Source organism: Hevea brasiliensis, chromosome 18 (genome assembly GCF_030052815.1).
Source record: "Hevea brasiliensis isolate MT/VB/25A 57/8 chromosome 18, ASM3005281v1, whole genome shotgun sequence".
NCBI lineage: Eukaryota > Viridiplantae > Streptophyta > Magnoliopsida > Malpighiales > Euphorbiaceae > Hevea > Hevea brasiliensis.
The window spans coordinates 4369006-4513184 of record NC_079510.1 but is presented as its reverse complement, the minus strand read 5'-3'; the positions used below and the strand labels follow the sequence as shown (position 1 = coordinate 4513184).

The window sequence follows — 144179 nt, the reverse complement described above, 5'->3', positions numbered from 1 at the left end:
AAGTTTTATAGTTTTCAAAAAATCGAACCCGATTTCTAAAATCCAAAAAATTACAAATAATTTCCCAAAATTTAAATAAAATAAAATAAAATATTAATATCTACCCATAAAATAATTAATTTAAAAATTAGGGGTATCACATTCTTCCCTCCTTACAGAAAATTCATCCTCGAATTTTTACACAAGGCAGAATAAAAAGAACAGAATTACACATTGAATAAATAAAGGTACTTGCTACGCATGTCCCGCTCTGACTCTCAGGTGCATTCTTCCACTGACTGGATCCTCCACAAAACCTTAACCATAGGGATCTATTTTGATCTTAGCTACCTCACTTGGTAGTCCACTATGGCTACAGGTTGCTCCTCAAATGTCAAGTCTTCTTTCAGCTCTACTACATCCAGGTGTAACACATGAGAAGGATCAGGTATGTATTTCCTGAGCATCGAGATGTGAAATACAAGATGAACATGAGAAAGGTTAGGTGGTAACTCCAATCGGTAGGCAACTGCTCCAACTCTATCAGTAACCTCAAAAGGTCTAATATACCGAGGTGCTAACTTGCTCTTCTTTCCAAATCTCATGACTTCCTTCATCAGAGAAACCTTCAGGAATACATAATCACCTATTGAAAACTCTGCATCCCTCCGTCTAGGATCTGCATAACTCTTTTGCCTACTGAAAGCTATTTTCAATCTTTCCCTGCTTAAAGGAACCATCTCTGAAGTGTACTGCACTAGGTCTACATCATGTACCTTCGCTTCTCCCACTTCCATCCAACACAGAGGAGACCTACACTTTCTGCCATATAGTGCCTCATAGGGTGCCATCCCGATGCTGGAATGATAACTGTTGTTGTAGGCAAACTCCACCAAGTGTAGCTGATCATCCCATTGACCTCCAAAATCCAAAACACACATGCAAAGCATGTCTTCCAGTGTTTGGATTGTCCTTTCGGACTGCTCGTCTGTTTGAGGGTGGAAGGCAGTGCTAAAATTTAATTGTGTGCCAAGTGCCTCTTGCAGCTTTCTCCAAAACCTAGAAGTGAACTGAGGCCCTTTATCAGATATTATGGAAGCAGGAACTCCATGCAATTTGACTATTTCTTGAACATAGTGCCAGGCATACTGTGCAACAGAATAGGTGGTTTTTACAGGCAAGAAATGAGCTGATTTAGTCAGACGATTTACAATCACCCATATCGAATCATATCCCCACGTGGTACGTGGCAACCCAGTTACAAAATCCATAGTGATCATTTCCCACTTCCATTCTGGGATAGGGAGCTCTTGCAGCTTCCCTGATGGCCTTTGGTGTTCAAACTTCACTTTCTGACAAGTCAACCACTTAGACACAAAGTCTGCTATGTCTCCCTTCATGCCATTCCACCAGTGGCTATCTTTCACATCATGGTACATCTTGGTAGAGCCTAGGTGGACATTGTACAGTGTATAGTGTGCCTCTCGCATGATTTCATTTCTGAGATTGTCCACGTCGGGCACACATATCTTGGAATCTTGCATAAGAGTGCCATCATTAGCAAATCCAAGCTCACCACCTTCACCCTGCTGTACTCTTTCTATAATCTTCATCAATTGCCCTCTCTGTGTTGGGAAACTTTAATTCTATCTCGCAGGTCTAGTCTCACTAAAAAATGGGCCAATAATACCCCCTCATCTGAAATATCTAAGATTAGACCTTGATCCATCAACTCATGTACTTCTTGAATCAATGGTCTCTTCTCCGCTGATATGTGCGCCAAGCTGCCAGAAGATTTTCTGCTCAAAGCATCTGCTACTACATTGGCCTTCCCAAGGTGGTACTGGATGGTATAATCATAGTCCTTCAGAAGCTCCATCCATCTCCTTTGTCTCAAATTTAAATCTTTCTGTTGGAAGATGTACTTCAAACTCTTGTGGTCGTGTATATTTCATACACTTCACCATATAGGTAGTGTCTCCAGATCTTTAGTGCAAAGACTACAGCCGCCATTTCCAAATCATGGGTGGGATAGTTCTGTTCATGTCTCTTTAGCTGCCTTGAAGTATAAGCCACTACTTTTTCATTCTGCATCAAAATATACCCTATGCCAACTCTGGAGGCATCATAGTACACGGTATATCCTTCACCACTCATCGGTAATGTCAATACAGGGGTGGTGGTTAGACATTCCTTAAGCTTATGAAAGCTCTCCTCACAATCATCTGTCCAAATAAATAGAATATTCTTTCGAGTTAACTTAGTTAAGGGAGCTGCTATCCTGGAGAAATTTTGCACAAAATGCCTATAATAGCCAGCTAGGCCCAGAAAACTTCACACCTCAGTGACTGTTGTAGGCCTAAGCCAATCAGTTACCGCCTCAATTTTCTTGTGATCCACTTGAATGCCTTCACTAGAAATTACGTGTCCCAAGAATGAGATGCTTTCTAGCCAAAATTCACATTTTGAAAATTTGGCATATAGTTGGTGCTCCCTCAAAGTCTGCAACACCATCCTCAAATGTCACACATGTTCTGTTAGTAGTATGCTCTAGAGCATATCATTTAGTATGTATCTTGTACATGTTTTTATTAATAAAAAGCATTTCCACTTTTCTATTTACATAATATATTTATGTGTAATAGAAAAGGTCCATTGATATTTTGTTAGAAATTCTATTCTTAAGTTGTTAAGAATATGAGTGATAGTATTTCTAGCACAAAGTATCACAAATAGGTTCACAATCGATGATACTTCATAATAAGGAAATGACTTATCCAGAAAGATTGTATTCATGTTTGTTCCCAAGTTATTTATATGAGATATAAATAAGATGGAATGGTGAGTCTCATGCCATATAACAAACATGATAGGCACTTATACATGATAAGTAGGCTGAACCAGTGACACTTATTATCGCAAGGGATTTTTGCGGTCGCCTGGACGATCCCTCACCGAAGTGGGAAAGAGTGAGGAGTCGCCACCTTAGTTTTGAGGGAAACTAAAGAAAACCATTTGAGAAGTTAAATAAAAAATGAAACCACTTCAAAACAGAGATTCTAGGTTCGGGGTCCGTAAACGGGTGGGGAAGGTGTTAAGCACCCCACCTCGTCCCTTAATAAGGGTAAGTAGACTTAATTTCTCGTTCTTCATAAATTAGTTAAGAGGGCTCGGATGGAAATGTTAGTCCTTTTATCAAAAGGAAATTTTGATTTTTCACTAAATTCGGATCACCCAGATACATAAGTAAATGAGACAACCTTAGTGAGTCGACGTCGCAAATCATTTTTGGTTTTGGGATTATTTTACGTACAGGTTAAGATTTGGTGTGAGAATCGGATAAGAACTCTCCTCCGATCTCTTTTAGATTATTTATTAAAATTATGATTGGAGATCGGATAAGAACCCTCCTCCGATCTCTTTTAGGTACTTATTAAAATTTTGAGCTGAGAACCGGATAAGAATCCTCCTTCGATCTCTTTTAGATATTTATTAAAATTTTGAGTTGAGACCGGATAAGAACTCTCCTCCGATCTCTTTTAAATAGTTATTAAAATTTTGAGTTGAGACCGGATAAGAACTCTCCTCCGATCCCTTTTAGATTAACAGGAGCCAGAAAGGGACTTTTCCGACCTCCCGAATTTTAATTTCAGCTACATGTCATAAGAGCCTAAAACTAAGGATTCTGGCATTCAAAGATACTGGGGATAAGGCTTCTGGATACCTTGCGACTAAACGGGGATACCAGACTTGACTTACCGACCTTTCATGTAGTCATTTTACCAATACCTATTAATATCCGATCTATTCTGTTTTGTTTACTTTAGTTTTATTCTACTTTATGATATCTTGCCGAATTGTCGTTTACATCAGCTTAATAGTTTGGCTATCTTCCTGACGTGTTATTCCGGTTCTCTCTTTTAAAAGAGACCCTTAAGTTGCAGTTACCTGCGTTTTACCCAACCACTTACACGCTACTAGGAGTTAGAAAACTTGCATTCAGAAATGACGAAGATTAATAAAATGGACTGATCACTAAAGAGATAATTTGGGAGTAACGTTTTTTGGGATTCTTTTGTACAAAATGAACTTGGAGAAAGTCGCATGCATAAGAAGAACAAAGAAAGTGCGAAAAGTAAACGTAAATAGTTAATAAAACAACAATATGAGCTCTTACCTATAAGGAGCTAAATCTATTGAAATAACTACGGGATGACGAATAGTGATAAAACAGCGGACTGATTAGACTGAGGGCTGATGTTCGTTGTCAACTAAAGATTGCTTAGCTAAAATGCGATCAAATTAAGATAGATACAGAGTGGAAGGAAGTTGAGCTTGGGCAATGGGAATGAAAACAGAGATGATAAATGGCTGAAAGTGAGAGTGTGACCAGATAATGAACAAACTGAAAATGTAGAGTTCCAGTATTCAGAATCCTTTTCAAGAAAACACTTCAGAAAACTAGTTTCAAAAGTCTTTTAATCAACACTCCTAAGTAGCAGAGTAACAAGCTGAATGAAGTTTCAGAGTTCCTCCGCTATAATAACTACCTCTTCTTTTTTTTGCCCGTCCCCTGAACAGTTTTTCATGCAGGTATTTATAGGAATCGGGTGCTCCCCGTGAAGGGTCAGGATTTATTTTGAGGGAGATGGAGGGTCAAGATTTCGAAGGACATGATCGGGTGTTCAGGAATTAAAGAGAATCAAAATGAATGGCTGAGATCACTCTTCAGAATATTTGTCCTTTTCCTCTTTCAATCTGACGATCTTGAATCCTCTTGTCCGGAACGATCTGAGGGCTAAGAGCGAAAGACGCTGGTATTGTCGTCTTCTCTTTTGATCCAATGGTTCTGGGTTCGTCCTTACAAGTGAGATCAATGGTAGGGATTGGGATGTACAGGACTGTCATGACATACTCTGGCATTTGTCAGCATTGTGGGCGATTCTCAAGCGTGCGGTGGAGATTTCGTCTGCCACGCTTTAACTACCTCGGCTCTGATTCTGACGACGGTTATTGGGATTTGTCTTATTCTTTTTGTCTTCCGATCCCTCCCCCTTCTCGATCTTCTTGACACGCTCCTATTTCGATCTCTCATGCTGATCTCCTATCTTCAGATCTCCATTATCCCTTAATCAGCCTGGGTCCGGTCAAAGCATTAATTGCACCTCGATTCCCGAAGCGTCCGCTTCGTTTTCTGCTCAGCAATAAATGCCCATTTTTCCCCTATATATACCCCTGACGACAGAGACATTTCCTTCATCTGATTTTCCTCCCTTCCTTCTTACTTCCCAGTTCTAGCTGCTCCGGCGGAAGTTCCGGCTATAACCGTGGCTTTGGTCCTTTTCCGATGGGCTTCCTTACTCCTCGACTGAAAATTTACGACCCCGGTGATTGCATAACCTTGTCTGATGATGGTGAGAGGATTGGGTTAATTGGCCGATCTGGGTTGCGGACCTCGACCGTGCCGATCCCGAGTTGTTCAATTGGCATAATCGACAAACTGATTTTGGCCGAGCAAATTGCTGATGCTCCGCTGACCCTTGGCGGTTGCTTCCTCAAGTTCATTCGGCTTCTCACCACATTGAGTGTTCCGACAGCGGTTTCTTCCCACATTTGGTGTTCCGACAGCGGATTAAGCTTCCGGTCGGCAACATCCTTGAGATCAGTTATAAACTTAGGCCCCTTTAGATAGGATGTTCCGCTGATCCTTAGATCGGCCTTTTGATGTAATCAGATCTCTAATGTATTCCGATCCTTAGAGATCGCCCAAATGATGTAATCCGTCAATGTAATCAGATCTCTAGAGATCGCCCAAATGATGTAGTTAGACCTTTATTGTGATCCGATCCCTAGAGATCGTCCAAATGATGTAATCCGATCTTTTAGAAATAAAAATCTTGTTTCTCCAATTATTATCTTTTTGATTATTTTCCGATCTCTGGTATATTTGTCCGATCTGGTTCCTAACAAAATGACTCTTAACTAATCCTTTATTCAAAATATTCAACTTATTATGCCGATCTCTAGTTAACCGATCTCGGAATGTTTGAGAGACGTGTCAGAACAGCTGGCGAGTCCCGTTAATCGATGCACTGCCTGGAACCTCATGAGCATTAAATGCTCGGACTAGTATAAATAGGGGTGGGGGGCTAACCAGTTGTTCTCTCATTCCATTTTCAGTCTCTTGCTCACAACTTCGAAGTTCTCTCATTTTCTCAAGTTCTTCCGACGCCGATCAGACTCCGGTAAGGGCTTTGATCTTCTTTTTAGTTTAAGTTCTTTATTTCTTTTGAAAATGAGCGGTGCCGAAGGTCAGAGAGCGACGAGCCCTCCTTCCATCCAATTCTCGTGGTCCTCTGATGAAGAAGAGGTAGTCGGGCCAAGCGTTCAACAAGAACCTCCCAGGGTCTCCGTTCCAGCTCAGGGGCGGATTGCACCATCAAGGCATGCACCTTCTTCAGGGAGAGAGACTCTCCCTATGGACGAGTTGCCATCGATCTTGCGAGAATCCGATCTGCAATCATTTAGCCAGAATACAATATTCGTTCTGATTCGTATGAACCCATCCAGTGTCACGGCTATCACCGAGCCGATTACTTCTTTGAAGAGAATGATAGGGTTATGGTATACGAGGAACAGTTAAAGGCCGGTCTTCGGTTCCCTCTAGATGACTTCTACAAGGAGGTCCTAAAACTTCACCGAGTGTGCATTGCTCAAGTTCATCCTAACTCATGGCGGATCTTGGTAGCCTTCTGAGGCCTATGCCGAGCTAAGGGAATCAGACCTACGGCTAAGGTGTTCGCCGAACTGCACAGGCTAACTCGCCGAAAGGACGACGAGCACTGGTTCTTTCAGGCGAAGCCTCATTGTGGGCTCTTCACCGATCTGCCCTCCTCCCTTAAAAATTGGAAGAACCGCTTCTTCATTCTGAGGAGCAAAAATCTGACCTACTTTGAGGACTTCCCCCGTAGCTGGTGGCACCAGGGGCCCTTGCTTCCGAAGCGCATTACCCTGAACCAGGAGGAAAGCTTAATAGTGATGGATCTGAAGAGTCAAGCTGCCACTCAAAAGTATTCCTGTTTAAATGCGGTGACTGCCGAGCTGCACCATTGGACGATTCAGTTGATCATCGGCCAAGATCGCGAACTTCCGCTCTCTGACCTTGGCATTGGTATTTTCTATATCTCAGATCTCAGGACCTTAGCGATCTCACTGACCTCTTCTTTGTGCAGGTATGGCGGGTGGTGAGGGTTCTAGGAAGCGAAAGAAAGAAAGAGAGATCTCCCGAAAAATAAAGGAGATGAAGCGTTCGGAAATGCTTCGAACACCCGGTCATGAACCTGGGGAGATATAAAGAGACCCGCCTCAACCTTCGGGTCCACCGACCGCAGAAGCTGTCCGATCTCCTCCTAGATCGGAAGAGCAGCCTCCACCTCTTCCTATTGTTCTAAGTACATAAAGGGGTCCTTCTCAGTCTTCTGTGAGGGCCTCTTCTCGTGGCGCTCAAGTACTGATCGACTCCCTGAAGAATAATCGGACTGTTCGGGAGAACCCCGGTTTTGCCAAAGTCTTGGGGTCTACCATCTGCTTTCGGGAGGATCGGGACAGACTGTCCCCGGGCAGCCTTGACGATATCTTGACCCGATCCATGAGCCTGAACGTGGAGTGTCTGGTGAACCAGACCATAGTTCGGGAAAAGGCTCATCGCCTGGGTAAGGAGATCGAGAAGAAAAATCAGGAAGTAGCTTCCCTCCGATCCCAACTCTCATCCGCTCAGGATTATATATCTCAAGTTGAGGGGCGGGCGAAGTTCCATGAAGACAAGCTGGCCGAACAGAATCATATTCTGGCTAAAAAGGATCATGCTCTCGGGGAAGTCCAGGCGCTTCGGGCCAACGAAGCTTCTCAGGTCGCTCAACTTATCGAGGAGCTTAAGGAGAAAGACGAAGAAATGGTGACAGGGATAGCTGGTGCCTATGTGAATGCTCACAAAGACCTCTTGGCCGAACTCTAGAAGCGTTACCCTGAAGAGGACTTCTCTTGGATGGCCGACCTGGCTCCTAGGGGCGAGGGTGAGGATAGTGAAGAGGAGGGAGAGGAAGAGCAAAATGTAGATCAGGCTGGGGGTGATCCCCCAGCTGAATAACTTGTACAAATTTTACAATGAAATGAAATAGAATGCCTTTTTGTTCGATGAATGGTTGTGATCGGAAAATTTCTAAATCCTTGTTTGTCTGAGTATATTGAAATAACTGGAGGCGATTATTATCCTAAGTGTGAGAGATCAGAAAACACAGTATGAATGAGATTGGTAAGGAACCAACGTTAAACAGAACTTAATTGAAAATTTGGCTTGAACATTTAAGATCGAGATCGTCATTGAGCCGGAATGAAACCTTTGATTATTCCTAAGGAAGATCGGCAATAAAACTGGTAAGAAAAGATCAAGTGTCAGTTCATTTTGTTTGTCAACAGAGATCATGAATATACTTGACTAGTCCGGAGATTCGACAATGGGTTTGAGAGATCGATGAGTGATTTAATAGACTGGTAAGGCTTTGACCGATGTGAGGACTTAGCATTGATTTAATCCTTTGTGAGGAGAGATCGGAAATGTAATTATCTAACAAAGAGAGATCAGAAATGTAGTTAGCTGTCAAAGGAGACTAAGTACTGGGGATCGGTTTCAAAGTCTCATTGATTTTGGGGATCGGCCAAAATATGGTGTCTACAGCTGCCCCTCTTTACATAATTTCTATTAAAGGAAAAATTTTCGTGTAGGAATTATGTAAAGATTCAGACTCATATTTTGGGCGATTAGGTGTTCGAAGTTAGGGAACTAAAGCACACCTAAGTTAATGACCTAGAGATTGGCAACAGAAGTTAAAATTTAAATTGCTTAAAATTAAAATCAACTTAGATCAAGGAACCAGAGGTTGATAACAGGAAATTTAAATTGCAGGAAATTAAAATCAACTTAGATCAAGGAACCAGAGGTTGATAGCCGGAAATTTAAATTGCAGGAAATTAAAATCAACTTAGATCAAGGAACCAGAGGTTGATAGCGGGAAATGTAAATGCAGGAAATTAAAATCAACTTAGATCAAGGAACCAGAGGTTGATAGCAGGAAATTTAAATTGCAGGAAATTAAAATCAACTTAGATCAAGGAACCAGAGGTTGATAGCGGGAAATGTAAATGCAGGAAATTAAAATCAACTTAGATCAAGGAACCAGAGGTTGATAGCAGGAAATTTAAATTGCAGGAAATTAAAATCAGGAAATTAAAATCAACTTAGATCAAGGAACCAGAGGTTGATAGCAGGAAATTTAAATTGCAGGAAATTAAAATCAACTTAGATCAAGGAACCAGAGGTTGATAGCGGGAAATGTAAATGCAGGAAATTAAAATCAACTTAGATCAAGGAACCAGAGGTTGATAGCAGGAAATTTAAATTGCAGGAAATTAAAATCAACTTAGATCAAGGAACCAGAGGTTGATAGCGGGAAATGTAAATGCAGGAAATTAAAATCAACTTAGATCAAGGAACCAGAGGTTGATAGCAGGAAATTTAAATTGCAGGAAATTAAAATAAACTTAGATCAAGGAACCAGAGGTTGATAGCGGGAAATGTAAATGCAGGAAATTAAAATCAACTTTGATCAAGGAACCAGAGGTTGATAGCAGGAAATTTAAATTGCAGGAAATTAAAATCAACTTAGATCAAGGAACCAGAGGTTGATGACAGAAATTTAAATTCAGGAAATTAAAATCAACTTACAAAGCAAGTCTAACCAGACACATGACGTTCTTCCCCGATGAAGTGTACTTAACAAGATACCGAAGGCCGATGATTAATGGAGGAGTTGCAAGATTTGACCTATGATCCCATTCCTTCGGATGCCCCTCTTTTGTTTTCCTTTCTTCTTATTTTACGAAAAGCTTCCTTGCGGGTTTTTACTTTCCTTATCATTCATTTGACTAGATGCGCCCTTCCGGGTCTTCACTTCTAGCCTCCCTCTTTTTTTTTTTTTTTTTTTTTGGTCATTCCCTGCAAATCTCATAGTAAAGTACGTGAGGTCATCCATTGTCAAATCTTAATCTTAGGGCAAAAATTTAATTGATTAATAGCACATTAAATAACGAGAATGCAGAGGAATAATGTTAAAGAAAGATGGAAACATAAGGAATGGAGTATGACTTTATTGCGGTTTTAATGAAAACAAAGATAGAGTCTCAAAGAGGAAGAGTACAAGGATAGATCTCACTTATTCCTTGCGGTTGGCTTTGAAATCCCTTAACTGCCATTATTTCAAGTTCTCTGAAGCCTCATGTCATGATGGTTTATTCCCTTCCATCCTTGGTTTCATGCCTCCTTCCTTACTTCTCCATTTTGATTTTTGGGGCGCCCTTTCGGGTTTTCACCCCAAGCTCTCTTTTTTTTTTTTTTTTTTTTTTTTTCAGGACGCCCTTTCGGGTTTTCATCCTTTACTCATTTTACAGAAAGCGCCCCTCCGGGGTTTTCGCCTTCTTTCACACATTTTGCTAGGAGCGCCCTTTCGGGTTTTCACTCCTACCCTTTTCTTTTTTATTATTTTTTATGCATAGTATCTCTTGACGGTGTTGGCATTTACAGGCCTCGGGAAATCTTCACCGTCCATGTGGGTCAAGATCAAGGCTCCTCCGGAAAATGCCTTTTTAACCACATAGGGTCCTTCGTAGATTGGTGACCATTTGCCCCGGGGATCGTTTTGATTTGGCAGCACTTTCTTTAAAACTAGATCCCCGGGTTGGAATTCGCGTGGGCGAACGCTTTTGTCAAATGCTCTAGCCATTCTCCTCTGGTATAACTGCCCATGACATGCTGCTGCTAACCTTTTCTCATCCAGCAGGTTCAACTGATCCAACCTTGACTGGGTCCATTCTGATTCATCAATCCCTGATTCTTTCAGAATCCTTAGGGAAGGAATCTCAACTTCAATAGGTAATACCGCTTCCATCCCGTAGACCAGTGAGTATGGAGTTGCCCCGGTTGAGGTTCTTACGGAAGTTCGGTATGCGTGAAGAGCGTAGGGAAGCATATCATGCCAATCCCTATATGTGACTGTCATTTTCCGGATTATCCTCTTGAGATTTTTGTTCGCAGCTTCCACCGCTCCATTCATCTGGGGACGGTATGGGGAGGAATTGAGATGTCAGATTTTGTATTGATCACATAATTCCCGAATCCTCGGACCATTCAAGTTCTTGGCATTATCAGTGATAATTTCGTTCGGGAGACCATGCCGGTAGATGATGTTGCTTTTGAGGAATTTGAGAAACGTGTTCTGTGTGATGTGAGCATAGGATGTCGCCTCGACCCACTTGGAGAAGTAGTCAATGGCTACAAGGATGAATCTGTGCCCATTGGATGCCTTGGGATTGATGGGACCAATCACATCGATGCCCCACATTGCGAAAGGCCATGGTGAGACGAGGTTGAACAATTTATGAGGTGGCACATTTATTGGATCGGCATAGATCTGACACTTATGGCACTTCCGGAAATACTCGATGCAATCCTTTTCCATTGTGGTCCAAAAATACCCCCGTCGCATGATTTGCTTAGCCATCATGTGTCCGTTGGCGTGGGTTGCACAATTTCCCTCATGAGTCTCGAAGAGGATTTTCTTTGCCTCCTTTGCATCCACACATCTTAACAGTTCACCGTTGGATCCTCTCTTGTATAAGGTTTCTCCGCTGGGGAAGTATCCCAGTGCCAATCTCCGAAGCATCCTCTTTTCGTTTCGGCTTGCCCCTGAAGGGAATTCTCTGGTTTTGCAGTAGACCAGGATATCATGATACCACGGTTTACCGTCGTGTTCTTGCTCAATCATGAAGCAATAAGCTGGCTTACTTCTTGCCCTAATCTTCAACATTTGAGTTGTCTGCCCTTCATCGATTTGAGCCATAACGGCTAGAGTGGCTAAGGCATCAGCAAATTGATTCTTGTCCCGACTAAGGTGAGTGAAAGAGATTTCTTGGAATTTCTCAATCAGCTCCAGTAAGTACTTCTGGTATGGGATTAGCTTGGGGTCCTTGGTTTGCCACTCCCCTTTGACTTGATAAATTATCAGAGCTGAGTCTCCATACACTTCCAGCTTTCTGATTTTCATCTCGATAGCAGCTTGTAGACCCATTACACAAGCTTCATACTCTGCGACATTGTTGGTACAGTCAAACCTCAACTTGACAGCTATCGAAAAGTGTTTCCCATCTGGGGATATCAATACTGCCCCGATTCCATTTCCGGATAAATTGACAGCTCCGTCGAAATACATTTCCCATACATCGGCTGGTCCCTCTTCTTCGCAGTCTACTTCATTAATGTGCTCATCAGGGAACTCAAAATCCAGAGCTTCATAATCTTGAATAGGATTTTCTGCTAGGAGGTCAGCGATCACGCTACCTTTTACCGCTTTCCGGGTCATGTAGACTATGTCATATTGGGAGAGTATAACCTGCCACTTGGCTATCCTACCTGGTATGAGTGGGCTTTCGAACACATATTTGATAGGATCCATCCTGGAGATGAGCCATGTCTTGTGATTCAACATGTAGTGCTTGAGGCGGTTTGCTGTCCAGGCTAGCGCGCAGCAAGTTTTTTCTAAGAAAGAGTACCTTAACTCACAATCATTGAACTTCTTACTCAGGTAATAAATAGCCCTCTCTTTTCGGCCGGTATCATCATGTTGTCCCAAAACACATCCCATCGAGTTCTGCTGGACTGCCATATACAGGATAAGAGGCCTCCCTGCCACAGGTGGAACCAATACTGGTGGGTTTGACAGATACTGCTTGATTGTTTCGAAAGCCTTTTGACAAACTGAATCCCATTGGGTGGAGTTGTTCTTGCGGAGTAATCTGAAAATAGGCTCAGCTTTGGCAGTGAGATTGGAAATAAATCTCGAAATGTAGTTCAACTTTCCCAGAAAACTGTGCACCTCCCTTTCTGTTTTTGGGGATGGCATTTCTTGAATTGCTCGAACTTTGTCTAGATCTACTTCTATTCCTCTCTCGCTTACTATGAATCCCAACAACTTTCCCGATCTAGCTCCGAATATGCATTTAGCAGGGTTCAGTTTCAGCTGGTATTTCCTGAGCCTTTCGAATACCCTCCTCATTACCTGTACGTGGCTCTCTTTTCCTCTGGATTTAATGATCATATCATCCACATATACTTCCACCTCTTTATGCATCATATCGTGGAATAATGTGACCATTGCGCGCTGGTAGGTAGCACCAGCATTCTTCAACCCGAAAGGCATGACCCGATAGCAAAATACTCCCCATTGAGTGATGAAAGCAGTTTTATCCTTGTCTTCCTCGTCCATCGGGATCTGATTGTACCCTGATGCCCCATCAATACATGAACACCTGCCCAATCCCGCAGCATTGTCAACTAACACATCAATGTGAGGGAGAGGGAAGTCGTCTTTCAAGCTTGCTTTATTAAGATCCCTGTAGTCGACGCACACCCAAACTCTCCCGTCCTTCTTCATTACCGGGACCACATTAGCTATCCATTGGGGATATTTGACCACTTCCAGGAACCCAGCGTCATACTGTTTCTTGACTTCATCCCGAACTTTGAGCAGTGTGTCGGGATTCATTCTCCTTAACTTCTGCTTTACCAGGACTATCCCCGGAATTAGGGGAATTTTGTGTGTCACTATCTGAGGGTCCAATCCCACCATATCATCATAGCTCCATGAAAATACGTCCAGGAATTCTCTGAGTAGACTGATCATATCTTCCAATTCTTCACTCTCTACTACCTTAAGTTCCCTTTTTATTTCTTCAGTGCCTAAGTTTATGGTGCGTGTTTCGTCTCCACAAGGCACGAGAGAGGGCTCATCCTTTTCACTGTCTTCTTGTGTAAGGTCTTCCTCAGAATCACTTGAAGTAATGGCAGTTATGGGGATTTCAAAATTAACCAGAGGAATTTCTGAGCCTATTGGATTATTAGGTGTTAATTGACGAATGGTCCTGAATGAATAAAAATAGAATGTATTATGAAGATGGAATTCAAAAGGAAAGAAATAGAGGATTGGATAAAAAAAAAATGCGCTATTAATTCATTAACTTTTTGCTATAAGAAAAAGGTCCATTTACAGTATTACACTTGTCACCATGGACAAAGTGATCAAGTGTAGATAACCAAAGGTACTTTACTCGAAATTGAGTACAGGGATGTCCTCTGCTGTCCAGTTGTTCAGCTCTTGCCCCTCAGCCATTGGTGAAACTAGAACTTCATACAAGGAATCGGAATGGATGACACCAATGGATGGTTCACCGGGTGATTCTTCTACCTCTGCCGGATTTTCAATGACCGTCTTGGTGAAGACTTCTGTGATTCTTGGGACTACCTTCATCTTTCCCATTTTCTGATCGAACCTCTGATCCCGGAGTCTGTTTCTCATCCAAAATCGCCCATCCATGAGGGCGTCTTCCTCATAACCCAAACCGCAGCGGCCTACCTTCTGGATAGCCGGTATAGGTTCAACAATTCCTTGTAACGTAGTGCCTAGCCCCTTGCCTTCTTCGTACCCATTCTTTAACATCACCTTGGCTACCATAGCCATAGCCCCTTCACTTCTTGAGATGGTTTCTTGTAATTCGAGGGCTTGGAAGGAGCTTTCCAATGACTCCTCGGCTGCCTCCACATAGGGGAGTGATTGTGGTTTGGTGACTAGTAAGGCCTCCTCTCCTTTCACTGTGATGATCTTGCCGTCCGTGATATATTTGATCTTTTGGTGCAAAGTTGAAGGAATGGCATTCGCAGAATGGATCCAAGGTCTTCCCAATAGCATAGTGTAGGCTGGCTCAATGTTCATCACCTGAAACGTGACATTGAAAGTACATGCACCGACTTGGATTGGCAAGTCAATGTCTCCCAGCACTTCTCTCCTCGTACCATCGAAGGCTCTCACCACCATAGCACTCTGACGTATATCAGATTGGTCTACCGGCAGCCTGGCCAAGGTGGTATTAGGCAGTACATTAAGAGCTGACTCGTTATCAATAAGTACCTTGGCTATTATACAACCCTTACACTTCACTGTTACATGCAGAGCTTTAGTGTGCCCTAAGCCTGCAGGGTCTATCTCATCCTCCGATAAAGTAACAAAACTGGATGCCTGTATTTGTCCTACTATTTTCTCAAACTGCCCCGGTGTGATGTCGGGGCTCACAAAGGCCTGATCCAGGATTCTCTGCAAGGCTTGTCGGTGTACTTCCGAACTCAAGATCAGCGATAACAGTGAAATTCGGGCAGGTGTCTTCCTCAATTGCTCCACTACATCATACTCACTCTGTTTCATTATTTGGAGCAGTAGTTCCTCTTCTTCTTTATGCTCAGGGGGCTCTACTTCCTTTGTCTTCTCCACCTCCTCTTCGGCATTCTTCAAAGATTCTCCCATCTTTACTTTCCCCTTTCTCTTTTCTTTTTCTTCGTAACACCTCCCACTTCGAGTTATGAACTCGACCTCTTGCTCACGCGAGGGGGATTTTGTGGTAGGGACAGGTTGAGGATTATTCTGGGGAGTAGCGGTGGTAGGTCCAGCATAAGTCATCTGAAAGTGTGCATGAGGGGTGAAACATGGCTTAGGAGGTGCCGAGGGTGAAGCAAGGATAGGAGTCGGTGTGCTGCTTGATGCTCCTTGGGTGAAGACTTGGAAATTGTAATTCCAAGGTATGGCATGGGTGTTGGTAATAGGGAGCTGAGATGGGGCTCGGAGAACCGTTACTGGTGGTGAGGTTACTGGGGGTGAGAAGGCGATTCTGGGTTTGGAGGTAGAAGCATTCTGGCTGTATCCAGCGGTGTTCACTCCCTCCTCCATCTTTGGCCTTGTCTGGCATCTCAGAACCTTGAGGGATAGCAAGTTTTGGACCTCTTGTTTGAATGTCTTGCAATCCCGCAGCTCATGGTCAGCTGCCCCTCCATGGTAAGGAGACCCTGTACCTTCTTCCGATTTCGTTCCTTGAGGGCAAAGGTAGCCTTCCCTCATTGCCGTAGCAAAAATTTCCTTAAAGTAAGGAACCAGCTTGTCTACTTCCAGCATTGATCTTTCTCCATCAGGCTCTATCATGTTTACACCACTGCCCGCATTATGGTTAGGCAGTGGGTTTGAGGTAACATTAGGGAGGGAACCATTTCCCTCGATCTTCAACCACCCATTTCGGATTAAAGCGTGCACTCTCCCTCTGAGTGCCCCGCAGTTATCAATTGAATGCCCTTGTGCCCCTCCATGGTACTCACAACGGGCAGTGGCATCATACCACCTGGGATATGGCGGCTGGATCGGGTCCAGGGGAACTGGTACAATTTGGTTTATACCGACTAGGTATCGGTATATTTCACTGAGTGGGAGGGGAAGAGGTGGATCCGGGTTCCTTGGAGGTCTTTGGTTGTTTTGTGGTGGTCTTGGTTGAACAGGAGGAGGAGGTGGTCTTGGTTGGAAATTTGTAGGTGGGGGATATTGTGGGCGCGGGTGTGGATAATTTGGGAAAGGAGGTGGGATATTTGCGATTGTTTGGCCGTGAGGGGGAGGATACGGCCGATAATTATTCTGAGGGGATGGGGAATAATTGTTTTGACGGGTGACAGAATGCACCTCGCCCTCCTTTTTCTTGCCAAAGCTGGCAGTCTTCTTTGCAGGGTTTTCAGCCAACTCCTACAATCGTCCCATTCTTAGATTGGCCTCTATCCTTTCACCGGCCTGTATAATGTCAGAGAAGCTGTTGGAAGTGTTCCCAATCATCAAATTGAAGTAGGGGGCTTTCAAAGTCTCAATGAACAGAGAGCACAGCTCATTGTCAGTCACCGGAGGGTGTACTTCTGCCGCCTTTTCCCTCCATCTTTGGGCATACTCCTTGAAGCTTTCCCTGTCCCTCTGTACCAGGTTTTGAAGATCCCTCCTTGTGGGGGCCACATCGCAGTTAAATTTGTACTGCTTGAGGAAAGCATCAGCTAAATCCTTCCAGGAGCGCAGTCTGCTCTTGTCCAACTGAACACACCACCTCAAGGCTGCTCCAGAGAGGCTCTCGTGAAAGAAGTGGATTAACAGCCTGTCATCATCTGTCATAGAGGACATCTTGGCAATGTAGGTGGCCAAATGGATTCGAGGGTCCGAATTCCCAGTATACTTGTCAAAATCGGGGACCTTGAATTTGGGCGGCACCACCACAACTGGCACTAATCTTAGTGATGCAACGTCGACCGAACCATACATGTTCAGCCCCTCTATTGCTCTCAGTCTCTCTTCTAGAGCAGATAGTTTCTTGTTTTCTTTTATCTTATTTTCCCCTCCTACTGCATGATATGCTCCTCCGGCCTGGAGCTGAGGGGTGGAGTAAACTGGAGGGATTGGAGGGTGAGGCTCGGCATTTGAGACAGCCGGGTAATAAGAGAAAGGCAGGTCATTATTCATGGTGACTGGATTGACAGTGACTGTCGGGTCCGGGATAGGTGATTGAAAGGTGAAAGAAGTCGAAGCTTGGTGCGGATCATTTGTTGTAGGTGGTGGTGGAGGTAATGGTAAGTTAGGCTCTGCTGTGGGTTTACTCTGGGACATTTCCCTCATTAATCTCATAAGTTCTGAGACCTGATCCTTCAATTCGGAAACCTGCCCCTGTAGGTTCTGTACTTGTTCATGATCTTCCATTATCTTCTTTGTTCGAGATCTTGTTAAATACACTCGCTTGGGTTGAACCGTGTGCTTGGTCAGGCTTGCCTTGTTTGAAGCAATATTGATTTCCTGTGGAGGAGTGAAAAGAAAATTTTAAATGAATTTGAATTTTGCAAAGAAACTAAAAGTCCTGGTCTGGACGAAGGATACAGTGGCATTTGAGAGCCAGATTGAAATCTGCAAAAGGATAATCGCATCAACTTTATCATGGCATCGTTCGATAGTCTGACTGCGAATGACTGGATTGAATGCACGTTTATGATACCTGTCCATATAGCGCATTCAATTTTTTCGCATAACCCTAGCGAGGGAGTTCCTACGGGAGTCATACTATTCATTCACAAATTTGCTAAACAATGGTCCAAAAATCATTTCATTGATTGAATAATGTGTACACCATATTCTTTACATCGGCCTAGGCTCTGGAAGGTTCTTTATAATAAGATGACATCTTTTGAGATACTCGTATAACCTTTCTTCTTGCTTGGCGGGGTCGAATGCTTTCAGAGCGTACTCGGATTCAGGTAATAATTCTTGTTTTCCCCGTGCTATCGTTCTTTCCAACTGGTCCACATTCTCTTTCAACTCTTGGTAGAGAGCAGTTTGTTTTTCCTTTTCCTTTCTTTCCTTAGTACACTCTTTCAAGATATCGTTGATGAGTTGTGCCTGTCCTTTCAATTCGAGCTTCTTCTTTTTGTTTTCTTGCTTATACTCTTCAACGAGTACCTCTTGGTATTTCATCTTTTCCTGAAGCTTACTATTCTGCACTTTCGCTTCTTTTACCTAGTCTCTTTCCTTTTCCCACTGTACCTCTTGCTCTTCGAACCCCATCCTTTCGGCCCTTGCCTCTTCCTTGAGTCTTCTCACTTTTCTTTTAAGTTTCTGCTGTTGGTCCTCCAACTGTTTTATTTGTTCTTGCAGTTGTGAGTTCTCGGTGTTTGCTTTTTGTAGTGAGTCATCCAGGCGATCATCAGCTTCTTCTAATAGGACGCTTTGGCGAGGGTTGCTGTCCTCAAATTCTGTAGTTGAGTGTTCTCGGTCCCTGTCAGCCCTCCATTTAAGATAATTGCCCGAAGCTCTTGGGCCTTTAGGCGATCTCTCCATCAGAGTGATGTTTTCCCAAGATTTGCGAGCCATTTTCAACCCTTTCTCTTCCTTGAGCTCGTGGTAGAAGTGACCTTGGTGGTATTCTTCAATGTTGATCACAGACTGTGTTGAGCCGAACTGCCTCATTACCAATGCCGGAGTGTAACTTGTGTATCCGGTTACTCCGATTTGGGGTACCGACTGATTACCTCCCGTACCGATCAAAACGGGTTGGCCTGACGTCCACAGCTTCCTCCAACAGTAATTATGGCTATTGAAACTCAAAATCCGTTCCCACCACTGCTGTTCATTCTTCAGACTAATTACTAACCGGGTCATTCTCTCGATGGGAGGCTGGTCAAGGTACCAAGTTAATCCCTTTGTCTCCACAGGACACATGTGACTGATAGTCCAGAGGTATAACAATTGAGAACAACACTTAATGGACCCTTTGCTCTGTTGTCTGCAGTAGGTTAGGGTTAACAAGGTTTCCGCAAGAATTGCCGGTATCGGATTGATCTCCTGCCTTTCTACTGTCCAGAATACTTCCACCGCGTTGCAAGTTATGATTCCTAATGGTCCCGGGACCAAAATCAGACCATAGATTCCCAAGGCGAGTGCTACTGAAGCTTGATCCCACTGTTTCTCTTGGAGGTACTGATCTAACCATTTCTGGAGATATGTCCAATACCACCCATGTGTGTTTCCTTTGACTGTTTCTTTTGACTTTGCCTCTTCCGAAGGAATACCCAACAAATGTGTTAATCGTTTCCAGGTCTGCCTATGTTCGAGGTGTAGGTAGATCCAGTTCTGCAATGAGTAAGGAATCCCTAGTAATGCCTGATATTCTTCCATAGTGGGAACCGTATCAATGTCATTGAAAGAGAATACCCCGTACTTAGGATTCCAAACTGACAGCATGGCCTTTAATGCCGGGATTTGGACCTTGACTCGCATTAAGGTTGCAATCCTCCCGTACTTCTCTTCAAATCGCGCCTTGACCTGATCGGGAAGCGACCTCCATCCATTAGACAGACCCTCGAGGCCGTTCATTCTGACCTCTATTTTATTCAGATCTAATGAAGGTAGTGAGCTAGCATGTGCCTTGGAAACATCATTTTGCGAGGGTACCGGACTATGGGCTGATTTGGACCAAAGTTTAGCATTCTGAACCTTTTCTGCCGACTGACTCGAGGATGCCATGATAAAAATGATGCCTATCCTTTTACAGATTCTTGGTTCGGTAATGCCTGCGGGAAAATTCGTTAGCAAGATAAATTAGGGTAATTTTGAATCATACTGTTGACAGGGCGACACGTACACATTTATCAAAGTAGGAAAATGTGTAGGTGTTTTAGTAGGATTCAAGATTACCCTCAAAAATGAACAAAAGGAAATTAAAGCAGAACAGGGTAAGAGTAAGTATGCCCCTTTTTGTCCTATAGTAGGGAGACTCCTAGTACCGGATGAGCGCTACCTATCTAGATAGTTTTATCTTATAAGGTAGTTTACTACGGCTTTCAGCTATTGTGATAGTTTAGCTCAGGATCTAATTTTCTAAAAGCTACAGGTTCCCAAATTGCCCTCATCAGAAAAGAGAGCCCCATTCTACCCCCATGATATTGTCGGGAAAATTCCACGGGTATCATGGTGAATAGAACGAGTTTCAATTTGAGCAGAAGCCTTCACGGATACTAACGGGGTAAAACCCACGGGTACCGCTACATGACCCCCTCCTACTTTCCTAAAAGGGTAAGAAAGCCCGGGTTAGGACCAAAGTGTGTGAGGACATTATGTGAGTGTTCGGTGTGTGAAGGGACACCTTTACCTCTTCCCAATTCAGGGGGATTTTATTTTTCCATTTTTCCCTTTTTTCCCTTTTTTTTTTGAAATGAAGAGCACTGTAGGAAATAGAACAGGCAAAACAAACAAAATAGTTAGCAGCAATAACAATAATTAACGTATAAAACATCGCCGAATGAGCCCATCTAACTATAATTTGATCTGACAAAATTAAATCTACTTTTGGACCACTAGACCGGGGTTAAGTCAGTCTTTATCATATCCCCAGTGGAGTCGCCAAGCTGTCGCAAGGGATTTTTGCGGTCGCCTGGACGATCCCTCACCGAAGTGGGAAAGAGTGAGGAGTCGCCACCTTAGTTTTGAGGGAAACTAAAGAAAACCATTTGAGAAGTTAAATAAAAAATGAAACCACTTCAAAACAGAGATTCTAGGTTCGGGGTCCGTAAACGGGTGGGGAAGGTGTTAGGCACCCCACCTCGTCCCTTAATAAGGGTAAGTAGACTTAATTTCTCGTTCTTCATAAATTAGTTAAGAGGGCTCGGATGGAAATGTTAGTCCTTTTATCAAAAGGAAATTTTGATTTTTCACTAAATTCGGATCACCCAGATACATAAGTAAATGAGACAACCTTAGTGAGTCGACGTCGCAAATCATTTTTGGTTTTGGGATTATTTTACGTACAGGTTAAGATTTGGTGTGAGAATCGGATAAGAACTCTCCTCCGATCTCTTTTAGATTATTTATTAAAATTATGATTGGAGATCGGATAAGAACCCTCCTCCGATCTCTTTTAGGTACTTATTAAAATTTTGAGCTGAGAACCGGATAAGAATCCTCCTCCGATCTCTTTTAGATATTTATTAAAATTTTGAGTTGAGACCGGATAAGAACTCTCCTCCGATCTCTTTTAAATAGTTATTAAAATTTTTAGTTGAGACCGGATAAGAACTCTCCTCCGATCCCTTTTAGATTAACAGGAGCCAGAAAGGGACTTTTCCGACCTCCCGAATTTTAATTTCAGCTACATGTCATAAGAGCCTAAAACTAAGGATTCTGGCATTCAAAGATACTGGGGATAAGGCTTCTGGATACCTTGCGACTAAACGGGGATACTAGACTTGACTTACCGACCTTTCATGTAGTCATTTTACCAATACCTATTAATATCCGATCTATTCTGTTTTGTTTACTTTAGTTTTATTCTACTTTATGATATCTTGCCGAATTGCCGTTTACATCAGCTTAATAGTTTGGCTATCTTCCTGACGTGTTATTCCGGTTCTCTCTTTTAAAAGAGACCCTTAAGTTGCAGTTACCTGCGTTTTACCCAACCACTTACACGCTACTAGGAGTTAGAAAACTTGCATTCAGAAATGACAAAGATTAATAAAATGGACTGATCACTAAAGAGATAATTTGGGAGTAACATTTTTTGGGATTCTTTTGTACAAAATGAACTTGGAGAAAGTCGCATGCATAAGAAGAACAAAGAAAGTGCGAAAAGTAAACGTAAACAGTTAATAAAACAGCAATATGAGCTCTTACCTGTGAGGAGCCAAATCTATTGAAATAACTACGGGATGACGAATAGTGATAAAACAGCGGACTGATTAGCCTGAGGGCTGATGTTCGTTGTGAACTAAAGATTGCTTAGCTAAAATGCGATCAGATTAAGATAGATACCGAGTGGAAGGAAGTTGACCTTGGGTAATGGGAATGAAAACAGAGATGATAAATGGCTGAAAGTGAGAGTGTGACCAGATAATGAACAAACTGAAAATGTAGAGTTCCAGTATTCAGAATCCTTTTCAAGAAAACACTTCAGAAAACTAGTTTCAAAAGTCTTTTAATCAACACTCCTAAGTAGCAGAGTAACAAGCTGAATGAAGTTTCAGAGTTCCTCCACTATAATAACTGCCTCTTCTTTTTTTGCCCGCCCCCACAGCTTTTTCATGCAGTATTTATAGGAATCGTGCTCCCGTGAAGGGTCGGGATTTATTTTGAGGAGATGGAGGGTCAAGATTTGAAGGACATGATCAGTGTTCGTGAATTAAAGAGAATCAAAATGAATGGCTGAGATCACTCTTCAGAATATTTGTCCTTTTCCTCTTTCAATCTGACGGTCTTGAATCCTCTTGTCCGGAACGATCTGAGGGCTAAGAGCGAAAGACGCTGGTATTGTCGTCTTCTCTTTTGATCCAATGGTTCTGGGTTCGTCCTTACAAGTGAGATCAACGGTAGGGATTGGGATGTACAGGATCACATGACATACTCGCATTTGTCAAGATTGTGTGCGATTCTCGTGTGTGCGGTGGAGATCTCTGCGCCACGCTTTAACTACCTCTACCCGATTCGACGGCGGTTATTGGGATTTGTCTTATTCTTTTTGTCTTCCGATCCCTCCCCCTTCTCGATCTTCTTGACACGCTCCTATTCTGATCTCTCATGCTGATCTCCTATCTTCAGATCTCCATTATCCTTTAATCAGCCTGGGTCCGGTCAAAGCATTAATTGCACCTCGATTCCCGAAGCGTCTGCTTCATTTTCTGCTCAGCAATAAATGCCCATTTTTCCCCTATATATATACCCCTGACGACAGAGACATTTCCTTCATCTGATTTTCCTCCCTTCCTTCTTACTTCCCAGTTCTAGCTGCTCCGGCGGAAGTTCCGGCTATAACCGTGGCTTTGGTCCTTTTCCGATGGGCTTCCTTACTCCTCGACTGAAAATTTACGACCCCGGTGATTGCATAACCTTGTCTGATGATGGTGAGAGGATTGGGTTAATTGACCGATCTGGGTTGCGGACCTCGACCGTGCCGATCCCGAGTTGTTCAACTGGCATAATCGACAAGCTGATTTTGGCCGAGCAAATTGCTGATGCTCCGCTGACCCTTGGCGGTTGCTTCCTCAAGTTCATTCGGCTTCTCACCACATTGAGTGTTCCGACAGCGGTTTCTTCCCACATTGGGTGTTCCGACAGCGGATTAAGCTTCCGGTCGGCAACATCCTTGGGATCAGTTATAAACTTAGGCCCCTTTAGATAGGATGTTCCGCTGATCCTTAGATCGGCCTTTTGATGTAATCAGATCTCTAATGTATTCCGATCCTTAGAGATCGCCCAAATGATGTAATCCGTCAATGTAATCAGATCTCTAGAGATCGCCCAAATGATGTAGTTAGACCTTTATTGTGATCCGATCCCTAGAGATCGTCCAAATGATGTAATCCGATCTTTTAGAAATAAAAATCTTGTTTCTCCAATTATTATCTTTTTGATTATTTTCCGATCTCTGGTATATTTGTCCGATCTGGTTCCTAACAAAATGACTCTTAACTAATCCTTTATTCAAAATATTCAACTTATTATGCCGATCTCCAGTTAACCGATCTCGGAATGTTCGAGAGACGTGTCAGAACAGCTGGCGAGTCCCGTTAATCGATGCACTGCCTGGAACCTCGTGAGCATTAAATGCTCGGACTAGTATAAATAGGGGTGGGGGGCTAACCAGTTGTTCTCTCATTCCATTTTCAGTCTCTTGCTCACAACTTCGAAGTTCTCTCATTTTCTCAAGTTCTTCCGACGCCGATCAGACTCCGGTAAGGGCTTTGATCTTCTTTTTAGTTTAAGTTCTTTATTTCTTTTGAAAATGAGCGGTGCCGAAGGTCAGAGAGCGACGAGCCCTCCTTCCATCCAATTCTCGTGGTCCTCTGATGAAGAAGAGGTAGTCGGGCCAAGCGTTCAACAAGAACCTCCCAGGGTCTCCATTCCAGCTCAGGGGCGGATTGCACCATCAAGGCATGCACTTTCTTCAGGGAGAGAGACTCTCCCTATGGATGAGCTGCCATCGATCTTGCGAGAATCCGATCTATAATCATTTAGCCAGGAATACAATATTCGTTCTGATTCGTATGAACCCATCCAGTGTCACGGCTATCACCGAGCCGATTACTTCTTTGAAGAGAATGATAGGGTTATGGTATACGAGGAACAGTTAAAGGCCGGTCTTCGGTTCCCTCTAGATGACTTCTATAAGGAGGTCCTAAAACTTCACCGAGTGTGCATTGCTCAAGTTCATCCTAACTCGTGGCGGATCTTGGTAGCCTTCCGAGGCCTATGCCGAGCTAAGGGAATCAGACCTACGGCTAAGGTGTTCGCCGAACTGCACAGGCTAACTCGCCGAAAGGACAACGAGCACTGGTTCTTTCAGGCGAAGCCTCATTGCGGGCTCTTCACCGATCTGCCCTCCTCCCTTAAAAATTGGAAGAACCGCTTCTTCATTCTGAGCAGCAAAAATCCGACCTGCTTTGAGGACTTCCCCCGTAGCTGGTGGCACCAGGGGCCCTTGCTTCCGAAGCGCATTACCCTGAACCAGGAGGAAAGCTTAATAGTGATGGATATGAAGAGTCAGGCTGCCACTCAAAAGTATTCCTGTTTAAATGTGGTGACTGCCGAGCTGCACCATTGGACGATTCAGTTGATCACTGGCCAAGATCGCGAACTTCCGCTCTCTGACCTCGGCATTGTTATTTTCTATATCTCAGATCTCAGGACCTTAGCGATCTCACTGACCTCTTCTTTGTGCAGGTATGGCGGGTGGTGAGGGTTCTAGGAAGCGAAAGAAAGAAAGAGAGATCTCCCGAAAAATAAAGGAGATGAAGCGTTCGGAAATGCTTCGAACACCCGGTCATGAACCTGGGGAGATACAAAGAGACCCGCCTCAACCTTCGGGTCCGCCGACCGCAGAAGCTGTCCGATCTCCTCCTAGATCAGAAGAGCAGCCTCCACCTCTTCCAATTGTTCCAAGTACAGAAAGGGGTCCTTCTCAGTCTTCTGTGAGGGCCTCTTCTCGTGGCGCTCAAGTACTGATCGACTCCCTGAAGAATAATCGAACTGTTCGGGAGAACCCCGGTTTTGCCAAAGTCTTGGGGTCTACCATCTACTTTCGGGAGGATCGGGACAGACTGTCCCCTGGCAGCCTTAGCGATATCTTGACCCGATCCATGAGCCTGAACGTGGAGTGTCTGGTGAACCAGACCATAGTTCGGGAAAAGGCTCATCGCCTGGGTAAGGAGATCGAGAAGAAAAATTAGGAAGTAGCTTCCCTTCGATCCCAACTCTCATCCGCTCAGGATTATATATCTCAAGTTGAGGGGTGGGCGAAGTTCCATGAAGACAAGCTGGCCGAACAGAATCATATTCTGGTTGAAAAGGATCGTGCTCTCGGGGAAGTCCAGGCACTTCGGGCCAACGAAGCTTCTCAGGTCGCTCAACTTATCGAGGAGCTTAAAGAGAAAGATGAAGAAATGGTGACAGGGATAGCTGGTGCCTATGTGAATGCTCACAAGGACCTCTCGGCCGAACTCCAGAAGCGTTACCCTGAAGAGGACTTCTCTTGGATGGCCGACCTGGCTCCTGGGGGCGAGGGTGAGGATAGTGAAGAGGAGGGAGAGGAAGAGCAAAATGTAGATCAGGCTGGGGGTTATCCCCCAGCTGAATAACTTGTACAAATTTTACAATGAAATGAAATAGAATGCCTTTTTGTTCGATGAATGGTTGTGATCGGAAAATTTCTAAATCCTTGTTTGTCTGAGTATATTGAAATAACTGGAGGCGATTATTATCCTAAGTGTGAGAGATCGGAAAACACAGTATGAATGAGATTGGTAAGGAACCAACGTTAAACAGAACTTAATTGAAAATTTGGCTTGAACATTTAAGATCGAGATCGTTATTGAGCCGGAATGAAACCTTTGATTATTCCTAAGGAAGATCGGCAATAAAACTGGTAAGAAAAGATCAAGTGTCAGTTCATTTTGTTTGTCAACAGAGATCATGAATATACTTGACTGGTCCGGAGATTCGACAATGGGTTTGAGAGATCGATGAGTGATTTAATAGACTGGTAAGGCTTTGACCGATGTGAGGACTTAGCATTGAATTAATCCTTTGTGAGGAGAGATCGGAAATGTAATTATCTAACAAAGAGAGATCAGAAATGTAGTTAGCTGTCAAAGGAGACTAAGTACTGGGGATCGGTTTCAAAGTCTCATTGATTTTGGGGATCGGCCAAAATATGGTGTCTACACTTATGACAAGCACATGGAGTTTACTCTTGTCAATGTATTGTCATAAATCATATCAGTGCATATAATCTTTAGACCTGAGATAGCACAGTTATCTTGTATATAGGTGGTTTGAGTTTGATACTGCTTTCATACTTGTACTATGTATGGGTATATGGGCACGTGTTGGCTTCTACTAGTTATATATAGAGGTAGGTGTTGATCAAGATGGAATCTGTTCCTCTAAGTAAATAGAGATAAAATCCTATGTTCATTTAATTGTTCTTGATGTTTCAAGTTCCTGGCCAGGACAGATAGATTTAATCAAAAAAGAGTTTCTGATGAGAAAATCTTTTAATCAAGAACTAGAATTAAAAGAGAACATAATATTCATATCAATTGGAGTTTGACATAAACCATGACTCCAGCTTGAGTTGGGATTTTGTAACAGAGAGATTCTAGTGCATGGTAACATATGATTATAAGTTCATTTAAGGTAAACCTTATTACTGATTGGGTAGCCATGGCATGCTATGCTAGGTGTTAACCATGGTCTATGAGGTGCATAAAAAGATTTAGAGAAATCATTTATGGTAAGAAAGAGTTCTGATGATATTAAGAGTTAATATCATGTCTCATTGCCAATTAGTGATGAGCCTAGTAAGTCACATACATACACAAGTTATCACCTAATTAAATATGATTTAATTAATTAATTAAAGAGTCTAATTGATTAATTAAATAGGTTTGGTTTGCAATTAGATTGCAAAGTCCCTAGCATGACTTGAAACCAAATCTAGATTATTGGATGTATAGTATAAGTTAAATTATATTTAAAGTGTTTAAATATGAATTTAATTAATGAGAAATTAATTAATAGAGATTAATTAATTAATTTATATTTGATAAAAATTGATTAGAAGAAGAGAAATAATTATTTTGGGTTGAGAACTCAAAATTAAAACACAGGGGGCATTTTGGTCATTTCACAGGGTGACATGTGGCACCATGAGATGGTGACACATGGCATTACACATAAGCTTGCCAAATGTCTTTTAATCATGTAAGATGATTAAAATTAAGATTAAATATAGGTTTGACACTTGGCACAATGTGATTAGGTTAATTAAACCTAGAACCAATCAAAGGGTGACATGTGGCAAGGGTTTAATGTGTTGACCTAGTTATATAAGTGTTCTTATAAAAAGAAAATAACACAACCAGCACCTATTCTCTTTGGTGCCGCCACCCAAGAAGGTTTCTCTCTTCTTCATCTTCTTCTCTCATCTATTCCAAGAGATTAGCAAACAATCTCTTGAATTGAAAATACTAAAAATTGTTTATAGTGTTCTGTTTACATCTTTAATCTCTTAAAAGGCAGAACTTGATTTTCTAAATAATAGAAAAAGCTTCAGAAGCTATTCAAGGGCTGCCATAGGTGTTCTTGGTGTGGACAAGCTAGAGGGACAACATCTGGTGTCCTGAAGATGCATCTGAAAGGCATAAATACACTGCAGTGCATCAAGAGGTTAGTGTATTTGTTCTTGATTTAATCTAGGGTTTTAAAATTAATATGATTAATTCTAAAATCTTAAATGGCAAATACAGATCCAAAAACATATTAAAAGAGTTTTAATATGTTATTTATCATTGAAATCAAATAGATAAAAATAAATCTTGCATGATGCATGTGACCCTAGGTGAAAATTTTTGAATTCAATGGTATAAACTTGTGTTTTTCACGCTTCCGCTCCTTCAATTGGTATCAGAGCCACTATATTTGCCATTTAGATTGTTGATTATATGATTTAATTGTGTTTTTTGATCATGAGATGATTTATCCATTACTGGTTGCAATGGATGTGTGGCGGCATGTTTGAAGAACACCATCTTTGGTGCGCCAATTTTGGCTTCCATGGGTGGCTCAAGGTTTGGCTTTTTAATTTGCAATTGTTGTATGATCTAAAAGCTCATCCTATGTCTAATTAAATTCTTTAATTAGAATTTCAATCACACAATTAAATTTTGATTCAAATCAGAATTTTAAAAATTGTTTGAATGTGATTCAAATCTGAATTTTAAAAGTTGTTTGAATGTGATTCAAATATGAATTTTTAAAGTTGTTTGAATCATATTTAAATCTGATTTTTTAAAGTTGTTTGAATAATATTCAGATATGAATTTTTAAAAATTGTTTGAATGTGATTCAAATCTGATTTTTTAAAAATTGTTTGAATGTGATTCAAATCTGAATTTTTAAGGTTGTTTGAATGTGATTCAAATCTGAATTTTTAAATTTGTTTGAATGAGATTCAAATCTGAATTTTTAAATTTATTTGAATCATATTCAAATCTGAATTTTAAAGTTGAATATGAGATATTCAATTTAATTCAAGTATGTATATTTTATTTAATTGTTAAATAGTGATATGCATGATGGATGATCATGGACTATAAAAGACCAATGTGATTGGATTTATTTCTTTAATGTTTCTTTGGAATTGTAAATTAATTAATTTATTTTAATTTATTTTGGGCATGTATTATTAAGTTTGTATTAATTTTTGGGTTGTAATTTCATTTATTTAAGTTCTTGTAAATTCGCCTTGGTATGCCAAGGATTACTATGTAATTGGATTGCAAGAAGTTCAAAGAGGTCAAGAGCATTGGTGGGACCAGTGGGAGGAATTCAAGATCAAGTGTTGATTATGTATTCCTTCAGCAACTCTTGTAAAATGAATGAATGAAATGCACCTAGGAATGCCCTGATTCAATTCTTGGTGGCTCAGAATTGAATCCCTTAGAAAGTCTATGATCATACCATATTTACTGCTTATCCATGAATGCATGAGATGTATGGGAATGTATGCAATTATATGATATATGCATGCTAAATGGATAATGTACAAAGTGAGACCTTAATAGTAATTAGGATGACCATAAAATCTTCCAAACAAATGATTAAGTTGGAAATGCTATAATTAAAGTAATTATAACATGGGCCCTCCATTGGGGCAATTATTTTAAGAAATTTTAAATAGTTGCATAAGATGCAATTAATTTAAGAAATTTTCTTAAGAATAATTGTTAAGCATGAGATGTTGTAAATATGTAAATGGTTTGGTGGCCAATATTAGATGTACCTAAGGACATTAAAATTATTTGCATAATTACTGGCTCAATGAGATCAACTTAACTAATGCAAGGTAAGTCAATAATGGATGTACCTGAGATTTTGAGTATTAGGGGCTAGGTAAAGGATTGAACCTCACATGAGATGTGATGGGCAAGGAGTTGCTCACTTATAGTTTATTGTAATTCCAATAACGGATGTACCTGAGGATGATCAATAGAATTATAAGAATTCAATCACCCACTAGAAATCCATCCAACTAGGATTTTCGTTTTCTACTTTGGAAGTGTAGGATTCGCTAAGTTAGTGGGAGGACCAATTTGATTAAAAGACCATAATTATTTTGGTTAATTACTTGATACATTTACTAATTAATCTGGTTATTTTCTGCAGTTAATTTTCTGATAATAATGAGCACAAAACAACCACCACCATCCAATATTCTTGCAAGCATACTTGATCGCAATAGGTTGACAGGACCTAATCTCTCTGATTGGCTAAGAAATTTGAAACTTGTCCTGAACCTTGAACATATAGGATATGTTCTAGATTCAAATGTTCCTGGTCGCTTACCTCCAGAGGCCACTCCAGAGGAACATGAAACTTTGGACAAGTGGAAGGAGCATGATATGAGAGCTAAGTGTTACATGCTTGCTTTCATGAGTAATGAGTTACAGAAGCAACATGAGAACATGCAGAGTGCGAGTGAGATCCTCCTTCACTTACAAGAGTTGTATGGTGAGCACAGCAGGAATGCTAGATATGAGATATCTAGACAGCTATTCCGCATGAGGATGTTTGAGGGACAAAATGTTGGGGATCATGTCCACAAGATGATTCGGCTGATTGAGCAGTTGGAACATCTTGACTTCAACATGGATTTCCAACTATAGATGGATTTGATCCTTCAGTCCTTCCTGAGTCTTTTGGGAATTTTGTAACAAATTTTCATATGACTAAACAGGAATGCACCTTAGCTGGTTTACTCAACATGCTGGTTATTGCCCAAAAGAATATGCTGGGCAATAAAGGAAAAGATGTTGCTTTGATTGCATCTTCTTCTGCTAGAAAGTCCAACAAGAAGAAGGACAATAAGAAAAAGAAACCTTAGATTCTTGGTCCTTCTAAGAAAATAGCTAAACAGAAAGGGAAGACTAAAGCTGATGGAGGGAAAGGAAAGTGTTTCCACTACCAGAAGGATGGGCATTGGAAAAAGAACTGCCCAGAGTATCTTGCTTCTCTGAAGGACAAGAAGGATACACCTTCGGAAGGTATGTCCATATCTTGTTATTTAAATTTTGATGATACTCATAGTTCATCTATAGCTTGGGTTTTAGATATTGGTGCCAGTTCTCACATTTCTAATGAAATGCAGGAACTAGCAAATGGTGGCAGCTTGCGTTCTCAAGATGTTAGAGTCCGGATTGGCAATGGCTCAACTATTGAAGCTTTAGCCATAGGATCTAAATCTTTTTACATGTTTGGACATGTTTTGTGTTTTGATAATATTTTATATGTACCTTATGCTTTTAAGAACATCATTTCTATATCTAGTTTGACTAGAAATGACTGTGAATTTCAGTTCACAGATGATGTTTGCAATATTTATTTTGGAAATAAATATATTGGTTCGGGTTATATGAATGATGGTCTTTATTATTTGGATAATAATGACAAACACAAAATGAATGCAAGTGATCTAAATGAATGCAATGCCATGGTGAAAACCAACTCAAGTTCAAAATATATTTGGCACTTAAGGTTATGTCATGTTGTAGAAGATAGGATTGCAAAACTGGAGAAAATGGGGATTCTATCCTCATTGGGCTCTGAGCCTACTCCAACTTGTGAATCTTACCTTCAGGGCAAAATGACTAGATCACCCTTTGTTGGACAAGGGCTAAGAGCTGAAAATATTTTGGAGCTAATACATAGTGATGTATGTGGTCCATTTAAAGAAATGGCTAGAGGTGGCTTTCATTACTTTATTACCTTTATTGATGATAAATCAAGGTTTGGGTATTTGTATTTGATGAAATACAAATATGAATCCTTTGAAAAGTTCAAAGAATTTAAATCTGAAGTAGAAAATCAAACAGGAAAGAGTATTACAACTCTTCAATCAGATCGTGGAGGTGTATATTTGAGTATTGAATTTGATGAATACTTGAGAGAGCACAACATTGTTTCCCAGCTGACTCCTCCAGGAACGCCACAGCTGAATGGTGTATCTGAAAGGAGAAATCGTACCCTATTGGATATGGTATGTAGTATGATGAGCTATACTGATATGCCAATCTCCTTTTGGGGATTTGCATTAGAATCAGCTTTGTATATTCTAAATAGGATTCCATCAAAATCAGTTTCTTCCACACCTTATGAGATATGGCATGGAAGAAAACCAAGTCTTAAGCATGTTAAGATTTGGGGTTGTCCAGCTTATATAAAAAATCTGAACACTGATAAATTGGAAACCAGATCAGAAAAAGGTCGATTTGTTAGATATCCAAAAGATAGTTTTGGATATTATTTTTATTTGCCTACTTCACAAAAAGTTGTGGTAAGTAGAGATGCCACATTTCTTGAACAACAGTTTGTTCAAGAAGGAGGCAAAGGAAGGCAAATAGAGTTAGAATTGGAGAATTCTGACCAACCAACAGATCAGATAGATATAGATCCATCTAGTCAACCTACACCCGTTGATGAAACATCTACAGCTGTTCCTCGTAGAACAACCAGGGTATCTCACCCACCAGTGAGATATGGTTTCCTTCATGAAGAAGAACAAGAGTTGTCTACTCATGAAGAAGTAGATCATGGAGATGATCCACTTACCTATGAAGAAGCTATATCAGATATAGACTCTTCAAAATGGATTGATGCTATGAAATCCGAGATTGATTCCATGTATAAGAATCAAGTTTGGGATCTTGTTGACCCACTTGAAGGTATTGTACCTATAGGGAATAAATGGGTTTTCAAGAAGAAAATTGGTTCTGATGGAAAGGTAGAGACCTATAAGGCAAGGCTAGTAGTGAAAGGGTTTCGCCAAAGGCAAGAAATCGACTATGAGGAGATTTTCTCGCCTGTTGCCATGCTTAAATCAATTAGGATTCTATTAGCAATAGCTGCATACTATGATTATGAGATTTGGCAGATGGATTTCAAAACAGCTTTGCTCAATGGATACATTGAAGAAAACATTTTCATGGAACAACCTAGGGGTTTTGAATCTCAAAATGGTTCCAAGGTATGTAAGCTAAAGCGATCCATTTATGGGTTGAAGCAAGCTTCGAGGAGTTGGAACATTCGTTTTGATGAAGCCATTATGTAACACCTTAGGCAAATCCCACATCGACAAAACACGGGAGAGATGCTGGGTTTATAAGTTGGCGGTTCGTAACCCCTATTGACGCGTTTTAAAACCGTGAGGGCTTCGGCCCAGAGCGGACAATATCACTAGTGGGTCTGTTACATTTGTATCGAGTCGCTCGCGTGCAACCTTGAGCGGTGGTGGGGCAAACCTCAGACGCCGAGTCCCATAAGGGTGGATTGTAACACCTAGGCAAATCCACATCGACAAAACATGGGAGAGATCTCGGTTTATAAGTTGGCGATTCGTAACCCTATTGACGCGCGTTTAAAGCGTGAGGGCTTGCCGAGCGGACAATATCACTAGGTCGGCCGTTACATTTGTGGTATCGAGCCGCTCACGCGTGCAACCTTGAGCGATGGTGGGGCAAACCTCGAGACGCTGAGTCCCATAAGGGGGGTGGATTGTAACACCTTAGGCAAATCCCACATCAACAAAACACGGGAGAGATGCTGGGTTTATAAGTTGATGGTTCGTAACTCCTAGTGACGCGTTGTAAAACCGTGAGGGCTTCGGCCCAGAGCGGACAATATCACTAGTGGGCCGGGCCATTACATTTCCATTATTTCAAATGTAATGGCCCGGCCCACTAGTGATATTGTCCGCTCTGGGCCGAAGCCCTCACGGTTTTACAACGCATCACTAGGAGTTACAAACCATCAACTTATAAACCCAGCATCTCTCCCGTGTTTTGTCGATGTGGGATTTGTCTAAGGTGTTACAATCCACCCCCCTTATGGGACTCAGCGTCCTCACTGAGGTTTGCCCCACCATCGTTCAAGGTTGCACGCGGAGCGGCTCTGATACCACAAATGTAACGGCCCGGCCCACTAGTGATATTGTCCGCCTCGGGCCAAGCCCTCACGCTTTTAAAACGCGCCAATAGGGGTTACGAATCGCCAACTTATAAACCCAGATCTCTCCCGTGTTTTATCGATGTGGATTTGCCTAGGTGTTACAATCCACCTCTTATGGGACTCGCTGAGGTTTGCCCCACCATCGTTCAAGGTTGCACGCGGAGCGGCTCTGATACCAAATTGTAATAGCCCGATCCTTCTCCAGTTAGTAGTGTCCGCGTTGGCCCATGGGCCTCACGGAGTTGTCCCTTGGGAGGTTTCATTCCCAAAAGCGCTACCGACCAGTGAGGAAGGCTCCCACATATATGGCCCAAATCTTTTCTTCCCATTTCCGATGTGGACACGGTTTCCACCCCATGTAGCTGGTTGAACAAGCACGTCCCAACCCCATCCCTGGGTCGTGACAAGCCCACCAGCTTCCGCCTGGTGCGTCCTCGCACCACACACCATACTAGAGGGAGTCCAGCTCTGATACCACAAATGTAATAGCCCGGCCCATTAGTGATATTGTCCGCTCTGGGCCGAAGCCCTCACGGTTTTACAACGCGTCACTAGGAGTTACGAACCATCAACTTATAAACCCAGCATCTCTCCCGTGTTTTGTCGATGTGGGATTTGCCTAAGGTGTTACAATCCACCCCCCTTATGGGACTCAGCGTCCTCGCTGAGGTTTGCCCCACCATCGTTCAAGGTTGCACGCGGAGCGGCTCTGATACCACAAATGTAACAGCCCGGCCCACTAGTGATATTGTCCGCTCTGGGCCGAAGCCCTCACTGTTTTAAAACGCGTCAATAGGGGTTACGAACTGCCAACTTATAAACCCAGCATCTCTCCCGTGTTTTGTCGATGTGGGATTTGCCTAGGGTGTTACACATTAAATCCTTTGGTTTTATCAAAAATGAGGATAAGCCATGTGTATATAAGAAGGTTAGTGACAGTGCTATCACTTTCCTTATCTTATATGTGGATGACATACTGTTGATGGGTAATGACATAGGTATGTTGACAACTGTAAAGGTATGGTTTTCAAATACATTCTCCATGAAAGACTTAGGGGAGGTAACCTATATTCTTGGGATTCACATCTATAGAGATAGAGCGAAAAGAATAATTGATTTATCCCAAAGTCTATACTTGGAAAAGGTGTTAAAGAGGTTTAACATGCTTGATTCCAAGAGAGGATTATTACCAGTGAGACATGGTATCCATCTTTCTAAAGAGATGTCTCCAAAGACACCTGAAGAAAGAGATAAGATGGCCAAGATTCCATATGCTTCGGCTATTGGAAGTTTAATGTATGCAAAGTTGTGTACTAGGCCGGATATTGCATATGCTGTTAGTTTGACTAGCAAGTATCTATCCAATCCAGGTTTGGAACACTAGACAACTGTCAAGAATATCCTTAAGTACTTGAGAAGAACTAAGGATTTATTCTTGATCTATGGAGGTGGAGACTTGCAATTGGATGTTATATTGATTCTGATTTCCAATCAGATATCGATGATAGAAAGTCTACCTCTGGATATGTGTTCATTTCTAATGGAGGTGCAGTCAGTTGGAAGAGTTCCAAATAGAGTACGACTGCAAATTCCACTATAGAGGCTGAGTATATTCTCGCATCGATCTCGCAAAGGAAGTCGCTTTGGATAAAGAAGTTCGTGACAGAACTTACAGTAGTTCCTTCCATTGAGTTAGAAGTTCCACTACACTGTGACAACAATGGAGCGGTCATACAGGCTAAGGAACCCAGGTCTCACCAAAAATCCAAACACATAGAAAGGCGCTATCACATTATCAGAGAAATAATTGGACGAGGCAATATAGCCATGCAAAAAATAGCATCAGCTGAAAATCCAGCTGATCCATTCACTAAGCCTATGTCACAGACTCAGCTAGACCGACATCTTGAGAAGATGAGTCTAAGATATTGTAATGAATGGCTCTAGTGCTAGTGGGAGATTGTTAGTAGTATGCCCTAGAGCATATAATTTAGTATGTATCTTGTACATGTTTTTATTAATAAAAGATATTTCCACTTTTCCGTTTACATAATATATTTATGTGTAATAGAAAAGGTCCATTGATATTTTGTTAGAAATTCTATTCTTAAGTTGTTAAGAATATGAGTGACAGTATTTCTAGCACAAAGTATCATAAATAGGTTCACAATCGAGGATACTTCATAATAAGGACATGACTTATCCAGAAAGATTGTATTCATGTTTATTCCCAATTTATTTATATGAGATATAAATAAGATGGAATGGTGAGTCTCATGCCATATAACAAACATGATAGGCACTTATACATGATAAGTAGGCTGAACCAGTGACACTTATGACAAGCACATGGAGTTTACTCTTGTCAATGTATTGTCATAAATCATATCAGTGCATATAATCTTTAGACTTGAGATAGCACAGTTATCTTGTATATAGGTGGTTTGAATTTGATACTGCTTTCATACTTGTACTATGTATGGGTATATGGGCATGTGTTGGCTTCTACTAGTTATATATGGAGGTAGGTGTTGATCAAGATGGAATCTGTTCCTCTAAGTAAATAGAGATAAAATCCTATGTTCATTTAATTGTTCTTGATATTTTAAGTTTCTGGCCAGGACAGATAGATTTAATCAGAAAAGAGCTTCTGATGAGAAAATCTTTTAATCAGGAACTGGAATTAAAAGAGAACATAATATTTATAACAAATGGAGTTTGACATAAACCATGACTCCAGCTTGAGTTGGGATTTTGTAACAGAGAGATTCTAGTGCATGGTAACATATGATTATAGGTTCATTTAAGGTAAACCTTATTACTGATTGGGTGGCCATGGCATGCTATGCTAGGTGTTAACCATGGTCTATGAGGTGCATAAAATGATTTAGAGAAACCATTTATGGTAAGAAAGAGTTCTGATGATATTAAGAGTTAATATCATGTCTCATTGCTAATTAGTGATGAGCCTAGTAAGTCACACACATACACAAGTTATCACCTAATTAAATATGATTTAATTAATTAATTAAAGAGTTTAATTGATTAATTAAATAGGTTTGGTTTGCAATTAGATTGCAAAGTCCCTAGCATGACTTGAAACAAAATCTAGATTATTGGATGTATAGTATAAGTTAAATTTATATTTAAAGTGTTTAAATATGAATTTAATTAATGAGAAATTAATTAATAGAGATTAATTAATTAATTTATATTTGATATAAATTGATTAGAAGAAGAGAAATAATTATTTTGGGTTGAGAACTCAAAATTAAAACACAGGGGCATTTTGGTCAATTCACAGGGTGACATGTGGCACTGTAACGGCCCGACCCACTAGTGATATTGTCCGCTCTGGGCCGAAGCCCTCACGGTTTTAAAACGCGTCACTAGGGGTTACGAATCGCCAACTTATAAACCCAGCACTCTCCCGTGTTTTGCCGATGTGGGATTTGCCTAGGGTGTTACAATCCACTCCCCTTATGAGACTCAGCGTCCTCGCTGAGGTTTGTCCCACCATTGCTCAAGGTTGCACGCGGAGTGGCTCTGATACCACAAATGTAGTGGCCCGGCCCACTAGTGATATTGTCCGCTCTGGGCCGAAGCCCTCACGGTTTTAAAACGCGTCACTAAGGGTTACGAACCATCAACTTATAAACCCAGCATCTCTCCCGTGTTTTGCCGATGTGGGATTTGCCTAGGGTGTTACAATCCACCCCCCTTATGGGACTCAGCGTCCTCACTGAGGTTTGCCCCACCATCGTTCAAGGTTGCACGCGGAGCAGCTCTGATACCACAAATGTAACGGCCCGACCCACTAGTGATATTGTCCGCTTTGGGCCGAAGCCCTCACGGTTTTAAAACACGTCACTAGGGGTTACGAATCGCCAACTTATAAACCCAACATCTCTCCCGTGTTTTGTCGATGTGGGATTTGCCTAGGGTGTTACAGGCACCATGAGATGGTGGCACATGGCATTACACATAAGCTTTCCAAATGTCTTTTAATCATGTAAGATGATTAAAATTAAGATTAAATATAGGTTTGACACTTGGCACAATGTGATTGGGTCAATTAAACCTAGAAACAATCAGAGGGTTTAATGTGGCAAGGGTTTAATGTGTTGACCTAGCTATATAAGTGTTGTTATGAAAAGAAAATAACACAACCAGTAGCTATTCTCTTTGGTGCCGCCACCCAAGAAGGTTTCTCTCTTCTTCATCTTCTTCTCTTATCTATTCCAAGAGATTAGCAACTCATCTATTCCAAGAGATTAGCAAACAATCTCTTGAATTAAAAATACTAGAAATTGTTTCTAGTGTTCTGTTTATATCTTTAATCTCTTAAAAGGCAGAACTTGATTTTCTAAATAATAGAAAAAGCTTTAGAAGCTGTTCAAGGGCTGTCATAGGTGTTCTTGGTGTGGACAAGCTAGAGGGACAACATCTGGTGTCCTGAAGATGTATCTGAAAGGCACAAATACACTGCAGTACATCAAAAGGTTAGTGTATTTGTTCTTGATTTAATCTAGGTTTCTAAAAGTAATCTGATTAATTCTAAAATCTCAAATGGCAAATACAGATCCAAAAACATATTAAAAGAGTTTTAATATATTATTTATCATTGAAATCAAATACATAAAAATAAATCTTGCATGATGCATGTGACCCTAGGTGAAAATTTTTGAATTCAATGGTATAAACTTGTGTTTTTCACGCTTCTGCTCCTTCATGTTCTTCCTCGGTCCAAGAGTATACCAAAATGTCATCTATGAATATAATGACAAAACGGTCCAGGAATGGCCTGAACACCCTATTCCTCAAGTCCATGAAGGCCGCTAGTGCATTAGTGAGTCCAAAAGACATCACCAAGAACTCATAATGACCATATCTTGTCTTGAATGCTGTCTTGGACACATCCTCATTCCTGATTCTCAATTGATGGTAGCCTGATTGTAGGTCTATTTTAGAAAAGAATCTAGCCCCTTGGAGCTGATCAAATAGATCATCGATCCGAGGAAGTAGATACTTGTTCTTCACAGTCACCTTGTTCAGCTGTTTATAATCAATACACAACCTCAAGGACCCATCTTTCTTTCTCACAAATAGAACAGGAGCGTCCCAGGGTGAAGTGCTCAGACGTATGAAACCCTTGTCCAAAAGCTCCTGTAGTTGCTCCTTTAGCTCTTTCAATTCTGCTGGTGCCATCTTGTAAGGCGGCATTGATATGGGGTTTGTACCTGGTACAACATCAATGCAGAACTCTATTTCCCTTCCTGGTGGCAACCCTGGAAGCTCCTCAGGGAAGACATCCATAAATTCTTTGACAACAGGAACATTTTCAATGTTAACACCTTCTACAGATATATCTCTCACTAATGCCAAATACCCTTGACACCCACGCCTCAACATTTTTCTAGCACTAATTACTGACACCAAGTTATATGGAGCCACGCTCCTGTCACCATCAAAGCTAAACTCTTCCACACCAGGTATGTGGAAATACACCTTTTTGTTCCTGCAGTCTAAAGTGGCATAATGAGTTGCCAGCTAATCCATTTCCAAAATCACATCAAAATCCATTATCGATAAAGGAACCAAGTCTGCTGGGAGGATTCTTCCATTCACCACCACTGGGCTACTCGGAAAGACCATATCCACATCTATGTTGTCACTAAGTGGGGTAGCTACAGACAATGGGCATTCTAAAGTTGTAGGGTTCCTACCTAATCTCATGGCAAAAATAGGGTAGACAAATGAGTGCGTAGCACCCAGATCTATCAAAACACGAGCCTCATAGGAACAGACTAGAAGAATACCTACCACAATTGTATTAGAAGCCTGAGCATCCTGGTGGGTCAAGGTGAAAACCCGAGCTTGACCCCTACCTTGCATTGCAGAATCCTGAAATTGACTTCTACCTCCTGACCTGCCTCTAATTCCACGTCCTCCTTATCCTTGGCCTCATACATCGAATCGATCGCCGCCATGCCGAAGCACCAGGATACAATTGACAAGGAACATTTACAGCAAAACCCTGTGACCCCATTTGTAGCTTGCTGAACACTGGACATTCTCTAGCAAAGTGACCCTACTGGCCACACTGGAAACATACTCCTAAACCCATCATACAAGGTTCTGAATGTCCTCTTCCACACTGCGTGCAAGGTGCCAAGGAGGATCCTGAACTAGACCCAGAACTGCTGTAACCCAAACTGTGACCACTGCTGGATCCATACCCTGGTTTGAATCCTCGAGATTTGTACCCTTCTTGTTGTTTCTCCCCCTTCCTCTGTAGTAACTTTGGCCTCCACTATTTGTGGTATCCATGTAGGGAACAGCTGAAGAACCCTCTGCTCTATTCTTCTTTGCCCTTCCACTGTCATCTCCTGTATAGCTAATCTCAATCTGTCGGGCTCGATCAACTACCATATCAAAAGACTGATCAGACATCATGGCCAGGTTTGCATACCTTCTGTCCAGCCCCTTTAGAAACCTCTTTACCTTCATACTTTCTGTAGCCACTGCTGTTGGGGCATATCTACTCAGTTCTAAAAATTCTGTAGCATATTCATCTACGGATCTGCCATTCTACCTTAAGGCCTCAAAGGCCCATTGCTTTTGATCTCTGAAGCTTTCTGGCACAAACTTGTTGATGAATAATTCCACAAATTGGGTCCATGATAATCCCTCAATACGAGGTAGTACGTAGTATGTCATCCACTGCCTTGGCACTGGCCCCAATACATGCTGTACACACTCTACCAATCTCCTGTCAGTCAACTGTAATTCCATCCCTACCTGTCTGCACGAGTCTAAAAATCGATATGCATCATCTGACATATCATAAGTACCAGGCACTAACTTCTTGAAATTAATTATTTGTTTGTAAGGTTCCCATTTTGGTGCGGTGGGCTGCTGCTGTTGGGGAGGGTGGACCATATATTGTGCCATCATATCGATGGTTCTCTGCAATCTGGCTAAGGCAGCTGCCATTGTGTCCATGGGACCCTGAGCCATAAAAGATTGTTCCTGAATTGGTGGCGGCTACTCTTCTACTTGAGCAGCTCTAGGTCTCCTGCCCCGCCTCCTTGGGGCAGGATCCTCATCCTGTGCCGATACCTCGTCTGGCACATCCCATTCTGGTGCAATTGTAGCTCTTCTGCTTCTAAGCATTTTCCTGAAATTCAGTAGCATTAGCCCACAAAAATTCAAAACGGTATGTTACACAGCTCTATAGACTCTTATTTACACACAATTACATAAAGCAGAAACTAGAAACAAAGATGACAATGCAAGGATGAATGTGGACCCTATTCTCCGCATGTGACTCCCATTAGACTCTTCCCAAAACTTTAGACATATATTCCCTATGAATTTGGAGCCTAAGCTCTGATCCCACATTTGTCATGACCCAACCTATGAGTTGGATCAGCACTAGGACCTGGGCCAGCCTAAAGCCCCCGAGGCCCGTAGTAAGCCTAACTATTCCTTAACCCAATCCTAAGGCCTATTTGGGCCCAATTTCAAGAATTCAACCGGACAGAGTCCAACCATAAAATGGATCATTCAACGGGGAGCTTTTGACTCGCCCGACCTGTAAACACAATATAAAATAAACTAGGGAGCTCAGCTCACCCTCCACATGCTCATAATATCAAAAATCCAATGGGAGCTCAGCTCCCTCATCCAATCCAGTCATACATGCAATTAATAATCTTACAAATTCAACACCATATTATATTACAGACCAAAATTAATTAAAATACTCCTAACATATGTGGAGTCTAAAAATTAACCCAATTGTACAAAATACATCAAATACTACTAATTGACCTGTGAAGAAGAAGAGCAGGTTAGTCACAACAAGTAATCCTCCTGTAGCCTGGAAAAATAGATGAATATGAGTGAGCGTTCGACTCAGAGAGTAAAATACTAATTTTAACCACAATTTCTATAGCTAACTAAAGCTAATGCATCCTAAGGAATGGAATGCAACATCATCATAATCTTCATACAAACCACATCATAGCAGTAAAAAGGCAATTTGGAGCACTTACCCACCCAACACTATACAAACAGTACATATATGGGAGCTGATCCCCTATACAGCTCTCTTAATCCAACCTCTGCCAGCGAGTGTCTCTCAAGCCGGACTTTCGCTTAATAAATCAAATGCGGGGTCCGAGCGAGTGTCTCTCAAGCCGTGTCTATCTCGACTTATCCATAAAGGACCGGGTCCCAGCGAGTGTCTCTCAAGTCGTGTCTACCCGTCCTGTCCATATCCAATACCATACCACACGCATGCCAACGCACGCACACTGCTCCAAATTACCACAAACAACATCCATGGCACTTCATCAATTATGAATGCAATATAAAACGTGCCTAGTGTTTAACTACATAGATACATATTTATAAGTAATGCATGGGCATGCTTGAACATATAATAATATCAAAATTATAATTAAAATTAATATTTTACTCACAGACTTAACCACAGTCACTGCGATGGCTGGACAAAGGAGGAAGGCTGTCCCGGCTCACCTGATAAATTTCATTGTAATTATTTAATATATTTGACTTGATACAAGCTTGGAAAAGACCAAAGACACCCTAGGTCATGCCGAAAATCCGGCAGAGTCTCCCCTATACCTAGAACCTACCCAAACTGCAAAAGAGTTTAAAATGCACTTCTATATCCACAAGCCACACATCCACAACTCAATCACATCACATGGCCCCTCCTGGGCCCTTCCAAACAGTCAACAACCATAATTTGGGAAATTATAATTTAGTCCCTACATTTACCCCTTTTGAAAAAACTACCCATTTGAGCTCTAAAAATTCTAAAACTTTGCCCCGCGGTCCTTAACAATATTATAGAGCTAATGCAAAAGGAATTATATTTTTCTAACCTATCACAAATATTTTATAGATTTTTAATCGAATTCAGGCACTAGATAATTAAGAAAAATGAGGGTTCGGGTTTACCTATGCCAATTCCGACCTTGGAGACGCGTCCGGGACATCTGAAAATGGTGGGGTAGCCTATAACCTCGATCCAATTCGGAGACTTTTTCGATAGCCTGTCTGCCTGGCCCAAAATTGTAGACTTGAGCAACTATTGAATTTCCGTGAATTGAAGGTATCTACGCGAAGCCCACAACATGGGGGTTAGTATATAATTTTTACGAAATTTTCTAAGCTCATTTAATGCTCGAAAAAATATTGTGAAGTCTCGCGGGACCCACTGAAAAATGGTGTCAAAAAAATTTGAAATGGGTATTGCTGCGAAGCTCTTGACGAGTGAAGCGCTCCGGTACTCTCGGATTTTTGGTGGGGTTTACGGTTTTCGAGAAATCTAGCTTGAAAGTCAAAATGGGCTAAAACTTTCCGGACTAAAATTGGGCAAACCGCTCGATGAATTTTGGTGTTCTTGGTGTCTATGGAAAGTACTCGAGGTGTAGAAGTGTTTTGGGACAAGACCCAGTTCGATTAGTGGACGAATTGGCCAGAATCTGGCCGGGAAGGCGAAGCGACGGGCTGCGTGTGTAAGCACCTTTGGGCACATTTTTCCTGCGCTACAGGCGGCGGTCGGCGAGGGGGAAGGGCTGAGGTGGTACGCGGGCAAGCTGGGGAGGCTGAGGCGGCGGTGGGACGGCGAGAGGAGGAGAGAGGAGAGAGAAAACGAGAGAGAGAGGGAGGGTGTCGGGGGCGCGCGAAGAAGAAGAAGAAAAAAGAAAATGGGCTGGTCCGATTCGATCGGTCCGGTTCAATTTAGCCAATTCGATTCAAAATACTCGAAATTAAATTTTTACTCTGCCCTGGAACAAAAAACGAGGCCCAAAAATTTCGAAAAAATTCTAGAAAACTCAGAAAATTTCATAAAGTCCAAATATATTTTTAGTTTTGCCACGTGTTCTTTAAATTAATTTTTAAAAATTATCAAAGTTTTATATTTTCGAAAAATCGAACCCGATTTCTAAAATCCGAAAAATTTTAAATAATTTCCTAAAATTTAAATAAAATAAAATAAAATATTAATATTTATCAATAAAATAATTAATTTAAAAATTAGGGGTGTTACAGATCGTATGTTGATTAATTACTAACTATTTACTGATAATACTTTTTGTTGGTAATTACCGACAATACAAATTATTGTAGGCAATTACCGATGACAATAAGTTATCGTAGATAATTTTCTATTTTTTTCTTAATATTACCAACTAAATATGGTTCGTTGGTAATTACCGACAAAAAATTTTCATAGGTAATTTATTTTAAAATATTTATTTTTTTAATATTACTGACAAAAAATGAGTTTGTTGATAGTTATTGACGAAAAATTTTTACAAGTAATTTATTTTAATTTTTTTTTCTTAATATTATCGACTAAATATTGTTCATTGATAATTACTGACGAAATATTTTCGTAGGTAATTTCTTCTAAGATTTTATTTTTTATTTTCTTCTTAAAATTACCTACAAAAATGAGTTCATTGGTAATTACCAATGAAAAATTTTCGTAGTTAAAATTTTTCAAGTTTTTGATTTTTTTAAAAATGTTCTTTTTAATATTACCGACCAAATACGAATTAGTTGGTAATTACCAATGAATTGTTTCATCAATATTCTTTTTATTTGATCGCTAATTTTGCTGTTAATATTAAGTGTCACTTTTACCTACGAAATTATGTCATCGGTAAATTGTTCATTAGTAATTAGTCGGCAATTTCGTTGGTATAAATTGGTTTAAATTTTATTTCTTTTTTTCATTGGTAAAGCGTCAGTAAATCGTCAGTAAATTACCAACAAAATTTGGTGGTTAGTAATTTTTGTGGTTATTTTTAAAATTTCTTATGGTGAGAGCATTTGATGCTCTTCATTGGATATGATCAAAATATTTTAATCGACTCTTTCATTAACATGGATTGATCAAGTTTAATATAAATTATTAATGTTCTAGTATAGAAGTGTGATAATTTCAGTTTATGATCATCGAAATAAAATTATAAATTTTTTTTATACTAATTTTTTGCATGTTATTTTAGGTCTTCACATTTTACTTTTCACTTTTTTTGTTACTAACTTATCATGCTTTTGTAACTTTTGTACTGGAGTATTTAATGCTCTTCGTTGGACATGATCAAACCATTTGAATCAACTCTATCATTAAGATGATTTTATTTTTTATATTTTACAATTAAGCTTGAAGAAAATGACTTGGAATATAAGTTATCTAAAGCCAAATATAAAACCATTCCTAATAGTCTTGACATCAAGGATAGGCTCAGTTCAATTTAGACTTTGTCAATTTCAGTTTTAGATCTCAAATTTTAGTGACTTCATTCATAAGCTTTTAAATTTTGTTAACTTGATGTATAACCATTTAGTTTAAATTTTAAAATTAAGTTAAAAAATTATTTTCTTAAATTTATTTATAATTATTATATAACAACAATAGTAACATCAATAACAACTAACTAAGTCTTCATCTCAAACTAGTTAGGGCCGATTATATAGATTTTTTTTGCTTCTCAGCTTTGTTTTGAAATCAATTCCGCACCATTACTTAAAAATTAACAACTAAGTCTTAATCTTAAACTAAGTAGGATCGATTGTGTAGATTTTTCACTTTATGGTTAATATTAATATTTAATTGGATTTTATTAAATTTTAATTTTAATTTTTTATATTTTAAAATTTTTATTAAAAATTATTAATTATTTATTATTTTTTTCAATTAATTTTTTTTACAACATGCATTGCACATTATTTACACTTATTTTTCACATTTATGAAATAAATTTTTTATATGTAATTTTTTACTAATTTTTCATATGTAATATACTATTATTATAATATATTAATTTTCAATGGTCAATTAAATTTAATTATTCATCGTCATAATAAGTTAATATAATTATATTTTACCCCTTATTAAACTTTGTTTATGTTTAGCTTGTTAATTTTAAATATAGTTGGATTTTTTTTTAAATCATTCTCTTTTAATTTCAACAGTTAATTAAAATTCAGTCTTTCATTACCATAATATTAAATTACTATGATTTTTTTTTCTCTCTCATTGTTTTCCTTATTCTCACTTTTACATACTATAGATAGAATTATTGATAATATTAAATATTAAATTAATATTTAATAAAAAAAATAAAAAACACAATCAATAATAGTATTATATATATTGAATATGTAGCCACAATTTTATCCTAATTTAAAAAACTAAAATAAATAAAAAATTATTATTATTATTATTATTATTATTATTATTATTATTATTATTATTATTATTATTATTATTATTATTATTATTATTATTATAGACAAAAGACTTTAAAAAAAGAGATTAAGAAAAATTAAAATTTCAACATATAGGAGGTATAACATTAACCTGCTGGGGAGAATGATTTAACAATGTATATATATTAATAAAATTAAATTGATAGAACTTATTAGTGAATAGAGTTCTACTAGTTTGTATTTTTTTTTAATTTTAAATTTTAAATATATTAATTAATTTACATTAAATTATCTTACATGTAAAGTTATTAGTTTAAAATCAAATTTTCTTTCAATTTATATATGTGAACAGTTATAGGAGTATAAAAATATTTAAAAAATTGCTAAAATTAATCTTCTAAATAGAATTATACAAAATATAAATAATTCAATAATTAAATATTTCACTTTTAACATTAAAAAGGAATAAATATATATTATTAAAATATAAATTTCTTTTTAAGCAAAATATTCCATTTTCTAAAATTTATATATTTTTATATTCATAGTCTATAAGTCACAATATAAAACATAAAGAAAAATTTTATTTACTTATGGAAATTTTATATTTTTAATAATTAAAAATTTACATAATAATTTATTTTGAAACTAATTTATTGCATATAAGTAGAATATTTACATAAATGGCAAAACGAGTGTGTGTGTGCATATATATATATATATATATTCCTTTTTAAAGAAAAATTAACAGCATCTTTGTTGTCGAAATTTCAGATAGTTAATCTCTTGGATATTGTTCTCAATATGCTTCATCTTGGATTTTTTTTTTAGGTAAAACAAAGGTATTTCCTAGTTTATTGGGTTAAGTCTAATCCTGCTTATACTGAAAAGGCTCATTATAGATGTAAAGCGCTCTCAATGGAGATTTTCTTTATTCACAATAATCGAACACTTGACCTTATACAGAATCCCTGTTAGTTCATCTTGGACTTTAATTAATTGCGCATTTGTGATGCAGGAAAAAAGAAAAATCATATTCTCTCTTATATTGAAGCATTACTTTTGCATTTGATAACTCTTATTTTAGCATGCCATATAATGAAAACGAAAGAATATCAATACAAATAAAAAATTATAGAAGTGAAATTTATTATTATAGTATAATTTTATAATTAATGTTTTGTAAATATATAAATTTAACTATTTATTATTTTGTTGGTTTATATATTTTTGTATTAAATTTCTTCAATAATGAAGTGTTGAGTTTCTCAATACAAATTAACTTTTAACATTTTATAATTCTTATAAAATATATATAATTAGCATGAAAAATTTAAACTTTTTTCAATCCTATTTAATAATTTATAGAAATAATAGTAAAATAAATTAAATTTGGTATAGTTTCATGTAATGTTGATATTTTTTATTTCTAATTTTATTTGCTAAAATTAATTGTGAACATCCAAATCAATAAATATCAATATTATTAATTTGTATTTGATATATAATATTTTACATAATTTCCATATTTATAATATGTAGAAAAACGTTAAAATAAGATTGACAAATATATTAAAACTAATAAATTAATAACTAAATTTTTTATATAAAAAAAAACTATGTTTTAATAGAATAAAAATATTGATGTTAGTATATTATTTTTTTTAATTGGAATAATTATAAAAAAATGTATAAATAATTATTCGGTTTGATATAAAATGTTTTATCAAACTAACTTAGAAAGTATTTTTAAATTAAATTTTTATAATTATTTTTCTAAAAATAAACATCAAATTTAATTAAAGAAAGTTGTTAAATAAAAAAAATTCTATTAAATGATATAATGCTTGTATTCATATAAAAATTGGACTCTTTTTATATCAAATATCAAATATTTATATTTAAATATTAATTTATTAAATTAAAACAATAAATCTATATTCAAAGTATGATTCTTAATTCTTTAGGAAAATATTATAGTATTAAAAAATTATTATATTTTTTTTATATGTATACACATTAATATTTTTAAATTTTTAATAATTTACCATTTTAAGTTAAAAAAAATTAGTACTATAAATTCTATTCATCCTATTAATTATATTAATTTTATAATTAATCTCAATTTTTAAATATTATATGTTTATCTATTTAAATTTTGTTCTCATATGTATAATTTGTTTTATATGCATAATTATACATTATTTAAAAATTGATATTTATATAGTTTTATTATATATTACATATTATAATTAAATATTTTTTTTATAAATCAATGAATATTAATTTTTTATAATATTTTTCATTGTTGCATATATATATATAGCTTATCAATAAATGTACTAATTATATATTAATATAATAATTAAGAATTTTAGAAATATATCTATAATTAAAAATATATATTTAATTTATATGAAATATTTTTTAATGGACTTATAAGAAATTAAATTAAAAGAAAACTTTAAAAAATTAATAAAAAAAATTCATACATTTAGCTAACAAAAATTATATTTTTTACATAAATTTAAATATTATTGCATTAAAATATTTTTGAATGAATAATTATAATTAAGATAGAGATAAAAATCATTAAGATTCATTAAAAAAGTTATTCATATAAATAAAAGACTTTCTATTTTTGTAAATAATATTAATCATGAAAGTAGTTTTATAAAATTTTATTGTAAATTATATTATAATAAAAATTTAATTAAGTAGAATTTAAATACAAGTAGGATTAAGAATTTTAGATTTATATAAACTCTAAAATTATATAGATAATTAAATTTTAACTAATGAAAATTTTAAATTTATATAAACTCTAAAATTAAATTAAATAATAAAAAATATAATTGTAAATACTATAAATAATGAAGGGCAATTTGAGTAAAGCCAATATTCCTCCCCTCCTTTCACATAGTTATATATTATATATTTATAGATTATAGAATTATAGATTATGGATAGATAGATTATAGATATAGATTATAGATTGATTCTCATTAGTAAAGTTGTAATAGGGATGTCAAACCCAGCTCAACTCAACTCGCACTTGATTAATTTTCCTTGACCCTTTCCAGACCCTGATGTTGTAGATGTAGAGTGAGGAGAAGATATCCCGCCCCGAATATAATATATTTTTATTATTTTATTAAAATTAATTTATTTTTATGTATTTAAATATTATGATTTTAATAGACAAATGTTAATATATTATTAAGATTATGTGTAAAATCTATATTTGTAATTTATAATTTATTTTTTAATAAATAAATTTATATTATATAGTGATAAATTGAAATAAAAAAAAATGAAATAAATCCATGTAAGTGAACCCCACCTCCCACCAACCCAGCCCTACATATTCGATCTTCCATAGGGCTGAGATAGGAGGAGCGATCCTTACTTTTAAATGTGTTAAATCAATTTGTGGGCATTTCTGTAATTTTGTTTTCATATTATGCATTTTTTTATGTTATATTTAATATAAAGGCATTAAAGGATAATATTTAATATAAAATATAAATATTATTTATAAAAAATAAAAGAAATTTTATATTATATTTATAATATAATACTATAAAATAAATTTTACATGATGCAAGAAAAAAATGTCTTAATTCTTATTTTTGTTAAGATATGAACTCTTTTCAATATAGGTATAAATATTTATTCTTAATTTATAATATTTAATATTTATTAAAATATAAATATTTAACTGTTTATCACAATTTTTTTATAATTTAAAAAATATTAAACACCATAAATTATTTATATTGAATTACAGTTAATATATATTTAAATTAAGAAATAAAAAAACTACTTAAATATTAAAATCTATAAAACATTTTTATTAAGTTAGAATTATTTTTATTGAATATTAATTCTTCAAGATTAATTAAATTAATTTTAAAATTTTAATTTAAGTAATTAAATTTAACACACATTTGTATAAAAAAATTATTATAACTTATGAATCATTTGATATAAAGGTTGTGCATGGTCTTAGGGTTTCGAAAAATCATACCAAACTATACCAGAACAAAAAAAACTATTACCATAAGAATCAAACTGTACTAAACTGAATTTATATTTATTATTTTGGTTCCATTTTGATTCTTTATCAATAATCAAATTGTAATCGTATCGAAATTATATTGAATTAGAATTTAATAAAAAAGGACTATATATATATATATAATTTCAATAAAATTATATATATTTATATGTAATTAATGTAGTGACTGATTGCAAGGAAGTGCATTTTGCTATTCTATTGAATATAGAAGATTGGCCAGAATTTGGAGAGCTCATCTCAAATTGTAAATTGCTATTGTCTTAGGGGATTAGTGTGTCCCTTGTTTGGATTTAAAGACACGATAATAAGGCTGCTTATAGTTTAGTTAAGGCAGCTTTGCTATACGTTAATCTTACCGCGTGGCATGAGCCATCGAGCATTCTTTCTAATGTCTTCTACTTTGATGCTTGCTGGTTTTTTCATTTAACATTTGAGCCCTAAGTTTGGTGTATCTGCGAAGTCTGATGATTGGTTTAGTGCGGGCCTATTTTGTTTAGTTTTTCTTAGTTCTAATAAAATAATTTATTTATTTTCAAAAAAAAAAAAATGCCATATGTATATAATCTAATTTATCTTTAATCATAGTGTATATAATATAATATTATCTTTTATTTTTCAAATTTTTTTAATAATTTTAGTCATAAATACATTAAATTACCTTATAGTCCTTAATTATATGACTAAATCACATGCTAATCATATAATTTAATATGTCTCTTTTAGAAGACTATATAATTAAAAAATAGATAGAAGATAATATAATATACTTTCAAGATATATATATATATATATATATATATATATATATATATATTAACATTATTGTTTTGATGTTAGCATTTAATATTATTTTTATTCTTTTAAAATGAAGACAAGAATGTTATCATTTTAGGTGCAAAAACTGAGCTTGAAACTGAAATTAAAACCAAAATTGAAATCAAAATGGAACCAAAACTAGAACTGAAACGTACCCAAATTACTTGAAACAGAACTAGAACCACAATTGATTTTTTCCTCCAATTCTAATTCCTAAAAATTAAAATAAATAAATAAATAAAAGTTTGAATTCAATTCTGATTCTTAGATGGAATTCTAGTTCTTAGGTAGAACCGGAATCGAACTCCCCTACACATGAGCTTTGAAAAGAATCCTAAGAACATAACAATCTTCTTCCTCCCACAGAGTAACAATAGTTATGGTTGAAATCACATCTATTGACAGTCTGCTTCAAGTTTTAGGAAATACCATGAAATTATTTAACCAGAAATTGGTGGGAGCAGATATGAACTAGTAATAAATAATTTTATATTAAATATTAGCATATTAAAGATTAGCAGGGAAAAAAGAAACATGCTAGAAATCCAAATGTTTGTAGATAAAGCAATCTCTTTGGGTAATCCCCAAAAGTTCCACACACATACTTAGCAGTTTCTGGTTGTATAATAGAATTCCAAGTTGCATAGTGTTATAGCACAAAGCTTATTCTGACAGAAGTTTTACAAGTACAATTGATAATACAAGCAACTAAGAGGTTCCTCTAACTTCATATTGATGGGAAATTATGAGAGGAGAGTGCCTTGAAACAGGCCTATCTTCAGACCACAGCTCCAGATTAACTGTTCCAGTTCCCCAGTGGATGAAACACTTACAGACCTCATTGACGTTAAATTGGTTGACTAACGCAATACCAAGACATTTATCAACAAGCATCCATTCTCCTAAAATGAGAAACCATGATCAAATTAATATGTATATAATATTTGAAGATTGTCTCATGATCATGCATGTATTTCTAGAAGACTTCTCAAACAAAAAAATGAATATTATTTTAAGGCATCCAGCTTTTGAAGAAGAAGAAGACCAAAAAGAAGAGACTGGCAGGAAGGAAAAATTAATATTCAAGTCTACATGAACAGAAAGTTATGAAGCTACATTTAAGTACATTTCAAATGCCTGAAATTAGGCCTAATTACGCCACTTCCTGATTTTTGTATTGCATACTACTATTACAGAAGATGACTCTGTATTCAGTGAAAACGCAGTTTAACATTTAAGTAATTTTTTACCATTGCATATCAGTATATTGATTATTAGGTATGAGAAAAGGGCCAATTGTATATCAGCATATAACATGCATTTTAGTGATCTCAGCCTTGGAAAAGCTTGAAAAATCATCACTTATGCACACCTTGTCATCAGCTGGAATGAACTAGTGCGGATTTTAAATCCATGATCAGCGATAGAAGCATTTAACATGGGACAACTAGTTTTATATGCAAACTTATGACTATATTAGAATGATCTCAGCTTTGGAGAAGCTTGAAAAATCATCACTTATGCACACCTTGTCATCAGTTGGAATGACCTAGTGCAGATTTTAAATCCATGATTAGTGATAGAAGCATTTAACATGGGACAACTAGTTTTCTATGCAAACTTATTACTATATGATGCATACATTTTGCATAATCATTTAGGTTTAATTTCATAACCATATTAGTCACTTTTAGCTAATTTCATTAGTTAATTAGTTAGTTTTTCAGAATTGTCAATTATAGATTAATTTGTAATTTTTACTTTGTTTTGTAGGAAAAATGGTGTTTTTGAAGGACTGAAAAGAAATTTTGCCATTGAGGAGTAACTTCTACAGCCAAAGATGTCAAAAACAAGTTTTAAAGTTGAAATATGCATTGGCCAAATTGCGCATAACTTGCCGCATAAGCTATGCAGATCTGCATAAGGAGAAGAAACACTGTCCAACACCTGCCGAATTGTGCATAAGGAGAGTGCATAGCCTATGCAGATTCACGCCTCCCTTATGCAATCTCACGGAATTGTGCATAACCTATGCGCCAAGTCATGCAGTTTCGCATAAGTGAACCAGAAACAGCCGAAAACTGCATAAGGGACTGCATAACTTATGCAGTCCACTTATGCAGTCCCACAAAGGTTTCATTAATGAGCTGGCAGAAGATTCTCTCAGAAAATTCCTCCTAAAACACACCATTTTAGGGCTCCATGTCAGAAAATGCTATAAATAGCCCCATTTCCCATTTTAGAGAGAGAAGAAAAAGGAGCAGAAAAGGAAAGGAAGAGGAGAGGCAGCAGCTGAAGGGTCACATTCACCTTCCACACCATTTTCAACCAAGATTTGCAAATTTCTTTCTTTCCTTACATTTTTCCTACATTTCTAATGTTTAGTTTCTTGTTTCTTAGCTTAGATTAAAGCTTTATTTCCATTTAAACTCAATATATCTTGTAAGCATTATGGATAGTGAGTAGTTTTATTTTGATTCTGGAGTAAGGGTTGTAATATTTGAGATATTTTGTGGATTTTGATTGGGTAATCCATATTTTGTGGCCTTAATGAGTTTTATTCATTTCTTGTGTGCTTAATGACATGCTTAGTGTAGGATCCCATTAAGTTATGTTCTTAATCCATGGTTGAGGCACCGAAAAGAGAAGGCCTTGTGATAGATAATCAAGAAACTGGACTTAATTAACTTAGACCTAGAAATAGGCTAAGGATTAAGAGGATTCACAGATTAATTAAAGAACCTAATGGGTCTTAATTAACTCTAACTCCACGAAAGTAGGATTAGATTAATTAAGGCACTCTTTGTCTCACTCGAAAGGGTATTCAAAGGATTTAAGAATTAATCTCCTTAAAACCCGTAAGTCCCACAAGATTGGATAACCAATTTAAAATTCCAAAATAGCTCGAATATGAAATCCCGAACTCCGGAATCGCCTTTTTATCATTGTTAATTTCCAATCAAATTTAATTGCTTGCCATTTTAAATTTTGCCTTACTTGAACTTGCTTATTTCAATTTGATGCAATTTTAGTTTAATTAATACATTGTTGGATAGATTATTAATTTTGCACATATAGATTTCATACTCCAATACCCATCAATTCATTGCTTTAATTTCAAAAATAGTTCAATTTAGTCAACTTTTTATATCAAAAATTCAATCATTAACACAACTCCTCGTGGGAACGATATCTTTTCTATATTACTTGTACGACCCGTGCACTTGCGGTAGGGACACATCAAGTTTTTTGGCGCCGTTGCCGGGGAGTTGTTTGTTTAAGATTGAATTCTTTATTATTTTAGTTGTTCATATTTTTTTTGTTATCTTTTCATTTTGTGTTTGTTTGTTCTTTTTTTTTTTCAGGTACTCTTAATCTTTTATGAGAAGAGCTAGAAGCACAAGTGACACATCCTTATTGTTCAATCCTGAAATTGAGAAATTCTGTAAAGCCAACAAGAAAGAAACCAGAAAAAGAAAAGAAGCTTTGAGAGAAACTGAATTAGAAGCAGACATGGCTGATGAAAGAATTAGAATTGGTGTTGGTAATGCTGGAAATGATAGAAACAATGAAAATGCAGCCCATGGTGAAGAAGTTGTAAATGCTAATCTGCCTAGGGGAAGTATGATGGATCATGCTTTTCCTCATTTTGATGACTTGAGAGAAAGCATAGCAAGACCAAGAATTGATACAAATAGTTACAAGATGGATTTTGGAGTTCTTCAAATGATTCAGAATTCTCAATTTGGAGGACATCCTTCTGAAAATCTGCACACACATCTGAAGAAGTTTGCTATGATCTGTGACATGCAAAAACAACCTGGAGTATCTGATGATGCAGCAAGATTGAAGCTATTCCCATTCTCTTTGAAAGATAGAGCATTGGATTGGCTTGATTCTTTACCTCACAACTCCATTACAAATTGGGAGCAACTCACTGATGCATTTCTTGCACAATACTTTCCACCTGGAAAAACTCAAGAACTGAGGAATCAAATGACAGCTTTCAGACCAAGAGAAGATGAAACTCTTTATGAGTCATGGATGAGATGGAAGGAATTAGAGAGACAATGCCCACATCATGCCATTCCGAAATGGATGATAAACCAGAATTTCTACACAAATGTTACTCCTGCAATTAGAGGGATTATTGATGCTCAAATAGGAGGAGAATTTATTATAAAGCATGAAGATGAAGCTTATGAGCTATTGGAGAAAATTGCAAAGAATACTCATCTTTGGAGTAGTCCAAGAGGACCAGCTCCAACTCAAAAGAGGCAAGCTGCTGGAATGTATGATCTTGATCCATTCAACATGATCAATGCAAAGTTTGATGCACTTACAAATGTCTTGGCTAAGAAGATGGAAGATTTGAGTATGTTGGTTAGTTCATCATCATCATCTGGAAGTTCACAACAAGTTGCTTATGCAGAGGGAACTACTAGCTGTGGAGTAGACTATGGAGAGCAAGCTGCATATGTTGGCAATTATGGAAACAAACAAATGGGGAATCCTTACTCTCAAACTTATAATCCAACTTGGAGGAATCATCCCAACTTTTCATGGGGAAATCAGCAAAGTCAAGTTCCAAATCAGAATTTTCAACCACAACAGCAACAAGGAATTCCATATCAGCAAAATAGGCAACCATTGCCTAATTTTCAGCAGAAAAATATGAATCCTCTACCAAAACAGCAAGAACAAAGTTCCACCACAGAAGCTTTATTACAACAGATTCTTGCTAACCAAACTAAGCATGATGAGGAGATGAGAGAGATGAAAGCAAGGCTAGAACAGATGCAAACACATAATAGAATATTGGAAAATCAGATTGCACAACAAGCATCTTCCTCAGGTACCAAGTCTTTTGGAAAACTTCCAAGTCAACCGGAAAACCCAAGAGAGCAATGTCATGCCATTACACTGAGAAGTGGTAAAATAGTGCATAATGAGAAGAGTGAAAAAAGTGAGAAGAGAGAAAATGAGGAAGATATTGATGAAAATGAAAAACAAGAGAGTGAAAAGAAAGAGAGTGCAAGAAAAGAGAAAGAATAGAAATACATACCTCCAGAGCCTTACAAGCCACAACTTCCCTTTCCACAGAGATTTCAAAAAGCCAAGCTTGATAAGCAATTTGGGAAGTTCTTAGAGGTTTTGAAGAAGCTATATATAAATGTGCCTTTTATTGATGCTCTTTCCCAAATGCCTTATTATGCTAAGTTTTTGAAAGAAATTCTCTCAAACAAAAGAAGACTTGAAGATTATGAGACTGTAGCCTTAACTGAGGAATGCAGTGCTATCCTCCAAAGGAAACTTCCTCCAAAGCTCAAGGATCCATGGAGTTTTTCAATTCCATGCCACATTGAGGAATCATGTTCTGTAAAAGCTTTATGTGATTTAGGGGCTAGTGTTAGCCTTATGCCCCTCTCCATTTATGAGAAGCTCAATATGGGAGATCTTAAGCCAACCCACATTTCTCTTGATTGGTGAGATCAATTAAGTATCCTGAAGGGATTTTGGAGAATGTGCCTCTGAAGGTTGGGAAGTTCTATATACCTGTTGACTTTGTCATTTTGGGCATGGAAGAGGATTCTCATATGCCAATCATTTTGGGGAGGCCTTTCCTAGCTACAGCTGGTGCTTTGATTGACGTGAAAGGTGAAAAGCTTACTCTCAGAGTCGGAGAGGATCATTTAGTCTTCAACATTGGCAATGATAAGAAGAAGCAACATGAAGATGTAGACTCTTGTTTGAGAATTGATATAGTTGATGAGTTAGTAAAAGAGCACTTTAGAAAGAGCTATCCGAAGGCTTCTCTTGAAAGTTGTCTTATCCATGAAGGGAGTATCAATGATGAAAATCCAAAAGAGGCTGCATTTGCACAAGATTTGAATAGTAATCCACCTTGTCCTATGGCACCAATCTTTCAAGTTGAGCAAGTGGAAAAAAGTGAAGTAAAGCAACCATCTCTCAAAGAAAAAGATGCACCAAAGGTTGTCAAGAAAGAAATGGTCGGATTTTTAGACAAAGCAACAAGGATCTTCTCATGTGATGGAAAGAAAATGAAGTATAGATTCATTGAAGCACCTATTGGAAACAGAGGCAATAAATTCCAATTCCAGCCACCATGAAATGCATAAAAAGTCCAGCTAAGGACTATAAATTAGCCCTCTTGGGAGGCATCCCAAGTCCTTTTATTTTGCTTTTGCTGATTTACTTTTATTTTCATTGCTTTTGTTTTTTATCTTAAATTTCCCCAAATTCAATTTTTGACATTGTTGAATCTTGTCCCTTGTAGATGTATTTCAATGGAGGAAGGTTGGTGAACTGCTGGGGAGTGATTCTTAACCTGAAATTTTGTCCTTCAACTCTCCCAAAATTGATTGATTTTTACTGCATAACCTGTGCAGGGTTGCTATCTGGTTTATGCAGAGAAAAAAATGACATTTTGCAGCAAGGAAGGGTCTGCAGCAGATGACTTATGTTCTTGGTGAGGTTGGGTGTGTAACTTTTAAGTATTTGTGCTTATAATGTTAATATGGTGGTAAGTGAGTCATTTTTGCAGTTTTGAACTTATTTGGGTTATGAGATTCAAGGTGGATATGCTGCATTTTCTTGGCATAACTTGGGGAGTCATTTCTCATTTGTGGAAAAATGCAACTTTATGCAGATTTTGTTGAGTCTTAATGTGCTAAAGGTTGATTTTACAGAATTTGAGTTGAAATGGCATGGTTCACAAAGGCCTTTTATGCAGGATTTACTTCTACAAGCTTGTGTGATGCAATTTTGATGGACTTTGTATATACTAATGTGTTTTTTATGACAATTTCTCATGATTTATGCTTCATAGAATTATATTTCTTCATTCTAGGGTATTTTTCACACTTGCAAATCATTTTCCATTGTAATCTCAATCTTGTTGAATTGTGCATAAGCAACTGCATAGCTTATGCAACTCTGCATAACCACAATTCTTGCCATTTTCATCCCTGTTGCAAACTGCATAAGGAGAGTGCATAGCTTATGCAACTCTGCATAGCCATATTTTTGTCAAATTTCATATCTGCCGAGACTTGCATAAGTGTGTGCATGACTTATGCACATTTGCATGACTTCAAATCCTGCATTTTCTCTCTCTGCCGAAATCTGCATAAGAGGAGTGCATAACTTATGCACTTCCGCATGACCGAACTCTCCAAAAATCAAAACCTGCCGAGAGGTGCATAAGCAAAGTGCATAGCTTATGCACTTCTGCATAACCAAAGACTCTGAATCCCAAAACTTGCCGAGACCTGCATAAGCAGAGTGCATGACTTATGCACAACTGCATGACCACCAACCCAAAATTTCAAAACCTACCCAGAGGTGCATAAGCAGAGTGCATAGCTTATGCACAACTGCATGACCACATTTTCCAAACACCAAAATCTGCCGAGACCTGCATAAGGAGGGTGCATGACTTATGCACTTCTGCATAACCACCAACCCTGAATTCCAAAACTTGCCGAGAGGTGCATAAGGAGAGTGCATAACTTATGCACTTCCGCATGACCATCAATTCTGAATTCCAAAACCTGCCGAGAGGTGCATAAGCAGTGTGCATAACTTATGCACTTCCGCATAACCACCAACCCTGAATTCCAAAACTTGCCGAGAGGTGCATAAGGAGAGTGCATAACTTATGCACTTCCGCATGACCATCAACTCTGAATTCCAAAACCTGCCGAGAGGTGCATAAGTAGAGTGCATAACTTATGCACTTCCGCATAACCACACTCTCTAAAAGTTAAAACCTGCCGAGACTTGCATAAGGAGAGTGCATAACTTATGCATTTCCGCATAACCACAAATTCTGAAAACCAAAACTTGCCGAGACTTGCATAAGGAGAGTGCATAACTTATGCACTTCCGCATGACCACACTCTCCAAAAAAAAAAAAAAAAAAAAAAAACATGCCGAGACTTGCATAAGGAGAGTGCACGGCTTATGCACTCTTGCATGACCACAATTCCTACACTTCCATTTTTAGCCGAAACTTGCATAAGTCAGCGCATAAGCTATGCACACTTGCATAATCAGTTTTTCACACTCTTTATCTTCCACCAAAACCTGCATAAGAGAGTGCATAAGTTATGCACACTCATTCTCCCCTTATGCAGTTTTACACATGTCCTGTTCAAATCAAAATTTGTTTTCGACACCCATTTTCCTTTTGAATAAACTGCACAGGCTGTGAATCCTCTTATGCAAATATTTTGCATAGCCTGTGCAGTCCTTATTGCCACTCATGCAGAACCACACGACTTATGCACCTGTTTTGGACAGCACTTTACTCTGCATAACCTGTGCAGCTTCTTATGCATCCCCATTATATCTTGAATTCTCATCTGCTCTATACCAGGTAACTCTTTCTTTTTGCTCTTAAATTTCACTAATCCTGGTTATTCCCTTTGCTTTGAGTTTTTATAAGACACTGCTTGAGACATTGAGGACAATATCTAATTTTGAGTTTGGGGGTGCACATTTTGATTTTTGCTTCATTTTTCACATTTTGAGTATAGGAACATCTCATCCCATTTCATTTACATATATTGTAAATATTTTACATATACATCCACACATACATATACATAACACATTTACACACATATTATACATCACTTAGAAATTGTACACATTGCATACAAATAGACTTCCTCCATTTAGTTAATGCATTACTCATTTTTAGGAATCATGCATCATGCATTAAATTCTTTTGCCAAATCCCTTGAGTATTGAAAAGTTGCCTATGAGAGTGATTTGACTTACCTTTAGTTAGGTTTGTGGATTGAAAGTTTCCTAAGAGGTACAAAGTTTTGAAGTGTTATCCCTTGCTTATATCTTCTTAGCCAAAAAGCCACCCAACTAGTCATTTGGAGATGGAAGTGTTTAGAGGGAGTTATTGGATATAAGGTAGTCAAATGATGTCTCACCAATCCTAGAACAAATTTTCTAAACCTTTCAAGGCGAAATACCAGCTTATACTTGAAAAGAGAGATGATTAGGCATTCTTTGATTTAAACCTTCTCATTTTAAACCTTTGGCCTTTTTCCTAATTAAAATTAACCCTTGCAAACCCCTTTGAGCCTTTTTATTCCTAATTTTTCTTGAAACCCTTATTGCTACCTAGCCAATGAACCAAACACTCTAACCCTTTTCATGAGGATAATTGAATATTAGGTACACTTTATACTCTGATATTAAAAAAAAAAAAAAAAAAAAAAAAGAGAGAGAAAAAATACAATAAAAGGGAGAAGAAATGCTTGTCATCTTGTAAAAGTGCTAGTATATGTGCTTTTCACTATTGTCATTCAAATTGAAAGAAATCCACCCAAAGTATTAAAAGGAATGAGTTTGGGGGTGGCAATTTTAGGGACAATCATCAAAAAGAAAATGCAAGATACAAGTTTAAAGTATCAAAATGTCCCTCCATTTTTATGTGTTTTATAAACTATGCTAGCACTTGACAATTCTCATTGTGTATTTCTCTCCACCATATATATATATATAAAAAAAAAGAGAGAAAAAGAAAAAAATGTATAATAAAATAAGAAATGTACCTTATGTTGTCAAGATTGAAAATATTCTCATGCTTTGAATCCTTTTTACCCATTTTTCTTCTTAGCCTCATTTTTGAACCCCATGGCCCCATTACATCCCTAAAAAGACCTTTGATCTCTTGATAGTATTTGCTACATTAGTGGAGATAGGATTAGGGAATTTGCCTACGGGATTGGAAAATTATCCATTCATTCATTTAATTCCATCATTCTATATAGAGACACTTTGACTATTGATTGTTCTAGAATTCCTTTTGAGCATGACTCTCTCTTTTGATTGGTTGGTTTGGGGATTTTGAATGATAATTGACTTGATGGCTAAGCGGTGAAAGCTTGGATAAGCATTAGATTCTTTGCATTTTGAAGGATGGGTATATGGATTGTTGGTATGGCTAAAGGTGTGTTTAGTTACTTTAATAGGTAATTTTCATAGCTCTTTGGATAAGGCACCCCTAAAAATTTTGCATTACATTTTAAAGTTTGCTTGAGGACAAGCAAAAGCTTGAGTTTGGGGGTATTTGATGCATACATTTTGCATAATCATTTAGGTTTAATTTCATAACTATTTTATTTGATTATTAGTCACTTTTAGCTAATTTCATTAGTTAATTAGTTAGTTTTTCAGAATTGTCAATTATAGATTAATTTGTAATTTTTACTTTGTTTTGTAGGAAAAATGGTATTTTTGAAGGACTGAAAAGAAATTTTGCCATTGAGCAGTAACTTCTACAGCCAAAGATGTCAAAAACAAGTTTTAAAGTTGAAATATGCATTGGCCAAATTGCGCATAACTTGCCGCATAAGCTATGCAGATCTGCATAAGGAGAAGAAACACTGTCCAACACCTACCGAATTGTGCATAAGGAGAGTGCATAGCCTATGCAGATTCACGCCTCCCTTATGCAATCTCACGGAATTGTGCATAACCTATGTGCCAAGTCATGCGGTTTCGCATAAGTGAACCAGAAACAGCCAAAACTGCATAACTTATGCAGTCCACTTATGCAGTCCCACAAAGGTTTCATTAATGAGCTGGCAGAAGATTCTCTCAGAAAATTCCTCCTAAAACACACCATTTTAGGGCTCCATGTCAGAAAATGCTATAAATAGCCCCATTTCTCATTTTAGAGAGAGAAGAAAAAGGAGCAGAAAAGGAAAGGAAGAGGAGAGGCAGCAGCTGAAGGGTCACATTCACCTTCCACACCATTCTCAACCAAGATTTGCAAATTTCTTTCTTTCCTTACATTTTTCCTACATTTCTAGTGTTTAGTTTCTTGTTTCTTAGCTTAGATTAAAGCTTTATTTCCATTTAAACTCAATATATCTTGTAAGCATTATGGATAGTGAGTAGTTTTATTTTGATTCTAGAGTAAGGGTTGTAATATTTGAGATATTTTGTGGATTTTGATTGGGTAATCCATATTTTGTGGCCTTAATGAGTTTTATTCATTTCTTGTGTGCTTAATGACATGCTTAGTGTAGGATCCCATTAAGTTATATTCTTAATCCATGGTTGAGGCACCGAAAGGAGAAGGCCTTGTGATAGATAATCAAGAAACTGGACTTAATTAACTTAGACCTAGAAATAGGCTAAGGATTAAGAGGATTCACAGATTAATTAAAGAACCTAATGGGTCTTAATTAACTCTAACTCCACGAAAGTAGGATTAGATTAATTAAGGCACTCTTTGTCTCACTCGAAAGGGTATTCAAAGGATTTAAGAATTAATCTTCTTAAAACCCGTAAGTCCCACAAGATTGGATAACCAATTTAAAATTCCAAAATAGCTCGAATATGAAATCCCAAACTCTGGAATCGCCTTTTTATCATTGTTAATTTCCAATCAAATTTAATTGCTTGCCATTTTAAATTTTGCCTTACTTGAACTTGCTTATTTCAATTTGATGCAATTTTAGTTTAATTAATACATTGTTGGATAGATTATTAATTTTGCACATATAGATTTCATACTCCAATACCCATCAATTCATTGCTTTAATTTCCAAAATAGTTCAATTTAGTCAACTTTTTATATCAAAAATTCAATCATTAACACAACTCCTCGTGGGAACGATATCTTTTCTATATTACTTGTACGACCCGTGCACTTGTGGTAGGGACACATCACTATATTAGGATGATCTCAGCTTTGGAAAAGCTTGAAAAATCATCACTTATGCAAACTTTTTTTTTTCTTTTTTAGTCTAAGTTTTCTTTTGTTTCACTTATGCTTTCACTTTTTCTGTAAAAAAGAAAAGAAAAAAAAAGGAATTCATAAAATTGCAGAAGCAAATCAAAAAAGAAAAAGCATAACTACCGTTTGGCAGAAGATTCCCTTCATAAAATCGATCCCCAGATTCAGGCTGAATTTCATGCTTCGATCCATCAATAGAAGTGAATGAGACAAAAGTTTCCATGGGATGTAAGACAATAAAGGTTGGATGTACTCTCAAACAAACCAGCCTACATCACAAAATTAACAGCAGCAACAAACAAGAAGGCATCATCATTTTTTTTTCGTATAAAATAATAGTGATAAAAAGGAAGAGGAAATAAAAACCTAGCATACAAGAGAAGTGCCAAGCAAGAAGAAAAATAAAGATGGCTCAAATAAGCAAATAGACAAAAATGAAAATTTTCAATCAAATTTTTCATGAGAACTATTGCCATTTTGTAGTGACAATAAAATGCATTGTAGCTTTAATTGCCAGAATTTGTCTACAAAATAAACTCCAAGAAAATGTGCATTGCACAATGTCATATTTTATCATTTACCTAATATGTTAGCTACTTAATTAGCCATTTATAAGCACTCTAACTAAACAAATAACTGCTTAAAATTTTAAATGCTTATAAGCTCAAATTAGCATATAAACATTAAGTGCTTATAAGCTTATAAGCTAAGCCAAACACCCTCTACAAGCATATGACCAAATGATGTCCCATGGAACTTGTAAATAAAGGCCGTTACATTTATATAATTTTGGAGAATTATTGAAGTTTCTTTCCTGCAAATTGAACAAGAAAAGAGGAGGGAGGTGGGGTGAGGGAATACAAAACTAGAAAAGAAAGTGTACCTTTGGCATTCAATTAATGGATAAGATTAATAATGAGCAATTTTTGAAATAAAAGGACTTGATTGTTAAAATTTATATTTAAGGAAAAAAAAACTTTTAGGACTTGACTACAAAAGCAAATACACTTCTATGATTTCAGATGTTATTCCTTCATTCATAAGGATGAAAAGTTGATTTAAAAAAAAAAGAAGATTTATTAAATAATAAAGATTAAAATACAGAAGCAAAATGAGGTATGACTTTCTTTTACATGGTTACTCTTTTCATTATAAGGAACTGCATAGATGCATTACATGTTCGAGTAAAATTGAATAGATGTCTAAACGTGGGATCAATAGTGACCCAGATGGGTAATGCTGTTATCCTATAGAATCTATGTACATATATGAGAAACATGGCACACGAAGCATTAAGCAAACAATTTGATGGATATTTGATGACAATGCAGAGTAAATTAATTATTTTGAGATTCTATCTCCCAATTAGCTTGTTTCATTTGCAAGGTGTACCAAAAGCAAAATGAAAGGGATTTTATAATTTTTAGATTCAAACTGTTACAGAATTACTAATGCTGTCAGAAATAATGAACAAAATCATTAAAAAAGAATCTTTGAATCTAACCTTGAAAATCCACCTGAACCAGCTCCTACTTTTTGGGCTATAATGCTAGAGTCGATATGAAGAATCTTTGGATCATCTTTTCGAATAGATATCTTTCGTTGAAGAACCAATCCCCCACCAATATCACCTTCTAATATCAGAGATTCATTCTCCCCTACATGCTCAAAATCCCGCCTACAAGGAAAGAAATTTTGCCAAACTTGAGTGTGAAGCAACTACATAACATAAAGCAGAAGCAAGGACGACATATTGTAATTATTTTCAAGCATAAATTTGATTACCTTCTAAGGGGAAGGAGCATAACAATTTCAAAGGAAGAAGGAAATACTGTGTGAGGAGAAACAAAAACATCACCAATTTAAAAAAAGTTTTACACTAGTAATTTAAATTTAAATATATGTCATCTTATTGATAGTTTTTAAAAAATTCATGAAATTGGAGGCTGATTTGGTCCGTTTGGACCAATTCAATCAGATACCACTATGCTGTTTCCAAGTCTGAAACCATTTCCAGCTCTATTACTTAAAACCCCTCCTTTAATTCTAAGCTTCTTAATTGCTTAATTTTTTTATCCCTTCACCTTCTTGTTGTCTATGCCACCGATCTAAAAATATTTCCCTTGTAGAATAGTATATCATGACTTTCATAAGTAATTATCTCACATGCTTCAACTTATCACATAGATATTCATGTTTGTATAAGAAAACAGGTATTCATAGCAACTTACTCAATGATCTTGTATTCTTCGTAGCATCCTGCTGACGGGTACTCAGTGCCACTATATTCTTCATATCCATCAATCTCAATTCTGCTATGAAGCCACTGTGTTCCTATTGTCATCATCAACAAAATAGGAATCAAAATAGCTCTCATCACATGATGTATAATTAAATAACATTAACACAAGAAATTCTTAATTTTATCGTTCTCAAAATTCCTGAAGACTTCTAAATGGATCGGAATATAATGCCATTGATTGATTGCCATGAAAACAAGATGAATAAATGTATAGTCTCAGAAAGATACAATTATAATTTGTGCCTCTACTGCACTCATGAAAATATGATCAGTACCTGAAGGAAGGTGCCCCATGGAAATAATTCTACCCCCAATCCAGGGAACTATTTTAACAATCCAATCACCACATTTCAGTTCAATAGCGATTCTAGAAAGCTCTGCGCCCTTTGATCCTGAAACCTCTTCAACATCTGGGATATGCTTAGAACTTTCTGCATTGAACAATGAGCAAAGAACATGACATTACCTAAAAGTTCACAATTGATATATAGGAATATTTGAAGTTTAGTATTCATCAGTAAATTTATTTTCGAAAGAAACTGATTTAGTAAATATCATATAAAAAGAGAAGAAAGAGAGATGATTGATTTTACAGTTGCCACTTTAATAAGAGAAACAACTATAATATAAATGAAAAGAGGACTCCTAAAGGTCTAGCAATAACAGGTAAAATCATGCTGGTAGAGTTGTTGATACACATCATTTCTGAGGCATATTCATCCATGTATAAAAATGTGAACTTCCAAGTCTCATTTTCCAAATTTAAATATTGGAATAGGCAAAATATTACTTTTAGTCTCCAAAATTTCAAAATTTTCCAATTTAGCCTCAATGACAATGCAGGGAATTAGACAATTTAATTTAAGCTTTACATTTAGTCCTTAAATTCCTAATTGCTTTGAAATCCAAGATGAGCACTAAATTTTCCACCTATTTTAACAGCATTTAACTGTAGAAAACTGATTCATCCTATAAATTCAACTCCAAAATCCATAAAACAAGAAAGCCCATAAAAGATTTTATCTTAAGTCAAAGCCAAAAATATAGTATACAACCATAGCAAAATCTAAATCTTATTGCTAAAAGAACCTGGGAACAAAAGATGGGGGAAAAGGAACGAGAAGAACAGGAAGCTTTCAACTAAGGATTCAAAGTTTCAAAACATATCTGCCCATCATAATATCATAGCAATGGCAACTCAAGAAACAAAACACAAAATAAACTACCAAGAAAAAAAAATCAGTAGTACAGAAACTAAGATAGAATATGGAGTTGGACAATTGAAATGTGAGGAAAGAATACAATAAAAAGAATGAGTACTTCACAACAAATGTTTAGCATGCACATAATTATTGGAAGAAGATAGATATGCCATTGATTTAATGCATCAAAATAGTGTCAATGAAGAAAATTATAGTAATATTAAAATAGATCTTAATCAAACTACATGCATAGGAACCAGAAAGATAAGGCAAAGGAGGATGAGGGGGCAGCCTAATAGCTCCAAAGAAGAAATATTACCTAAAAGTCTCTTATATTGTTTCTCGCTTGTTGATACCAACTCAGAAACATCAAGTTCTGAAGGCATCCAAATTATCACAAAATCTCCATCCATGCCCCATGCTTTAATCTGCTTAAACAGATTAAATAAGTTTTGCAAAATATTTCAAATGAAATGGTAGATTATAGGCAATGCTAACTAAGACAATGTCCCTTGAGTAGAAAGGATGTACCATTGCACCTTCACCAAGCAATAATAGCACTTGCAGGCGTCTTTTGGGCCTCTTCCAAGACCCTTCTGTTTTCGAAACTCTAACAATAACAACTGAATATCGACGTTCAGCAACATAATGTGTAAGCAAATATCCACCTTTGGTGAATTCATATCCATCACCATCATCTTCAAATAATACACCTTTAGCTTGCCCTGTACATAAGAAATGGTTCAGACATCCATTTGCCAGCTGACCAACATAGAATCATGCACTTGTATAGAGAGAGAGAGAGAGAGAGAGAGAGAGAGAGAGAGAGAGAGTGAAGCAGAGTAGGAAGATTATGTTGCCTTTCCTTCTGCTATACAAATTACTAGAGGAAAAGGTCCAGGCCCCCAGCATAAGCAAAATTGTAACTAGGCAATTCAAAGTGCACAAGACTATCAAGGTTGAATGGACGTGCTAGCTGGAATCTTGTATGTCCTAATCAGTCTAAACCCTCCCTATTTCTACTGTACATTATGATGCCAATAACTTTTTTTTTTGGGGAAAATTAAAAAAAAATCTCTTTGACATTTATCAATATTCACACTTCTGTCCTTTCATTTTCAAAATTGAATTAAATAAACCTCAACTTTTTAATTTCATAACAACTTTGTCTTTCACTTAAAATATTATATACTTTATTCCCTAAGATTTTATTTTGAATTACATTTTAATCCTTGAGTTTTCAAATAAAATAACCTTGTCATGCCCAAAAAAAAAAAAGAATAGTGAGGGGCTAAGAAGTTATTTTACTTAAAAAGCGAGGGACTAAAATATAATGAAAGGACTAAAGTGGACTACTTGATTCACTTTCCAAAAAACAAGAATGTGAATGCAAATTTTACATCATGTCATGGTGGTTTATACTGTATAGTAATTTTCCCTTTATTTTTTTGTTCCCTCTTTTTTGTTGACTAAGTGATGTAGAACTAATAGAACAAAAGGGAAAAAGGGGAATAAGAAGCAAAATTCTCAATTTTATTAATACTCAAATCAATTGTCAATCATAGAAAAATTCTCCTCAAAGTACATAAAAGAAAAGCATATATGAAGAATTTGTAATCCTACAAAGTACTAGGATTTGGAACCCTAAACAAGAAAATATTAATCTAATACTAATTAGGAATCTCAAATCAACATAAATTCCTAAGCAAAATTAAGACTTTACTTCCTATACTTCTTCCTAAAATAGGTAGTCCTAAAATCTCTAGTAAATCCTACATCACTAAGGACACATGAATAAGCAGAATTAGGATCATAGAACTACCGAGGAGGGGAGTCCTATATCTACACTTTTCAAAACCTAAAGCTTTGCAGAGGAAGACAATATCAAATTCACATAATAAGAATTTCCATATAGATAATTTAAAGTTTACAATAAATCTACAAAACTAGAGCACTTCATAAAAAATAGATGCTTTGCTTTTGGGGTAATTTAATCTGTTAAAGCCATCAACATTCATCATTTATACATGGAGGACTGAAAGTTATTTCTAATAAAAATACACAAATTTTCAGTAACAGATTTTTTTAACAATACAGGAGACCTAATATCTAGATTCTCAAGCACTGCTCATCACTACAATTACACTGCTTGATTCATGCTAAGTAAATCAAGTGGATAATCTATGTCAATTAACGGACATTAGTTTAGAATTAGCAACATAAGTTTAGGATTCAATTTAGCCTACACCAACACGGGTGGCATCTCAAGACCAAAAAAAAAAAAAAGTCAGCTAATAGAAGCCCATGGAAACGCATTCATAGGTATATCAGTCTCTTTTCTGCTAATGAAATACAAAGTCAATAACTATCCTGAATTTGCTTCTAGGGGTATGTTTGGGAAAGAGATAATTTGTACTGTATTATTTTTGCAATTCTCTATTATCAGTCTATGACATCACAACCATGTTTCTAATCCAAGCAGAAGTTTAAATTAGAATCCTATTATGATCATTTAAGTAGTCAGAGGATGACGTCAAAATCACAAGATTTTGCAATTTTCGAAAATATGCAAGCATAACTATGAAACACAAAGAAATATTTGCCATAATATTATCAAGAAAAGCTTAAATTTTAGGAATTAAATTTTAATAATTTTACCGTCACATGGAAATCTACCCAAGTCCTTAGAGGCTCAATTTGACCTCCATAATATTTTTTTTAAAGGATTTTGTGATCCTACAGCTTAGATCAAGCTTTGGACAACAAAAATTATGTCATTACCAATAGGGATTTTGAAACTTGGATTTTCATCTCTTGAGAAATCTTAAAGATAGAAGAACAACAAATCTTATTTACTACTTAAAGATAGAAAAACAACAAATCTTATTTATTGTTTATCAACAGAAAAACAACATAACTTACATACTGGTTATTACCAGTGTTAAAGATTTGGACAAGACTAAATGAGAGAGCTGACTGGTGAAACTTGGAACTGGTCCAACAATCGGTTTGGTCTAGTCTTTTTTTTTTTGTTTGATTATCATTTTCATTTTTTTTCCTTAAACAATACAAATAATGCAGAATTTTAAGATTTTCCTTTATGAAAATTAATGTGCATGAAATTACCTTTTTCATCTAAAGCTACAATGAGCGTCAAGTCATCAGAAAAATTAGCTTCACCAACATGCTGATGAGGGGGCCCCAAAGGAATTATTGATCCACCTTGCAAGTATAGAGTTGGCAAATCCTGTTATACACAAAAAACAATTAGGGACAAGAAAAATGCATCTTTAGAAAAGAAGCACAATTAATGTAATAAGCATACCGGATGTGAATCATCAAAATCAAATCTCAACCAGATTCCTTTAGGCAGTTCATGCTGTGATTCGTTTGTTCCCTGATCAGGAATAGTGCTACAGCAGATGAAAAAGAACATCAGAACAATTGCATGGTACTATTACAGCTTGATTCTAACCCTAATTCCTCTACTAATGACCTTGATACACCCACTGTTGTAAGAACAGATGTCAAGGCTTGTACTAAACATCCTATTTCCAATTTTGTTTCCTATGATTCTTTGTTTCCTTCACACGAGATTGGAAGGAAGCATACCTCGATTCAAAATGGAAGGTAGCAATGGTTGAGGAGATGAAAGCTTTGGTAAAAAATGAGACATGAGATATTGTTACTTGTACTTTGGGAAAGAAACTTGGATGCAAATGGGTGCTCACAATAAAACAAGTAAAACATAGGGTAGACAACTCAATCAAAAGGCATAAGGCCAAATTAGTATCCAAAGGCTTCACTTAGACATAAGGAGTATATTATCAAGAGACTTTTGCTTCTATTGTAAAGATGAACGACATTAGAATCTTATTGTCTTGTGCAACAAATCTTGAGCTGGACTTCCAGTAGTTTGATGTTAAGAATGCCTCCTTACATGGAGACTTAGAGGAAGAGGTGTATATGTAAATTCCTCTAGGGTTTGATGATGAAAAAACTAAAGGGAAAATTTGTAAATTAAAGAAGGCATTGTTGTCTAAAGCAGTCACCAAGACTATGACTTGAATGATTTAATAAGGCCATGATCTCTTTTGGATATTATAAAAGCAACGCTGATCATACGTACCCATTTATCAAACAATGTAGAGGTAAGATCATATTACTTGTTAGGTTATTGTACATTTGTTGGGCATGACCTAGTTACTTGGAGGAGCAAAAAGTAAAATGTGATAGCAAGATCAAGTGCAAAAGCAGAATATAGAGTTAAGGCACAAGGCATTTGTGAGCTATTATGGTTACAGAAGTTAATGGAAGAATTGAGGTTGTTAGAAATAAATGGTTTATCCTTGTTCTATGATTACAAAGTTGCCATTAGTATAGTGCACAATCCAGTTTATCATGATCAGACCAAACATATAGATATTGATCAACACTTCATTAAAAAGAAAATAATGGATGGTTCTTGAAGTGCATTTCATGTGACTTCAAAGGAATAACTAATTGACGTGTTTACTAACTTTTGTCAAGAAAATGCATAGAAAATTTCTCTCCAAAATATGTTTCTACATAAGGAATTAAGAGAGATGAGATTAGTTAAAGGAGGAGGAGGAGAATATAAAGAAGACTAGTGGTGAATTCTCTATTAATTAATTAATGAATTCCTGCTTTATAATTGTATCTGTGTATGTTACAGATTGTTATATAACAAACCATAACTAACGATAGCTAATTGTGCTTGGGAATTCTTAAAAGCATAAAAAAACTCTCATAGAAATGATAAAAAGGTATAATAGCCTAAAAAGCCATAATTAACTTAAAATAAGCTACTTATCAGCCTTTCCCCTTTCTCTTGTACGTAACACATCAATACTCTTTCTCACATGAAGTATTATTAGACCTTAGAATTGCAACCATTCCATTGAAAGCTTAAGCTTTTACCATTATACCTCATAATGGTCCTTATGTAACGTAGCTATAAGTATTAACTCAAAGAAAAACTTATAAGCCAACCCACATTACTTCTATATTAAGTAAAAGAAAATTATTTATTTTGGGTCAATTGGCTATAATTAATACAAACCTTTAAATTTGGCTAAAATTGAAAAAAATTGAAAAGGTTTTGATGTTTAGGTTGTAAGAAATGCAATACCAATTAATAAAATAATATATTTTTTTGGCTGAGTTGGATGTCATGTTAGCATCATTATACTTAATTTTGACCATGGGGCTACAATTGCAACAAACTTTTGAAATTTAGCTACAATTGTCAAAAAATAGGACTGGATATAATTGCAAAAAGTTAGAAGTTTGGATTTTTTTTATAGTTTAGCGCCTTTTTTTAGAACATCATAACTTCACTCCACAGAAGAAATTGACACGTCTTTCAAAAAGAATGGAAAGTGGGGGAGCAGGACTAGAAAACCAATTTGGGGGAAGAACAACCATTATGGATGATTCACCGCTACCGATGAATCGAATTCACTTTCCTTCCAATATGATTGTAACTCAATGGATCAGACTTGAGTCAGACTTTAAATATCTACCACAAGAACTAAAATTTTTCCATGTTAAAGGAAAGAGTTGAGATATAGAAATGAAAAGCTTCATGGATTCTAGTCCAATATACATGGGAGATAAAAACCACACAAAAGCTATTTCAACTCTTTCACCAAACCATAGTTACCAGATTTGCCTTCTCCCTTTAGGTTCCAGAATCCAAATCATGTGTTCCAAATCACGAGACAAACCTTTATCACAAAAATGTTCAAATAATAAACTGAATGCCAAATATTACGGACCATACCTCGTAATCGAAAAGATTGGCTTTACTACATTATAAGCTCTCCCTCCCACCCAATTGAAAGATTCACCTAGTGTTCTATGTGTCTCAACTCTCAACTAATACTGTTTCATCCTGGCACCCACCATATCACTCCCACCTTACCTGACGCATTAACCTTCACAGTGTTTAACCCACCACAAGCCATTTTAGATCATTGATATTCTAGAGACAAATTGGAACTACTCATGCATTGTAAGGTAAATGTATTGTGGAAGCTTTTTAGGATACATTAACCACGTACATTCCACATCCTTGACTTCTCACTTGAGGACAAGCTCCATTCCAAGTTAGGGGAAGATGTACAAGAGGCTGAGGAAAAGGGCAATGGGGGAATCAGTAAACTATAAGACTAGTGGAGTTGATCCGGTGCCTTCCCCAAGGGCGGTAGACTGGAAAACTGGTAGATTTGATCTGAGAGCCTGGATCAGGTATGGAAGACCATAGGACTGGGAGAGCCAAATTCGTGCGACCGAAAGAGTAAACCAATTTAATTAAAGAAAGAAAACCAAGTTTTCTCTTTTCACACAGGTATGATAAGTGAGTTCTCATTATAGAAATTATGTAGCAATCTACTGCTATGATTTGATTATATTGATCAGCAACAATCTATAATAATATGAGTTAATTATGTAATCAAATGTATTATTCCAAATAAAGTCCAATAATAATAGTATTAATACATGGTTTGAAACAAGGAATAAATTGTGCAAACACTTTTAGTCTTTTCTCTCTTTTAAACAAGTTGTAGGCTCCCGCATTGAGCTTGTAGGTTGTTAGGTCCCTTATAAGCTTGTATTGGTGTCCTTAATCCAAAACTAATTGGCGTTGGATATATAGATCCATTTGCTCCATTTTTTTTATTGATTTAGTATTATATACTCCTCACTATTTCCTCCCATGTCATAGTAGCTCTAACCTTACTTCCTTTCTCTTATCACTTAACTTCAATGTGCCCAACCTTCTATATTGATGAGTTTTCTTAGCCTGCAAGGCACACATCCAAACTATTTCAATCTCCATTCTCTCAATTTATCCTACTGAGCCACTTCCTGCGCATGCCCAAAATGAAAAACCATGCTATTATCTAATCTAATCGGCTCATCTAACCATTTTTTTCAATTTCACTTTTTCAATTTTGGTTCTTTTCATTTGATTACTCCTAAGAGTGTGTTTGGTAAAAGATTAAAAAATTAAGAGTTAAATGTTATTTTTGCAAGTTTTAACATTTAAAGAGAGTAATTATTAACCTAGTCCTCCCAAGATTAATATTTAACCCCTCAAAAGGTTTTAAATATTAATGAAGTAAAAAGTTAACATAATTTTTTAAGTATCCAAACAACATTAATAAGGCGTTAAAAGTTACAAGGGTAATTATTAGCCCTTGTTAACCTTATACCAAATGCCTACTATGTGCAGCAAGAAGAATGGAGATTTGATTAGCCCTCGTTAAGTATCATGTCTTTGAATCTGTCAACAAATTCAATTTATGTTTTGCTATTCTTTAGTAAAATAAACCAGTCAAATATTAGTTGAGATTAGGCTGATATGTAGCAGATTTTTCTGAATTTTAGTTTCAACATTATGCTGTATAAATTGGTGGTTTTGGTACTTAATAAAGTATGAGTTTCCAGTAGTTAAGAATATTTTTCCAGCTCTTATTACTTACAAATTGGTATCAGAGCTACATCTTGAGGGACCAAAAACACAACCCATAAACATTCCTCTTGCACAAACACAAAACAATAACCCATTGAAGATGAATTCAGAAACTTCATTCACTACAATTGCTCCCCCGGTGTTTGATGGTACAAATTATCAGGTATGGGATGTTAGAATGGAAGCCTATCTTGATGCTATTGATGTGTGGGAAGCTGTAGAACAGGAGTATGAAATTCCTCCTTTGCCGAACAATCCAACCGTTGCACAAATCAAAAGTCGTAAAGAAAAGAGGCAAAGAAAATCAAAAGCAAGAGCAAGCTTGTTTGCAGCAGCCTCTTCCACAATTTTCAATAGAATAATGACTCTCAAAACAACCAAAGAAATCTGGGATTTCTTGAAGCAAGAATATGAAGGTGACGAGAGGATTAGAGGCATGCAAGTGTTGAATTTGATTAGAGAATTTGAGTTGCAAAAGATGAAAGAATCATAAATAATCAAAGAATATTCAGACTAACTACTCAGCATAGTTAACAGGGTAAGACTACTGGGTACTGACTTTTCTGATTCTAGAATTGTGCAAAAAATCTTAGTCACGATTCCCGAAAAGTTTTAAACTACAATATCATCTTTGGAAAACTCAAAAGATCTATCAAGCATCACCTTGGCAGAATTGTTGAATGCATTACAGGCGCAGGAACAGAGGAGGTTCATGAGGCAAGAAGGAACTGTAGAGGGTGCTTTGCAAGCCAAATCACAAAACTACAATGGTAGCAAGAACAAGAAAAGAAACAGTAAGCCTGGAGGTTCTGCTAACAACAACAATAACAACAAAAGTAACACTCAAGTTTTTCCATCTTGTCCTTATTGCAAAAAGGACAATCATCTGCAAAGAAGATGTTGGTGGAGGCCTGATGTTAAATGCAATAAGTGTGGTCAGTTAGGACATATGAAAAGAATATGCAAGGCTCAACAACAACATAAAGAAGCCAAGGCTGTTTAGAATCAATATGAAGAACAGAAGATGTTTGTAATATCATGCCTTACCACTAGTAGCTCAACCGAAAGTTGGCTTGTGGATAGTGGTTGTACCAACCACATGACATATGATTGTGAACTCTTTAGAGAGCTTCATAATACTGCTATCTCCAGAGTCAGAATTGGGAGTGGAGCATATATTGCTGTAAAAGGCAAAGGAACAGTAGTTGTTGAAAGTCATACTGGTTTGAAATTACTTTCAGATGTTTTATATGTTCTTGAAATTAATCAAAATCTTTTGAGTGTTGCTCAGTTGTTGGAAAAAGGATATAAGGTGTTGTTTGAAGATAAAAGTTGCATTATTAAAGAAGCCAAAGGCAGAGTTGTGTTCAACATTCAAATGAAAGATAAAAGTTTTGCCTTAGATCTATGCAAGAAGCACAACCAGTTATACATGAAGAAGACAACAATACTATGCTTTGGCACAGGAGATTGGGGCACTTCCATCATGCAGCTGTACTTTTTATGAAAAAAAACAACCTTGTGAAAGGCTTGCCTTAGTTGGGAGAGGAGCTTTCTACATGTGTAGCTTTCCAATATGGGAAGCTAACAAGGCTTCCTTTTCCACAAAATAAAGCTTGGAGGGCAGTTCAAAAACTACAATTAATACACACAGATGTAGTAGGACCCATGAGGACATCATCTTTGAATGGTAATAAGTGTTATATTATTTTCATTGATGATCACTCAAGATTCTGTTGGATCTATTTTATAAAGCTTAAATCTGAAGTTGCTGACATTTTTTGGAAGTTCAAAGCCTTTGTGGAAACTCAAAGTGGCTATAAGATGCAGGTGATCAGATCAGACAATGGAGATGAATATAGCTCTAAAAAATTTAACAAATTTTGTCAAGATGCAGGCATTGATAATCAGTTGACAACACCTTACACGCTACAACAAAACGGTGTTGCAGAGAGAAAAAAGAGGACAATTACGGAGATGGCAAGGTGCTTACTTCATGACAAAGAGATACCAAAAAGATTTTGGGCTGAGGCAGCAAACACAATAGTTTATCTACTAAACAGACTTCCAACAAAAGCTTTGCACAAAAGAACTCCATTTGAAGCTTGGTACGGCTACAAACCAGAATTTGTTAATCTGAAAACTTTTGGTTACTTGTGTTTCTCTTACATTCATTAGGTTAAGAGAGACAAATTGGACAAGAAGGCAGAACTTGGAATTTTTGTAGGCTACAGCTCAAGCTCAAAAGCCTACAGAATCTACTTACCAGAAAACAACAAAGTTATTATCAGCAGAGATGTCCAATTTCATGAGTTAGACAGCTGGAACTAGGAGATAGACCAGCAGATTGGGCCTCATATGGAGAATGATGATGTCGATGATGAACCTATTAGAGGGACCCGAACACTCTCTGACATTTATCATAGTGTAATGTTGTTGTAATGGAGCCTGCAGGATATGAACATGCAGCAACAGATAAAAAATGGGTAGCTATAATGAAGGAGGAGCTTAACATGATCGAAAAAAACCAAACGTGGGAATTGGTGGATAGATCGAAAGATAAGAAAGCTACAGGAGTTAAATGGGTTTATAGGACCAAGCTCAATTCTGATGGTTCTGTAAATAAGTATAAGGCAAGGCTTGTAGTCAAAGGGTATGCTCAAATGTTTGGGGTAGATTTTTCTGAAACTTTCGCTCCAGTTGCTAGGATGGATACCATAAGGATGTTGCTAGCTGTTGCCGCACAAAAAGGTTGGGTTGTACACCAACTCGATGTCAAATCAGCTTTCTTAAATGGGTATTTGGAGGAAGAAATATTTGTGGAGCAACCATAAGGTTTCGTTGTTCAAGGACAAGAAGAGAAGGTATATAGGTTGAAGGCTCTCTATGGCCTAAAGTAGGCAACAAGGTCATGGTACAGCAGAATTGATGCACACTTAGAGAACTTAGGCTTTGAAAAATGTCTAAGTGAATTTACTTTGTATATCAAGAATGTTTATGATGAAATACTTATGGTGTCTCTTTATGTTGATGACTTGATTGTAACAGGAAGTAGAAAGGAGCTGATTGACAAGTTAAAAGAAGAAATGAAAGATGTCTTTGAGATGACAGATCTTGGCAATATGACATTCTTTCTTGGTATGCAGGTATAACAAAAGCAAAATGAAATTTTTGTGTGCCAGCAGAAATATGCAAAAGAAGTCCTCAAAAAATTTAATATGGAGGAGTGCAAGTCAACTGCAACTCCAATGAATCAAAAGGAGAAGTTTTGTCAAGAAGATGGAGCTGAAAAAGTTGATGAAAGGATGTATAGGAGCTTAATTGGCTGCTTAATGTACTTGACTGCAACTAGGCCAGATATCATGTATGTAGTAAGTTTGCTATCCAAGTATATGCACTGTGCTAGTAAAATTCATTTTCAAGCAGCAAAGAGGATTCTTAAATACATTAAAGGCATAGTTGATTACGGAATAAAGTTCAACCAAGTAGAAAATTTCAGTTTTCATGGTTATTCAGATAATGATTGGGCTGGATGCATTGATGATATGCGAAGCACCTCAGGTTATTGCTTTAGCTTTGGTTCTAGAATTTTTTCTTGGTGTTCGAAGAAACAAGAAGTCATAGCACAATCCACAGCAGAAGCAGAATATGTGGCAGCTGTTGCTGCTGTGAATCAAGCACTTTGGATTAGAAAACTTCTTATAGATTTGCTTATGAAGCAAGAAGAAAGCACACAGATATTTGTGGATAACCAAGCTGCAATTTCGATAGCTAATAATCCGGTGTTCCATGGTAAAACAAAACATTTCAAAATAAAATTTTATTTTCTAAGAGATGTACAGAAAGAAGGAGAAGTACAGCTGGTCCATTGTAGGACAGAAAATCAATGTGTTGATGTTTTAACTAAAGCTCTGCCTAAAGCTAGATATGAATTCTTAAGACAAAAGCTTGGTGTATGCAGCTCCAAAGCCAAGGAGGAGTGTTAAGTATCATGTCTTTGAATCTGTCAACAAATTCAGTTTATGTTTTGCTATTCTTTAGGAAAATAAACCAGTCAAATATTAGTTGAGATTAGGCTGATATGTAGGAGATTTTTCTGCATTTTATTTTCAACATTATGCTGTATAAATTGGTGGTTTTGGTACTTAATAAAGTATGAGTTTCCAGTAGTTAAAAATATTTTTCCAGCTCTTATTACTTACAGCCCTAACATGTGATGGGAAGACTGGGGAAAAAAAAATGAGGTGGTTACAATTATTGGAATGGCAAGTAAGACCCCAGAAGGCAATTTTGGAAACATCTTAGGAATGGAAAACTAGTCCTAAGGAGTTAAGGGAAATGTGAGTAGGAAAAGGAGGAGGAGAAGGAGAAGAATAGTGTTGAATTCTCAGTCTATCAATCAATGAATTCCCACTTTACAATTGAATATGTATATATTATAGTTTGTTATATAACAAATCATAAATAACTACGGCAAATGTGCCTACTATAATTAATTTAGAATAAGCTACTTATCAGCCTTCTCCCCTTCTCTTATACGTGTAACGCAACAACACTCCTTACATGAATCACTATCAGTCCTTATAATTGTAAACATTCCATTGAAAACTTAAGCTCTTATCATTATACCACACAATGGTCCTTATGTAACATAGCAATAAGTATTAGTTCAAAGAAAAACTTATAAACCAACCCATATTGTGTGCATTGATATAAAGTCAACAAAGCACATATACGTTTGTGTCATAACCTAGTGATTTATCTGAAAATAAAGAGAGCAAAACCTTGCATAAACCAGAAGTGGACCCAAAAGGAAGGAATTTTCAATGGTCCTTAAGCTAGGATTTGTTGGATCTACAAAAGCAATTTGCATACATTAAGCACTAAAAAGAACATATTTTTTCCAAACTCATTCAAATGAAATTGGATTATTCAAGGGCACAAGCACATACCAGCGAAGAAGGTAGGAGTCATCACTGGTGTACCCATTATATGAGCATCATAAAATAGAGTATATAAGTGTGGTATAAGGCGATAACGTCTCTTCAATGCCCGACGACAAACTTCTTCACACTATTGGAAGTTGGAACTGAAGTAAGTTCATAAGATAGTTGCCAGTTCATAACATAGTTGCCAGCATAATAGGATAATTAAGATAAACTTGAAAGGCAATATAGAAAATTTAGAAAGAGATAAGATAAGTGCAAACATGATATTAAAGCAACATGATATAAGCTATGATACTTATGAAAAAGAAATATTTTACATAGTTATCTCAGGTTTAGGTCTAAACAAATCTACCATAGCATTAAATCAACTTTGGGCTTTGCCTAATTAAATGGAATATCTATATACATATCAGTAGTAGGAAATCTAAAGATAGTTACTATCAAATTGCTAGTGCAGAGGACAAACCTCATCTCCAAAAGACCATGGCTCATGGTCAAAAGAGTCTTTTTCAGAATGCCCACGACAAAAAGGAAACATTGCACCAACACCCATCCACCTTCCAAAAAGCTTAGGCGTTGCATTTCCAATAAATCCGCCAATATCAGGTCCTGAAAATGGTTGACCACTGAGTCCCTATTCAAAAAGTAAAACCAAAATTAGAGAAAATAATTATGTTGCAAGTGATGAACCCATAAGGTATTTCTATTATTGAAGTAATTTATTTTCCTCTAGATAAAAAGACAATTATTTTCTACTTCCTTCCAAATCAAACTATGCTTTGAAAAATACAAAGAATCAATGAACAATTCAAGAAAAGAAGGAAGAATGGAAGACAAGGGGGATTATGATAAGGAAAATGAGTTCGACAAAAGAATAAAATTCAACAAAATAGATTTGCTATTTAGGGTGAAAAGACAATCAAAATAAACAAAGACTGAGAAAATAGATATGTAGTTGTTATATTGATTGAACACTAATCATCTATACACATATACATTCCTAGAATACCAAACTGATTAGAATACACTTTCAACTTAAGAGATTTTCGCGTGCTCTCTGACAAGCCCATAAGTTAGCAATCATAGGTGGTAAGAAGAAAAACCCTGTTACACTCCCCTTATAAACTTCAAAACAACCTACAAATTCTATCCATAGACCTGTAACGTGATCCCTAATCAGGGGCCTTAACATCTATATAGTGCTTGAATACCTTCAATATCATATCTTATAATCACAACATCATTTGCATAGAAAATAGTTAACCATGCAACTTTTTTCTAAGTACCATTTAGGGCATCAAGGTCTTAATGGGGCATTCAAAATTCATTAGTAGCCATTATTTGATACAATAATAGAAACACATAAAGGACAAGTAAAGGTCTGTACAAGTGAAGTTTTACAACGTTTAAAATCAAAGCCCTAATACAATCATGTCCTTGGTTCAACATATGCAAAAACTTTACGAAAGCCATTTGTTCCAACTATTTTTTCATTGTTGCACATTTGATAGCCTTTTCCTCCTAAAGCAATTCAAATCAATCCATGGTTCAATTATGCATAAAACTAAGATTGCTAGGCCAAAAATCCAATGATCCAGAGAAAAGAGGATGCAAGGTGCGTAATCTTCATCATTTTGATCAGGCAAACTTTGTTAATGATATTCATACAAGTCATTCATAAACTATAGACCTCTCGTATATTCAATTTTCCATATTTTCCTAAGACTTCTAGCCCTAAATTACAACAATCTAGTTTCTCAAACTTCATATATTACTCACCAATTGAAGAACCATGGAGATGGACATGTGCAGATGCTCCCAATTTGAAATGTTGTCTCCTGTCCATGTTGCAGCATACTTTTGACTGCCAATAAATCCAGCCCTAGTAAGAACAAAGGGACGCTTATTTTCATTGGCTAATTTCATGCCTTCAAATGTTGATCTTGCCATCAGCATGCCAAATACCTAAAAATAAGAACTTTAAGTTCAAAATTTTATTTGATTATCAACAATAAATACAAATAAAAGAAATCACAACATGGAACTATTTTAAATTCCATTAGTAGAAATCATTCTCTTATTAAAAGAAAACAAGAAAAAAGGAAAGGATGAATACATTGTGATAATATGAGTGCTCCTGACAACCCCCAAGTTCATCATCTCCTTGATGAATATTGCTTTCAGGCATTGTCTTTGTTGCTACCTGTAAAGTTAAATAATAAGTCTAAGTAGCATTGAAGAAATTGCAAGCACTAAGAAAATAACAATGCGAGTCACCTTAAAAACAGCCGGCTCATTCATATCATTCCATATGCCATCAACGCCATTAGGAAGGAAATCTTTAACTAAACTAGCCCACCAAGAGCGAACCTTTAATTGTGTGAAGTCAGGGAAAACACAAGGCCCAGGCCACACCTCCCCTAAAAATGGATAGGAAAAGAGTAATAACTCAACATTTTTTTTTGGGGGCTATTAGTTGGGTTGGGGTAGGGGGGGGGGGGGTGTGGTGTTGTGGTTGTGGTGGTGGGAGAGAAAGAGAGAAAGAGAGAGGCAAGTAGATAAGTAATTTCTGAATGCAAATTGAAACACACCAATAAATGGTCTTCCATCTGCTCTTTGAACCCAAACATCACTTTCAGAACCACTATCATACACAAAATAACCTTCTTCACATTTGATACCAGGGTCAAGCATCCAAGTTGCTTTAAAACCCATATCATTGAGATCTTTCACCAAAGATTGTGGATCTGGAAAACGTTCCTGAAATAATTCATAACAAAATTTCTATGTCAAGATTGACAATTGCAAGTTTATCACAGAACATACATTTCTATCTATGCCAATATCCTTGATTCAGATCATTCTTAATGCGTAGCGAATTTGCAAAAGACAAGAAATTAATAAAATTATAGAGCACAATAGTAAATGCATCCAGAGGAAATATAATCGTTAATTGTTCACAAAATGTCCATAAAACTAGTTGCCCCAATAAAGCAGAGTTGTAAGAATGGTGGTTTAAACATGGCTAGACTATTTAGATACTTGCACTAAGATGGTTGCTTTTAGAATGCTAGTTCTGATTGAGTATTTGGGTATTGGGATTAAGCTGTGATTCAGTGAATTGCTGTGAGTGTGAGCTATGTTTATGCCTAAAAATGTGGCTATGTTCTGTAAATATGTGACATACCATTCTTATTTTATGTAACAGTACATATAGCCAAAGGCTTGAAGGAATAATCAGGCAATTCTTCCCCACATTCTCTTTCTATTACTTCTATCATTTCATTATCTAAATGTTAGGAGATTTGTAGGTTTTGGTCTTCTGTCCTCCATTTTTCCCCTTCCCTTATTTTATTTTTTAAGAAATGAGTCACATTTTTTAATCAAAGGGCGTTTGAGAGTTGTTAGCCCTCACCACCTACCCCAATTACGCCACCTGCCACTAATCAGCTCTGTCTTTGGAAAGCCCCTCACTAAATGCACCATCACAAGGTTCTGGACTCTTATACACATGCATGCGAATGAGATGTCGTCAACCATTCTTTTTCCACTGCAATCAACACTAGTCACCTCACTTTGATTGTGCAACTCCTTCCAGCTGCAAACGTTCAACTAAATCCCTTGGTACTTTGGGTGTCTCAGAGAACAAAAGTATTTTGGTATATTGGATTATTGCAGATTTGTCTTCTCTCATCTTACAAAAGTCTATTTTAGTCTATTTTCTAAGATTTTTAGCTTTTGGCCCTCCTTCCTTTCTCTAGGCATCGTGAAACCCCAGCCGTTTCAAAGTCTTTCTTGAGGTAATTTAGTCTCCCTCCACCATTCTTTTCTTTTCATTTTTTTTAAGGCATGCTTCTCCTTATGTGGACTGTGGCTCAACCAACTCTATTGCTACTGCTTTTATACTTCTTGCGCTTATAAATTCAATATATTATTCCTACCTGATTAAAACAAAAGGTGATTGACAAAGCAATCTCCATAAATACAATCATATGTCATCCTGCTCATTAATTAACTAATTCTATCACCTTGACTAGAGTCAAATATGAACAATACTTATAGTATCAGTTTCCAACCAGTAATTATTCTCATTTTCCTAATTTGGTAATATCTTTGATTGTCTAAAATGATCCTTATCCACTGGACTATGGATCCTTGATTTTGGTGCTTCTAATAGATCCTTGACTATCACCATGGATCTCTTGTAATAGAAATCTTTTCCTAATTAACTAATGATACTTTAGCCAATAGTTCAAAAATTGTGATTAAAGGAGTAGGGGAGGCATGTTCTTTCCCCTCTGTTTCTTTAACTTCAGTAATATTTGCTTCTAAGTGTCCATAAAATTTAATGTCCATTAGCAAATTAACCTAACACCTTAATTATTTTGTCATATTGATAACTGATTCTATTATTATGCAGGACCGAGTTATGGGGAAGGTGATTGGCATACAACATGAATCAAAATAACTATATTATAGAAAATCTTCAATTGCTTTTCCTTTTACTTCTCTTGATATTCTTCATAGTCGTTTGGGTCATCCTAGTATATCCAAACTCCAGAAACTAGTTCCTACTCTTTCTACCTTATCTTCCTTAAATTGTGAGTCATGTTAGCTTGTAAAACAAACTCATTTTTCTTTTTCCCAAGCGAGTTAACAACCGGGTTGCATTCATTTTGGACATTGTTCATTTGGACATATAGGGTCCGATTTATGTCAGTTCAACTATAGGATTTCACTATTTGTTACCTTTATTGATGATTATTCTTAATGCACTTGCTTATTTTTTATGAAAGATAATTCTAAATTATTTTCTATCTTTAAAATTTTTGTGCTCAGATTAATGTTGTAAATAAACCAAGCTGTTCGCAAGTTGCTCGGGCTCAGTTTGGCTTGTTTAGAAAATGAGTCGAGCTCAAGATTGATTTTTAGGTTCATTTAATAAATGAGCTTAGTTCAAACTTATAAATATTCAGCTCATTAAGGCTCACGAGCAAGCTTGTTAAATAGGTTCATTTACAAAAACATTTATATTAATTGTTGTATTTCATTATACTGTAAATATTTATTATTTTATTTATGAATGTTGTTAAAATAATATTTAAAAAAAAAACTATGATATAATCAACATATAAAGTGTATTTATAGAATATATTTATTTGTAATTTAAATTTAATATTTTATGAAATTTAAATTATTTTTTATGTGAGAGCTAATAAAAAATATATAGTTTGAACTTCATAACTCTAAACCTTAAACTAATTAGGGATGCAAATGAGCCAAGCTACTGGCAAATTGCTCAAAACAATATTTTAATGAACTAAGCCTGAGCTCTTTAAAGCTTAGCTCGACTCAATTCATTTGCACCCCTAGCTAAGATACATATTCAATTTGGTGTTTCCATTAGTGTTATGTATTAACAATACGTGAGAATATTTTTCTCTTCCTTCTCAATATTTCATATCTTCTTAAGGAATCATTTATCAAATTTCTTGTGCTCGTACCCCTCAATAAAATAGAGTAGCTAAACATAAGGATTGGCAACTTATTGAAACAACCTGTACTTTACTCATACATCATCATGTTCCATTTCATTTTTGGGAGGATGTTCTTACTGCTTGTTAATTAATCATATGTCTTCTTCTGTTTTATAGAATTAGGGTGTTCATTGTTGTTTGTTTCCATATCACAATCCATATCATCTTTCTCCTTGTGTGTTTGGTTGTACTTGCTTATTCATAATCTTGCTCCTGGAAAGACAAGTTTCAACCAAAATCTGTTAAATGTATTTTTCCAGGATATTCTCACCTTTAGAAAGGTTACAAATTTTATAAGCCAACCACAAAAGTATATTTCATATCAGTAGATGTAACCTTCTTAAAACATCTTCGAACTTCTCAACTAAGCAGTAAACCAAAACTTCATCTCTAAAGCTCTCCTAGTTCCTCTTATTCCTACTCCAAATGCTATCCCATCTCCTCTTCAGGTCTATTTACAACTACCTCATCCAAATCCTCAGACTAACATGAATGATGTTTTTCTTGATGATACAAGTCCACAAAATGCCCAAGGTTACTTATCTCTTATGTTAACATCATCACTTACACTGGTTATGCCTCTAGCAGAAGCAGCTACTCTACTCATTGCTCTTTATAAAGGTATTTGTACTTATCATAATCCTTATCCCATTTACAATCTCTTTAATTATTATCCTTGGTCTTCACCCTATTATGCTTTTGTTCCAAATTTTACTCTATCTAAGTTCCAAAAACCATTAGGGAAGCATTATCTCATCCTAGGTGGCACAAGTCAATGGTTGAGGAAATTACTACTCTTCATTCTAATAGTACTAGGATTTAATTCCCTTGCCTCATAGAAAGTCTATTGTTGGTTTTTGTTGGATTTATACAAATAAGGTTCATCATCATGGAAAATTTGATCACCTAAAAGCTTGACTTGTTGCTAAAGGACACACTCAAATTTTTTTGCAAGATTATAGTGATAGTTTTTCCAGTGGCCAACGTTGCCTTTTTTTCACCTACTTATCTTAGTGGCTACTATTCATCATTGGCCATTTCGTGAACTTGACATAAAAAATGCTTTCTTAAATGGGGAGTTGGTAGAACAGGATTATATGGAGCAATATTGCTGCTTAGGCTTAGAATGTAGACTGCATTAATCCTTTTAAGAACAAAAAAAAAAGGGTCTCCAAGGGCATGGTTTGGACAGTTTAGTACTTTTGTCCAACAATTTGGGATGACTCAAAGTGGAGTTGATCATTTAGTATTTTATCATCATACTAATCATGGTAAGACCATCTATTTCGTGGTTTAGGTCAATGATATTGTTATCATAGGTAGTGATCGTGATGAAATTACTCAATTAAAACAACACCTTTCCAATTACTTTAAGATCAAAGACTTGGGTAAATTGCAATATTTTATGGAAATTAAAATTGCACAGTCTAGATAAAGACAAGGGTCACTCAAAATTTATTGGATATTCAGATGCAAAATGGATTGGTTCTCCTTTAGACAAACAGTTTACTTCAAGATATTGTGTCTTATTCAGAGGAAATTTAATACTTTAGAAAAGTAGGAAGCAAGATGCAGTTGCTAGTTAAGTGTAAAATCAGAATTATTGGTTGGAACAACTTCTTTAAAAATTGAAACATGGGGATATCAAACATACAAAGTTGATTTGAGATAATCAAGTAGCATTACATATCACTTCTAGTCCAGTTTTTCATGAAAGGACAAAACACATAGAGGTGGATTGTCATTTCATCAGGTGGAAGATCAAGTCAAGATATATTGCTACTAATTTCATCAATTCAAACAACCAATTAACAAACATTTTCACCAAATCGCTTAAAGGTACTTGGATTGATTACATTTGTAATAAGCTAGGAGCATATATTATGTATGCTCCGAATTGAGGGGAAGTGTTAGAATGCTAGTTGTGAATGATTGAATAAGTGAAATTATTTAGCTGTGATTAGGTAAATTAGGCCCATGAATGTGTGCTATGTTTATGCCTATAAATTTGCCTGTGTGTTGTAAATGGGTAACATACCATTCTTAGTTTATGTGTAACAGCATAAATAACCTATTTCTTCTCCCATCTTCCCCACATTCTCTTTCTATTTCTTCTCCCTCTTCATTTTTAACAATTACCTTTAAAGACTTGAATAATGCACATTTGGTTTATTTGCATCTTGAGACTTGAATTATTAAGTTAAAGGTGGGATTCAATTTTGGAGTCTGTGGATAGCCTCGGGCCACCAATAATGCAGAAGAATTCATTTTTTACTGGAAATGGGAATATCATAAACTTTCTTTTGAACATATATGTATATGACATATCTATGTGAATTTGTGTTTTGTATTTGTACATGTAGGAACTCAAATAGGTCCATGGGCATGACTACCAAGATTATGATAATGCAAGCCACTAAATATGCTCCATGGAAAAATATCATTCTTGATTCTAAAATTGGATAGTTATCATCCATAAGTGGCAAATTTCAACATTGTCTAATAGTGAATATGTAGCAAGAAGCAATGAGGCAAGGAAAGAATAATCACATTGAGCTTATTCAAGGAAAAAAAAAAAAAAAGAGAAGCATTTAGCCATAGAGTAACCTAACATTTCAATTTAATTAGGGATGAATTTACCATCCAAAGGATATACGGGAAACATGCCTGGTCAAATGTGAAACAGCGAAAACCATCCATGTAGTCAATGTCCATCCATATGACATCACAAGGAATGCCCTTCTTCCTAAATGTTTCGGCAATCTACAAGTGCAAAAGGCTCAACAACAAGAAGAAAGGATATATGATGTCTAACTATCAAAGGCCCATAGTAAAACTTGACTTTCCATAGTTATCAATAAATGAAAACAATCTAGCTTGAGATCCCATAGTGATCAACATATTGACATAATGCATCAATACTATACCTCACGAACTCTTTTATCAGAATCATAGCTCCAACGGCATTGTTGATAACCTAATGCCCACTTTGGAGGCATAAAAACAGTTCCTAAATATAGATATGAAGCATAAATCACTACTAGATAGATATTCAAAAAATAAAATAGAAAAGAAACAACTAGAAGTTACCTAAATACTACACAAGTTATCAAATGTAATTGTTTAACACTTTGAGCAAAACTCACCATGCAATTCTTTTTTTTTTTTTTTCTAAAATTAGATATAGATGCCATGATCTTTGTCTAAATTTCAACCTTTGACTCCCCCTCTTCACCATTTCTACCAATTATTAGTCTATTAGTAGTCATGTTATGAAAAAATTTGCAAATACCAATGTTTATTTAAGTTTAACTAATAAAAGTTGAGGAAAAATATGTGCTAAGAAAAATTTTGCTCAAATTTATTTTCCCGCACATGTTAATTGGGACAGAAATTTAAAGGCAGATTAAATAAAAGGCCACTACACATTATGGTTCTTAGGAAAAAAAAAATAGAAATTAAGGCTAAAAGAGGAAATACAGGAAGAGGGAAAGAGTGAGAAAGAACCAAAAATTATTCATCCATTATAAAAGGGTACTAATGGATAGGGCTATGCATGGCTTTCGAGGGTCCCCAACCAAAAACTGATTTTATACATGTTTTTCTATGATTTTTATTAAATGTATTATATATTTTCAATATAATTATATATTTATACGAAATTAAGATTGCAATATATATATATATATATTCTTTTAGAGACAAATAAGATATATGTTACTAATAACTATTATTTGAGACAAAATTTTTTTAGTCTTTAAATATTATATTATTTATTTCTAATGACTCATTTTTTGATACAAAAACTTATTATTCTCTAAATGTTATATTATTTGTATCTAATAATTAATTTTTTGAGGCAAAAACTTATTAGTCTCTAAATGTATAATTATTTGCTTCTAATAATTAATTTTTTGAGGCAAAACTTATTAGACTCTAAATGTTATATTATTTGTTTTTAATTCATTAGGATTAACTACATTTATATAAGAAGTTCTAAGTTTTTTTTTTTTAATTTGTCACTAAAAAAGATTCCTTTTGTCCATAATAAAAAAATTTTAATAACTAATATATATATATATATATATATATATATATATATATATATATATATATATATTAATTATATAAGGTGTGTTAAGTATGTATAGATTATATATAGTTAAATAAAAAAAGTGATTTTTAAAAAATTAAACATATAAATACATATACATATATACTAATATTGTATTATGTTTGTATATAATAAAATAAAGAAATTATATTTTTCTTTTAATCTATATAATTAAAGCTTTTAATCAATGTATTGTTATTAATCATAGAGCTAACAAGTGTTATTAATTTCTTAAGGAAAAAGCTCAAAAATTTGATAAAAACACTTTTACCATTAAACTACAAATATTTTGTTGATTTGAATTTATTAGTCATACATGTATTAATATATTTATTTTTTAAAATGATTATTTTTAATTAAATTTGTACTTAAAAATTATAAGTAATATAATAAATATAATAAAATTTGATTACATAATATAATATATTATTAACTCTTTATTATAGTAAAGCATTTACATGATGAACTGAAAATTTTAATTCCAAATTATAAATTAAAAAAATAATAATTTATATATATAAAAAAAAGAAAGTGATGTCCCATATGGTTTTTTCAAGGACTTGGAAGGTGATGGTTTTCCTATAAAAGGCGATCCTCCTCCCTTAACATTTCAAGCAAAAAGTGGAGTCCAAATACGGGGCTCTGATAGTTATAGTTTATTTTTTAAAATTATATTTATTTGTATTAAGTAATATTTATTATTTTAGTAATTTAAATAAATTTCATTTAAATTTTAGTAGTAAATAAATATTATATTATTAAAGAAAAATAAATGCATTTATATTAATAATTAATGACATGAAGAAATTTATATATAATGATAAGATTATTTATTTTTAGAAAATATTATTAGAGACAAATTTATTTGATTCTAAAAGTAAATTTAGAAATTTTAGAATAAACAATTAAAGTCAATTTAATTTGTCTTTAAATATGGATTTAGGGGTAAATAATATAGTTTGTTAAAATGGAAAGAGAGAAAATTTTTTGTCTCTATAGGTTATGAAGGTTAAATTAGTGTTAAATATATATTTATCTCCATATCTGTCTCTAATTATATTTAGGGACAGCAGTAAATTGGACAAATGATTATTTGTCTCTAAAAATATATAAAGATAAATAAATAGCTTTTTTAGTACAAATTTTTATTCTCAATATAATAATTTTGGTATAGTGAGCATACCTCTACTAATGGGTATTGAATTAAATGAATAAAAACAAGCCAATCAATAACTGCAGCCACTGCCACTTTTAATCTATCACCAATTGCGTAAATGGGTAGACTAGAGTTTGTTTGGTTTTATTGATATGGGCATTCACACAATTTTAAATGAAGATAAATAGTTAGACTAGTCATTTACACCCCAACCTAGGAGTAGCCACAGCTCAAGAACTGCCAGTTATAGTTCCTGAATTGCCGGTTCAGGTCCAATGAAATCATGAACTTAAATCAAATTGTTATGGGACGGTCTGGAGGATGGTTCCTGAACCGCCAATTCTGGTTCAAGTCTTGATTTAAAACGGTTTGAAGGGCAGTTTGAAAAATGACGGTTTAAGACAGCTTGGAAGACTATTTGGAAGCAGTTAGGGGTGGTCTAAAGCCGACTTAGACGAAAAAAATTAGAGAAAAATTTTACTAATTTAGAATTTAGTTTATATTTGTAAAAATATTTTAATTTTTTTTAGAAATCTTTTAATCAAAATACAATAAGAAAAAAGAAAATAAAAATAATTTATCTGTAAGAAAAATTTATTAAGAAAAGGCTTGAACTTGATTAAAAAATTAGAGATGAAATTAATTTTTTTTGAAGAAATTAGAAAAAAGTGCATGAACTTAATATTGCCTATATATCGCTTTAGGATTTAGAAAAATCAAAATTTCCAGTTATGTTGCTTGCCCTTTTTCTAAAAATTATATAATAATTGATAATTAAAAAATTATAAAAGAGAAAAAAAAAATAGAGGGTATTGAAAATTTTATTGAGGATATAAAATAATAACAGAGTAATTGAGACAGTATTGAAATTTCAATGAGCATATAAAATAATAAAGTAGAGAAATTGACAGTATATTGGGAATTAAAAGGAGTGTAGAAAATAATTATTTAAAGAATTTGAGAAATATTGAGAGAATATTAAGAATTAAAGAGAGTGTAGAAAATTTAATATTTATATAAATGAATTAGGAATGGGGTGAGGTATTTATTGAATTCTTTTGTATTTAAATCACTAGTTTGGTCTGGTTTGGAACCGTCAGTTCAATCCGGTTCGGAACCGCCCGTTCACGATTCCTGAAAAATATGAACTTGAACCAAATCGCAGAAGCGTAGTTTTGGTCCAATTCGAAATCAGTTCCAGTTTTGAACGATTTTGGTCCGATTTTGACCAAACCAATTTCGATTCAAAACCGGACCATGGCCACCCCTACCTTAACCTATAACTACCTAAGCCACCAATATGCCCCTTCTATGGTATGCCACCTAACACATACACCCCAAAACCACAACACCACCCCCCCACACCCCCCTCCCCCTCCCCCCCCACCCTTCTCTTCTCTTTCCTCTACTTTACTTCCTCAACTATCCAACCAGTGCACATCCCTTTTGTCATTGTGATAAAAACTACTATGGCTGAAAAGCCATTTCTTGTGATTACAAAAGCCCAATTCTAAAATATCGTGTCAAAAGGCTAAAATTCTGATACACAATGGCCGATAGATTATGCATTGGCCATAGTTTAGACAGCTTGCTTACAAAGCTGATGGTTGCTACTGGTCCCATAGGACCCCATTCGATCGTACTTTCAAGGTTTTGCTTACAAACTCCCTTATTCTAAACAGAACTTTGAGAAATAGCAAGGGAAAGCAAATGTTCTCTACAAATAGTATTTTTTGCACTTGAAGTTTGCTCACAAAGCTTTACAAGCTACTAAAGTCACTGCAGGCCTGCAATTAACTATCCCTTGAAGTTTTACGAACTTCTCCCACACCGCACACATAAAGAAAAATTTAAAATCACAAGTCTTATTGCCAATCAGAGAGGGAAGGGCAGAACCATAAGCAAAGAGGTCTTATTTGTCACACATAACATTTATCAAACAAAGACAGTTGAAAACCAAGGGAGTGGTGATGCCATACACGATAAGGTGGTAGATATTCGCAGTTATCTTCCTTTCATTCTTTCTTTTGCCCCCTAATTTCCCATCCCTTTATTACAGACTCTATAACCTATCTTGTTTACAATTGATTTTCTAGTTTAGTGACGATTGCAAACTAATATAAATGCATAGTGCAAACTGATGCAAACACACACAGAGGCATATCTTTCACACTTAACATTCATTCCTTAAACATCAAAATAAGAACCCCCAACATTCATTAGTCAATTTTCAATGGTTAAATTCATTCCATAATCTATATATTGTATGTCTGATGAAATATGAACGTAAATCTAATAATAAACACAGCATAAAGTGCACACTAGAAAAGTCATTAAAAGAGTACAAATTAGATTCAAAGAGAAAAAGTTAAAAGGGTCAAGTAAATTACCAATTGCATGAGATAAAGATTTCAGGACAACAGTGGGAGAAGCAAACGGACCAAATGTAATGACAGGATATGAGGCTGAAGCAATGAATTGAATAATTGATTCCTTCCTCAAATCAATCTGCTTATGATAAATTGTTGGCAGTAAATTAGGTAAAGATATAAGAATGAGCTTAAAGATCTTTAAACAGTTTTGCTATAATTCTCATTACCTCACAACGTTGTGTTGTGTCAGCAAGAACTCCTAGTGCCTCTCCATTTGGAAGAATAGCTAGCACCCAAGGATGTGATTGATACAAGGGCATAGTTTCAGGACCATAACCATATGAATCTGTGTTCCATGTGAAAACCTACATTTTTAAAATGAAACTGCTTATATTTAGATGTGGTGGATCATGCCATAAACTTCCTAATTTGGTTTGGATTTGGAAGACTTTTTTTAATGAATACAGAAAGGGATTTGTTGGGCGTGTGTATGGTGCTGGGAATCTCTGAATACTAGAGTTCATTTGAGAACTCTATAAGAGTGTGATCTGATTTCAGAGTGGAAATGGCAAACAAATTAAAATGACTTACTCTCTTCCCTGTCCGCTCAAGTGGTCCACTAACTTCTCCAGTTCCATAGAAGGAGGTACCATTGGGAAGCTAAACCAGGGGAAAAAAAACATAATTAGCATTAAAGATGCTATAAGCCAATAAATACAACTAGAAACAACAAAAAGGAATGAAATTTTAAATTTAACAACTAGAGGGTACAAATATGGGAAAGGCCAACCTCAAGTTTGACAATCTGCTTTCCTAAAACACATTCAAAGGTAGGGATATATGAGGGAACTGGATGACTGATGATTGGTGTGTCCCTATCCTTAGTATTGATGAATGAAAGACTGGGATATGAGCAATCAAATCGAAAAACTCCATCCTCCAGGATAGGCTCAAAAATCATATTCCCTGCTTTGGCATCAGAAGTAACAGTCTTCTCTTCATGACCAGCCATTTTAGATACCAATGCCAACTCTGTACAGAATCAGGCCTCTTCTTTCTGCATGCCAAAAATTGAATTGGAATTACACTATTCCTCAACCCAAGTTTATGATAAACAGGATAAGAATCAGCAGAATTCGATTCAACCAAACTAACAAATTAACAATAAAAAAAAGTGTCTAAATTAGAACACAATACTTCCACCACGCCACTACCACCTTTGAATCAACAAATGATATATACAAAATAGAATCACTAATGGGTGCATGCAACGAATTACAGCATTCCTCAACCAAAATTTACTATAAACAAGATCAAGAATCAGTGGAATTCAATTCAAAGAAACAAACAGATTAATAGAAAATGGATAAACTAAAACTTTGGATACACGTACAAGATGATGAATTCACAAATAGTCTCTACTGGGAGAACGCATATGAAACTGAATTTACATTTTAAGAATGCAGAAACAGATGATTGAATGATATTTCAGACTTGAAATGAAACGATCAAAGAATAAGAAATATTAAGAACCTGTATTGTCGAAATAGTGAAAGTGGTCTAAGAGTGAAGAGAGTGTGAGGAGGTAGAAATATTAAGATTTCCTCTTTCTTTTGGTTACTTGGTATTTGGGATTGGAATTAAGATTGAGTTAAATATTAAGATTTCCATTGGCGTAAAGTTCTGCAAATTCTTTTCCTCTTTCTTTTGGTTACTTGGTATTTGTGATTGGAATTAAGATTGAGTTAAATATTAAGATTTCCATTGGCGTAAAGTTCTCCAAATTCTTTTCCTCTTTCTTTTGGTTACTTGGTATTTGGAATTGGAATTAAGAATAACTCAATCATTTCCTCTTTTCTTTTGGTTTCTTGGCATGTGGGATTGGAATCAAGACTACCTCAATCATGAGAATAGGAATGAGAATGTGCATATGTGATTCCTTCTTATTATGTTTTCAAATTTATTTACAAATTTACCCTCAATGTGATCTACAAATTAATTATGTAAAATTTATAATGAGATTTTTTTTTATATGTTTTTAACTTATTGAACCAAATTAGGTTAGATAATGAGACCTTTCTTTTTTATTTGTCAAGATATTTAAAATTGATAAAGCATCCCTAACATTAAAAATAAAAATTCACAATTTAATCAAATGATTGAATCACTCTTTGAGAAAATAGAACAAGAACTTTATAATCATTAGGCATACTGTAAAATACTTCAATTCTTTTATCTTCTTGACAGATAAGTCTTTTAGCTTTAACCAAGCCAATTTGATTGAATCCTCAAGGTTAATTTCATCAATTGTCCCTCAACTTAGGTGATTATATCAGCGACATCCCTCAACATCAATTTGCATCATAAAAATCTCTGAATTTCAATTTAAGTATTATTACCAGTTATGACTAAATTTCATTTACTACAGATATATCACAATCGTTCCTCAACTTTACTTTTTATAAAATTATTCATAATAAATCATAAATTATGGTTTTTTTTTTTTCAAAATTTTATAGTTAGTTTAAAATTTTAAAGTTTTATTTATTTATTTTCTATTTATTTAAAATAAAAAATCATATATAATTGATGTTATATATAGTTTTTTTTATTCTTTCTTATATTAACAAAATAATATATCCAACTTAAATTATTATTAAGCACATTTTATAATAAAAACTATTTGTATATTAAATTGAATTATAGGGATTTCTATGTCACAATTTTAAGTTAAGAGACTTTTGTGGTACACTAATCTAAATAGGCAAAACAAAACATACCATCCCACACGTTATATTGCAAGCAAAAGATTAATTTGCAGTTTGAAACTTCTGAAAACTTGTAAACTTTTTGATCTCATTGGGTGAAATGCTAAAAATTTGATGAATCCATTGAAATGTCTCCACCATTTGGTTTTTGTGGATTGGCAGTGAAGGGGCTCTCAGATAAACTATTTTGAGGATCGCTAGCTCCAAATTAGAGCTCATGAGGAGCAATATCCAGAGGACGAGTAAAAATGGAGGTAGTGCTGATACCGTTGAAAGCAACAGCAGGAGCTGGATCATTAACCTTTGGAAACCCAAAGTTAAGGGATGGCACGCCTGCATGTGAGACAATTGATAAGGCAAGGTTGTTGCCTTCAGCTGACCCAAAAAATTTTTTGCTTGTATGCTTGCAATTGTTAGTACACAGCTTGGATCAAGTAATGAGAGAGAAAAAAAGTGTGATCATATATTTATAAATAAGAAAGAAACAGGGACTCATTTCTTTCTTATAATCCTCCCCTGTTTTTGCTATTTTTTGTTGTGTACTGCAAAAGCATGTAAACTGCAAAGAAATAAAGTAAACACGCAGAACATCAATATTTACATGATTCACTTTGTGCATATAGAGTTACATCCAGGGGTATGCCATCCTCCACTATAATCAAATAAATAATAATAAATTACAAACTCAAAGTTAACCACTCATCATCCCAATTATATCCAAAAGATCCCACTACAAACTACTCATAGTAAATACATTAGTTAGTATTCTCAATCTTCTCTGGTCATAACTCAATATATTTTCTACTTTAACTACTATACCATAAAGGGTGTCTTAAACTATATGAACAAAATTCCTTCCTCTTGAATTCTATGTCCTTTCTCCTCTTTAGGCTAAAGTTTCTTTCCTTCCATGGAACTATAATGGGTAGGAGCCTCTCATTAATGGGCAAAGCCACTGTTCATGATAAAGCGCCACTTTACAATGGGCGATAACTCCACTCTATGAGTTGAAAGCTAAATAACTTTTTCATAACACTCCTATTTATAGTGTTAGTTACCTTAATCCTAATCTAATTAGGAATTCCATTTAATTTAGGAATAACATTAAAATAGAAGTTCTATTCTATATATGAAATATTCCTCCATCCTATCAAGGAATATTTCTCTCATTCAAATTATGAAAGGTCTCTCTAAATCCCATTAAGATTTTGGGTCATAATTCTAATAGTTTTGTATTTTTTTTCTCATACCATAATAAAGTAATTTCTACGGATAAATTTTAACAACTGTCCCTGAACTTATATAGTTGTAATACTACAATCTTTCAACTTTAAAATGTAATATAAAACCCCCTAAACTTTTAAATTTTACACAGTAAAATCTCTCTAATTTTTAATTATTGATTTTCTAGTTAGAAACTAATGTGAACAACTCCCACATGGTGTTTTGTCAACATTTCTCTCTCCTTTCTTATGCAAAGTGTAAAATTATTCTCTTTACACGTGAAAATTTATTTTGTCTATAGAGAGGAGAATGATTCAATTTACACATGGCTTGAGAGAGAAAAGAGAAATACTAACTAAGCTCCATCTGGAATTGTCTAGGTCAGCGTCTAACTGAAAAACCTGTAATTAGAGGTTAAAAGGATTTTACTGTGCAAAATTTCAAAGTTGATGGGGTTTTATATTAAATTTTTAAGTTGAGGGAATGTAATGTTACAACTAGATAAGTTCAGGGACAGTAGTCAAAATTTCTCCTAATTTCTAGTGATAAACTCCACCATGCGATGATAACCACCATAGCCATAAAGAGTTCTCTTGTTGTCCGATGATGAAAAGATGCAGGAGCCAAATGAGTAGAAGATCATACACTTCTAGCCAGAGGCATGCTCCATTTAATCTCATTAGATACATAAGTCATTCAAGATTGTAAAATCTCTCACTATTATATAAAAACTGGTAAATATGAGATTATGAGAATATGTATGTGGGATTTGTATTTGGTTTGAAAACTCGACTTGGAAGATCTCAAAAAGGCAATGATTTGTTCAAAGCTTACTGAAATTCCTATGAGAATACAAATGGTAGCCAAAGGAACTTAAGACATGGAATTTGTAATAATTGTTGTTTTGGACAGTACAAGTATCATTGTCATTATTCTAATTAGTTGCCTCTCTTCTAACAAAATGTACTGTGATGTTAGTGGCAAATTTTTACTTGATATGTGATATTGTTGTGGATTTCTAGTTTTTTTATCGGTATTTGCTGCTTAGAACTTAGGTGACCTGAAATCAAAAAGAAAGGTGAGGCCCGGTGGCTATTTGATAACTACTTCGATGCTCAAGTTAGTAATGGAATTCTTTTCAAAAGATAATGTAATATAACTAGCTTCAGAAATTTTTTAACGTACCTTATACCATGTTTTGAACCTATTTATATAGGTATAAATGGTAGTCATTCGAAATCCTGGTTGGATCTTTGATTTTTTTTCTTATTTGCATATAACATTATGCACATTGATTAGTGTGCTTAATCTCAGCCATGATCTTCAGCGTGATCTCCGATTATTTTTATCTTTAAGGATGTTGGTCTCCTCATTAATGTACCTCAATTTGAGCTTTGTAGAGATGGCCTTCTTATTAGAGATTGCCTTTTAACCAACCCTGTTACTTTGGTTTGAATCCAAAATGAGATTGGAAATTGGGCTTGGTTAACTTGAACTTAAGATGCTGCAAAGAAGGCTAATTTTTTACTCTTCTCACTCTTTGATCATTTTGATTGCATTCTTCCATCTGCCTATATTTACCTACTACTGTAACTTCGGTGAGATTCTACCTATAAAAACAAAGGTAAAACGCCTTAAATCTATATTTCTTTCGTTTTTTTCCCTTTTCTATTTTATCCTTCGAAATGAGTGATAAAGATAGTCAAGAGACTATTAGTATATTAGTACATCATCCGTTCAATATTCTTAGAGCTCTGATATAGAAGATGAAGCAAAAAGTCCTAAGGCCAATCCCAATGTGAGAGAGATCGATACTAATGATATAGTAGAGGTACCTATAGAACAAAACCCTATTGAACAAGCTAAGTCGAGCAAAAAAAAAATGAAAAACTCAGAAAAGAAGCTCTGCCGATAAATAAAGTACCATCTATCTTAATCCGGTCTAATCTACGTCGCACAAGCGAAGAGTTTCATCTGTCAGATGACTAGTTTGAACTGATTAGGTGTCATGGAGATTTTTGAACTGATCATGATTTTAAAGAAAGAAACCAGATCATTGTGTATGAGGAGCAACTGAAAGCTAGTCTCTAATTTACTTTGGAACAATTTTATGTGGAAGTGCTGAATTATCATCGTATTTAGTGTGGCACAACTTCATTCATACTCATGGCAAACATTAAGAGCCTTTCGAGGTCTTTATCACTCTAAATCCCTCAACTAAAGTTTTCACCAAACTTCACTGCCTTAGGAGTAGAAAAAATGAAGAGTACTAGTTTTTTCAAATGAAGCCAAACTGTGGGCTTTTTACCGAGCTTGTGTCATCATTGAAGAATTGGAAAGACAAATTTCTTATCCTTTAGTGTAGAAATCCTCGTGATTTTGAGGGAGTTCCCACGAGTTGGAACTATTTCACTGAGAGGTGGTGGAGAGAGATTTCCCTCAATCAAGAAGAGGATGTGGCAGTGTCCGAGCTGAAAAGCCAGGCAAACACCAGTTGCTACCTGAATGTTGATGTTTTTAATGCCAAGCTAAAGTGTTGGCTCGCCAATGTAGTTGCTAGGGAGAACTTTTCCCTTTAATTAGCCAATCTTGGACCCAAAAAGGGTAATTTCTTTGTCTTTTTCTTTCTGATCCAAACTTTCTCACTAACTTCTTTTTTTATGCAAGTATGGCTAGAATTGAAGCTGAAAAGGCAGAAAAGAAAAAGAAAAGAAAGCTAGCCAAGTGAGATCTTCAAAAGAAAGAAATGGTGTCACAAGCTACTACTGCTGCAAAGACTAGAGAATAACCTCCTTCAATGAGACCCTGAGCTAAGGACTTGGTCTCTCCTAATCCTGCCCAAAATGAGCCTACAGACCTTAGATCTCCTTTACTCTTGATGTGATCTCTTACTCAACCACCTATCTCAACTGTTTCTAGGGGTGGTTCTTTTGGACAATTGATCTCAAGAAGAACCCAAGTCCTGACCCGATCTCTTGAGAGGAATTAATCTATGAAAGGAAACATAGACCTAGCTAAAGTCATAATAGCATCCCTATGTCTTTCAGGAAATCGCTTTCGAATGGGACCAGAGAGAATTGAAGTCCTTTTACATCATGCCATGAGTCTACAATTAGTTGCCACTCAGTAAATGGTTAAGGAGAAGGTGAACTTCCTAAGGTGGGAGATGTCCAAGGCTATTGGTGAAGCAGTGACTTTGAAAAGTCACCTATCTAATGCTAGTGCCAGGGTGCAAGAGCTAGAAGAGAAGGTAAAATCATTTAAGGAGCTTATAGCACAACTACAAAAGTGAGCCAAGCTTCTGAAATGGCTAAATTAAATGATGAGCTTAAGGCCAAAGATGATGGAGTAATCGATAAAGAGGTGAATCCTTATGTCCAAGCTCACAGTGATCTTTTTACTGAGATGTTAAAATGATATCCAAATGATAACTTTACCTAGTTTGAAAAGCTCGACCCTAGTGCCGGAGTGGAGAGTGATAGTGAAGGTGATGAGGCTGAGAGGTCTCACAATGTAAATGTGATAGATCCAGCTAGTGGGGATCCTCCTATTACATAAGTTGTAATTTTTTGTAAAAATTTAATGATGTCTTACCATTCTTTGATCTTTTTCTTGTGCTTGCTGTGTTTTATTCTCCAAATTGAAATATTAGATATCCGATCACTAAATCAAATGTTTATAGATCCATCATCTGATCTTTTAACAATAACGAACTAGATTTCCTCGTACGGTCTCAAGTAGGACCCGATCTTGAATAATCCCATCTGATCTAATCGAATGTCGATCTTTATTGGTATTAATACCAAATTTGAATTTGGTTCCCTAACAATTTAGATAAACAGTCAATCTTTAACTAATTCTAATCTCTTCCACAGAGTGATAAGATTCTAATTGTGCTCATTAGGCCTTGAGTTAAATAGTTTTGCTTATTCTTACCGTCTTGAGGGGCTCCTTACTGCCCTTTAGAGGTTGTTGTTGCCTCGGAGAAGTCTTTATTATCTCGGAGAGGTCTTTGTTGCCTCAAAGAGGTCTTAATTGCCTGATAGAGATCTTTGTTGCCTTGGAGAGGTCTTGGTTGCCTTAAAAAGGTCTTTGGTGCCTCGAAGAGGTCTTAATTGCCTCATAAAGGTCTTTGTTACCTCAAAGAGGTCTTGGTTGCCTCGGAGAGCTCTTTGGTTCCTCAAAGAGGTCTTAATTGCGTCAGAGAGGTCTTTAAAGCCTCGAAGAGGTCTTAATTGCCTCAAAGACGTCTTTATTACCTTAGAGAGGTCTTGGTTATCTTGAAGAGATCTTTGGTGCCTCGAAAAGGTCTTAATTGCCTTAGAGAGGTATTTAGTGCCTTAAAGAGGTCTTTAATTTTGGTCAGATTGCTGAAGTTCAAACTAAGTCATCTTATTGATAATATTTCTTCAGATTACAAATGTATCAGTGTCACACCTTACCCCTCTGTAAGGCATAACATGATCCCGTAGAATACCTAATGAACTATCGAACTTCACCTACCGATAACTCATTAAGTACCCTACAAGGGATTTTAAAACAATTTTCTTACTTTATAAGTGGTGAGCATTTTCTAATAAGTATTAAAACATTTAATTAGAGTTTGAAAACTAATTAAGATTTTTGTCCCATTTTATTTTTCTACAAATTTTATAAAAATTTCGGCAGAGTGCCGTCTGTATTTTGAGAAAACAATTCTTCAAATACCTGTAAAAAGCACTTCCAAAGATTTATCTCAACAACTTCATCAATTCAACATCCATCCCAACCAATTTTAACATCATTTCTCAAATTTCAAAATTCAACATCATCAAAAATACTACTAAGTAATTTCATTCAAATTAAAATAAAATACTTTCATTCATATTTCATTAAAGATAAAACAATTTACATACATCATTCCAAACCAATTTACATTAGGAAAAATCCAAACTAAAATTTATTACAAGCTTTATACAATTGCTCATGACCAGTTTTACATGTCTATACATTTACATACATCAAAATAATTTTTACAATCAGGGTATAAAATATACCGATAAACTTCAGAGTAGGTAGCTCCTCAATCCTCAGCAGCTCACTCTGCTGCTCCTCTAGTCTCTGTATCTGCGACAGCAATAACAGCCATCGCTGAGTACTAGGACTCAGTGGTGCACAACATACTAAAATAATCTTTATGCAGAATTTAAATCATTTTTATTCAAAAATTAACTGAACATGAGATATAAATTCAAAACATGATTTATAAGATTTTAATCCAAACAATTTCATTTCAAAAGTCTCAAAATACATTTCATAAAAATACATAGTTATATCATGCCATTCGAAACATATTAATCTCAATAGCCAGAGGCTTATGAGAAGTCACATCACAAGGCTAGCTAGCTCAAATATATGGGAACCCATTCTTTTTCTTCTTCTACTGACACACACCTCAACATTTCAGCCAGAGAAGGAATCAAAATTCGAAACTGATTTCCTCCACTAGTCATGCTAGTGAGGTATTCAAATATATGGTCATGACACTGTGGTTTCAAAACTATCTTAACAATTTACTAAACATTTATTACCATTTCAAACACAAACAAGTAACCTTTCAACAATTTAAATCAAAAACATAATAAACATTTCAAGACAATGGTGTCACAATGTAATATTTTAATTCATTCAAAATAATGTGCAGAAGAAAATTTACAGAAATTCTATGTTGTGCACAAACCTTATACGAGTCGCCTCTTGGCCTTGACTCGATCCCTCGGGTTCTTTTTCGGTACTCTTTGTAACACCCTAGGCAAATCCCACATCGGCAAAACACGGGAGAGATGCTGGGTTCATAAGTTAACAGTTCGTAACTACTAATGACGCGTTTTAAAACCGTGAGGGCTTCGGTCCAGAGCGGACAATATCACTAGTGGGCCGGGCCGTTACATTTGTGGTATCAGAGCCGCTCCGCGTGCTACCTTGAACGATGGTGGGGCAAACCTCAGTGAGGACGCTGAGTCCCATAAGGGGTGGATTGTAACACCTAGGCAAATCCACATTGGCAAAACACGGGAGATCTTGGGTTCATAAGTTAATTCGTAACTACTAATGGCGCGTTTTAAAACCGTGAGGGCGGGTCGAGCGGACGCGCTTTAAACCGTGGAGGGCTTTAGTCCGTGAGCTTTTGATAATATCACTAGTGGTAGCGTTACGGGCCGTTACATTTGTGGTATCGGCGCTCGCGTGCTACCTTGAACGATGGTGGGGCAAACCTCAGCGAGGACGCTGAGTCCCATAAGGGGGGTGGATTGTAACACCCTAGGCAAATCCCACATCGACAAAACACGGGAGAGATGCTGGATTTATAAGTTAGTGGTTTGTAACCCCCTAATGACGCGTTTTAAAACCGTGAGGTTGGTCATAACTCTCTCTATACTGGTCCAAATAACCTAAAATTTTAACCATGGAAAGTTTAGACATAGGGCTACACTTTTCATGAAGACCACTTAACCCAGTTTTGCCTTTAACCAATTCAAATTATTAGTACAAGTTGACCAGGTCACTAAACGCCCAAAAGAGAAAATGACCAAAACATTTATGTTCTTGTTCCTTTGGTATGCTTGACCAGTTTTGGCAAAAATGCCATAACTTGGTCTCCAAAGCTGCAAATTGAGTGAAACTAGTGCCAAAAGTTTTATAAGACATAGCACAACAATTTTTATGTTTTGACCAAGCTCTAGAAACCATTGCATCCTAGGGAAAATATTAGCCAAAGTTAGGAATTGAAATCTAGAAAATGTTAAGTTGAACCCAGAATGCCATTTGATACCTGTGTGTTCATTTGGCCATAACTCCCACTAGGAAATTCCATTTGAGATTTGCCAATATGATGTAGAAACATGATACTTAGGGATACAATATTGATTTAGACACCTTTGCCAAATTCTAAGTGTAAAGAAAAGAGGGTCAAACATATTATGAAGCCCCGAAGTTGATTTTGCCCTTATAGGATGAGAGTCCAGGTTAATACATTGACCATAACTCACTATACCAAGCTTGAAAAATTATGAAATTGTACCTGGGAGTCCCTAAGACATAGAGGAACATATCTTGTGAAGGAACGTAAGTCTAAAAATGACCATAAAATGATCAAATGACTGGTCAAAGTTTATTGACTAGAAATTGTAAATTTGGACAGGGATGACTTAGAGGCAAAGGACCAGTTATGGTATTTTGACCATAACTTGAGTTCTATAACTCCAAATTCAGTGATTCAAAACTGAAATTCAAGTTTAAACATAGAGGAACAATTGTTATGAAGGAAGTGTGACTAAATAGACATCCTAACCTAGTCAAATTCTAGATAAAGATAACACATCAACATGAACCTAAAGAAAGGTTCATGGGAAAAATACTATATATAATAATTAAAATACTCATAAGGATAATTAAATATTAAAAATGATATGAATATGTAAATTGGGACTAATGTCCCATTAATATGAAATTAATGGTACAAATGAACAGTACTAGAAAATAATAGTGATGAATAGTGCTAAAATAATTAAAAATGTTTAATTGCCCATAGTATACCTAGACTTATTTATTTAGTTTGGATAAATTGGTATACCAATTAGGGACCACGAGATAGCGATCGCTTATAGAGCAAATCATGAACCCGACAATATATGCGATATGATTGTTCTACAGCTATATGCCTACTTCATCGCCATTGTGCCTACTTTATTTAGCTTTACAAGCCCGGATGGTCGTGCCCGCCGGCCTCGTGCCTCAGCAGGAGATGTATGAGGGTAGACATATGGCTGTCTAACCGTATACTCCGTGTATCCAGCTTTTATAATTTGTTATAGGATTCTTGGGCATTGATAATAATTAATTATCGAATATACAATAAGTAAACAGGAAAGACCCCAATAATTTTAATTGATTCCAAAGTGTAAAAAATGTAAAGACCAGAATTTATGATTTGTAAATATTATTTCAATTGTTTAATTATTATTATTATAAATTATGCACCACCACTAAAGATGAAGAGTTCCAAAGTAGTATGATGGTATTCTGACGGAGTTTCGACGGATGCACTTGCCGTCGAGTCACCTCATCAGTCTTTTGTATTTTGGTAGGGCCCATGTAGCCTAGTATTTTGGTTCATTATGTCTAGTCATTATGTAATTACTAGTTTATGATGTATTTTATTTTGGACTCGAAATGAAAACTTATAATTTATTATCTATGAATTTCAATATGAATGCAATAGATGACACTTCATTTTGAGATCTCATAAATAGTTGCGAATGATATGATAAAAGAGAATATGATATGGAAATATGTGAAATGACTATGAATATGTTAACGGTGATAGTGGAACCCGCGGATGCTAATAAAATAGAGGAGGATTGGGTCTCCACAAAAATAAGATATAAAAAAAAAATTTTCTACACGTAAATTACGATTTAAAGGACATTAAAATTTACAATAGACATGACAAGACAAGATAGGGTGCTCAAGACCGAATGTGGCACTTCTTCGGCTATACAATAGAAGGCGGGCGTCACATTTAGTGGTATTGGAGACTCCTCTGACGGTGTGTGGTGCGAGGGCGCACGGAAGGCCAGTGGGCTTGTCCGCGACCAGGGGATGGGGTTGGGGCGTGCTTGTTCAACCAACCGCCTTTGGGGTGGAAACCGTGTCCCACATCGGTGAGAAAATGGGAAGAACCATATATGGGGGGAGCCTTCCTTACCTAGTCGGTAGCTTTAGATGAAACCTCCCAAGAGGACAAATCCGTGAGGCCCATGGGCCAAAGCGGACAATACTAACTGGAGAAGGATCGGGCTGTTACACTCTTTTCCAATGAAACACACAGTTTCACAGTGTTTCAGTATCATAACTCATCATAAATCAAAAAATAAATTCAAATTCACTTATACCTAGCTTTAATATGCTAAACTTGGCATTTTTTAAAATTTGAATTTTGGGGTTACTAGTCACAACACTATTCAAGTCAATTTGTTAACTTTCTAAGGCTTAATAGGTATGGAAATTCTAATTTCACTCACATACCACATTTTGGTTACCTAATTTGTTGGTTTTTATTGTTTTCTCAAAACTTAAGTCTTTTAGGCAAAATTTCAAATTTTTAGTTTTGGTGTCCTATGTTGCACTGTTCCATTGGTCATATTGCTGTTAGAATTTGGCTAAGTTTTCTTCATAGAAATTGTTCCTTATTGTCTTAACTTTATTCTCCTTTTTGAATCACTCCATTTGAAGTTTTGTAGCTCAAGTTATAGCTATTTGAACATGGCTGCCGGATTGGCCTAACCCAGATTTTCTGGGCACCAAAATTGGTTTTGGCAGTTTTAGGTCACCAACTTTGGGTGGCTAAATGACTTAGTTAAGGGCATAATTTGGATTTGTGTTCTCCATAAAAGTTTTAGGTCTATATCTCAGCTTTCGACTGGTAAAATTTCAGGTTATTTAGATCTGCCTAGCCCAAGTTATGGCCAAAATGAACAAACATTGTTCATTTGGTCATTTTTGTACAGGGAAGAATACCTATTTCCAGATTTGGTCAATTTGTTCACTAGGTTTTAGTCACTTTCTGGGCATGATTCCTAAATGAAAAATGTGCCATTTTGTGTCTAGTTTCATTCCCAATTAGCCTCACACCAATTGGGTTGGTAAATTTTTAGTTTTGGTCCCTGAAAGGGACCTTGGTCCTGCTGCCAGAAAACTGACCGCATCCAATCCGAATTTCCATTCAATTCCAACACTTCCAACATACCACAATTGGTCACAAATGACCATTTTTCAACTCAAACTAGGTCAAACACACCATTTGACCAATTCTCCAATTTTTGTCCTCCAAAACCCTAGGTCCAAACCCTAATTCACATATTTGTTTCATTTAACTAATTCCAAGCATACCAATACCATTTCTCAACTCATTCAAGCTTAGATATACTTTTAATTCAATCAAAACACATGCATAATCATATCAACCCTAGCTGATCGAAATTTACATATAGTCCTACAAGGATGTTTTCATTTCATTTTAAGTATTTTTCTAGGTTTATTCAACTATAAACACAATTAATTCAACTAAAACTTCAAGTTTGGATTACTAACCTTAGTGCAGAAATTTTTTTCCTCTTCAAACCTCCTCTTTTCTTCTTTCTTTCTTCTTGGACCTTCTTTCTAGTTGCCTAAACAAAGCCTAATCATGGTGAGTAATTTTTCTATGGTGGGATTTTGGTTCTTCAAGCTCAAAAATGAGATATAAATTCAAAACATGATTTATAAGATTTTAATCCAAACAATTTCATTTCAAAAGTCTCAAAATATATGGGAACCCATTCTTTTTCTTCTTCTACTGGCACACACCTCAACACTTCAGCCAAAGAAGGAATCAAAATTCGAAACTGATTTCCCCCACTAGTCATGCTAGTGAGGTATTCAAATATATGGTCATGACACTATGGTTTCAAAACTATCTTAACAATTTACTAAACATTTATTACCATTTCGAACACAAACAAGTAACCTTTCAACAATTTAAATCAAAAACATAATAAACATTTCAAGACAATGGTGTCACAATGTAATATTTTAATTCATTCAAAATAATGTGCAGAAGAAAATTTACAGAAATTCTATGTTGTGCACAAACCTTATACGAGTCGCCTCTTGGCCTTGACTCGATCCCTCGGGTTCTTTTTCGGTACTCTTTTCCACTGAAACACACAGTTTCACAGTGTTTCAGTATCATAACTCATCATAAATCCAAAAATAAATTCAAATTCACTTATACCTAGCTTTAATATGCTAAACTTGGCATTCTTTAAAATTTGAATTTCGGGGTTACTAGTCATGACACTATTCAAGTCAATTTGTTAACTTTCTAAGGCTTAATAGGTATGGAAATTCTAATTTCACTCACATACCACATTTTGGTTACCTAATTTATTGGTTTTGATTGTTTTCTCAAAACTTAAGTCTTTTAGGCAAAATTTCAAATTTTTAGTTTTGGTGTCCTATGTTGCACTGTTCCATTGGTCATGTTGCTGTTAGAATTTGGCTAAGTTTTCTTCATAGAAATTGTTCCTTATTGTCTTAACTTTATTCTCCTTTTTGAATCACTCCATTTGGAGTTTTGTAGCTCAAGTTATAGCCATTTGAACATGGCTGCTGGATTGGCCTAACCCAGATTTTCTGGGCACCAAAATTGGTTCTAGTAGTTTTAGGTCACCAACTTTGGGTGGCTAAATGACTTAGTTAAGGGCATAATTTGGGTTTATGTTCTCCATAAAAGTTTTAGGTCTATATCTCAGCTTTCTACTGGTAAAATTTCAGGTCATTTAGACCTACCTAGCCCAAGTTATGGCCAAATGAACAAACACTGTTCATTTGGTCATTTTTGTACAGGGAAGAATACCTATTTCCAGATTTGGTCAATTTGTTCACTAGGTTTTAGTCACTTTCTGGGCATGATTCCTAAATGAAAAATGTGCCAGAAAACTGACCTCATCCAATCCGAATTTCCATTCAATTCCAACACTTCCAACATACCACAATTGGTCACAAATGACCATTTTTCAACTCAAACTAGGTCAAACACACCATTTGACTAATTCTCCAATTTTTGTCCTCTAAAACCCTAGGTCCAAACCCTAATTCACATATTTGTTTCATTTAACTAATTCCAAGCATACCGACACCATTTCTCAACTCATTAAAGCTTAGATATACTTTTAATTCAATCAAAACACATGCATAATCATATCAACCCTAGCTGACCAAAATTTACATATAGTCCTACAAGGATGTTTTCATTTCATTTTAAGTATTTTTCTAGGTTTATTCAACTATAAACACAATTAATTCAACTAAAACTTCAAGTTTGGATTACTAACCTTAGTGCAGAAATTTTTTTCCACTTCAAACCTCCTCCTTTCTTCTTTCTTTCTTCTTGGACCTTCTTTCTAGTTGCCCAAACAAAGCCTAATCATGGTGAGTAATTTTTCTATGGTGGGATTTTGGTTCTTCAAGCTCAAAAATGAGCTTCAATGGTGGTTTTTGGAGAGGGAGAGGGTGAGAGAGAAAAGGCTCACGGTAAACTTAAAGAAGATGACACTTTTTGATTTTTTTTTCTTTCTTTTATGAATTTTAATCCTTATGGAAGACCAAAAATTATCCTAAATTAATTTTTTAATTATAATGTTTATTGCATAACTCCGCCTAAGTAGCTTGCGCTTAGCCGGTCCCAAGCCCGGATAAAGGAGGAGGGTTGCGGTAGGTGACAACCAGCGTAAAAATTTCGTCACACCTTATGATATGGATTCAAATGATATAAATGTTGGGGCATCCTCTACTCACGACGTGCTACATCGGAGCCCGAGTGTAGTGAGAAATATGCAAGGGTGTAGGGCATTCACCGAAAGCGATGCGCCATGCCGGCGCTCGAGTGTGGTGTTAAGTGAGCAAGGGTTCCCACATCATGGACGGGTGTGGGTAAAGAAGTTAGTCCATAGGACAGATAGTAGAATAGATAGTGAAACAGAACACAAGATAGACATTGAAAATAATAGAAGATATCATAAAAGGAGACCAATTAGGAAGGAGCAGGATAGGAGGAGGATCAGGGTTGGTACTTGGAATGTTGGATCACTTATAGGAAAATTAATGGAGCTTGTGGATACCTTGGAAAGGAGAAGAGTGAATATTGCTTACATTCAGGAGACTAAATGTGTAGGAGAGAAAAGTAAGGAAGTGGGTAATTCAGGGTACAAACTGTGGTTTACCGAAAAGGAGAGAAACAAGAACGGAGTGGGCATAATCATAGACAGGACATTGAAAGACGCAGTAATATCTGTGAAAAGAGTAGGAGATAGAATTATACTAGTAAAGCTAGTACTAGAAGGAGAAACAATAAATATAGTTGTGTTTATACCCCACAAATAGGCTAAACAGTGAGAGTAAACAAAGGTTTTGGGAAGATATGGATGATTTAATGCAAAGCATACCGAATGAAGAGAGTCACATTTAGTGACTTTCAAAAATGGGCAACATAGAAGCCAAATCGATTTCCTCTTAACCAGGAATACAAATAGAGCTCTATGCAAGGATTGCAAGGTCATTCCAGGAGAGACTTTAACAAGTCAACATCAGTTGGTGGTCTTGGATGTCAAGTTTAGGAACAATTCAAGTAAGGTCAGAAGAAATAGTGTAGCTCGAACAAAGTGGTGGGATTTTAAAGGAGTAAAGCAAGTGAAGTTCAAAAATGAGCTTCTCGAGTCCGAAGTATGGAAATTGGATATGGAGGCCAATGATATGTGGATACAGATGGCATCAAAGATTAGAGAAGTAGCTAGAAAAGTACTTGGAGAGTCTAAAGGACATGGACCACCCTCAAAAGAGAGATGGTGGTGGAATGAGAAAGTACAAAAGGCCGTGAAGAGAAAAAGGGAATGGTATAAGAAATTACCTAAATGTGATAATAATGAGGCATATGAACAGTACAAGATAGCAAAGAAAGAGGCACAAAAGCAGTCAAGTCATAACAGGCCTTTGAAAAGTTATATGAGAAACTTGGAACTAAAGAAGGGGAGAAAGATATTTATAGATTAGCAAGGAGGAGAGAAAGGAAATGTCAAGATCTGAATCAAGTTAGGTGCATTAAGGATAAAGAAGGAAAAGTGTTGGTGAAAGATGAGGACATTAAAGAAAGATGGAGAAATTATTTTAATGATCTCTTTAATAATAGTCAAAATGGTAATAGCATGAATATAGACTATAGAACAATAAAAAAGAATGTGAATTATATTAGAAGGATTAGATCTTTAGAAGTAAAGGAAGCACTTAAGAGAATGAAAGTGGGTAAAGCCTATGGACCTGATGAAATACCAATTGAAGTGTGGAAGTGTTTGGGAGATATGGGAGTGGCATGGTTAACTAAATTATTTAATAAGATTCTAAACTCAAAGAAAATGCCTGATGAATGGAGGAGGAGTATTTTAGTACCTATTTTAAAAATAAGGGAGACATATAGAGTTGCTCAAACTATAGGGAAATTAAACTCATAAGCCATACTATGAAGTTGTGGGAGAGAGTTGTGGAGCATCAACTACGTCATGATACTTCCATCTCTCTCAATCAATTTGGTTTCATGCCCGGTCGTTCAACTATGGAAGCGATCTTTCTTATTAGAAGCTTGATGGAAAAATATAGAGATGTGAAGAAAGATCTACACATGGTTTTAATTTATTTGGAGAAGGCTTATGATAGTGTTCCAAGAGATGTCTTATAGAATGTGTTAGAACAAAAGAGGGTATCTATTAGGTATATACAAGTATTGAAAGATATGTATGAAGGAGCAACTACTATTGTGTGCACAGTGGGAGGGGACACAAGAGATTTTCTGATCTCAATCGGATTACACCAAGGATCAGTCGTAAGCCCTTACCTTTTTACATTAGTTTTAGATGAATTGACAAAACATATACAAGAGAGTATTCCTTGGTGCATGTTGTTTGCGGATGATATTGTTCTGATAGATGAGACACGAGAAGGAGTCAATAGAAAGCTAGAGCTTTAGAGAAGTACTTTAGAGTCAAAGGGTTTTAAGTTAAGTAGAACGAAGATGTATTGCATTGCAAGTTCGTGAAGGCCAAACTGGTGATAGGGAAGGAGTTAGTTTGAATGGAGTGGCACCTGTCCCCAAAGTAATCACTTTAAATATCTAGGCTCAGTCCTTCAAGTAGATGGGGATGTGAGGAGGATGTTAGTCATAGGATTAAAGTTTGGTTGAAGTGGAGGCGTGCACGGGAGTTTTATGTGATCGTAAAATTCCTAATAAGTTGAAAGGAAAATTTACTGCATGTACTGATATGTGGCATGTTATATGGTAGTGAGTGTTGGGCACTGAAAGAGTCATATGCGTCTAAGATAAGAGTTGCAGAGATGAGAATATTAAGGTGGATAAGTGGCCATACTAGACTAGATAAAGTCCGTAATGAGAGTATTAGAGAAAAGGTAGGAGTGGTGTCAATTGAAGATAAGTTGAGAGAAGGGAGATTGAGATGGTTTGGTCATGTGAAGCATAGACATACGGAGGCTCTAGTTAGACAAGTAGAGCACATTAGGTTAGAGGATAGAAAGAAAAAAAGGGGTAGACCTAAATTGACTTGGAGGAGAGTAGTACAACATGACCTAGAAGCATTACACATTTCTGAGGATTTAACCCAAAATCGTTTAGAGTGGAGAAAGCGAATTCATATAGCCGACCCCAAATCTTTGGGATAAAGGCTTAGTTGAGTTGAGTTGAGTTGAGTTAATGTTTATTGCATCATGCATGATGTCATCACTTTTCACTTTTCTTTTTTCTTTTTTTTTTCTATTTATTTTTTTCCATTAGTTCTTTAATTTAATTCCCGATTCCAAAAATTTCTTTTCTCTGATTTTATTTGACAGTTAGGTCAGGAGTCAGCTCTAGGGGTCAATTAACCAAATTGCCCCTAGCCGGTTCCACCCGGTTTGTAAATAATTCAATATTTCTTCCAGATCCCTAACCTAATTATTTGATCGGATTAACATTTCTTTTTTGTGATTTTCTCTTTTCCACTGTGTTCGCAATAGTCCTAAGGACCACAGTGTCACATTTTACGGTTCGAAATTTGAGTTTAAATCGACTTCACAGTCCTTCCCGAGAAGGTCATCCATCGCTGTGACTCTCGGCTCATTTAACCTCTTATGTTCTGTTTTTCTTATTTATACTTAATTAATTGACAATTACTAATTATTTGTGTTTAGGGCTTTTCTAGTTGTCTTAAGTGCGGTTCTAATCCTCTTAATTATCCAGATCGACACCGATCACCGGAATAGTGAAATATACCAGGCTATATAAATAGGGGTGTTACAACCAGGCCCGTGGAAGATCTCCTCCACTTGGATAGGCGATTTTGTATGATTAGAGGTGAATTACTTTAGAGATCACATATGGGCCTTCCCAATTGCTTCCTAGATTGCCAACTTCGGTTACACCTCCTAAGATGTCTATTCTTTTCATTACTAAATTGGCTACTATGAAAGATCAGTTCTTCATATTTTAGTTATACATCCTTACCATCTTCTAATGATACTCAACTATTCTAATAAAAGCTCATTCTCTTAAAATTTCTTCTTGGTCCAGATTGAATATGAGATCCTCGTTACTCATGGCTGTTTTCAGGTTCTCAGTTCAGGAGCTTAGAACACTGATTTCAACAGGGATTACAGCCTTAGAGCCATAGGCAAGTGAAATGCGGTCTCGCCAGTTGCCGATCTTGAGGTGGTTCAAAAAGCCCAGAGTACATGTGGAAGCTCTTCTAGCCATCTACCTTTGGCCTTGTCCAACCTTTCTTAAATCCATTTAGAGAGTGGGAAGAAAATGAATTCATATAGCGACTTTTCAAATCTTTGAGGATAAAGGAAGCTTAGTTGAGTTGCAAGTTGAGTTGAGTTTAGGTGAAGGTTTAATTCATGCATACATTGCATGATCCATGCACTTTGTCATCACTTTTCTCACTTTTTCTTTTTTCTTTATTTCTATTTATTTTTTCCATTAGTTCTTCTAATTTAATTCCAGATTCCTCAAAATTTATTTTCCCGAGCCGTCTTTTTATTTGTGAATTATGGTCAGGAGTCATAAATGGACTCTGAAATTAGTGGTAGTAACCAAATTTTCTTCGATAGGCGATTTCCTCGGTTTAGTAAATAATTCAATATTTCTTCGGATCCTAACCTAATTATTTGATCGGCCAACCGGTTACACCTCCTAAGATGTCTAATTCTTTCATGTGATTTTCTCTTTTTATGAAACGGCGCTGATCCAGTTCATCCGATTGAATATTATAGCTTAATGGACCTAATCCTTCACATTTCTGATACTCGAAATTAAGATTCATTCCCAGCCCAGGCTCGATTCCGAAGGCTCCACTATAAGAACTTAAATCGTCCATGATCATTTTGACTCTGAAGACCTGTCACTCAGCGTAGGCCCGGTTAAGCACTCATTATCGGGTTTAACCGTTTATGTTCCACCTTGCCTTATTTACTTACTTATATGAGTGGCCAGCAATTACTAATTATTTGTGTTTAGGAGGGCTTTTCTAGTTGTCTTAAGTGTAGTTTCTGAGGCTCATATTATCAGGCCACAATCTGCTTAATATGTGGGACCCGATACCTGCCAGGGCGTAGGTACGGTTGAAATAGGAATTTACCGGATTTAGGGCAGTTCGTGGATCTCCTCCTACTGCGGGTCGTGACGATTTTGGTATGATTAGGATGGAATTGCTTTACAGAGATAGGCATTTGAGATTAGAGTCAATGACCCGATTTTACATAAATTATTTGTTCGGGATCCTATAGAGATTCCCAATTGCCAACCACTGAAACCAGTGCGATTACACCTCTATTAGATGTCTATTCTATTTCATTTTTCATTGGCTACTAAATTGAATCGATGTTTTCGCCAAAGAATCCAGTTCTTAATCCCATGGCTGTTACCATTATACAATATCTCTAGCACCATTGGTCTACATAAAAGCTGTTGTTCTCCTGACTCTCAATAAAAGCTCATTTTGCTAATCGGCATTGGAAATGGTTGAATATGAGATCTGGTTATACTCATGGCATTATGATTTACGAGTTCTCGGTTCGGGAGCTTAGAACCTTTGATTTCGCATTGATTTACAGCCTTGAGGCCATGCAAGTGAAATTTTTATCTTTGAAGTTCTGATGATCTTGAGGTAGTTCAAAAGCCCGGAGTACATGTGGAAGCTCTTACGCCATCTTTGGCCTTGTAATTAAACCTTTCTTAAATCCATTTTAGAATAGTTCGTTAGTTACGCCGTCATGCTAATGGTGGTTTGATGATTTGTCAACGAATAGTTTATTCATACTTTAATAGTGTGAGACTCAAAATATGGCATGAGCTTAGTCATTGCTAATAAAATGCAAAAGCTAATTTCTCTAAAATTGGATAATTGAGTTCAACAGTGTTTAGAACTTGACTTGTGTAGTACATCAGCTTTTATTGCCCCTCCTCTTCTTAAACCAAGATCGAGCTCACTTTTCTTTAGTCACTGCAAGATAGAGATATAGGATCTCACCTTGTCTAGGTGATTCCAATAAAGAAGGGTTAGTTTAAAAAATTTTTACCTCATCAAATGCTACCTGACAATCTTCACCCCACTTAAAACTTCCTCGAGCCTTAAGTGCTTTATAGAAAGGTAAGCACTTCCTTGCTGAACAAGACACAAATTGTCCAAGAGCAGTTATTCTCCTATTTAACCTTTGGACTTCTTTTATGTTTTTTGGAAGTTGCATCTCTATGATAGCTTGTATTTTCTCTGGATTAGCTTCATTCCTCTTTCTAAAATTAGATACTCCAAAAGTTTGCCAGCCTTCACCCCAAAGGTGCACTTCTCTAGATGGAGCTTCATTCCAACTTTGTCCAAAATATTGAAAGCCTCTAAAGTGTCCCTCGTTTGATCCTCTAATTTCTTACTTTTTATGATCATGTCGTACATATACCTCTACTGTCTTGCCTATTAATGATTCAAACATCTTGCTGACAAGACATTGGTAGGTGGCTCCTGTGCTCTTTAACCTAAATGGCATCACCATGTAATAATAGACCCTCGAGTCAATGACAAATGCAATTTTTTCTTATCTTTAGGATTTGTTATTTGATGTATCCAGAGATGGCATCAACCAGTGAACAAATCAAATGTCCTACTGTTGAGATTGTCAGAAGGGTTTAATGATCGTCAAGTAATTTCCACTTAAGTGGAAAGTGAGAAGTCGTCACTTTAATTTTGAGAAAAAATTAAAGAAAACCTTTTAATTTTTAAAAATTTAGAAAAGCATGTTTTCCACTTTTAATCTAGAGATCCAAGGTTTGGGGTTTGTATACGTATGGAAAAGTGTTCGGCACCTCACATTGTCCCTCAATAGGGTAGATAGATTTAAAAGTGTGCTCATCATAATTTAATATCAATAATTTTATTGGAGTTTAAATTATGATATTGGTTCCTTGTATTTGCCATGTAAAAGATAAAATACATAAATGTAGAAATATTAAATGTCTCACTATTATGGTAAGTCAAATACAAAAGTAAGTAAGATGGCCCTAAAAGTAAACTTTGACTCCATTTTTTTATTATTTTTTTTATCTACTTTATTTATATATATTTCTTAAAACAATTTAGGTTCTTAAAACAATTTAAATGAGGCTTCTAAGTTTGATAATGAAAAAAAAAAAAATCATAGGCACAACTATAAGGTAATTAAAAATGTAAATCTTGAATTATTTGCGAAAAATTAATTTTGCATAAAAGTAAAGAAAAATAAAATGTGGACATTGAATCCTTTGCTGAAAATTAAATGTGCTTGAAATTAAATCTTATTTGAAAATAAAAGGGGAGGCAAAAAGATAAACTTGCAATTTAAATTTTACTAAAATTAAATATATTTTCCTTTTTCTTCTTTATTATTTTTGTCACATTGCCAAAAATAGAAATCATTCATTTTACTTTGTTTTATTTTACTAAGCCATTTCATTTTTCTTAAAGAAAATGAGTATTTTTCAACGAGTACAAGTGTTTAGGTTTTATTAAGAAAATATATGATAAAATAGGTTTTAAGGAAATTTTTTTTTATCATTTTTATAGAAAATAATTCAAAAGTTTTATATTAATTTTCTTTTTAAGTAGAAGCAACAAATTTATTTTTATTACAATGGAGTTGGAGGAAATATTGTAAGGTCACGCACATGATTTATTTACATTTATTAAATTCCTCCCTCCTCAACATTAGGACTCTAATTTTGAAAAAGACATCATTTGGTTTCTAGAGATTTCTAATGAGCAATGAGGACTCTCAGCTTACCCATCATCAATCTCACCATCGGTGCTCAAATAATAAATTGTGTCATGTGTGAGGTGAACATAAAAGAAAGCATATATTTTAACTATATGATTAAAAGTAATTTAAAATTGAACTAACATGGCCTTAGATTTCCACTCCCTTCGATTGAGACTTCAATTCAAAAGAAGTTAGTCAATTAATACCTAGAGAGTTTAATTCATTAATAAGGGGATAAATTTTAACAACCATCTCTGAACCTATCTAGTTATAATATTACAGTTCCTCAACTTAAAAATGTAAAATAAAACCCCATCAACTTTTACATTTTGCACAGTAAAATTCCTCTAAACTTTAATTACTAGTTTTTTAGTTAGACGCTGACCTGGATAGTTCCAGCATAGAGCTTTGTTAGTATTTCTCTTTTTTTTCTCAAGCCATATTTAAATTGAATCATTCTTCTCTCTATAGACAGAATAATTTTTTCACGTGTAAAGAGAATAATTTTACACTTTGCATAAGAGAAGAGAGAGAAATGTTGATAAAATACCATGTGGGAGCTGTTTACATCAGTTTCTAATTGAAAAATCAATAATTGAAAATTAGAGGGATTTTACAGTGCAAAATTTGAAAGTTTAGGGGGGGGGGGGTTTATGTTACATTTTAAAGTTAAAGGACTGCAGTGTTATAACCATATAAATTCAGGAACAGTTGCTAAAATTTATCCATTAATAAGGACTCTTAGTTAATAAATAAAAGTCCCATTATCGATATAATCAACTGTCAATCATTACCCGTATTAACTCAATTTAACAAATTATTAACAAATTGGATACATTTATTACTTATAGATTTATCCAATTTTCAACAAAGCTCATCCTGCATAAAAATTGCCATCTTGGCCTGCACATCTATTTACACATCTCCTTTCTTAACACAAAAAAAATATAAAAAAGAATGTTCTACTAACAAAGTCCTAAATTCTAAGTTAGGTCTCAATTAAAAAATAATTAAATGTTTATATTCTACTAATTAAATTACTATCCTACTTGTGTATTTAATTATTTAATTGAAGAGAAATTTTTAGATCATGTTTAAAATTAAGATCAATATTTATGTAGACTTATTCTAAAAGTGAAAAAGCAAAATTTAAAATCAATTTTGAAAGGATGGTGGGTATGGGTTAAAGGAAATTTTCCCAAAACAAAACAACGAAGAAATGCTTTAAATTAAAAATTTTGGAAAAGGTTCAAAGAAAGACTCTCCCTTGAACCCCCCTAAACTTTAAAATGTAACATTACTGTAACACCCTAGGCAAATCCCACATCGGCAAAACACGGGAGAGATGCTAGGTTCATAAGTTGATAGTTCGTAATCCTATTGCGACTTTTTAGTGAGGCTTCGAGAGCGGACAATATCACTAGTGGGCCGGCCATTACATTTGTGGTATCGAGCTCTCACGTGCAACCTTGAGTCCCATAAGGGGTGGATTGTAACACCTAGGCAAATCCAAACACGGAGAGATCTTTGGGTTCATAAGTTGATAGTTCAACCCCTATATTGGCCGTTTTAAAACCGTCGCTTGCACGAGCGGACAATATCAACTTACTAAATTGCACTAGTGATATTGTCCGCTCTAGGCCGAAGCCCTCACGGTTTTTAAAACGCGTCACTAGGAGTTACGAACTGTCAACTTATAAACCCAGCATCACTCCCGTGTTTTGTCGATGTGGGATTTGCCTAGGGTGTTACAATTACAGTCCTTTAACTTTAAAATGTAACATAAAACTCCCTAAACTTTTAAATTTTGCATAGTAAAATCCATCTGACTTTCAATTACTGTTTTTTCAATTAGAAACTGATGTAAATAGCTCCCACATGGCACTTAGTCAACATTTCTCTCTCCTCTCTTATGCAAAGTATAAAATTATTCTCTTTACGCATGAAAAATTATTTTGTCTATAGATAGAAAAATGATTCAATTTACACATGGCTTGAGAGAGAAAAAAGAAATACTGACTAAATTCCATGCTGAAACTGTCCAGGTCAGCATCTAACTGTAAAACTGATAATTGGAGTTTAGAGGGATTTTATTGTGCAAAATTTGAAAGTTGATGGGGTTTTATGTTTCATTTTTAAATTGAGAGAATGTAATATTATAACTAGATAAGTTCAGGGACAGTTGTAAAAATTTATCCGCATAAAAGAATATGTTTAAATAAAAATAGGATTTTAAGGGTTCAATGAAGGACTCTCCCTTGAACCTAGGAGCACAAAAAGAGTATGTTTAAATAAAAATGAGATTTTAAGGGTTTAAAGAAAGACTCTCCCTTAAACCCAATAGCACAAAAAGAGTATGTTTAAATTAAAATAGGATTTTAAGGGTTCAAGGAAGGACTCTCCCTTGAACCTAAGAGTATAAAAAAGTTATGTTTCAATAATATTTTGAATAATTTGAGACAAACTTGTCGTTAAACTAAGATTGTATATTTTATTTATTTATTATTTATTTTTGGAATTTTAAATAGTTTAAGGCAAAGTTGTAATTAAACCAAAGTTATGTATTTTATTTTAAAAAATTAAAGGGCTACTCCCTTAACCACTATATATATATATATATATATATATATATATATATATATATATATATATAATTAGTTTTAAGAATTTTGAGAAAATAAGAGTATCCGCATTTAAGCAGGTAAGGGTACCCTTTATCTTAAGAAAAAAATTTGTATTCAATAATTAATTAAATTTTTTAGGAAGAGAATTTAAGGGTCACCTCCTAAGATCTAAACTCTTAACCCTTGTATTATTATTTTAATTATAAAATAAAACCCCAACCTGCTATACTAATAATGAATAACAATCTTCGTAATTTGCTATTGGCACTAGTAGACAGAATAAATAAATAAGTAAATAAATAAAAAGAAAGATAAGCATTCTTCATGCTATTTTTTTTTTCAATGAACAAAGAAGAAAGCTATCATCATATCAGTTTCCAATGACAATCAAAACACCCATAGCTCAGTTGATTTCTAGCAAAATAGACTTGTAACTATTATTTCGAAATTCAATAAAAATGACACAGACTATACTACCAAAACTAATAACAAACCAAGCATTGACAGTACTGAACACAAGTTATAATTTCAATCTTTTAAAGGCATAGTTGCAACATCATTTTTTAAACAATAATCGTAGATTTACCATTACAGATTTGATATTAACTTCCAATGTTGAATCAAATCACACTGCAACTAGAACCATTCTAAAGCATTCAACATACAGATCTAGAGGGAATGCGTTACAGTTTGATCATTTTAACAAATAAGATTTTACAATAATGTGAGACTAAATTTAATAAGTAATAAATATTCCTATAAAACTCATCTATAGCAAAGGGTTGAACCAACACATTCTTAGCTAACGAAATTCATCCGAACTATATTAAAATTAACCCAACATCATAAAATAAACATTCAGTTTGAAGAACAAATTTATAACTTATAACATAGGGAGATGGATTATACCTACACCAAAACAAATGATACGAACAAAATGAAGGACTTTGAAAGCAGCAAAATCCGGAAACTTATGGCCGAGCAAGATGGATTTGACACTGTTGAAATCAAAACAAAGCCATAGAGAGAAATCACCATCTGAAACCGAGGTAGAGGAGCACGAACTGAAATGGGCCTTCATTGAAAACCAAAGAGAGGTGAACTGATGGAGGTATCATCGTGTTCTGCAGGCATCAATGGAGAAACCGATGAATTGGAAATACATTATGGAGCAAGTTGGGTGGGTCTAATCTTGTGCTACTAAGTTGACATTCTGCTGGTGTTGGATTAAAAAAAGGAATTGCTGACCGTAGAGGGTTGGAGCGTGGGTGTAGATAAGAACTTCATTGATGTTAAAAATGGGTTTACAAATTGAAGGAGATGGGGCCAAGATTTAATGGAACTAGATGTAAGGCAATGTGTTGTGGCACTGTTGGATGGCGGTGATTTTAGTTCACAAGAGAGCTGTTAGATACAGGTTTGTGAGGGAAATTTTCTTTGAAGGTGGCGGTTGTGGAATTGGGCAGATTGATATCGCAGGTGTTATGGGTCTAGTCTTTTGACAAAACAGTAAGAAGGAAACTTGCTATCTTTAAAACTCTCCTCTTCTTTTTCATGAAAAGATGAATTCATAGGAGTTTAAACCCTATAATGCAGGGTGGAGATTTGAGATAAAAAAAAAAAAAAAGGTTGACATTGTGTGGGACAATTTTGTATTTATTATTTTTAATCCAAAGGTGTAAAATTAAACTTAAAAAAAAAAAAAACAAAGGCCAAGATTAAATGAGGACAATTTTGTTTTTATTACTTTTTTAATCCAAGGGTAAAAAATTTATCCTTACAAATTAAATCAAAGGTAGAGATTAAAATGTACTAAAATGCTTTAACTAACTCAATTCATTGGTGAAAATTTAATTTCTAAAAATTAAGGGCTAGGATTTAATGGCGTACTAAAATTTGTTTTTATTACTTTTAATCTGAGAGTTAAAAATAAAAAAGATAAAAATTAAAATCTAAGATTGAATAATACCAAAATTTTTCTTTATTTCTTTAACAAACTCCTAATCTAATGGTCTAAAATTAATTCTGGAAATATTCAAGGGCTAGGAGTAACTAGGTTACATTTGTTTTGTTACTTCTTAATCCGAGGGCCCACATTAATTCTTACAAAAATAAAGGGTCAAGATAAAAGGGTACAAAATTATTTTAACTAACTCCTAATCCAAGGGTCAAAATTAAATCCTAAGAAAAATTAAAGGTTAGGATTAAAAGTATCAAATTTGTTTTTATTCTCTTAAATCTAATGGCTAAGAAATAAAGTTAAAAAAGAAAATCAATGGTGGGGATTAATTAAAACAATTTTACTCTTTTTCTTCAATTTTTCTAAAATTAAATCTTAAATCCTACCCCAACCTGCCTCATTGTCATTCCTACTTTCTATCATTTTGTTCTTTTTTTATTTATTGTCTTTTTCAATTTTCTATTATTTGTTATGCGTGTAACTCACAATTGCCTCACTTCTGACAAAGGGTGGACTTATTTGGCCTTAAAATAATACTTTTATTCTTATTTGACCTAAAACTTAATTTTGGATTTATTTAATCCTCAACTAAAAATACAGCAATTTATTTGATATATTTTTTTTAAAACATAAATAAATAAACCTACATGAATTTTTTTAATTATATTAAAATATTTTAATTTTAGTAATTTATCTTAATTTCAAAATTTAGTTATAAATTTATTCAATAATCAAATTGAAAATCATAGAGTTTATATGGGTAATTTTTACTCAATCTACATTAACTTTGGGCATTATTTCATTTTCATTTATTTGATTTCAATTTGTTACAATCAAATCACTTAGGTTTAGTTTTAGTAGTAAAAAAATCTTAATTAACCTGTTTTACCTATCGTAGTTAGTTTTCAGATTAATAAAAATAAAAATACATAAATGCCTTCTCCTTAACACCCCTCATTCTCTTTATAAAATATTTTATTTATTTATTTATTTTAAATATATATAATTAATACTCTATAAATATTAAGAATATAATTATTTATTTATATATTTTTTATTTTATTTATTAATTAAAATATTAAAAATAAAAATATTTAGCAATAATAGTTAAAATTTGAATATTATTGTACAAAATTTAAACATGTTATTGAGAATATTAGAAAGTTTGATTTTAAAATTTTAATTATTTAAATTTATTTATATTAAAATTCGTTAAATTTGTATTACTTAATATTTGATTAAACCCTTTTCCTTTCTCCTTATTGAAGTGAAAGCATTGCAGTCAATTATTTCCATTGAAGCCCTCTGGAAAGCTTCTTATTTTCAAATTTGGAATATTTGAAAGCATCTTTTTAGAGGCTTTAGAGAAAGGTCCTCATCGATTATGCATGATGCCATCTTGATATAGATTGAGAGATTAAGGATTAAGGGCTTAATTTGATCTTCTAGAACTTGATCTAATTCTAGTTGCACTTTGGGGAGGAGCTTTGATATAGAATCGTAGAGCCCAACAGTATCAATTGGTCAATATGTGGAAGGCTATAGTTGGAGATTTACGATTTTCCAGAGATCCAATTGATGTTTCCTAGTTTTTGGAGGCTACGCAAAAGTTGCAAGATGTGTTGCGCCAGAGGTAGGCTTATTAGAAACAACGAAGTAGGCAATTTTGGCTTAAGGTTGGGGATGCCAATACTCATTATTTTCACACTTTGGCTTCGGCTCAGAAGAGGAGAAATAGAATGGATCACCTATGTGATTCGGCTGGATTGTGGCATGAATGGCTAAGTGATCTTGGTACCCATATGGTAAGCCACTTCCATCAACTATTTCTTGCTAAGTCATGTGATGTTGATGATGTGCTTCAGTGTGTTATGCCTAAAGTTACTGCAGACCACAATGTTGTTTTGAGTGCCCCTTTTTATGCAACAGAAGTGAAGGCTGCGTTGTTTAGTATGCACCCTAATAAATCTCTGAGGTCGGACGATTTGAATTAGGGTTTCTTTCAAAGGTTCTGGGATGTGGTTGGTTTGTTGGTAATGTTATCAATGAACTTAAGCGAAAGTCATAGAGCACATACCTCAAGCCATAACAATCAAATTCCAATTGTAACAAAACACAAGTGCCAATCTATAGAAGATATTGAGAAAATTTTGTCTAGTCTATCCAAGACCTTAAACCATGTATTTGATGGAGAATCACAGACTTTCTTGTTGGACCAAAGACCACCTTGTACATACGCTATATCCAAAACAATAGGTATGTCTCTTTATATATCCTTTTTCCCATCAAAAGATTGTAACTAATGGGAAGTGAAGGCGATAACTTAAATGTTATAACTTATGGGAAAATAATAAGCAGCATTTAATTTAAAAATTAAAACATAACCCACATTCTCCCACTTGGCCCTCTCAACACTCAATATGTATCAATTTAATGTTGATACATCCTCAAAATTTTCCTATATGGATACGATATCCATATACCCAAACAAGAGCTTAAATTGCATGAATCATGAAGGCAAGTCCAGTAACGATCGGGCTCAAACCACTAGAGGAATTGTCCGCTTTGGCCATAAGCCTCACGGTTTGGTCCCATAGGTGGAATGGAGAACTTCCCAGGAGGTCACCCATCCTAGGATTTCTCTCAAGCGAGCACGTTTAACCGTGGAGTTCTTCCAACTCTCCAGGCCATTCCACCAAAAGGCGCCTCTAGTGATTAGTTCCCCCATTTTATATATCATTACTTTTGAGCCCAAGACCATCTCCGTGCTTTGCCGATGTGGGATTTGCCTAAGGGACCTTTCTCCCCCCCTTTCGGGACTCAGTGTCCTCGCTGAGGTTTGCCCCACCATCGCCCAAGAGGACACGCGAGCGGCTCTGATACCAATTGTAACGATCGGGCTCAAACCACTAGAGGAATTGTCCGCTTTGGCCATAAGCCTCACGGTTTTGTCCCATAGGTGGAATGGAGAACTTCCCAGGAGGTCACCCATCCTAGGATTTCTCTCAAGCGAGCACGTTTAACCCTGGAGTTCTTCCAACTCTCCAGGCCATTCCACCAAAAGGCGCCTCTAGTGGTTGGTTCCTGATCATTACAATTGGTATCAGAGCCGCTCCGCGTGCAACCTTGAACGATGGTGAGGCAAACCTCAGCGAGGACGCTGAGTCCCATAAGGGGGGTGGATTGTAACACCCTAGGCAAATCCCACATCGACAAAACACGGGAGAGATGCTAGGTTCATAAGTTGACAGTTCGTAACTACTATTGACGCGTTTTAAAACTGTGAGGGCTTCAGCCTAGAGCGGACAATATCACTAGTGGGCCGGGCCATTACAATTGGTATCAAAGCCGCTCGCGTGTCCTCTTGAGCGATGGTGGGGCAAACCTCAGCGAGGACGCTGAGTCCCGAAAGGGGGGGAGAAAGGTCCCTTAGGCAAATCCCACATCGGCAAAGCACGGAGATGGTCTTGGGCTCAAAAGTAATGATATATAAGATGGGGGAACTAATCACTAGAGGCGCCTTTTGGTGGAATGGCTTGGAGAGTTGGAAGAACTCCAGGGTTAAACGTGCTCGCTTGAGAGAAATCCTAGGATGGGTAACCTCCTGGGAAGTTCTCCATTCCACCTATGGGACAAAACCGTGAGGCTTATGGCCAAAGCGGACAATTCCTCTAGTGGTGGGAGCCCAATCGTTACAATAAAGGTCCCTTAGGCAAATCCCACATCGGCAAAGCACGGAGATGGTCTTGGGCTCAAAAAGTAATGATATATAAAATGGGGGAACTAATCACTAGAGGCGCCTTTTGGTGGAATGGCCTGGAGAGTTGGAAGAACTCCAGGGTTAAACGTGCTCGCTTGAGAGAAATCCTAGGATGGGTGACCTCCTGAGAAGTTCTCCATTCCACCTATGGGACAAAACCGTGAGGCTTACGGCCAAAGCGGACAATTCCTCTAGTGGTTTGAGCCCGATCGTTACAAGTCCTTTAGAAAAAAAAAAGTATTACCTTCCATGTATTACAATGCATTTCTCACTTTTTTTTTTAATAAGAAGCAAACGTGGCACATATCTTTATGAATGAACTTCCAAATGCTCATTCAGGGCCATCAACAAAATTCTTATGTGCACTGCCACTCTTTAAATCTTTATGCATACAACCAAATAAAAGTAGACAAATATGAAATTAATGGAGTATTTTAAATCGACAGAATGTGATATAATCACGAAGGGTATCTCAATCACATAAAATTATATATTAGAACTGAGTCCCATATGCTTAACATGTTCCTTATATGCAAGATGTGGTAAACCTTTCGTCAATGAATCAACAATCATCAATCTAGTACTGATGTGCTTAATAACCACTTTGCTTTGAAATGTTCTCGAATAGCCAGATACTTAATGTTGATGTACTTACTATGACTTCTGCTCGTATTGTTCTTGGTCAAAAACGCTGCAACGGAATTATCACAATTCTCAATGGCTTGGAAATTGTGTCAACAACTTCAGGCCCTAAAATAAAACTTCTCAACCATATAGCTTGTGATGTCGCTTCAAAGCATGATACAAACTCTGCATCAGTAGTAAAAGTAGCAATCAGAGATTGCTTCTCACTTCTCCAAGAAATGGCCCTTCCAGCTAATAAGAAGACATATCCTAATGTCGACTTTCTTGACTCAATGGCAACCAGCAAAGTCAGAATCTGAATATCCTACCGCTTCCAGCAAAGTCAGAATCTGAATATCCTACCACTTCCAGCAAAGTCAGAATGCCTATATGTAAGCTTGTAGTCCTTAGTCCCTTGAAGGTATAGTATAACTTTCTTTACAGCTCTCCAATGATCTAAACCTAGGTTATTTTGATACCTGCCCAACATTCCAACTACATATGCAATGTCAGGTCTTGTGCAAACCTAAGCATACATTAAGCTCCCAACTGCAGAAGCATAAGGAATGTTTTTCATTTGTTCCCTCTCTAAATCATTTCTCAGGCTTTGTTCAAAACTGAACTTGTCACCTTTGACAATAGGTGCAACACTTGATGAACAAGATTTCGCATGAAATCTCTCTAAAACTTTATTGATATAGGTTTCTTAAGACGATCCTAATGTTCCTTGAGATCTATCCCGCTCAATCTTTATGCTTATGACATAAGAAGCTTCGCCCATATCTTTCATATCAAATTGCATTGAGAGAAATCGCTTAACCTCATGAAGTAAACTGAAATCAATTGAAGCAAGTAGAATATCATCTGCAAATAGGATTACGAAAATTGTTTTACTCCCACTGACCTTATGGTATATACATTGATCCATGATATTCTCCTTAAAACCAAATGAAGGAATGACATTGTGGAACTTTAAATACTATTGGCGGGAGGCTTGTTTTAGCCTTTATATAGATTTTTTAAGCCTACAAACCAAGTAATCATTTCCCTCTGAAATGAAACCTTCTGGTTGTTTCATGTAAACCTCTTCCTCTTAGTCTCCATAGAGGAACGCCGTTTTCGCATCCATTTGATGTAGCTCCATATCAAAATGAGTCACCAATGCCATGATTATCCAAAATGAATCTTTCTTTGAAACGGGAGAAAAGGTATGGTTATAATCTATTCCTTCTAGTTGAGTAAATTCCTTGGCTACAAGTCTTGCCTTGTATCTTTCAATATTGCCTAAAGGGTCTCTTTTCGTTTTAAAAACCCACTAACCAACTACCTTTCCCCTTTCAAGCAATTCAACTAGATCCCAGACTTGATTTTTGGCCATTGAATCCAACTCATCCTTCATGGCATTATACCATAATGTGGATTTAGTACCACTCATAGCCTGTGAAAACGTAATAGGGTCATCTTCAGCGCCAACATCAATGTTAGATTCTTGTAAGCACACAACAAAATCTGAAGAAATTGCAGGTTTCTTAATTCTTGAAGATCTTCTCAATGGTACATCATCACTTTCAGCTGGAGGATGATGAGTAACTGGATCTACATGAATATACTCATGATGATGTGGTTCTTCATTTTAATAGATACATAGTATGATACATAATCGTAAACATAAGAATTTTAAAATTTTTAAAAGATATAGAAAAAATTTTGTATAATAATTATTTTTTTTATGAGATAAGATTTTAATAGTTGAATTTTAAAATATTTAAATAGAAAGTTAATATTTAATAAGATAATCTATTTTGATTAAATATATAAAATAAAAATAGAGTATGCAATATGACAATTTTTTAAGTACTCTCATTAAGCTATACAGAACATTGGTGTAAAGCCATTTCTAAGGCTATATATGTACTCTCATTAAGCTATACAGAACATTGGTGTAAAGCCATTTCTAAGGCTATATATATATATATATATATATATATATATATATATATATATATATATATATATATATATTATAAAACATTATAGATACATATGTGTAAATCCTGTAATTAAAAAAGTAATATTTCTATCCTAGTCATTTATCTGCATAAGTATCTCTATCTTCAATTTATAATAATAATAATAATAATAATAATAATAATAATAATAAGTCTTTATTTCAAACTAGTTAGAATAAGTTATATGAATTTTTTTTGCTATTCAGCTCTGTTTGAAAATAAATTCCACATTAATATTCAAAAATTATAAATCTTTTTATAATACTTTTTGGCTTGTCATTTTATTCCCTTCTCACTTTTTCTTTTATTAACTTATCACACTTTTATAGAAGAAAACAACAACTAAGTCTTAATCTTAAATTAATTAGATATATTATGTAGAAATTTTTTTTTTTGGCATCCAATTCTGCTTGAAACCAATTCTGCATAAATATTCAAAAATTATCAATATTTTTTATACTATTTTTCCACATGTCATTTTAGTTCTTAACAATTTTCTTATCACTTCTACCACTGACTCATTACACTTTTGTACTAGATTATTTGATACTCTTTATTGGACATGATCAAAATATTTTAATCGACTCTTTCGTTAAGATGGATTGATTATGTCTAATATAAAGTATTGAATGTTCTAGTATAGAAGTATGATCATTTCAATTTATAATCATTGAAATAATATTGTAAATTTTTTGATAATTTAAATTTATAATCATTGAAATAATATTGTAAATTTTTTTGATAGTAATTTTTTACATGTCATTTTAAGTCTTCACATTTTCCTTTTCACTTTTTCTATTACTAACTTATCACACTTTTGTATTAGAGTAATTAATGCACTTCGTTTGACTCTTATCATTAAGATGATTTGATTATGTCTAATATAAATATTAAATGTTATAGTATGGAAGTATGATAATTTCAGTTTACGATGGTTGGATATTATAGCTAACTTTTTAAATTGAAATAAAATTATTAAAATTAAAAAAAAAATGCAAAAATCTAGAAAAAAAAAGCTTTTATTTTTAATTTTTTACAATTAAGCCCAAAGAAAATGACTTGGAATATAAGTTATCTAAAACCAAATATAATATTATTGCTGATAGTATTTTTATTTAGCGTAACCATTATATACATAACTGTTTAATTGTAATCATTGATCATGGCGAGATTCACGTAAGACTCGCTAAAATAAATGATTACAATGAAACCATTGTACATACATTGATTTTATTATATAATTTTTCTTGACATTAGGGATGGGCTTAGTGTAACACCCTAGGCAAATTCCACATCGGCAAAACACTGGAGAGATGCTGGGTTTATAAGTTGGTGGTTCGTAATACCTAGTGACGCGTTTTAAAACCATGAGGGCTTCGGCCCAGAGCGGACAATATCACTAGCGGGCCGGGCCATTACATTTGTGGTATCAGAGAAAACACGGGAGAGATGCTGGGTTTATAAGTTGGTGGTTCGTAACCCCTAGTGACGCGTTTTAAAACCGTGAGGGCTTCGGCCCAGAGCGGACAATATCACTAGTGGGTCGGGCCATTACACTTAGTTCAATTTAAATTTTATCAATTTCGGTTCAAATCTCAAATTTTAGTGACTTCATAAGCTTTCAAATTTTGTTAACATGACGAATAATCTTTAATTTAAATTTTAAAATTAGGTTAAAAATTTATTTTCTTAAATTTATTTATATTTATTATATAACAACAATAACAACATCAATAACAACTAATTAAGTCTCCATCTCAAACTAATTAGGGTTGATTATATTAATTTTTTTTTTACTATTCAACTCTAATTGAAATCAATTTCGCATCATTATTTAAAAATTATAAATTTTTTAATACCACTTCCCTTGTGTTATTTTAAGTCTCCCCATTTTCATTTTGATTCCTTCTATCACTAACTTATCACAATTTTGTACTAAAAATAACAACTAAAGTCGTTATCTTAAACTAATTAGTACTAAAAAATAACAACTAAAGTCTTTATCTCAAACTAATTAGGATCAATTATGTGTATTTTTTTACTTTACGGGTAATATTAATTGCCAATATTTAATTGCATTTTATTAAATTTTAATTTATATCTCTTTTATATTTTAAAATTTTTATTAAAAATTATTAATTATTCAGTATTTTTTACAACTTGCATGGCACGTTATTTATACTTGTATCCAAATTACCTGAAATAGAGCTAGAACTAAAATTGATTTTTTCCTCCAATTCTAATTCCAAAAAAAAAAAAAAAAAACTAAAGGTTTGAATTCAATTCCGATTCTTAGATAGAATTCCAGCTTTTGGGTAGAACCGGAATTGAACTCCCCTACACATGTGCTTTAGAAAGAATCTTAAGATCATAACAATCTTCTTCCTTCTATAGAGTAACAATAGTTATGGTTGAAATCACATCTATTGACAATCTGCTTCAAGTTTTGGCAAAATACCATGAAATTATTTAACCAGAAATTAGTGGGAGCAGATATCAACTAGGAGTAAATAATTTTATATTAAATATTAGCATATTAAAGGTTAGCAGGGAATAAATAATAAATAATCCAATTGTTCGTAGATAATGCAATCTCTTTGGGTAATTCCCAAAAGTTCCACACACATACTTAGTAGTTTCTAGTTGCATAATAGAATTCCAAGCTGCATAGTGTTATAGCACACAGTTTATTCTGACAGAAGTTTTACAAGCACAATTGATAATACAAGCAACTAAGAGGTTCCTCTTACTTCATACTGGTGGGAATTATAAGAGAAGATTGCCTTGAAACACCTATAGACCTTCTAGTTTCCCAGTGGCTTGTCTTTAGACCACAGCTCCAGATTAACTGTTCCAGTTTCCCGGTGGACAAAACACTTATAGACCTCATTGACGCTAAATTGGTTGACTAACGCAATACCAAGACATTTATCAACAAGCATCCATTCTCCTAAAATGAGAAACCATGATCAAATTATTATGTATATAAAATTGCAAGATTGTCTCATGATCATGCATGAGAACACTTCTCAAACATCCAGCTTTTGAAGAAGAAGAAGAAGAAGAAGAAGAAGAGGGTAGCAGGAAGGAACAATTAATATTCAAGTCACATAAACAGAAAGTTATGAAGCTACATTTAAGTACATTTTCAATGCCTGAAATTAGGTCTAATTATGCCACTTCCTGATTTTTGTATTGCATTAAATAATAGTACTAAAACAGAAGACGACTCTGTATTCAGTGAAAACGCAATTTAACATTTAAATAATTTTTTACCATTGCATAGCAGTATATTAATTATTAGGTACAAGAAAAGGGCCGATTGTGTATCAGCATAAAAATGCATTTTAGTGATCTCAGCTTTGGAAAAGCTTGAAAAATTATCACTTATGCACACCTTGTCATCATCTGGAACCACCTAGTGTGGATTTTAAATCCATGATCAGCGATAGAAGCATTTAACAGGGGACAACTAGTTTTAAATGCAAATTTATGACTATATTAGAATGATCCCAGCTTTGGAAAAGCATGAAAAATCATCAGTTACGCAAACTTGTATTTTTTTTTTTTTTCTTTTTTAGTCCAAGTTTTCTTTTGTTTCGCTTATGCTTTCACTTTTTTCTGTAAAAAAGAAAAAAAAAGAATTCATAAAATTGCAGAAGCAAAACAGAAAGAGAAAAACATTACTACCGTTTGGCAGAAGATACCCTTCATAAAACCGATCCCCAGATTGAGGCTTATTTCCTTGCTAATATCCATCAACAGAAGTGAATGAGACGAAAAAACCCATGGGATGTAAGACAGTAAAGGTTGGATGTACTCTGAAGCAAACCAGCCTACATCACAATTTACAGCAACAACAAACAAGAAGGCATCATCATTTTTTTTTTCATATAAAATAATAATGATCAAAAGAAAGAGAACAAAAACCTAGCATACAAGAGAAGCACCGAGCAAGAAGAAAAATAAAGATGACTCAAATAAGCAAATACACAATAATGAAAATTTTCAATCAACTTTTTTCATGAGAACAATTGCCATTTTGTAGTGACAGTAAAATGCATTGTGACTTTAATTGTCAGAATTTATCTGCAGAATAAACTCCAAGAAAATGCACAATGTCATATTTTATCATTTACCTAGTATGCTAGCTACTTATTAGCCATTTATAAGCACTAACAAAATAAATGACTGCTTGAAATTTTAAATGCTTAGAAGCTCATATTAGCATATAAACATTAAGATCTTATAAGCTTATAGATTAAGCCAAACACCTTCTACAAGCATATGACCAAACGATATCCCATGGAATTTGTAAATAAAGGGAGTTACATTTATTTAAAACAATGGTTGGGAAGCAGTAGGTGGGGGGAGGGGCAGGTCATGAAGTAGAGAGAGAGAGAGAGAGAGAATCTCTCTTTTGGTTGGCTTGACTTATGGCAAAACTCAAGTTAGACAGAAGGATGAAAGCATTGATTAAATTACACTTTAGGGGTAAATTGTTGAGTTTTCAAACCATAGGGACATGATCATTAATTATGACAAACTACAAGAACTAAATAATAATTTATCTTAAATTACTTTTAGTTGTATGCAACAATTATTTCACAAAAGTTTCTTCCCAAAATATAATATTTTCTTGATGGCTCTGTTCATGATAATGTGGAAGTTCTCCTGGATTGCCAGTTAGTTAAGTTTGTGTATAATACTTGAGTCTTTCTGCTGCTGAGGAAAGATTTTCTTTTAGTATATATTTTTGGCAAAAAACTTCTCCCCATTTTTGACTTAGCTTTGCACAAGCAGGTTGCTGTTGCTATAGATTTTAAAGATCAAGCTGCTGATCAGCAAACAATGCAGCAGAATCTCCAAAACGTATGTCTAAAAACGGGAGCACCAATGGAATCCCATGCTGCCACAGTCCTCACACCGTATGCCTTCTCTAAGCTTAGGGCTACCTATTTTAGGAAGAAGTATAGGAAGTAAAGTCTTAATTTTGCTTAGGAATTTGTGTTGATTTGAGGTTACTAATTAATATTTTCTTGTTTAGGGTTCCAAATCCTAGTACTTATAGGATTACAAATATTGTATATATACTTGTCTTTTAGGTATTTTGAGGAGAATATTCTATGATTGACAATTGACTTGGGTATTAATAAAATTGAGAATTTTGTTTCTTATTCCCCTTTTTCCCTTTTGTTCTATTGGTTTTACATCACCTAGACAACAAAAAAGAGGGAACCAAAAAAAAAAAAAAGAGAAAATTACTATACAGTATAAACCACCATGACATTATGCAAAATTTACATTTACATTCTTTTTTTTTTGGAAAGTGAATCAAGTAGTCCACTTTAGTCATTCCATTACATTTTATTCCCTCACTTTTTAAGTAAAATAACTTCTTAGTCGCTCACTATTCTATTTTTCAGGGATGAAAAGGTTATTTTATTTGAAAACTCAAGGACTAAAATGTAATTCAAAATAAAATCTTAGGGAATAAAGTATATAATATTTTAAGTGCAAGATAAAGGTGTTATGAAATTAAAAATTTGAGGTCTATTTAATTCAATTTTGAAAATGAAAGGATAGAAGTGTGAATATTGATATATGTTAGAGAGATTTTTTGTAATTTTCCCAAAAATAAAATAGTTATTGGCATTATAATATACAATAGAAATAGGGAGAATTTAGACTGATTCAGCATACAAGATTCTAGCTAGTATGTCCATTCAACCTTGGTAGTCTTGTGCACTTTGAATTGCCTAGCTATAGTTTTGCTCATGCTGGGGGCCTGGACCTCTTCCTCTAGTAATTTGTATAGCAAAAGGAAAGGCAACATAATCTTCCTACTCTGCTTCACTCTCTCTCTCTCTCTCTCTCTCTCTCTGCAAGTACATGATTCTATGTTGGTCAGCAGGCAAAGGGATGTCTAAACCATTTCTTATGTACAGGGCAAGCAAAAGGTGTATTATTTGAATATGATGGTGATGGATATGAATTCACTAAGGCTGGATATGTGCTTACACATTATGATGATGAACGCAATAGTCAGTTGTTATTGTTAGAGTTTCTGAAATAGAATGGTCTTGGAAGAGGCCCAAAAGACGCCTGCAAGTGCTATTATTGCTTGGTGGAGGTGCAATGGTACATCCTTTTTACTCAAGGGACATTGGCTTAGTTAGCATTGCTTATAATCTGCCATTTGATTTGAAATATTTTGCAAAACTTATTTGATCTGTTCAAGCAGATTGAAGCATGGGGCATGGATGGAGGTGTTGTGATAATTTGGATGCCTTTAGAACTTGATGTTTCTGAGTTAGTATCAACAAGTGAGAAACAATATAGGAGTTGTTTAGGTAATATTTCTTCTTTGGAGCTGTTAGCCTGCCCCCTCATCCTCCTTTGCCTTCTCTTTCTGGTTCCCATACACATAGTTTGATTAAGATCTATTTTAATATTAATATAATTTTCTTCATTGACACTATTTCGATGCATTAAATCGATGGCATAATTATCTTCTTCCAATAATTACGTGCATGCTAAACATTTAGTGTGAAGTATTTACTCTTTTTGCTGTATTCTTTCATTATATTTCAATTGTCCAACTCTATATTCTATCTTAGTTTCTGTACTACTGAATTTTTTTTATAATTTATTTTGTGTTTTGTTTCTTGAGTTGCCATTGCTATGATATTATGATGGGCAGATATGTTTTGAAACTTTGAATTCTTAGTTGAAAGCTACTTGTTCTTCTTGTTCCTTTTCCCCCATCTTTTGTCCCCACATTCTTTTAGCAATAAGATTTAGATTTTGCTATGGTTATATACTATATTTCTGGCTTTGACTTGAGATAAAATCTTTTATGGGCTTTCATGGTTTATGGATTTTGGGGTTGAATTTATAGGATGAATCAGTTTTCTACAATTAAATGCTGTTGAAATAGCTGTAAAATTTAGTGCTCATCCTGGATTGCAAATCAATTAGGAATTTAAGGACTGAATGTAAACCTTAAATTAAATTGTCTAATTCCCTACATTGTCATTTAGGCTAAATTAGAAAATTTTGGAAGTTTGGATACTAAAAGTAATATTTTGGCTATTCCAATATTTAAATTTGGAAAATGAGACTAGGAAGTTCACATTTTTATACATGGATGAATATGCCTCGGAAATGATGTGTATCAACAACTCTGCCAGTATGATTTTACCTGTTGTTGCTAGACCTTTTAGGAGTCCTCTTTTCATTTATATTATAGTTGTTTCTCTTATTAAAGTGGCAACTGTAAAATCAATTATCTCTCCTTCTTATCTTTTTATAGGATATTTACTAAATCAATTTCTTTTGTAAATAAATTTACTAATGAATACTAAACTTCAAATATTCCAATATGTCAATTGTGAACTTCTAGGTAATGTCATGTTCTTTGCTCATTGTTCAATGCAGAAAGTTCTAAGCATATCCCAGATGTTGAAGAAGTTTCAGGACCAAAGGGCACAGTGCTTTCTAGAATCCCTATTGAATTGAAATGTGGTGTGATTGGATTGTTAAAATAGTTCCTTGGATTGGGGGTAGAATTATTTCCATGGGGCACCTTCCTTCAGGTAATGATCATATTTTGGTGAGAGTAGTAGAGGCAAAAATTATAATTGTATCTGTGACGCCCCTTACCCGTCTACCGTATAGCCGAGCAAGAAGTGCCACATTCGGTGCTGGAGCACCCTATCTTGTTTTATCATATCTATTGTAAACTTTTGATGTCATTTAAAACATGTATTCTATGTGTAGAATTTTTTTTTTTTATATCTTATTTCTGTGGAGACCCGGACAGATTCTCCTATGTTTTATTAGCATCTGGCGGGTTCCACTATCACGTGTTAACATATTCATAGTCATCTCACATATTTCCATATCATATTCTCTTTTATCATATCATTCACAACTATTTATGAGATTTCAAAATGAAGTGTCATCTTGTAACACCCTAGGCAAATCCCACATCGACAAAACACGGGAGAGATGCTGGGTTTATAAGTTGGTGGTTCGTAACCCCTATTGACGCGTTTTAAAACCGTGAGGGCTTCAGCCCAGAGCGGACAATATCACTAGTGGGCCGGGCCATTACATTTATGGTATCAGAGCCGCTCCGCGTGCAACCTTGAACGATGGTGGGGCAAACCTCAGTGAGGACGCTGAGTCCCATAAGGGGGGTGGATTGTAACACCCTAGGCAAATCCCACATCGACAAAACACGGGAGAGATGCTGGGTGATATTGTAATGGCCCAGCCCACTAGTGATATTGTCCGCTCTGGGCCGAAGCCCTCACGGTTTTAAAACGCGTCAATAGGGGTTACGAACTACCAACTTATGAACCCAGCATCTCTCCCGTGTTTTGTCGATGTGGGATTTGCCTAGGGTGTTACAATCCACCCCCCTTATGGGACTCAGCGTCCTCGCTGAGGTTTGCCCCACCATCGTTCAAGGTTGCACGTGGAGCGGCTCTGATACCATAAATGTAATGGCCCGGCCCACTAGTGATATTGTCCGCTCTGGGCCGAAGCCCTCACGGTTTTTAAAACGCGTCAATAGGGGTTAGGAACCTCCATCTTATGAACCCAGCATCTCTCCCGTGTTTTGTCGATGTGGGATTTGCCTACGGTGTTACACATCTATTGCATTCATATGGAAATTCATAGATAATAAATTATAAGTTTTCATTTCAAGTCCAAAATAAAATACATCATAAACTAGTAATTACATCATGACTAGACATAATGAACTAAAATACTAGTCTATACATGGGCCCTACCAAAATACAAAAGACCGATGAGGTAACTCTGATCGGTGGCAGATATGGTCGGAACTCTGTCAGAATACTACTGTGGCGGTTGCTGATCTTCAGTACCTACGCGATGGAAAACCAACGCGCAAGCATAATGCTTAGTGGTGCATCATTTATAATAACAATAATTAAACAATTGAATTAATATTTACAAATCATAAATTCTGGGTCTTTTACTTTTTTTTTTATTACACTTTGGAAACAATTAAAATTATTGGGTTCTTTCCTGTTTACTTATTGTATATTCAGTATTAATTAATTATTATCAATGCCCAAGAAACCTATAACAAATTATACAAGCTGGATGCACGGGTGTATACTAGTTAGACAGCCATATGTCTGTCCAAAGATATCGCCCTGTCGTGCACGAGGCCACCGTCGCACGAGACCATTGTCGAGCTTGTAAAGCCAGAAATAAGGTAGGCACAATGGCCAGTAAGTAGGCATATAGCCTGTAGAACAATCATACTAGACATATATTATCAGTTCATGATTTTCTCGGTAAGCAATACTGCTATCTGTAGTCTCTAATTGGTATACTAATTTATCCAAACTAAATAAATAACTCTAAGTATACTATGGGCAATTAAACATTTTTAATTATTTTAGCACTATTTACTATTATTATTTTCTGGTACTATTCATTGGTACCATTAATTTCATATTAATAGGACATTAGTCCCAATTTATATATTCAGATCATTTTTAGTATTTAATTATCCTTATGAGTATTTTAATTATCATATATAGCATTTTTCCCATGAATCTTTCTTTAGGTTCATGTTTATGTGTTATCTTTATCTAGGAATTTGACTAGGTCAGGATGTCTATTTAGTCACACTTCCTTCATAACAATTGCTCCTCTATGTTTAAACTTGAATTTCAATTTTTGAATCACTGAATTTGGGGTTATAAAACTCAAGTTATGGTTAAAATACCATAACTAGTCCCTTTGCCTCTAAGCTCTCCAGAATTTACAATTCCTGGTCAATAAACTTTGACCAGTCATTTGATCATTTTATGGTCATTTTTAGACTTAGGTTCCTTCACAAGATATGTTCCTCTATGTCTTAGGGACTCCCAGGTATAATTTCATAATTTTTCAAGCTTGGTATAGTGAGTTATAATCAGTGTATTAACCTGGACTCTCAGTCCTATAAGGGCAATAGCCAACTTCAGGGCAATATGTTTGACCCTCTTTTTAGGGATTTTACACTTAGAATTTGGCAAAGTTGTCTAAATCAATGTTGTAGCCCTAAGTATCATGTTTCTAGATCATATTGGCACATCTCAAATAGAATTTCCTAGTGGGAGTTATATCCAAATGAACACACAGGTATCGAATGACATTCTAGGTTCAACTTAACATTTTCTATATTTCAATTCCTAATTTTGGATAATATTTTCCCTAGGATGCAATGATTTCTAGAGCTTGGTCAAAACATAAAAATTGTTGTGCTATGTCTTATAAAACTTTTGGCACTAGTTTCGCTCAATTTGCAGCTTTGGAGGCCAAGTTATGGTATTTTTGCCAAAACTGGTCAAGCATACCAAAGGAACAATATTTTTGGACAATTTCTGGGTTGGCAGTTTTAGTGACTCAAGTTTTGCTAACAATTTGATTTAGTTAAAAGCAAAACTGGATCAAGTAGTCTTCATGAAAAGTGTAGCCCTATGTCTAAGCTTTCCATTGATGAAATGTTAGATCATTTGGACCAGTATAGAGAGAGTTATGACCACTGTTCATTTGGTCATTTTCTGGGTTGGCAGTTTTAGTGACCCAACTTATGCTAACAATTTGAATTGGTTAAAGGAAAAACTGGGTTAAGTGGTCTTCATGAAAAGTGTAGCCCTATGTCTAAACTTTGCATTGGTGAAATTTTAGGTCATTTGGACTAGTATAGAGAGAGTTATGACCAAATGAACATGTACTATTCATTTGGTCATTTTCTGGGTTGGCAGTTTCAGTAACCCAAATTGTGCTAACAATTTGAATTGGTTAAAGGCAAAACTGGGTTAAGTGGTCTTCATGAAAAGTGTAGCCCTATGTCTAAAATTTCCATTGGTGAAATTTTAGGTCATTTGGACCAGTATAGAGAGAGTTATGACTAAATGAACATGTACTGTTCATTTGGTCATTTTCTGGGTTGGCAGTGTTTGGTCATCCGAGTTTGGGCAGAGAATTGGTCATGATTTGACAAAATTTGAGCAGGGTTTCTTCTTGAAAAATGAAGGTTTGGATGTCCCAAAACACCTCCAATTGGCCTCATACCAATTGGAGTCACACATTGTCAGTTAGGGTTCAACAAACACACTGGACTCATTGAATCCCAACCTGCAGAAAATTTGACACTCCCAAAATTCAATCTCCTCCTTCTCCAAACTCCAAATAAGCATACATGTCACTTCTATTATCATCAATCTCAACACAATTAGGTCAAATTCAAAAATGTCATAAAATCCTCAATTTCAAGTGCACAATCCTAATTTCAAACATCAATTGCATATATATAACCATGAAATCAATTCCCACATATAATACCTTGTTAATTAACTTCCCTAACTAAACTAAAACCAACAAAATCCATCATTTTCATAGTTCCTCTAGGGCTGCCAAATTCAAGGGTTTCTTTCCCAAATTTTTCTTTTTAATTTCATGTAAATCTTCACTTGGTTTAGCATGATTTTCATGCTTAAAGAAGAGATTAAGAGTTTTGAGCACTAACCTTTTTGGGTGTTTTGCCAAACTTCAATTTTTTTTTTTTTTTTTTTTTTTTGCTTCTTTTTGGTATCTATAGCTTTCTTAGGGTGTAGGGAGTATTTTTTGTAAAGGGAGCTATGATTTTTGGTGTGTGGAAGCTTAGAAAATCAAGCTTGAAAGCTTGACAAAAATGGTGGACTTGAGGGGCAAGGTGGGCGGCACAAGGGAGAGCGAGAAAGAGAAGAAGTGGAGGAAGAAGAGGAAGGTGGTTGGGGTTTGTCTTATGTGGCTTATATATTTATATTTTTTTATTGTACTTAATTTTGTTTTAAATTTTTATAAGCTTATTTTTCTTTTCTTTAAATGCCATAAGTCTTTTTATTTTCCTTTCTTTTCTTTTCTTTCCTTTTCTTTTCTTTCTCTTCCCATTTTCCAAATTCAAATTCATAAAATTAATTTATGTTAATTATTCTATTTCCAAATTTTAATTTGACATTTAAGTCAAAATTCACCTCTAGGGGTAAAATGACCAAAATGCCTTTCATGGTGCTCATCATTTCAAACTTGTTAGAGTCAGTTATATGAATTTTTTTTTTTTACCATCTAGCTCTGTTTGAAGATTAATTCCACATCAATATTAAAAAATTATAAATTTTTATACAATACTTTTTTACTCATCCTTTTAGGTCCATTCTCACTCTTTCCACCATTAACTTATCTCACTTATACACTAGAGAACAATAATTAAATCTTAATCTTAAACTAATTAGATCTACCATCTAAAATTTTTTTCTTCTAGCCATCCAACTCTTTTTGAAATCAATTTTGCATGAATATTCAAATATTATAAATCTTTTTGTACTATTTTTCTACATGTTATTTTAGTTCTTAACATTTTCCCCATCACTTCTACTACTAAGTTTTTACACTTTTGTATCACACACTACAAGAAATTAAAAAAAAAAATAGCTACAAAAATTACCCATCAAATATGCCCATATCCCGTTGGTAATTAGGATTACCGACGAATTATCGAAGAAATTTTTTCGTCTATAAATTCTGGCGCAGGTAATTTTTACTAACAAAAAAAATATTATCGCTAAATTTACCAATAAACTATTTCGTAGGTAAATTAGGATTTTTTTTATAGGTAATTTCATAGGGATCGTGTCACGACCCAATCTATGGGTTGGATCGACACTAGGACCTGGGCCAGCCTAAAGCCCCTGAGGCCTGTAGTAAGCCTAATTATTCCTCAACCCAATCCTAAGGCCCATTTGGGCCTAATTTTAAGAATTCAACCGGACAGAGTTCGGCCATAAAATGGACCATTCAACTGTAATTTTTGACTCGACCTATAAACACAATATAAAATAAATTGGGGAGCTCAGCTCACCCTCCACATGCTCATAATATCAAAAAACCAATGGGAGCTCAGCTCCCTCATCCAATCCAGTCATACATGCAATTAATAATCTTACAAATTTAACACCATATTATATTACAGACCCAAATTAATTAAAATACTCCTAACACATGCGGAGTCTAAAAATTAACTCAATTGTACAAAATACATCAAATACTACTAATTGACCTGCGAAGAAGAAGAGCAGGTTAGTCACAATAAGTAATCCTCCTGTAGCCTAAAAAAATAGGTGAACAGGAGTGAGTGTTCGACTAAGAGAGTAAAATACTAATTTTAACCATAATTTCTATAGCTAACTAAAGCTAGTGTATCCTAAGGAATGGAATGCAACATCATCATAATTTTCGTACAAACCACATCATAGTAGTAAAAAGACAATTTGGAGCACTCACCCACCCAACACTGTACAAATAATACATATATGGGAGCTGATCCCCTATACAGCTCTCTTAATCCAACCTTTGCTAGTGAGTGTCTCTCAAGCCAGACTTTCGCTTAATAAACCAAATGCGGGGTCCCAGCGAGTGTCTCTCAAGCCGTGTCTACCCCAACTTATCCATAAAGGATCGGGTCCCAGCGAGTGTCTCTCAAGCCGTGTCTACCCATCCTATCCATATCCAATACCATACCACACGCACACTGCTCCAAATTATTACAAATAACATCCATGGCACTTCATCAATTATGAATGCAATATAAAATGTGCCTAGTGTTTAACTACATAGATACATATTTATAAGTGATGCATGGGCATGCTTGAACATATAATAATATCGAATTTATAATTAAAATTAATATTTTACTCACAGACTTAGCCGCGGTCATTGCGGCTGCTGGGCAGAGGAGGAAGGCTGTCCTAGCTTACCTGACAAATTTCATTACAATTATTTAATACATTTGACTTGATACAAGCTTAGAAAAGACCAAAGATACCCTAGGTTATGCCGAAAATCCGGCAGAGTCTCCCCCATACCTAGGACTTACCCAACCTGCAAAAGGGTTCAAAATGCACTTCTATATCCACAAGCCACAGATCCACAACTCAATCACATTACATGGCCCCTCCTGAGCCCATCTAAATAGTCAACAACCACAATTTGAAAAATTATAATTTAGTCTCTATATTTAGCCCTTTTGTAAAAACTACCCATTTAAGCTCCAAAAATTCTAAAACTTTTCCCTACAGTCCTTGGCAATATTATAGAGCTAACGCAAAAGGAATTATATTTTTCTAACCTACCATGAATATTTTATAGATTTTTAATTGAATTCAGGCACTAGATAATTAAGAAAAATGAGGGTTTGGGTTTACCTATGCCAATTTCGACCTTGGAGACGCGTCCAGGACATCTGAAAATGGTGGAATAGCCTATAACCTCGGCTCAATTCAGAGACTTTTTCGATAGCCTATCTACCTGGCCCGAAATTACAGACCTGAGCAACTGTTGAATTTTCTCGAATTGAAGGTACCTATGCGAAACCCACAACACGAGGGTTAGTATATAATTTTTATGAAATTTTCTAAGCTCATTTAATGCTCGAAAAAATACTGTGAAGTCTCGCGGGACCCACCAAAAAATGGTGTCTGAAAAATTTGAAATGGATATTGCCATGAAGCTCTTGACTAGTGGAGCACTCCGGTACTGTCAGATTTTTGGTGGGGTTTACGGTTTTTGAGAAATCTAGCCCAAAAATCAAAATGGGCTAAAACTTCCCGGACTAAAATTGGGCAAACCGCTCAATGAATTTTGGTGTTCTTGGTGTCTATAGAAAGCGCTCGAGGTGTAGAAGTGTTTTGGGACAAGACCCAGTTCGATTGGTGGCCAGATTGGCTGAAATTGGGCCGAAAAGGTGAAGCGGAGCGCTGTACATGTAAGTGCCTTTGGGCATGTTTTTTCAGTGCTACAGGCGGCGGCCGACAAGGGGGAAGGGGTAAGGTGGTGCACCGGCGAGCTGGGGAGGCTGGGGCAGTGGTGCGGCGGCGAGAGGAGGAGAGAGGAGAGAGAAAACGAGAGAGGGAGGAAGGGTGTCGGGGGCACGCAAAGAAGAAGAAGGAAAAAGAAAATGGGCCAGTCCGATCCGGTCCGGTTCGATTCGGTCAGTTCGATTCAAGATACCCGAAATTAAATTTTTAATCTGACCTGGGACCAAAAACGAGGCCCAAAAATCCTAAAAAGATTCTAGAAAACTCAGAAAAATTCATAGAGTCCAAATATATTTTTAGTTTTGCCACGTGGTCTTTAAATTAATTTTTAAAAATTATCAAAGTTTTATATTTTTGAAAAATCGAACCCGATTTCTAAAATCCAAAAAATTACAAATAATTTCCAAAATTTAAATAAAATAAAATAAAATATTAATATCTATCCATAAAATAATTAATTTAAAAATTAGGGGTGTTACATTCTTCCCCCTTTACAGAAAATTCTTCCTCGAATTTTTACATAAGGCAGAATAAAAGAATAGAATTACACATTGAATAAATAAGGGTACTTGCTACGCATGTCCCGCTCTGACTCCCAGGTGCATTCTTCCACTGACTTGCTCCTCCACAAAACCTTAAACATACAGATTTATTTTGATCTTAGCTGCCTCACTTGGTAGTCCGCTATGGCTACAGGTTGCTCCTTAAACGTCAAGTCTTCTTTCAACTCTACTACATCTGGCTGTAACACATGAGAAGGATCAGGTATATATTTCCTGAGCATGGAGATGTGAAATACAAGATGAACATGAGAAAGGTTGGGTGGTAACTCCAACCGGTAGGCAACTGCTCCAACTCTATCAGTAACCTCAAAAGGTTCAATATACCGAGGTGCTAACTTGCCCTTCTTTCCAAATCTCATGCCTCCCTTCATCGAAGAAACCTTCAGGAATACGTAATCACCTACTGAAAACTCTACATCCCTCCATCTAGGATCTGCATAACTCTTCTACCTACTGAAAGCTATTTTCAATCGTTCCCTGATTAAAGGAACCATCTCTGAAGTGTACTACACTAGGTCTACATCATGCACCTTTGCTTCTCCCACTTCCATCCAACACAGAGGAGACCTACACTTTCTGCCATATAGTGCCTCATAGGGTGCCATCCCGATGCTGGAATGATAACTATTGTTGTAGGCAAACTCAACCAAAGGTAGTTGATCATCCCATTGACCTACAAAATCCAAAACACACATGCGAAGCATGTCTTCCAGTGTTTGGATTGTCCTTTCGGACTGCCTGTTTGTCTGAGAGTGGAAGGTAGTACTAAAATTTAATTGTGCGCCAAGTGCCTCTTGTAGCTTTCTTCAAAACCTAAAAGTGAATTGGGGCCCTCTATCAGATATTATGGAAGCAGGAACTCCATGCAATTTGACTATTTCTCAAATATAGAGCCGGGCATACTGTGCAAAATAATAGGTGGTTTTTACAGGCAAGAAATGAGTTGATTTAGTCAGACGATTTACAATTATCCATATCGAATCATATCCCCACGTGGTACGAGGCAACCCAATTACAAAATCCATAGTGATCATTTCCCACTTCCATTTTGGGATAGGGAGCTCTTGCAGCTTCCCTGATGGCCTTTGGTGTTCAAACTTCACCTTCTGACAAGTCAAGCACTTGGACATAAAGTTTGCTATGTCTCCCTTCATGCCATTCCACCAATAGCTATCTTTCACATCATGGTACATCTTGGTGGAGCTTGGGTGGACATTGTACAGTGTATAGTGTGCCTCTCACATGATTTCATTTCTGAGATTGTCCATGTCGAGTACACATATCCTGGAACCTTACATAAGAGCACCATCATTGGCAAATCCAAGCTCACCATCTTCACTCTGCTATACTCTTTCTATAATCTTCATTAATTGCAGGTCTTTGTATTGGGAAACTCTGATTCTGTCTCGTAGGTCTGGTCTCATGGAAAAATGGGCCAATAGTACCCCCTCATCTGAAATATCTAATATCAGACCTTGATCTATCAACTCATATACTTCCTGAATCAATGGTCTCTTCTCCGCTGATATGTGTGCCAAGCTGCCAGAAGATTTTTTGCTCAAAGCATCTGCTACTACATTAGCCTTCCCAGGGTGGTACATGTAACACCCTAGGCAAATCCCACATCGAAAAAACACGGGAGAGATGCTGGGTTTATAAGTTGGCGGTTCGTAACCCCTAGTGACGCGTTTTAAAATCGAGAGGGCTTCGGCCCAGAGCGGATAATATCACTAGTGGGCCG

General features: G+C 35.6%; 1 protein-coding gene and 1 non-coding gene across 2 annotated transcripts; both read right to left on the bottom strand.

Moving 5' to 3' along the window:
* Nucleotides 1-51721: 51721 nt before the first annotated feature.
* On the bottom strand, nt 51722-93746 carry LOC110664062 (uncharacterized). Its single transcript, XM_058141105.1, has 23 exons — nt 93647-93746; nt 92904-93170; nt 92705-92773; nt 92341-92478; nt 92132-92249; nt 87399-87481; nt 87139-87234; nt 81526-81694; nt 81212-81354; nt 81051-81137; nt 80714-80899; nt 79401-79568; nt 78938-79058; nt 78770-78839; nt 69810-69897; nt 69611-69731; nt 67016-67209; nt 66804-66912; nt 65558-65713; nt 65212-65314; nt 64485-64658; nt 63104-63249; nt 51722-52088 (listed from the first exon to the last, which is right to left on the bottom strand). Exons 2-23 carry the CDS (start codon nt 93123-93125, stop codon nt 51895-51897), a joined length of 2955 nt encoding a protein of 984 aa, XP_057997088.1. The 5' UTR covers nt 93126-93170; nt 93647-93746; the 3' UTR covers nt 51722-51894.
* LOC131176119 (small nucleolar RNA R71) lies at nt 55168-55274 on the bottom strand. The gene has a single exon (XR_009146247.1). It is a non-coding gene; the product is annotated as a small nucleolar RNA R71 (small nucleolar RNA).
* Nucleotides 93747-144179: the final 50433 nt, after the last annotated feature.

Excerpts from the sequence above, each read along its gene's own strand:
- LOC110664062 (XM_058141105.1), bottom strand. The coding sequence starts at position 93,125 with ATGGCTGGTCATGAAGAGAAGACTGTTACTTCTGATGCCAAAGCAGGG. Across the intron at positions 79,569-80,713 it reads TCTCCATGGTTCTTCAATTG|GGACTCAGTGGTCAACCATT; the intron begins GTGAGTAATATA and ends CTTTTTGAATAG. Across the intron at positions 66,913-67,015 it reads TGCTTGGTGAAGGTGCAATG|ATTAAAGCATGGGGCATGGA; the intron begins GTACATCCTTTC and ends CTGTTTAAGCAG.